We start from the raw sequence: 132,866 nt of genomic DNA on the forward strand, positions 1-132,866 counted from the left end.
TATATTTGTATGTATATATTCCAATATATATATGTATCTTTGTATTCACCTCCCACCTGGAGTAGAGTCTGTGTTTGACATAAAGCGCTCAAAGTTTGTTGAAAGAATTAGATATTACTAGACCAATTTACCACCCACCCTCTGAGAACTCAGTGAACACTAATTGGTGTAACAATAAAGTAAAAACACTAATTACACAGTTGATTTTTTTAAATGTCACCTCCATGTGAAAAATGAAAATTTAAGAACATAGTCTCTCTGGTACGTCCGAATGTAGTGAAATGTAATGATAACAATTGAATGACACTGCAAACAATAGTATGGATTCACTGGATGTATGTGTAGTATGGATTGAAATGCTGAAGTAAATCACCTAGAGAGCGTGGCTGTGGTTTTTCAGTTGAGTGAAACAGCCAGATGCCCAAATTTCAAAAGCAAATTGACAGCAGAATGGGAACAAAAGACAGGGCAGAAATTGTGCTCCTAACTCATCTGATGAACTGATGGCTCATAAGATTTACCATACTGTGATAAACCTAATGAATTAGGAAATTGCCATCTCGGTTTGAGACGAAGGTGATATTCTACACTTGGAAGTGGCAATAGAATAATGACTCTACTCTCAGAAATCATCGGTCCTGAAGCTTGCATTTCTCTTTTACAGCGTCTTCTAAAACAGTGACATTATTTGCTGATCTCTGACTCAAGTCTCACTGTAAGGATACAACTAAGATTGGACAGACATTTTAAATTTCATCATATTTTATTATTTTAATTTAATTTGAAATATTTTCTACATGCAGAAAAATCACAGAAGATAATCTTACAGACAGTCCATATACTGCCAGTATCCTGATTTGACACGATAATATTTCACCACATTTGCAATATTTATTTCATATTTTATCTCATCCTTTTGTGTGATAATCAGAATAAATTTCTTTTTTTATTCAATTTTTATTACAGTAACATTGGTTTATAACAATACATACATTTGAAGTGTACATCATTATATTTTGATTTCTGTGTAGATTACATGATGTTCACCACCCAAAGACTAATTACAATCCATTGCCACACACATGTGCCCAATAACCCCTTTGGCCCTCCTCCCTGCCCCCTTCCCCTCTGGTAACCACCCATCCAATCTCTGTCTCTGTGTGTTTGTTGTTGTTTTTATCTTCTACTTATGAGTGAGATCGTACGGTATTTGACTTTCTCCTTCTGATTTATTTCACTTAGCATAATACTCTCAAGGTCCATCCATGTTGTAACGAATGGCTGGATTTCATCAATTCTTATGGTTAAGTAGTATTCCATTGTGTATAAATACCACACCTTCTTTATCCATTCGTCCCTTGATGGGCACCTAGGTTGCTTCCAAGTCTTGGCTATTGTGACTAATGCTGCAATGAACATAGGGGTACATGTATCTTTATGCATTCGTGTTTTCATGTTCTTTAGATAAATACCCAACAGTGGAATAGCTGGATCGTATGGTAGTTCTATTTTTAATTTTTTGAGGAATCTCCATGCTGTTTTCCATTGTGGCTGCACCAGCTTGCACTCCCACCAGCAGTGTATGAGATTCCCTTTTCTCCACATCCTCTCCAACACTTGCTGTTTCCTGTCTTGTTAATTATAACCATTCCTATGGGAGTGAGGTGATATCTCATTGTAGTTTTGATTTGCATTTCTCTGATACTTAATGATGTTGAACATCTTTTCATGTGTCTGTTGGCCATCTGTTTATCTTCTTTGGAGAAACCTCTGTTTAGATCTTTTGCCCATTTTTTTAATTGGGTGTTAGTTTTGCTGTTGTTGAGATGGGAGCTGTTTGTATATTTTGGATATTAACCCCTTATCAGATATATGGTTTGCAAATATCTTCTCTCAATTGTTAGGTTGTCTTTTCATTTTGTTGATGGTTTCCTTTGCTGTGCAGAAGCTTTTTAGTTTGATGTAGTCCCATTTGTTAATTTTTTCTATTGTTTCCCTTTCCCGGTCAGACATGATACTTGAAAATATGCTGCTAAGACTGCTGTTGAAGAGCATACTGCCTATGTTTTCTTCTAGAAGTTTCATGCTTTCAGGTCTTACATTTGAGACTTTAATACATTTTGAGTTAATTTTTGTGTATGGTGTAACATAATGATCTACTTTCCTTCTTTTGCACATGGCTGCCCAGTTGTCCCAACACCATTTATTGAAAAAACTTTCCTTTCTCCATTGTATGTTCTTGTCTCCCTTGTTGGAAACTAGCTGTCTGTAGATGTATGGGTTTATTTCTGGGCTCTTCATTCTGTTCCATTGATCTGTGTGTCTGTTTTTGTGCCACTACCATGCTGTTTTGTTTACTATAACTTTGTAGTATATTTTGAAATCAGGGAATGTGATACCTCCAGCTTTGTTCTTTTTTCTCAAGATTCCTTTGGCTATTAGGGGTCCTTTGTTGTTCCACATAAATTTTAGGATTCTTTGTTCTATTTCTGTGGAAAATGTTGTTGGAACTTTGATAGAGATTGCATTGAATCCATAGATTGCTTTAGGAAGTATGGACATTTTAACTACGTTAATTCTTCCAATCCAAGAGCACAAAATATCTTTCCATTTCTTTGTGTCTTCTTCAAATTCTTTCAACAATGTTTTATAGTTTTCAGTGTACAGATCTTTCACCTCTTTGGTTAAGTTTATTTCAATCCCCTTAGTGGTGATTGGTCTATTCAAATTCTCTGTTTCTTCTTGATTCAGTTGTGGAAGATTGTATGATTCTAAAAATTTATCCATTTCATTTAGATTATCCAATTTGTTGGCATATAGCTTTTCATAGTATTCTCTTGCAATCTTTTGTATTTCTGAGGTGTCTGTTGTAATTTTTCCTCTTTCATTTCTGATTTTATTTGAGAATTCTCTGTTTTCTTCTTGGTGAGTCTAGTAAAGGTTTGTCAATTCTGTATATCTTTTCAAAGAACTAGCTCTTGGTTTCATTGATTTTTTTCTATTCTTTTTAATTCTCTATTTCATTTATTTCTGCTCTGATTTTCATTATTTCCTTCCTTCTACTGATTTTGGGCTTTGTTTGTTCTTCTTTTTCCAGTTCTTGTGGGTACATTGCTAGATTTTTTATTTGACATTTTTCTTGTTTGTTGAGGTAGGGAAGTATTGCTCTAAACTTCCCTCTTAGAACCACTTTTGCTGTATCCCATAAATTTTGCCATGTCATATTTTCATTTTAATTTGTCTCCAGGTTTGTTCGGCTTTTTTTGAGGAAGATTAGCCCTGAGCTAACTGCGGCCAATCCTCTTCTTTTCACTGAGGAAGACTGGCCCTGAGCTAACATCCATGCCCATCTTCCTCTACTTTATATGTGGGACACCTACCACAGCATGGCGTGCCAAGTGGTGCCCTGTCTGCACCTGGGATCCGAACCAGCGAACCCCAGGCTGCCAAAGCAGAATGTGCACGCTTAACTGCTGCACCACCAGGCCAGCCCCTTCAGGTATTTTTTTATTTCTCCTTTGGTTTCTTCATTGACCCAATCATTGTTCAGTAGCATTTTGTTTAATCTCCACATATTTGTGGCTTTTCTGAGTTTCTTCTTGTAGTTGACTTCTAGTTTCCTACTTTTGTGGTCAACAAAGATGCTTGGTATTATTTCAGTCTTCTTAGATTTATTGAGACTTGTTTTGTGGCCTAATATGTGATTAATCCTGGAGAATGTTCCATGTGCGTTTGAAAAGAATGTGTATTCTGCAGTTTTTGGATGAAACGTTCTGTGTGTATCTACTAAGTCCATCTGGTCTAATGGGTCCTTTAAGGCCAATGTTTCCTTATTGATCTTCTGTTTGGATGGTCTATCCGTTGGTGTAAGTGGAGTGTTAAGGTCCCTTATATTATTGTGCTGCTGTCTATTTCTCCTTTTATGTCTGCTAATAATTGCTTTATATATTTAGGTGCTCCTATGTTGGGTGCATAGATATTTACAAGTGTTGTATCCTCTTGTTGGATTGTTCCCTTTATCATTACGTAGTGCCCTTCTTTGTCTCTTGTTACAGTTTTTGTTTTAAAGTGTTTTCTCTGATATAAGTTTGCTACCCCAGCTTTCTTTTCATTGCCATTGGTGTGTAGTATCTTTTTCCATCCCTTCACTTTCACTTTGTGAGCATCTTTAGGTCTGATTCTCTTGTATGCAGCATATATATGGGTCTTGTTCTTTGTCCAATCAACCATCCTATGCCTTTTGATTGGAGCAGTTAGTCCATTGACATTTCAAGTAGCTATTGACGAGTATGTACTTGTTGCCATTTTGTTAACTATTTTTTCTGGGTGTTTTAGTAGTTCTCTGTTCCTTTCTTCTTCACTTGCTTTCTTCCCTTGTGGCTTGATGCCTTTCTTTAGTATTATGTTTGGGTTCCTTTCTCTTAATTTTTTGTGTATTTATTATAGGTTTCTGGTTTGTGATTATCATGAAGTTCATATATGAGAACCTACGTATATAGTAATCTCTATTAAGTTGATGTTCTCTTTAGTCTGACCTCATGCTAAAAACTCTACTCTTTTACTCCCTTCCTCCACCATTTATGTTTTTGATATGAAATCTAACCTCTTTTGTCCGTGTGTTTGTATCCATTACCCTCTTATCATGGAAATAGGTAATTTTAGTACTTTTGTCTTTTGACCTTCATATTATCTTCATAGGTGGTTGATCTGCTACCTTTACTGTATTTTTGCCTTTACCGTATTTTTGCCTTTACCAGTGATTTTATTGCTTTTTTTAAAAAAATAAATTTCTTATTTCTGTTTGTAGTCTTCTCTTTCCCGCTTAAATAAGTCCCTTTAGCATTTCTTGTAAGACTGGTTTCTTGGTGATAAACTTTAGTTTTTGCTTGTCTGGGAAACTTTTTATCTCTCCTTCTGAGATCTCCCCATCTGTTCTGAATGATAACCTTGCTAGATAGAGTACTCTTGACTCTGGGTTTTTTCCTTTCAGCACTTTAAATATATCATCCCATTCCCTTCTAGCCTGTAAAGTTTCTGGTGAGAAGTCAGCTGATAGCCTTATGGGGTTTCCTTTGTATGTAACTTGTTGCCTTTCTCTTGCAGGTTTTAGGATTCTCTCTTTATCTTTGACACTTGATGTTTAATTATAATGTGTTTTGGTGTGGGTCTCTTTGGGTTTATCTTGTTTGGTGCTCTCTGTGCTTCCTGTACCTGGATGTCTGTTTCCTTCCTTTGTTAGGACAGTTTCAGTTATTATTTCTTCAGATAGATTTTCTGCTCCTTTCTCTTTCTCTTTTCCTTCTGAGACACCTATAATACAGATGTTAGTGTGCTTGATGTTGTCCCAGAAGTCCCTTAGACTGCTCTCATTCTTTTTTTTTTTTAAGGATTGGCACCTGAGCTAACAACTGTTGCCAATCTTCTTTTTTTCTTTTTTTTCTTTCTGCTTTTTTCTCCCCAAATTGCCCCAGTATATAGTTGTATATTTCAGCTGTGGGTCCTTCTAGTTGTAGTACGTGGGATGCAGCCTCAACGTGGCCTGATAAGTGGTGCCATGTCCACGCTCAGGATCCGAACCAGAGAAACCCTGGGCCACTGTAGCAGAGCTCATGAACTTAACCACTCGGCCATGGGGCCGGCCCCTGTTCTCATTCTTTTTAATTCCTTTTTCTTTCATCTGTTCAGCTTGGCTGATTTCCTCTAGTCTTTCATCCAGTCTTGCTGATCCGTTCTTCTGTATCATCTACTCTGCTATCGAGTCCCTCTGGTGAATTTTTCATTTCCAATATTGTATTCTTCCTTTCTGATTGGTTCTTTTTATTTTCTAGTTCTTTGTTGAAGTTCTCGTTGAGTTCATCCATTCTTCTCCCAAGATCAGTGAGCATCTTTATGGCTTGTTATTTGAACTCTTTGTCAGGTAGATTGTTTATTTCTGTTTCATTTAGTTCTTTTTCTGGGGTTTTGTCCTCTTCCCTCACTTGGAACATATTCCTTTGCCTCCTCACTTTTCCTCTTTCTCTGTGTTTATATCTATGTATTAGGTGGGTCGGCTATATCTCCTGATCTTGTAGAGGTGACTTTACGTAAGAGATGCTTTATGAGGCACAGCAGTGTGCCTCCCTCTCATCACCAGTTCCAAATGTTCCTGGGATGTCCTCTGTGTGGGCTACATGTGTCCTTCTATTGTGGCAGGGTTTCTCTTGCTGCAGGTGCCCATAGAGGCTAGGCCGTCCCCCTGGTTAGATGGTTGTAATGATCAGCTGCGTATGGCTGCTATGGACACTTCAGTCACTTAATCAGGTGTGGGGAGCCCCAGCACAGTTGGCTGCAAGGTCTAATGGCACATTCCTGTTGCAATTTTTCTGTTAAGTGAGTAGGCCCCCAGCAAGGCTGGTTACTAGGTTCAGGGGCTTACAATTGCTGTAGGCCTCCAGCCTGCAAGGCCATTGTCTCCTCCATCAGGATTGCAGCTGAGCGGGGCTGGTCCCAGGCATGGGAGCACCCAATTGTTTCAGGCTTTGCATCATGTGACTGATCCCCTTGGTGGCTGTTTGAGAAGCACAAGTCTTCTGCAGCTGACAAGCCTCACCAACCTACAGGGCCACACATACCGTCAACACAGTCCTGCCCCATGCATGTACCCCAACCCCCTGAAGTGGACCCAGTCACCCCACCACAGAGGCCCCACACACTCCACCAATGCCCCACACACTCCACCTGCTCCTCACACATACCCTACCCCACTGAGGTGGACCCACCTTCTCAGCTGCAGAGGATCCAGGCACCCAGCCTATGCATGCCCAACGGCTTGCTCTTGAGTGATGCCAGTCCCTAGAGCAGGCTGCCTGCCCTGGCTGAGTTGGATTAATCCTGTGCTCTAGTGAGTGGGGCAGACCCTGGGCTAACAGGCCAGGGGAAGAACTCCAATGGCATCTGCCAGTGTCCGTGTCAGCACACCTGTTCTAGGTCACAATAATGGCTGCTGCCAATGTCTCAGTCCCTCAAGAGGTCTCACCTCTCACTAACACTCACCCAGAGCCTATCATGTGAGTCTCTTTTCACTGAAGGACTGTGCACCTTTCTCTCTGGTGATTTTAGGTTGCTTTCCAAAACTGGGTGAATTTGTGTGTGGGCCCTTTAAGGGCTGGTTTGTTCCCCTTGTGTCCAACAGCTTTTCTGGGAGTATTCCCCATTGTTGTTAGTAGCCTGCAAAGCCAGATATTATGACACTCGTCTCAGTTGTGTTGAGTCCAAAAGCTGCTTATAGTGGTAATGCTCCCCCACTCAGGTCCCCCACTCCTCCAGGAAGGCTGTGTACCTTAGGATGCTCCCAGCTGACCGTAAAGTGCCGCAGTTTGCAAAGGTGGCTTTTTTTCTCTCCAGAAATGAATTTCTGCCTCTTCCACCTCAGTCAGGACAGTCCCTTGTTGCGGGGGTTCTTTTTATCCAGTTTTCAGTTCTCTCTCAGTGGTAATTGTTCCAAGAGTAGTTGTAAATTGCTTGTGTCTGTGGGAGGAGGTGAGTTCAGAGTCCACCTGTGCTGCCATCTTAACACCAACTCCTTTAAATTTCTACTCAAACTTTGAATTCACTAATTTGTTATGATTTTCTTGTTTTACTTTTAATTTAGGCAAAATTTATATAGAGTAAAATGTACAGTTAATAAGTGTAAGTCCAATGACTTTTAACATACACACCTGTGTAAACAATATCCCAATAAAAATGTACATTTTTATCACCCTAAAAACTTTGCTCATGCCACATTGCAGTCAATTGCCATTCAAGAAGCGAATCCTGTTCTATCACAGTAGATTATTTTTGCCTGTTCTTAAATGTCATTTAAATGAAATCATATGGCATGCAGTCTTCTATGTCTGACTTCTTTAGCACAACATAATGAGTTTAAGATTTAACTGTGTTGTTGCATGTTTTGGTAGGTTTTTTCTTTATGTTGCTTAGTAATATTCAATTGTATGAATATACCCCAATTACTTGATCCATTCTCCTGTTGGTGGACTTTAGAGGGATTATTATGAATAAAGTGGTGATGAACACTTTTGTGCCAGTCTTTTTGTGGATATATGTTTTTATTTTCTTGAGTTAACTACCTAGAATGGAAGTGCAGAGTCATAGGGATGTCCATTTTTAACTTTATAAGAAACTGACAAACTTTTTTCATAGTAGTTATGCCATTTTATATTCCCAGCAATATATGAGAGTGCCAATTGCTGCACATTCTTGCCAACATTTGATGTTGTCTTTTTAACTGTAATCTTTTCAGTGGAAATGAAGTGGTTTCTTATTGTGGTTTTAATTTGCAATTTTGTTGACTAGGAACATTGAGCACCCTTTCATATGTTTTTTTGACCATTTTAGTCTACTTTGGTGAAGTGTCTATTTAAGTATTTTGCCCATTCAAAAATGAGTTTTCTTTTAGGACATGTTATGTATTCTGGATTCAAACCCCTTGTCATATATATAAGTATTGAAAAACTTTCTCCTATTCTGTGATTTTCTCCTGTTCTTGCCTTTGTATTTTCTTAATGGTATATTTTGATTAGTAGAAATGTTTGATTTTCACTTCTCCTTTCCTGTTTTCTTTTAAGTTAATAAAATATTTTTTAGTATTCTGTTTTATTTCATCTATTGATTTTTTCAAAAAAAAGCTTTATTAAGGCATAGTTGACATAAAATAAACTACACATATTTAAAGTGTACAATTTAAGTTTTGTCATACGTATACACTTGTGAAACCATTACCATAACCAAGATAATAAACATTTCCATCACTCCCAAAAGTTTCCTCAATACTCCTTTGTAATCTTTTTTCCCCATTTCTTCTCCCTCTTTTTTTTAAGCCCCATGCAATGACTACAGATCTGCTTTCTGTCATGATACATTAGCTTGGAGTTTTTAAGAATTTTATACAAATGAAATGTACTCTATATTCTCTTTTATCTGGTTTCTTTCAATAACATAATTAATTTTAATTTCTCTTTGTTTTTGAGCATAGCAGTAGTTCATTCCTTTCTATTACTGAGAAGTATTCCATTTGTTTATCCATTCTTCTACTGATGTACATTTGGATTGTGTTCAGTTTTTGACTATTACAAAGAAAATTTTTATGAAAATTTGTGTACAAGTCTTTGTACTGCTGCCTGCTTTCTTTTCTCTTGGGTTAATATCTGGTAGTGGAATGGCTGGATCCTATGATAGGTTTAACATTTTAATAAACTGTCGAACTATTTTCCCAAGTGATTGTATCATTTTATATTGCCATAAGCAGTGTATGAATGTCTCAGTTGCTCCGTATCTTCACTAACACTGATATTGTCATTGTAATTTTAGCAATTCTAATAGATGTTTGGTGGCTTCTCACTGTGGCTTTAATTTGCATTTCCCTAATGACTAAGATTGAGTTTTTTATCTTCTTATTTTCCATCTGTATATCTTCTTTGGTTTAGTGACTGTTTAAATCTTTTGACCAGTCTAAAAAATTGGATTCTTCTTTTCTTATTATCAAATTTTGAGAGTTCTTTATATTTTCTGGATGCAATTCTTTTATCAGATATACGATTTGCAAATATTTTCTCCCAATTTTAGCTGCCCTTTTTATCCTCTTCATTTTCTTCTTGTAAATAGCAGAAGATTCTAATTCTGATTAAGTCTAATTTAGTGATTTTTTTTTATGGATCTTGCTTTTGTTGTTGTATCTAAAAAGCTTTTGCCTTACCCAAGGTCACAGAAATTTTCTCGTATGTTTTCTTCTGTAAGTTTTAGAGTTTGGGGTTTTATATTTAGGTCTATGATACAGTTTGAGTTAATTTTTGTACATGGTGCAAAGTATTGATTGAAGTTCATTTTTTGGCATATGAATATCCAATTGTGACAGCAACATTTGTTGAACTTCCATTGACTTTTTTTTTTTTAAGATTTTATTTTTTTCCTTTTTCTCCCCAAAGCCCCTCTGGTACATAGTTGTATATTCTTCGTTGTGGGTCCTTCTAGCTGTGGTATGTGGGACGCTGCCTCAGCGTGGTTTGATGAGCAGTACCATGTCCGCGCCCAGGATTCGAACCAACGAAACACTGGGCCACCTGCAGCGGAGCGCGCGAACTTAACCACTCGGCCACGGGGCCAGCCCCTCCATTGACTTTTTAGGTAATACTCTGTTTTTTTTTTAATGTTGCTCTAGGTTTATATTATGCATTCTTAATTTATCACAGTCCACTTAAATTAATATTGTGCTGTTTCATGTAAAATATGAGAATTTGTAATAGTATAATTCCATATGCCCCCACTCCATCCTTTATAAGTTGTCATATATTTTACTTCTATATGTTATATAATCCATAGCACAATGTTATTATAGTTAGTCAATTTTCTTTAAAAGAAATTTAAAAAATTTTAAAAGGCAGGTGTTTTTTTATTTACCCACGTATTTACTGTGACTGGTGGTATTGATTTCTCTCTGTGTAACTAAGTGAGTTTCCCTTTATTATTATTTGCCTTCAGTCTGAAGAACTTCCTTTAGCATTTCTTAAGTGGGGGTCTGCTGGTTATAAATTCTCTCAGCTTTCTTTTATCCTGAAATTTATTTAAACCTCTTTTATTGAAGGATATTTTCACTGGCTGTAGCATTCTAGGTTGACAGTTTTCTCTCTGTGTTTTATAGGTATCATTTCATTGTTTTCTGACCTTCATTGTTTTCCATGAGTAGTAGTCATTCATTATTCTTATCTTTGTCCCCTGATACACAATGTATCTTTCTTTTCCCTCTGATTGCTTTACAATTTTATCTTTGATTTTCAGTACTTTGACTATGATATGCCTATGTATGATTTTCTTGATGATTGATGTTTTTCATAAATTGTGAAAAATTCTTAGCTACCATTGCTTAAATTTTTTTCCTATTCTCTCTCCTTTCCCTCTTTATCTCCATTTACACTATGTTAGATCACTTTACATGGTCCCACATATCACTGAGGCTTTGTTTATTTTTATTTCAATCTACTTTCTCTGTGTGAATCAATTTGGAAAATTTCTATTGAGCTATCTTCAAGGTCATTGACACTTTATTCTGTAGTGTCCAATCTGCTGTTAAGCTTATGCAGGAAATCTTTTATTTCAGATTTTGTATTTTTCAGCTTAGAATTTCTGTTGGTTCTTTTTCTATAGTTTTTATATTTGGCTGAGATTGCCCATCTCTTACTTCACATTATTCATGTTTTATTTCATATCCTTAAGCATCTTTATAATAGATGTTTTAAAATCCTCATCGGCTGATCCTAACATCTGAGTCATTTCAGGGTCTGTTTTCACTTTTTTCCCCTTGATTAGGGATGATACCATCTGCTTCTTTGCAGGTCCAGTAATTTTTTACTGCATGCTAGACATTGTAGATGATATACTGTACGGAGAACTGATTATGTTGTCTTCCTTTAAAGGGTGTTGAGGTTTGTTTTGGTAGGTGGTTACATAATTGGTAGATCTTGTTCCAGTCAGACTTTGTTTTAGGCTTTCTTAGGGTAATCTATTACCATTTTTGTTGAGTCCTAGTACTGAGTACTATGACATAGATTTTACTCATAAGATGTGGCTTCTCTACGCTCTCAATCTAAAGCCTTATGTTTTCAGTGAGGGTCCTCCACTCTAGCTGAGCCACAATTCCAATGTCTCCAAACTCTATGTGATCTGTACTACTGCTGGTCAGCTCTCAGCCTCCCAGCAGCAGGATTCACAGAGTCAGGCCCTGTTTGAGTGCTTCTCAGTAATCTTCATGCAGAGATCTTGGGCCTCAGTTCTGTGTAGCTCCCTCCTTTTTTCTGACCATATTCCCACCAATTCTAGTTGCTTCCAAAACACTTTTTGAATAATAGTGGTACTAATAAGCAGCTCTATCTTGTTTCTGATTTTAACAGGAATTTCTTTAGTATTTCACTATTTGTTAGTTTTTGATAAATACTCTATCTTGTTTATGAATTCTCTTCTGTTTTTATTTTACTTAGAGATTTCACTGTGAATGCCTACTGAATTGTATCAATTACTCTTTTATCATAGATTGGCATAATCCTATATTTTACCCTTAATTTATTAATGGAATAAATTATGTTGATTAAATTTCTAATGTTCAGTCATTCTTGGACTTCCTGTGATAAATTTTTATTTTATATACTGTTAGATGTGCTTTTCAAATTTTTAGGCCCTTAACATTTAAATCACTAAAACAGAATAATAAGCGTTAAAATATAGGATGCTTTAAAAAAAAATAACAGGAAAAACATATTTAGTTTGAGTTACTTTGTTTTACTTAAATGTATAACGGTAAGTTGATTATTAATAGTGAAAAGAAGTTTATACTGCATTTCTCTACTTATGCTTCTAAGACAATTGCATTTTTTCAGCTCTATTGAGGTATAATTGATGACAATTGCACCTTAAAGGCTGAGTTTATATTGTAAAGTGAAAAAAATTTAGAATCCTAGTTCTGCCACTTATGAACCAAGTGACCTTGTTTAAGTCACTTGCCCTCTTGGAGCTTTAGTTACCTTCTTGTGAAATGGGGGTGGAATCATATCTAATCTGCAAGGTTAACGTGAGCATCAAATGTAGTGATAAGTATGAGTATGTTTTGTAAATGGTAAGTTATTTTACAATATTAGTGGCTATTTTTTTTCAGGATTGCTCCACTGTATTTCTTTTTTTCCCTTTTCTTTTAAAATTAAGACTTTCTTATTGTTATTTTTAAAGCAGTTTAAGGCCCACAGCAAAATGGAGAGGAATGTACAGAAATTTCCCATACGCTCCCTGCCCCCACACACCCACAGCCTCCTTCATGATCAGCATCCCCCACCAGAGTGGTACATTTGTTTCAACTGATGAACCTACGCTGATACATCATTATCACCCAAAGTCCATAGTTTACATTAGTGTTCACTGTTGGCATTGTACATTCTGTGAGTTTGAATAAATGTACAATGACGTATCCACCATTATAATATCATACAGAGTATTTTCACTACTCTAACAATCCTCTGTGCTCTCTCTATCCATCTCTCTCTCCCCACATCCCTGACAACCACTGGGCTTTTCACTGTCTGCGTAGTTTTGCCATGGATACCCTTTATCACCAGTGGTCCCCAGGACTATACAGCTGACATGGGACATTCCCTGTTTAGGAATGGGCCATGAGAAGATTCTCTCTTGATCCTTCTTGTCACTGTCCACCATTGGATTCACTGTCGTGGCTCCTGGGCAGTACTCTCTGAGGGTCCTGTTCGGCGAAGCATGAAAGGGAAGAAGAAATCCACTCTCACTTCCTGGGAAAGAGGAAAAAAGAAAAGGGGAAGAGGAAACTCAGCTATGTTTGGGTGGAAAAAGAGCAGAGACATGTAAAAGAAATTCAGTTCTGAAGACTGGGACTGTGTCTAAGGCAGAATTCTCACGCTGCTTCCCAAATCCGTTAGGACTATTTCATTGTTTTTCCCAAAGAAACAATGGGAAATGATGTTAACACTCTAGTTCAACTGCTTTAATGTTTAAATAAATTTTCAGATGCAGGCCTGGAAACCTAACCACCTAAAGAATTCTATTTTTAAGAAAAAACAGGGGACAGCCCCAAGGCCTAGTGGTTAAAGTTCCACGTGCTCCACATTGGCAGCCGGGGTTTGCAGGCCTCGATCCCAGGTACAGACCTACTCCACTCATCAGCAATGGTGTTGAGCCATTCCACACACAAAATAGAGGAAGATTGCCCCAGATATTGAGTCAGGGCTGATCTTCCTCAAGCGAAAAAAAAGAAGAGGATTAGCAACAGATGTTAGCTCAGGGCAAATCTTCCTCGCCAAAAAGAAAAAAGAAAAAACAAATGTGTTCTGGATTTAAAGACAAACAAACAAAAACCTTACAGAGATATTTTTTAACTTAACCCACCCTTCTATTTCTACCCAGATCTTTTATATACATCTCATCAGCTCAAGCCTGAAATGCCTAAACACACCACAGCAATATTTATGAAGGATTCTATGTGGAAAGGGAGCTTTTGAATGGTTGAAGAATGGGGATCAAACCTCAGGATACATAGCAGAGGAAAGCAGCTATTCTGTTTTGGAAAGCAATGGAAATGCTTTGGAATGGTCTTCGAGAAACAGTCACCAAACTTCCAATTGAGTGTTAGATACTCAGGGCTGCCCTGACACCAGACAATAACTCAGAGTTGAGAGTGTCTTAAAGAAAATCCCAGTAAGCCTATTCTTGGCTAGGTGGCCAAAGTTTTATATCTACCCAGACATATTAATTAAACAAATGTGCACATATGCCCTCAACTTGTGGCTCTGGGCGATAAAACTATTAAGTTGTAACATTAAGACTTAAATACATTTGCTTGAACTAATTTAATTTATATTTCAGATAATGAGTCAGTAAAGTTTCTGGAATTCGCCTCTTCTTCTAATTTTTCTTTCCTCTGAATTTAAATCCTAGCTCACCTAGGGGTTCCAGTATTCTGGGAAATCTGATTTCCTTAAAACAGAGATAAAGAGAAGCGCTCTATATTTATAACCAGAACAGAGCATGTTCAATGGTGAAAGAAACATCTGCATGGCTGAGCTCTAAAACATTGAGGCACAGCTAAAAGAGAAGTTGGGTTGGCGAGCAGCTGTCTGTTGGTGGTGTTACCAAGCAAGGGCCCACTGCTTGATGCACATAGAAGCCAATATTATGGCCCTGGCTTTTGAGAAAAGATAAGCTTTATTGTGAAGTCAACCAGCAAGGAGACAGAAGGCACAGTTCTCAACTCTGTCTCCTTGATACAGGGTTCAGGATGAAATTTAAGGAGTTAGGGGCAGAAGCTGATTGGCTAGTCTCGAATCAGTCCATATACGGTAATCGAGTTATTCGGACTGCTGGAAGCTGGATTTTCCTATTAAAGGACTTCTCACTTCATAAAGGGCTCTGGTAGCAACATTTCTGAAGATTCTTGGTTCTGGGGTCATCCTGGAGCTGTGGGTTTCTACCTGGCACATGCGCAGTGCTATCTCTGTTATTGAACAAGGTTAGATTAATCAATAACCTGTTTTAAGGAAGCAAAACTAGTTTAAGCTGGTCAGTGTTTTATGTGCTATTTCAGAGGCACGATGCACTTAGATCTGCTTTTCATTTGTAATGTTATCTATTTGGTTGGTAGCCTGGTTTGTTGTTTTTCAGGAAAAATACTGCAAAGAAAAACATATGCTTCCATTTGGCTATTGTTTTGGTTTCCACACTCCAGGATATAGGCCTGCCTGCTTTTTCATTTGTCTCCCTTGGGAAACTCAACATTGATTTATTAAGTTGGATTACCTTGGGTTTGTTAAAAAACAAAATCCAACCAAGTAGATTTGAAGCTCTAATTGGCTTTATTAGATGATTCATGAATCGGGCAGCATCCCGTCTAGCAACTAGAAGGGCGCCCCAAGGGGTTGTACAAAATGGAGGGTTTTTATAGGAGGAAGAGTGGGGCAGGGGAGTTATCAGCAAAAGAAAATAAAGGATTATCTAGGGGCCAGGACATCTCCTTTTGTGGGAAGGGAACAGTAAGTGTTTTATCACGCAAATTCCTCTTCTTCCCCTGAGGGAAAGAGAAGGCCCACAAGACAGAGGACCTCACTAGCGATGACCAGACAATTTCAGACTGGCCCCTTACAATTATGTTTCCAGGAGAGTTTGAAATTGCAATTAGATCAGGTATCAAATCTGGGTTTTATATTATAGGCTTTTAATGCGAAGGAGGCCATTTCGGGCCTATGGTTTTCCTTTTAACAGGCTGATGCAGAGAAACATCAGAGACTATTCAAAAAAAGGATTAAAGAAGCAAACAAAGATAGCGGAAGAAAAGAAAAAAATAAGGAAGAAGTGAAAAAGATGATTGATGTTGATGATGCTGTTTTAACTGAGAATTTTAAAGACTGCAAAACATTGAGAAATCAAGTTAATGACCTGGAAAATAAACTCGGATTAAGAAATGTCAGATTGGAAGATAATCTTGATGGGGTGAAAGTAAGAGAAACAGTGATCTTTTTGTCCCCCCACATAGAGCATTGCAAAACTGCTTTGGATGAATAATTTTTAATTCCTTCCACAAGCCATATCTTAATTTCCCTAAAGCTTGATGCAATCTGTACTTGATATGTGAGATGAGAAATTCTTGCAGGGGAAAGGCAAATATCTTAGCTTCCTCCGGCTTCTGATGACTTTTTGTTTCTGGGGAGAGGCTGACAGAGCCACCATTTTGATTGTTTTCCATTAGATAGGGCTTAAACCAAAGTTGTTAAGAGTTTTAAACATTATGAGTCAAATGCTTATTTGGTTGACTCCAATTATCATATTTGAAACATCTACTCCCTTGAACTATTATCTTGATAAGTATCTTTTCAAGATTGTGCTGAATCAAAAGAATTTTTGAATAGTAAAGAAGAAAGTGTTTTAGAGAGGAAGTGAGAGGCAAACATTTTCTTTGTTCCTGATCCTACCTGAAGAGTCTCAGAATCTGTCCTCAAGTCACAGTGGGTGAACAGCCTTTCACTAATGGGACTGAGTGGGTGCATCATTATCACACAAATAATCGATCACAATAATTGAGCATTTGCTCCATGCCAGACACTGTTCTAAGAGCTTTATATGTGTAAATTCAGTTAGTCTTTGCTACAGTCAAAAATGTTAGGCATTATTATTATCCCCATTTTAAAGATGAGAAAATTGAGCTTCAGAGAGGTCAGGTTGTTGCCCGAGGTGGCACAGCTGTGACAAGAGCGGCAAGATTCATATCTGAGTTATTCTGGCTCCAGAATCGACACTTTCAACCACAGTACTGTGGTTCTCCATTATATAGAGACATTGAGATTTTAAAGCTAATTTGTTTCTGGCCATTGATGGAAAAACATGTTCATTTATCCCAGGAATAGTTATGTTAGCAAAAGGAAGTCTCTTTTCTGTTACCCATTCATTTCGTAAAGTGAGTTTAAATACAAAACAAATCAGAGTTTTTGCACTGCCAAAAAGAGGACAGTAAAGCCGGAGAGAACAAGGGAAGCACAAGTTCCGAGGGACTTTGTATTGTCTCCCTGGTCTCAGTGGGATCAAGTGTGGTATATTCCTTTAAAAAAATATGGAGATAAAATTTAAAGGATTGATTTTAATTTTTTTAATTAATTTTATATCCTTTGACATAATGGCTGGTTTAAATTACCCAGCAGCAGTGAGTAATACAAGAAATGCTCTAATTAAGAGTGAAAGAAAGAGCATGTTTTGAATCATGAAATCAGAAGGTATGAGAAGTCCCTGAGTTATCAGGAGCAGAACCAATTACTCTTAGAAGAAAAGAACCAGTTGGTTACTATACCCATCAAAGCAATAGGAAGCGCAATATCTCTTAACGTGATGGATATCTCTACACCATAGGGTTAGAAATAGCATCCGTTTCTTCCACCCAAAGAACACAGTCATGCGCCACGTAATGATGTTTTAGTCAGTGATAGACTGCACACGTGACAGTGGTCCCATAGGATTAGTACCATGTAGCCTAGGCGTGTAATAGACTATACCATCTAGCTTTGTGTGAGTACACTCTGCAATGTTTGCACAATGATGAAATTGCCTAAAAATGCATTTCTCGGAACATATCCCTGTTGTTAAGCGACGCATGACTAATTTAAACAGCCCCTCAACATGGGTGAAGCGGCTATAACCCGGCCACTGTACCTGAACCCGGCCACTGTACCTGAAGGGTAGAGAATGCCTGGAGCAAAATAGAGAGGAGGGTGGAAACAAAGTGGAAGAGATTAGCCCCCACAATGAGGGGGAGGGTTGTGCAGAATCAGGAACTCTGAAAGTGGATGAAAGGAATAGCCAGGGACGGCCCGTTCCAACCCGACTGCTGTTACACGCATCACTTTTTTCTTCCTTCTTTGCAAGGTACAGTATTTGCCACAAAAGTGGGAGAAAGTGTCTCTGTGAGTCTGAGAGCTCAAACAGGTGAGGGGAAAGCCACCTAAAGCGATAGCGGTGAGAATTTAGAAAAAATATTATAAGCCATGGAATTCCACCAAAACTCAACGGCAATAGCTGTGCATCTTGGACGCCACTGCTTCAAGTCAAAGGAAGTTAGCTCAGATCTCTACTTCCCACTTTGATCTTGGGAAAAGTCTTTCTTTTTCCAATGTTTTCTGGCTAAGTGAAAAAAATTCCTCAAAATTCTGCATGAGGAAAATCGCTTAGATAACTTGATGAGTTTTCTCTTTTGCAAAGAGACAGTGTACTTGCAATTTTATTAATTAATTTACTTGTTATATCACAGGTTAAATCTGTATTTGGTGAGAATCCTGATGGATGAAAACATGACCACACAGTGATTATTACAGTGGACTAAGAATGCAGATTTAGTGCTTGGAGACGCAGGCAAAGAAGGTATGAGGTTTCTCAGCAGATGTTTCTAGTTGTGAAATGGAACAACATTTCTAGTTGCCTCTCCGTAGTGGGGATTAATGAGATGGTGGTGTTGAATAACCTTCAGCACTTACCCAGTACTAGGCTTGACAACCTGTGAGTAGAGATTTGAAATCTTCAGGTGCTGCAACATGCAAGCCGTTATCACCACTTGTAATTTTTTGAATTATGGAATTCTGTATAGCAGTTCTCATTCCAGATTGCGCATGAAACTTCTCACAGGCATTTTACTTCATGCTTCATGGTATGGTAAAATTATGATCAACTCTATGTAAGTCCAAAGAAAGAGCAGAGTTTTGGTTAAATTTCGTGTGAGGCATGAGAGTTAAGATGACCCTCATTTCTAACATAGCCAATACAATGCCAATTTACAGCTGAGATCGAAAATTAAAATTCTACATTCTTGCAAGGTATAGTCTGTATATCTTTTCCCAAATTATGCACTTTCTGATTTTATTATAAAATTAATGCCCACTCGTTAAAATATAGTAAAATAGGAATAAATGTAAATGTCTCTTAAAGAGTCAAGTACCTTGACCAATTCCACAAGTAGTGAGAGGTGGAGGCCAAGTTAGGAACCCAAGGACTCTGATTTTGAAGCCAATGTTGTCTTTAGTGCATCACAGTTTAGAGGTTAGCTAATTTAATATTTTGGCTTTTTTCACTTAACATTACACCAAAAGCGTATTTGATGTAAAACTAACTTTTCTTTCTTTTTTTTGAGGAAGATTAGCCCTGAGCTAACATCCACTGCCAATCCTTCTCTTTTTGCTGAGGAAGATTGGCCCTGAGCTAACATCTGTGCTCATCTTCCTCTATTTCACATGTGGGACACCCCCACAGCATGGCTTGATAAGTGCTGCTTAGGTCCACACCCTGGATCAGAACTGGGGAACCCCAGGCCACCGAAGCAGAGAGTGTGAACTTAACTGCTATACCACCAGGTCAGCCCCTAAAACTTTCTTAAGGGGAGGTAGAGTATTCTGTCAAGTACTCCAGTAGTGTTTTTGAACACTTAAAAAAATATCTTGTGGAATATCAGTGTTGAGGGTGAAGATCAAGGATTCTGGGATGTTCCTACTGTGGTATCTGGATGCTGCTGGAAACGCAGGTTTTGCACAGTGGCCTGCTCTCCTCAACCCTAGTTGGGTTTTTTCGTAGTTAGTAGTGGGGGTAATGACCTCAACTGTCTTTATTCCACGGAATTCAGAGAACGGTTTAGTAGATTTTGGTTGGGAGGGGGATAGAATTTCTACGAGAAATATTTAAATAATAACATAGGAGAAAGAAATGGAAACTTGTTTCTAGGGATCTGTGAAGAAAGAAAGGAGAAAAATCGTACCTATCTAACATGGTTAAAGTGTGTCTTTGCACTAAGTTGAGTATATAAGGGTGTAAATTAGTTGTTTCTAAGCTTTGGATCCGTAGGGACTGGAAAAAAATAGAAAACAAGACAAAGCAAAGCAAAAAGGGTAATTCAACATAATACTCTCAAAAGCCAAATTCAAGTAATGCTAGCCCTAGGTTATTCTAGGATGTGGATTTTATGATGGCGGGATTGGAAACCCTCCATTCTCCCAGGTGCCCATTCCGCATCCTCTGAGGCCTCCCTTGCTGGCCTCTGCTCTCTCCCAGGAAGCTGTTGGCTGTTCCTTCATCTTCTGTTTTCCGTACTCCCCAATTTCCTTCCAGTAAGTCACTCCACTCCAGCAAAGATACGGATGTTGCTTGTCATGGATATACTGCGTGTGCACACTTTCTCTACATTACTGAAAGATCAGGCTCATTTTACAGTTTGTAAATTAATTTCAAATTCAGTCTCAACCTCTCTGGCAGCAGCTTTTGCAGCCAAGGGCTGCAGCTCAGCTCGCTTGCCTTCAGGAGCCCCCACCCCCGAGCCCATCAGCGAGATCTGTTTTCTCTGCAGAAGCACACGCGCAGCCCCATGCTGACAGTCACTTGTCTGAGCACCGGCTAATCACCAATATGTTCTGTTAAGTGAGATTCATAGATGCTGATTGCATTTATTGCATAAATTACTTCATTATTAAAATCAGGTCATTGGAGCCCCCAAACCGTTAACATGAAGGTTATTAACATAATTTCATAAGCTAATAAATCAAGCACAGGAAAAGAATTAAAGGGTTCTTAGTGATAAGTGTTTCTTCAGAGATTAAGGAACACAATTTTCTTATGCATATATTAACATTTTCCAAGTGGATTCATGCAAGGGCAGTTTCTTCTCTCTGCATACATGACTCACACTCCGTCTTGAAGCTCGTTTTCAAAATCAGTTGGGTTTTTTTCCTTTTCAAATAACTGTAAAGCAATTTTCGACTGAACCCATTAGCCTTCTGTGATATGCACTACCTGTAAAATTCTTACCTTTTCGCACCTCTTAGACCACAAAATCTTTGGGATGGGGGAGGCAAGGTGAAGTTGGAGAAAAATACCTTGGGCTGGTCTTAGATAATGCAATTTTCATTCTAGGTGAATTTCAAATGTATTCCTAGTCTTAAGAGGTTCTAGTGAAGTTCTAATTATCTCTCTAATTACAACACATACTGAGGTTAAGTGTTCTTATCAAATGGTGCATTAAAAATGGGTTTTATTCCCAGGCTGGATCTAATAGGATGAGATACTGGTCTGAACACACAGAAATTGGTTCCCTCGTCCATTTCACTTACCAGATTGTGAAAGATTCTGAGGGTCGGAGCCGTCATTATCCAGTGCAATGGTGTTGCCTAGAAACGGAGATAAGTTCGAACGTAAATCAGACTATAACAACTTCATCCTTTGCGCAATTTGTGTAATGTTTTTAGCAAATAGCAACTGACGGATCATAACTGAGATATGTGGGATGTTGTTAGCAAGCATGGCGTGTGGTTTTACAGGTGAATTTGGGAGACGAGTGGGACTGACAGGTCTTTCTAAGAACAAGTGCAGTGACCACACCACACCTGTCCTTTACAATCTTCGGTGGCTGTGAATATTCTTCTGATTAAAATACAAACCCCCTCCTGTCTGCCTGCTTAAAACCTTTCAACAGCTTCTTATTGCTCTTAGGATAAAAAAGCATTTCTCAGCGTGGCCTGCAAGCCCCAGGTGGTCTAGCCTGCTGTCATTGGTCCAGCCTCATCTCACAGCTTGCTTTGCTCTAAAGCTTGCTTTCAGTTCTTCATAAGCACCGTTTTCCTGTCCATCACAGGGCCTTTGCCTAGGTTTCCTTCTCTGATGATAATAGTCTTCTTTGCTCTTTGAACCTATTAACTCCTATTCGTGCTTCAGCTTTCAAGAGCCGCTTCCTCCGGGAAGCCTTCCCTGACCTCTCTGATTAGGTCAAATGTTTCCTGGCCATGATAATACCACGAATGTCTCATGTAAATATTTGTCAGTTGCCATTTTTAATTTTATAGTGCAGTTAATTTTTGTAATTGTTAACTTGTTTACCTGGTTAAAAAATCAAAATGAAATAAAGAGATATATACTGAGCTCTCTAGCTTTGACGCCTGTGCTCATCTACCCCATGCCTGTCCCTGTAGAGGGAAACATTTTTTTATTGGTTTGTTATTTGTCTTCCCAGTATTTCTTTTTTGCAAGGACAAATGCAGATATATTTCTTGTTTTCCCCCTTTTTAACACAGGAGATACCATACTTTATACATGTTCTACGCCATGCTTTTTCCTCCCTAACGGTATACTTTGTAGCTTATTCTTATCAAGACATAAGGAACTTCTCTCCCTCTTTTCATGGCTGCATAGAATCCACTGTGTTGCTCTTGTATTATTTATGAAACCAGTTCCTTGTGCTGCCAGTTAAGTTGTTTTCAATCTTTTGCTATTACAATGAATGCTGCAATTAGTAACTACATGTGCGCCTTGTACATTATTTTATGCATGTGCAGGTTCTATGTAAACACCCTCAAGTAGGATTGCTGGCTCCAAGGATAAAGGCAGCGGTAATTTTGGTAGATATCACCACATTACCCTCCCCATGGGCGGCACCATTTTGCTCCTTCATCAACAAAACGTGAGTGTGCATTTCTCCAGAGCTTCCTCAGTAGCGTTGTCCAACTTTTTGATTAGGAGGTGAGAAATGGTACTCAGTGCAGTTTAAATGTGCATCTTTCTTACTTTGAGTACAGTTGAGTATCTTTTCATGTGCTTAAGGACCATTTGTAGTTGTTATGTGTATGAATTGTCTGTCCATGTTTCTTGCCCATTTCCTATTGGATGCTTAATCTTTTCCTTCCTATTGTCTACATGCTTTTTATTCTAGAGGTTAGCCATTTACTGTGATATGTGTTGCAAATATTTCCCCCTGTTTGTCATGTGTCTTGTTACTTTCCACATGGTGTTTTTGGAGAGTTAATGTCATTTCCCCTGCTAAGACACTAATGCTAGAGAGAGCAGGTCCCACATCTCTTTTGCCACCACTCTGTCCCAAAACCTGTTTCTTCATCTGTAAAATAACATGAGCCTTATTATTATAGATGATCTCCAGGGCACCTTCACCTCTGAAAGTCTGTGATTCAGTTTCTCTTCTTACATTTTGGTTTACAAAGTTTCCCCCGGTTCCCCTCCCTCTGCCTCTCTGAGCTTGGGCTCAGGGGTCATACAAATCGTTGGGAAATGTGGGGCCTAACGTAGTGTTACCTGAGAAGTTTCTAGAAAGGCTCCCCACACCCAAGTATCCCACCTAATTTTTTTTTTTTTGAGGAAGATTAACCCTGAGCTAACATCCACCACCAATCCTCCTCTGTTTGCTGAGGAAGATTGGCCCTGAGCTAACATCCATGCCCATCTTCCTCCACTTCATATGTGGGATGCCTACCACAGCATGGCTTGATAAGCAGCGTGTGCCAGGATCAGAACCGGTAGACCCCAGGCCACTGAAGTGGAGCGTGTGAACCCAACTACTACACTGCTGGGCCAGTCCCCCGCCTAATTTTCATTTGAAATTTCACCATTAGAGATACATTCTGTCTTCTCAAGTCCCACTAACTTTGTTCAGGTCTTTGTTAACTCTAGTCTGGACTTAAGCCAGTCTCCAAGTTTGCCTGGATCCTGTGTCTTCAACCTCCAATCTTTGCACTCTCTCCCAATGACATTTCTTATAGAATAGCCTAGATCAGGGTGCTTTCTCATCTAACTTTCTTGTATTGCCCATTTCTTTTATTATTAAGTTTCCAAGTCCCTTCATAATAAGGTCTCAAGCTACATTTTCAGCTGCAAGCCTCACTATGCCCTCCTCGATGCCACAGGCTGCTCACCATCCTCCTCCTCTGTGTTCTTCTCAGGCTGGTCCTTCCACCCAACATGCCCTTCTTTTATCCATGTCCAATTCTACCTATAAAATATTACCCATTTCTCACCATCCTCCTTTCAAGCTGAGATTAAACTCTGCTTTCCCAGTGCCGTCCTAATAGTTTGAATAAAATATCATATTTTTTATTTTTCCTGGAAGGTATATGCATAGCTCTCTGTCTACCAGAGTGTAATCTCTTAGAGGGCAGAAATATATTGTGTTCTTTTTCATCCTAATAGAGTTCTATCAGAAATAGTCTCTAAGGCATTTATTGACTAGACTTGAAGCAACACTCACCCCTGGGAACTTTAATTTTAATTTAATTTGCACAGTACTACTGGAATGTGTAGCAAGTCTTAAATAGATGAGTTAATTAGTTTAACAGATTTAGTTTTTTTCTTAAATATGGTTCATGAAAGCGTTAGTGGGCACCCTGGTGTACAGGTGTGTGTGTGCATGCACACATGTGCACATCCCATTATTTACTTGTGAGAAGGTGTTAAAAGGGAGGGAAAGCATATAGGGGTTAGAAGTGAAGGGCACTGAAGAGAACATCTTTCCATTCATGGATTTGCTGAAGAGCAACTCTGCTCATTCCTGAAACAGCCTGCCTCATTACCCTACAAAATTATATCTTTCCCATCTTTTTGATTTTGGACAAAATTTATCCATGAAAATTTTTCTAGTTAACCCATTACCACCAGCCACCTGTATTACTCTAATAGGTTAACACATTCTGCATGGATGTGTTAAGACATTATTGAAGCAGCCTAATATATCTTGAGGTTGTCTTTTGTCTATATTATGTCCTCTTTGGATCATCCTTCCTGATAGTGTTTCCTAGTTTAATCTCGTAGCCTTTCCAGAGAAATAGGTCATGGGTATTTGATAGTGAAAGAACTCTCCAGAATATTTTATCTGGGTCAGATCCTAGTGATCTTCCCCCACAATGCTCTCATCTAGCTCTGCCCATGACTGCCTGAAATGAAGACTACATCGTTCCAGCCTCTCTTGCAGCTAGGTGTGGCCATGTGCCTAAGTTCTAGTCAATGAGATGTAAGCAGAAATGCCATATATAACTCCCAGAAATGGTTTTTAAAGTAAGAAGGTGCCCTCTTTGGACCCTTTCTCCTTTCAGCTGAGAGAGATGCCAAGGTAATAGATGAAGCTTGAGCAACCATCTGAGACTATGAGGTGGAATTCCTATGCTAAAAATGGCAGTATAGCAAGATAGAAAGAGCCTGAATCTATGATGACTTTCTGACGATGCACTTCTAGACCACCTGCCTCCAGACTTCTTTTACATGAAAGAGAAGTAAGACTTCTGTCTCGTTTAGGTCTTTATTATTGAGGGTTTCATCATTCACAGCCAAACCTAATCCTAATTCAATATAGCCATAGAAAAGAGTAAGGCCTAGAGAATTACAAAGAGCCCTCAAACAAGACCCAAATAGATGCTCTGTCAGGATGAAAAGAAAAAATCATTAAAAGGAGAGGAAGAAGATCAAAATCGTATGCTACAGGACCCGTTCCATTCTCCTTGGTGAGAGCAGAGAATGTCAATAGCTTATGTGCTGTTGGTTTCCACTCATCATGGAAGGGTCCCTTTGGCGTCCACAATGGATCAGTGTCCATAACGCATAATGCAGTTTGAAGATTCTAGAAGGGCAGGAAATACCAGAGCATGGGAGTGTGAGCAAGAGGAGGACCACCAAGTTAAGGAAGCTGGAATGTAATAAATACTGGCATTTTAGGCTATCACTAGCTGGGCTCAAAACAAGCGAGATGTGGAATTTAGTGGCATGGTATCTTCATTTCTCAACCATGGAATTAATTTTTCTCTATGGTAATCAACATATTAAAATAATTTTGTAGTCATCCTATCTCTCTTTATTTAAGCTATTCCCAGAAATTTGAAAGAAGAGAGCAAAAAATTCCAGTCTGGCATTATTCCACAAAGCAAACTGCCCAAAGGAGATTCTTGCCAAGAATGCAGTGACATGGGCATTGCATGGGGGTAGAGAAGCCAAGGTCCAGAAAGGGAAGCGATTCACCCTCAGTCGCCCATGTAGTGAGTTGATAACAGAGTTCAGCTTTGAGTTCTGCTCCCTTAAGGCTCCAAGGCCAATTCTCTCTCCTCAGCACCCTGCTTTATCTGTCCTTTTAACTGACTCTCCATCTGCAAAATTGGTTGTGCCCTGGAAAGCTGGGCTGAAGTGCACGGAATAGTCATCTTTACCATAAGGTCATGAGTAATCAAACATTGAGCTTTCACCTACTACCCACGATAGAGAAATTTAGCTTTCAAAATGTCTGTGAAAAAAACATTGTTTCAAGTTGTGTGTCTTTCTGACTGCAAGAAATGAGATTTTGCATGATAATACTGATAAAGCACCTCGTGTCCTGAGAAGTGCAGCTCAAGACAATTCTCTAATGCCTTCCCCGTGCGGTTCCAGATCTCCACTCCCACGAGCCGAGAGCTGGACCAGTCGCACTTACAGGTACAAAGTTGTGCTTGGGGTAACGAAAGGCAAAAATAAATACGACAAACGTTTTCTTTGGTACTAGATGACAATCTCCCAAAGCACAGAGCTCTTTAAAAATAATATTGCTATTTTTAAAACCCTGATATACTGTTTCTTTCTACTGAATCTTTCCTATTCCTTACTCATTACAAGTTTCTAACACCTGTGTGTGTATAAAGATGCTAAATCCGAGACGGATATAACAAATCCTTATATAATGGGAGATGTGCTTTTTCATAGGATTTTGTCCCCAGTGCCTCAGGAAAGTGGCCTGTTTTAGAATCTCAGGTTTTTGACATGGAAAGAAATCTCTTAGTTCAATATATAAATAATCCAATCCCCACATTTATAAATGAGAAAAATTGAGGTCCTAAGAGAAGAAAGATTGTGCCCAAGGTCACAAAGCTAGTTGAGGTTTTAATAAGCATCTCTTCAATTCCTTTTACATCTTTGCAGAACAGATTAAAAAGAAATATTTTTTCCTCTTCTTCTGTTTTTTCACCCACCCAGCATTCCAGATGAGGTTCCATGTTTGGAACCATAAACATGGTACAACAAAGTACTACTATATACAATTTATCAAGTAATTTATTTATTTATTTTACTCTGAAGGAACAAAATGTGTCATAACCATTCATCCTTTCTCACTTTTGTTGTCAGCTTTTTATGCACGGGTTGAACTGGCTGTTCTCTGAACTGAGGTGTGCATGTGAAGATGTCATGTGCGAACAGCTAATTAGTAGCATTTCAGAGCAGAAGTAGACCTTGCTAACGCAACCAAGTTTCTGTGTCCTGGTGGTGCTGGATGCAGCTGCCGCTCTCAGGTGTCGACAAAGCCCCAGACAATGGAGACATTAACCCAGGGCTGGGAGAAGGCTTCTGAGAGCAGCCAACTAGTCCTCATTTGGAGCCTGCCAAGTTGCTGTGTTGGCCATTGGTCTGAGCAAACTGCTAGATGCCTGGAGGCCCCTGGTAACCCAGCGCTAGCTCCCAACACCTCTTACGTGGAGCAAACTGCTGGCATCCAAAAGAGGCAGTAAATACTTGTCAAGAGACAGAAACCGAGATGGTAGCCACCACTCTCCTCCAGCTGGGTGATGTTGCCATCCCACCCAATCGCATTGTCAAAATCATATTTGGCCAAGCTTTCATTCCTCGCACAGAAGTTGTCAAGAAAGAGTAAAACAATTAATGAAATAGCATGCTTTGGGGGGAGGAAGAGAGCTAATGACAGAATATAACTAAAAGATGATAAAATCCACATCTTCTCTCCATAATTTATCTGATCTACTATGACAGTATCACCAGTATATTAAACATCAAAGTTGTATTTGATGCATTCCAAGGAATTCAATATTTTACCTTCACTGAAATTGATTAGAAAGTAGTACTTGTCACATTTCCTTTCAGACGTTTAGAATAAGAAGTGAGCTTGCTTTGCTAGCTACAACTCAGTAAAAACAACTAACGAATTCGTCAAGTACTTATTCAGCACCAACTCAATATGCGTGGGCCCGTGCTTGGAGATACTGGGATTAAAGCTTGGACCTGCACAATTCTTGAAGTACATTTTAGGCATCATGTAATAATTCGTACAAATGCCCCATTGAGCACCTATTCTGGTCGAGGCAAATAAGGCTGTTTTGACATTACTATTTTGAGATTGCCACTTAGTAATTGCCACCCTCACTCCATTTCTTTTTTTTTTTTTTTTTTCCTTCACAGGGAGTACAAAAATTTCTGAACTCTTGTCACTGGTGTTTAATGAAAACTAATAGGAACTGATTGTCATGCGGAATACAAAGAATATAATTGGTTTCACAATTACTTAGTGCTCCTAAAAATTTATAAACCATGGGAACTTCTAACTAAACGTGGTAGATTTAAAAACAAAACAAAACATGATTATACCTCCAATCCTTCTCAAAGTCCCACTAAAATGACAGTAAGAGACTAAAGCACAAATCAACAAGGATTAGGAGAACAAAAGCGGAAATAGCAATATTTTGAAAGCCAGAGAGCAGATGGATAGGCAATACTGACTTACTAGACAGGAGAAAGCTGAATGGCAAGAGCCTGTAAGAAATAAAGCCAAAAATCAGGTCTAACGGAGCCACAGAGGCCTGGAGAGTCTCAGCAATAGAGGCACCAGCTGCCTCCGAAGGGGCGTGGGCAGGACTGAAACCAGGAGGGGTGGTTGAAAGTCTGTTTAAGGAGTCATTTAATCTAGGTTCCCCACGGTATCTTGCACTGCCAGCGACTATCGCTTCCCTACCCAGTACAAGACTGGAGGTTTATTCTCAAAAGAGGTTGAATGAGAAGGTTCTGGATGAGAGGGCACTGGGCATAGCTGAAAGCGCTCGTGACATGTGGAGACAAAGGAGACAAAAGGGGCATCTGTAAAACAAGTAGAGGCACCACCAGCACCATCTTCCTCTTACTTCTAGGATGCTGGCAGCCAGGATTGCACGTGCACTGGTGGGAGAAAAGAGGCTTCCTCTTTGGGTAAACTGATCACCCACGAGAAAGTACCTGCAGACACTGTGGTCAGCAGAATAACATCCATGTCCTGATCCCTGAAACCTGTGAATGTGTTGGGTTACACGGCAAAAGGGAATTAAGGTTGCAGATGGAATTAAGGTTGCTAATCAGCTGACCTTGACATCGGGAGAGTGTTCTGGGTTGTTCAGGCAGGCCCAGTGTAATCACCACGGTCCTTAAAAGTGGAAAAGAGAGGCAGAAGAGGTCAGAGTGATGTGATGTGGAAAGGACTTGATTGACTCTTACTGGCTTTGAAGATGGAGGCAGAGGGCCAAAACCCAAGGAACACAAGTGGCTTCTAGAAGCTAGAAAAGGGAAGGAAACACATTCTTCCCTGGAGTCTTCAGAAAGGAATGCAGCCCTGCCAACACCCTAATTTTAGCCCAGCAAGACTGTATCAGACCTTTGCCCTCCAGACTGTAAGATAATACATTTTTGTTGCTTTAAGCCACCAAGTTTGTGGTAATTTGTGATTGCTGCAATAGAAAACTAATGCAGATACCGACTATTGGGGGGACCCCACAAAACACCAGATCACCCCACAGTGAATCTCCGCAGTTGCAAATCCAACCTATACTCTCTCGGCTGCCTTTAGTGTTTCAGGACTTCTCTTGAAAATGGACAGCCAAGGACTGACAGATATTGGAATTAAAAAATCTAACATAAAAGGCCAAATCCAAAATTAATAAACATCACAGAGGGAAGAGACCATGCAGGAGGCAGAAGAAAATGTAAAACAAAAGAAAGCAAACTCTCATAAAAATAAGAGAAGATAGTGCATCGTGAAACAAGAACAGAATGGTCTTAAAAAGGAACATTCAGATGATTTAAAGAACTCTGAGAATTTAAAAATATAAAGAGGGGGCTGGCCTCGTGGCCAAGTGGTGAAATTTGCACGCTCCACTTCGGCCGCCCAGGGTTTCGCTGGTTCGAATCCTGGGCATGGACATGGCACTGCTTGTCAGGCCATGCTGAGGTGGCATCCCACACAGCATAACCAGAAGAACCTGCAACTAGAATATACAACTGTGTACTCAGGGGCTTTGGGGAGAAGAAGAAGAAAAACAAAGAAGATTGGCAACAAATGTTAGTTCGGGTGCCCGTCTTTAAAAAAATAAATAAAAAATAAAAATATAAAGAATAAATATTAAATAGATAGAGAAATAAAGTTTAAAAACCTCCAAAAAAGAGGTCTGTGGCAAGCCATGGACATGAGCCCATGTTTGTTAAAGCTATTCAGAATAAAGCCTGCCTCAAGAGACACCAAATGAAATTTAGAAGAAAATGAGAGGGTAAAACTGATTACTATGCTCGGAAACACTTGGTAATTCAGGACAAAAATAAGTACAACACATCCAAATATAGGATGATAGTTCACGTAACCAACAGAGATATCATTTGTCAGATTGCTTACACCCGTATAGAAGAGGATATGATAATCCACACAGTTTATGCTCATGAACTCCCAAAATATGGTGTGAAGCTTGGCCTAACAAAGTATGCCGCAGCGTATTGCACTGGCCTGCTGCTGGCCTGCAGGTTTCTCAAGAGGTTTGGCATGGACAAGATCTACGAAGGCCAAGCGGAGATGACCGGGGGTAAACACAGTGATGAAAGCATTGATGTCCACCTGGTGCCTTCACCTGCTATTTGAATGCAGGCCTCGCCAGAACAACTACTGGAAACACAGTTTTGGGGGCCTTGAGGGGAGTTGTGGATGGAGGCTTGTCAATCCCTCACAGTACCAAATGATTCCCTAGCTGGCATTAAGAAAGCAGGGAAGTCAATGCAGAAGTACATCAGAAGCACATCCTGGGTCAGACGTTGCAGTTGATGTGCATTATCTGATGGAAGAGGATGAAGATGCTTACAAGGAACAATCCTCTTAACACATAAAGAACAACGTAACTCCAGACATGATGGAGATATACAAGAAAACTCATACTACTATATAAGAGAATCCACCCTATGAAAAGAAGCTTAAGAAGTTAAAAAGAAGAGGTGGAACTATTCTAAAATATCTCTTGCTCAGGAGAAAGACGGAACAGCTCAGAAGAAGGCAAGCTTCCTCAGAGCTCAGGAGCAGGCCCCTGGGAGCTAACCCAAACCACAATTTTCTATGAAGATTTTTCATGCAAAGACAATAAAGTCATTGACCAAGCAGCTGGGAAAAAAAAGAAAGAAAGAAAGAAAAAGCCTTTATAAAAGTAAAACAAACAGGGGCCGGCCCAGTGGCTCAGCAGTTAAGTGCACACATTCCGCTTCAGTGGCCCAGGGTTTCCCAGTTCAGATCCCAGGTGTGGACTTGGCACCGCTTGGCAAGCCATGCTGTGGTAGGCGTCCCACATATAAAGCAGAGGAAGATGGGCATGGATGTTAGCTCAAGGCCAGTCTTCCTCAGCAAAAGGAGGAGGATTGGCAGTAGATGTTAGCTCAGGGCTGATCTTCCTTAAAAAAAATTTTTAAGTGAAAAAAAAGTACAGCAAACAGTTTTAAAATAAGAGAAAAATAAGATGAGAAAATTAGAGTATTTGTAAAGGATATCCAACAGAAGTCCCAGAATACAGTAGAAAAGCTGTGAGATTGAATAAGTCAATGCACCTACAACGTGAATGAAAGAAGTATTCTAAAAACTTCTAGAGAAGAAAACCTGATTATGGGCAAAGGGTCAGGCATCAGAATGGTCTTGGAGGTCTTAAAAACAACGTTGGGAGGTAGAGAAGCAATGCCTTAACAATTCTGAAGAAAATAATTTCCACCTTAGAATTCCCACAAGTCTGCAAGTGGGGCAGCATTTTCAGGCATTTAAAAAAATCTCGAAAAGTTGCCTCCCATGCAGTTTTTCAGGAATCTACTAGAGGAGATGCTCCTCCAACATAAGGAGAAAACTCAGAAAGAAGACGCTATTAGCCAAGAAACAAGATACTCTACAGAAGAAAGTAGCCAGGGGAATGTCAGAGTGGTTACTATGTAGCAGGCTCAAAGAACACCCAGTGCTGCTGGGAATGGAAAGACACAGGGCTCTAGGGGATGAATCCAGGGTCGGGGAAGAAACTGAGAAGTCATCTGTTGTTCTCGTTCTTAGGAAATGTATCCTTACTGCAGAAGTTTGAAGCCGAATTAGTGGTAAATCCATAGAAAAACTAAGCAAACAACTCAAAATGAGACAATTATTTACTCTGAGGATTAGAGCAGAAGTTCTAATATAAGAAAAAATATATAACCCTAGTTCACTATGAAAACTAATTGTAAATAAATGTCAGTCATTACAATAGGGTAACTACTGAATGCTGGTTTAACTCCAATTGGTGGTACATGATATACAATAAGATATGGCTATATAAAGAGAAGGGCGGCCCCAGGAAGTGCAGGTTTGTGGATATAGTGTTTGTGTGTGGTAAATGGAAAAAATAGCCACAATTCTCTTCTCCCTGTGTCCTTCTCCATGTGACTTTATAGCCTTTCCTGTCAAGAGGTGAAGTCTATTTCTTCTCCCCTCGAATCCAACTGGCCCAGTGAGAGAATGCAGTGGGAGTACCAGAGAGCCAGTTCCCAGCCTGGACCTCAAGAAGCTTCACGTGCTTCCACTTGCACCACTGGAACCCTGCCCACCCTTTGTGTGAACAAGCCTGGTCTAGCCTGCTGGAGGGTGAAAGACCACATGACGTGTGGAAGAGCCAGGCCAGCTGGGGCCACTTAGGCCAGCCAGCCCCTAGCCAACCCAGTAACTAACCACAGCTGCACGAATGAGCTCAGCCAAGACCAGATGGATTGCCCAGTCCAGCCCAGTCCAGTTCAAATTGCTGATTCACAGACCTGTGAGTAAACCAATGGGTACTTTAAGCCAATATGTTTTGGGCTGATTTGTTACACAGCAAATTTTTTTTGATGTTGTGTATATGTGAGCAAGTGTGTCCACAGGAAGGTGTTAATGCAATAAAGCTAAGTTTTCATGTTCTTTAATGGGAAGTCAATACATCTATCTAAATCTGAAAAATCAAGCAACAGAGAAGAAGCAGGTTATTTAGAAACCTAGGGACAAAAACAATGAATGGATTTTAAAGTGGATATCCAAGCATGTAAATCAGGGGTCAGGAGGGTTAGAGTAGAGGATTATACTTCTTCATTACAGGCTCTGTAGAATTGTTTGATGTTTAAAAATTAGGTATATGTTTCATTTTGACAAAATTGCAAACTCAGTGGAAACAAAAAAGAAAAATAGCTAAACTTCCAAATTATTGATAGTCAGCTGGTGTAGAACATCTGCCACCACCAGCAATAGTCATGTGTTCAACACATTTCCTGGTGGCTGGAGCAATTTCCTACTAAGACATCGCCACAACCAACCCAATTTTCCCTTTGGATGACTGTTCAGTCTTCACGCTTGCATACCTGTGGTTGGTGCACAGTGGGGGAATTGAAAAAAAGCACATGGAAAAGTTGGATGCAGAGTCTCAGACGCTGCAGGTGTCCTCCAAGTTCATAGGCTCCATTCTAGAGTCAAATAAGGATCGCAAACATCAAAAATAGTGGAAAACTGGCTGCAACCAAAATCAGGGCATGGAAAAATTGGTCATTAAAAATTATTCTGTGGTAACAATGTTGAATTGGCATGGATCAAAAGTGGAGCAAATTCCCATATTCAACACGGTGAAGTGATACTTCAAACAAAACAAAACACACACACACACACACACAATGGCAGTAAAAATGGCTGTTGTCAGATGATCACTCTTTTCTTCCCTGACACTACCCTCTGTGCTTTAGATGTATTTTTCTCTTTGGGATGTTTTCAAGTGTGTTTATTAAATTCCCTTTCTCTTGTCAGGTTGGAAATAAGCAGTATTTAGAAAAGGCATAGAAAGTAAAAATAAGATACCGGATATTAAGTGATGTGTTAATTAGTCAGGCTAGAATAGGGCATGCCGAAGTAATGAAAAACCCCAATCTCTATGACTTAACATCTCAGGCTGCATATCCAAAGCTGGGTCTTCAGGACTCCGGTTATCTGAGTCACTCAAAGATCCAAGCTCATAATATGATGCCACTATCACTTCCTCTCAAAGCAAACTAGAAGTGACACACATCACTTCTGTTCCTATTTCATTAGCCATTTTCACACGGCTGTGTCTAAATTCAAAAGGGTAGGAAAACGAAATCCTCCCATGTCCCCAGAAGGAGAACTGGAGTATTTGTGACATATTCCAACTCGATCTGGTCTTCTCCCTGCTTTTCAGCATAGTCATCCATCACCTAGAATATAAATTTGTTATGTTTATTTTTATCCAAAATATAGGAACTTTTTCTAGACGTGTTTTGCTCTGGAAAATTATTATGGTTTACAGGCAGATGATGAATCTGGCTAAAGGAGGAGGTCCTGGGAGGTTATATGAGGTACGAAAGTTATGTAAAGTAATGTGGTTTCCTTTTTTCTTCCTGCGGTTTAATGATGCAGCACGGTATTTGCAAACCAATCCTGGTCTTCCTTAAGTGGTTTCTATAACAAGATCATTTTATTTCACCCGATCACTAACCAATGCATTTTTGCTTCTTAAGTGGAGCCTTATTTTTGCCTAAATTTTGAAGATTGTGAATTTAAGGGAATGCCACTTTCTGCCTGCTTAAGAAATAACCCAAGGTGGCCTGGAAATAAAAATGCTAATGCACGAATAAGAAAACTTCGTTTATCTAAATCTCAAAGCCACAGTTGCGCTTTGAGAAGGAGAGGTTAAGGTGAGCAGGGCTTGCAGATCTGGAGGATCAAAGAATTATCGTTTTCAGATGAGACATGGGAGTGGGGAAGGAGCGGAGGAGGTTTCCATCTCTGGGAACCAAAGAAGGACACTGCCTGCAGTTACTCGTGAAGAAGTTCAGCGATAAGCGCGCTGGGCTTCTCTCTGGCATAAAGGTGGAAATAGGTAGGTAGGGGTTCCAAATATTTAGCCAAATTCCCAAAACTCTTTGATCCTACAACTTCAAATATGTCATGCCTCACATCCAAGTATGGTTACACCTCTTTGCTAAAATCCAAACAACCAAAAAGCTGAAATCATCAGAACTCTTTATTACATCGGAGGAAGAAGAAACACATGGCGAGCAAACTAGCTGAAATCAGGCATACCTTCAAAAGAAAAGCAATTTCCAGAATGTTGTAGCATTGGGACTGATTTCAGCCAATTTCTTAACTTCTCTGAAACACATGGCACATTCAGGCAGAAATAAACTTCGCTGAGATGAACCACTTACCTAACTCTTGCTCATTTTGAACTCTAAAATCTTTATTATGCAAAGTTCCAACTATTCTGAATTATAAGTAGCAAGGTCTTTAACCCATGAATATGGGCCACAAACCTCAAACCATCTGTCAAGGGTTCTGAGAATGCCCTCCAGTTCTTTCTCACCAACAAGCTGGTGCCATGTGACAACCAGGGATCTGAAGCAGTGATCTGAGCTGGTCTGCTGTTTTGTCCTATGCCACATGCATGGGATGCTTCTGGCCTTGGGCTCTTTACATTGAAAATGGTAATTTGTGGATTATGGATTACTATATCCTACATATTCCATTATATAGATATAGATTATTCACTTGTTCAGTTTAAGCTCTTTTCACACTTTATTAATTGATTTCTCTAGATCAGAGTTCCTCAACTTTGGCACTATTGACATATTGAATTACCAGGTAATTCTTTATCACGGGGGTGGGGAAGCCTGTCCTGTGCATGGAGCTCATGGGTTCGGATCCCAGATGCAGACCTACACGCTGCTCATCAAGCCTTGCTGAGCCAGTGTCCCATATACAAAGCAGAGGAAAATGGGCACAGGTGTTAGCTCAGGGCTAATCTTCCTCAAGGAAAAAAAAGGGAGGATTGGAAACAGATGTTAGCTCAGGGTGAATCTTCCTCAGTGAAAAAAAAAAAAAAAGCATTGCACACTGAGAACTAAAGATATGACTGACCATCTACCATGCTCTTTGATTTGTCAAAAAAAAGTTGTATTCAGGATACGATGATTGTTAAATACATTATATGAAATGGCAAGCACCCTAATTACCAATTTATCACAATGTTGGATTAATTAAAATTCTTTGCCAAGCATTCTGGAAGAATGGGAAGTTCGTAATTTTGTTCTGTAATTTGGTTGTTTTGTTTCATTGTATTAGGTTTCTGGATAGATCCTATTATAACACTGGTTAATAGAACTGTGTGCAACAAAGAGGATAAAAGAACTCTCAGCGATGGCCTTGCTCGCCTGTAAAGAGCCTGTTCTTCTTTCGAGACTGTCATTTAGAGAATTAAAATGGGTCACGGGATAACCCTTGTGTAGCTAGTGTAGCTGAGTCTGTTTCTTCCTCGGAGAGAATGAGCTCCTCTTTCTTTATCTATTTTCCTTGGTATTGCGTCCTTCATGAATCTTCTTGCCCTAACAACCATCTCCAGCATGCTGACAGATAAGGAGTAAGACACTCCCAGGCCAAATTATTTCCCCTTAATTCTTTCATTCTAAAACAGAGTGTTTTTGAAATCTTCTAAGACCACCTGCTTTCCAAAACTGCAAGATCATCAAAATCCTTTGGGGAGAGCTTTTAAAAAGGCCAAAAGCAACAGAAAATATAAAAAATGAAAATGACGAAAAGCAGATTAAGAGGATTATAAAAGTCAGGACACTTCTAAACAGGAAATAAAAAGCAATGTGTAAGTGTGTCAGGTAGTTGGTTCCTAAACCTATGATGTTATTTTTCTGGAAAAAGAAGTCTAAAAGGACTCCATTTCCAGAGATTGTATTTCAACAGCTCTGGTGTGGGTCCTGATCATGGAATGTTTTTTTTGGGTTTTTTTGTGGGTTTTTTTGGTGAGGAAGATAGGCCCTGAACTAACATCTGATGACAATCTTCCTCTTTTGTTTGAGGAGGGTTGTCCCTGAGCTAACATCTGTGCCAATTTTCCTCTATTTGTATGTGGGATGCTGCCACAGCATGGCTTGATGAGTGGTGTGTAGGTCTGCATCCTGGATCTGAACCCGTGAACCCCGGGCTGCCATAGCGGAGCGCGCAAACTTAACCACTACATCACCGGGCCAGACCCTCATTGCTTGTTTTTAAGCTTCATGGATGATTTTGATGATCAGCAATATTTAGGAACCAGTGGTTTAATTTCCAGTGTGAATTAAAAGAGGGAGTAGGTGATAGGGAGACAAATCCTAACACCTTCTGTTTTTCTCTTCGGAGCCTTTCTCTGGGCTAAGTGAGATCTTGTCCAGTGGTGGGTAACATCCTAGACATAAATGAGGGTTAATGAGAAGTATTTTGAGCTGAAAGTCAAGACAGCTAGATTTGATTTTATCTGTTATTGACCTTCTGTCCTTAAATAAATCATTTATTCTTGCAATCAGTTTTTCTACCAGCAAAATGGATTTCATAAGCAATGACCCTTACTTTATGCTTGTTGAAAATGTGATTTTAAATGTATTTAGGTTGTAGAAAGTACATTAATTAAAACTGTTATGATTATTCACTAATATATAAAACAAAAGACCAGACTCGCTTCTCAATATGTTTTCCCCAAACATTTTCTTGCTACCTTATTCATTGGTAGAAGATCCCTTTTATTGCTCATACAAGAAATCATTCTAAGACTAGTCTATGGAGATATAGACAAACAGAGTAGGACCACAGATATACAATGGAGATAGGCACAATTACATATGATTTCTTTGATCTCAAGTATAATTTCAAATTTACGTAAAATTAGTTCCATAAAATTATTTCCTGAGGCTGGCCTAGTGGCATAGTGGTTAAGTTCACATGTTCCGCTTCAGCAGCCTGGGGTTCTCAGGTTCAGATCCCGGGCACGGACCTACACACCACTCATCAAGCCATGCTGTGGTAGCGTCCCACATACAAAATCGAGGAAGATTGCCACATATGTTAGCTCAGGGCCAATTTTCCTCACACGCAAAAAATTATTTCTTGTTGTTTCATAGTATATTTTCAAATATATCTCTTTTTTCTTTTATTTAGATAATATTTCATGTTTAATATATAGAAATTTAATGGCTTCTTTTGTTAATATTTTCTAAATTGATTAGGGCTAATTTCAATGAGACATAAAAGAAAACTGTGATTAATAACGAAGTATGAAAACGGCTAGGTAGAATTAATCTGCATACGTAAACTTAATTAAGGTTTATTTTATTCAAATCGAGTAGTTCCATAAAATGTGAAGGGTATTTATTCTCTGGCATGTTTTCATTTTGTTAAAGCTCTGATACTTTATGAATATCACAATGGCTCCAAACAGTTATTATTCTGAGATAATCAGGATGTTATAACGATAGCTCAAATTTTGTGGTGAACTTATTTTCATGGAGAGCCATTCCTATGTAATCCATCAAGGGTTTGCTGTCAGAGACAAAGAAAAAACACATACTTACCTATCTGTATAAAATCTCAATGATCTAGAAAGATAGACGTTAGTATCACCCACCATTGGGCTGTTTTCCCACGAGGATACTTCTCTGATGGGTTTCTTATTTATCATGAGAAGCGGCACACAAGTGGAAATGATCTCTGATCGAAGCCAGCACCATATGCCTGTTGTAAAATACCACCTTCCAAGGCTGTGGAGGAAAGTTCTTTATTCCCATCTCCACCCTGTTTCCTGCAACTTCTGTGAAGTCACAGAATTTGGGGAAATAGTGGCGCTTCCCGGCCTAGATTTACCACCATCTGGGAAACAGAATGAGATGCTGCCACCACCACTTTCATCTGCCACATTCTCAGAAATTCACCACCCACAGGGTGATCCTAGCCAATGCAAGTGACTTCATTCATCGGGAAGAGGAAGAGAAATAATGGAGAGTGAGTCCCGTCTGAAAACTTCCCAGGCTGCTTCTATTTGCTACCACATCCTGTGTAAAAACGCCTTAGGCTGACTTCCAAGACTACCAGTAATTTGGCTCCACGCTGCCAATTTCTCTCCCTAGCCGAATTGGTCTCACTGACCCGTGAACAGACTCATCTCTGCCCCTGTCTTTATAGAGATTATTGCTCTTCCCTGTTGTCCTTCCAGGGGCCAGCCCAAGTCTCATATCTCGTAGAAGTCTTCCCTGATTCCTCCGGCTCACGCTGCTGTTCCTCCCTGCTGCCCTCATAATTTCATCTGTAACAAGGAATTTAGAACTTAATTATGTGCTAGGATGTATTGTCCTTTGATTGTTCCATGTGTTAGTTTTAGTTCTCCACTTAAATTGTAAGTGCCTTAGGATAACTTTGTGACTAATGTCTAAACTCTCCTCACTTTCCCTTTCCTCCAGTAACGACATCAGAGTGCTAAATCCATAATAAGTATTCAATAATTCATAGAACCTTAGAATTGGGACTTTTAAATCCGGCTCGTAGATGGGCAGAAAACTCTGCTATAATAGAGAGGTAACCACTTCCATAGTCTGCAAAGATTCTCCAGCACCTACTGGGAGGTTGACCTTGCTAAGCTCTGGGGACTCTGACCTGACTCGGTCTCTTGGGAAAGATAAACCAATGTACATGATACAATGGGAAAAGAATTATGCTGCAGGAAGGTTTCAAATTGCTGACAGAGCGCCTGCCTCCTGAGTTTGATAGCTCTGCAGTCCCGTAGGGTCAAAAGCAGATGGTTACTAAGGCTTAGCTAGTGTTGATTTGACTGTGAAGATCTACCATAGATTCTTAGTAGGGAAAGGCATACGATTGACTTAAAATCATACAGGAAGCTTCCAAATTATGTACAGTGGTGTCCTAAGAGTTCATTGCTAAGAATATCCTTTGGAACTTTGGAGCGCCTTTTCCTAATTCAAACTCAGTTTTGCATAGTGATTATGTCCTTGGGCTAGCACGTAAAAGCCTATTCTATCCACTGGGAACCTAAAGTTTAGCACAGAATAACATTAATACTATAGAATCTAGCCATATGTAAATAGATTTTTTCAGAAAGTAATAGAGTTCCAACTTTGTACATTGGGACTGTGACACCCTGCCCCCTCCTACTCTGCCATTACAGAGAGAGAGGGGAAACTTCCTTCCCTATTGCCCCATCCAGCCTCTCTCGTGGCAGCCTGGGACCAAATGGGAGAAGATTAAGAGAGCGCTGTGTACCATGGCCATGTTTTCTCATCTTAAAATGGGGATAAGTAGCATGACAAAAGATTTTTGGACCATTTTCTTGGTAGAAAAGACTATGTGGGAGATGTAGTCTTGTCACCAACTTCTGGAGTTTCTAAGACATTTTATCCCTTCCTGGGTTGTTGTGAGGTTTAGAGATAATCTATGTAAAACATCTACTTGTGTAGTAATGACAATTATGAGTAAAATAAGTTTAGTATTTATTGAGAGCTTACTATTACGATTAGATACTAGTTAGATCCTATTAGAGAGTAGCAGAGATGGGTACTATTCCAAGCTGTTCATCATATTATCGCTTTTAATTCTCACAGCAACCCAATGTACTATTATGGTCAATTTACAGATGAGAAACCGAGGCTTAAAAGGTTACGGAAGGTCTCTCAATAAATAAGTGGCAAAGCAGAGATTCAAAACCAGGCAGTCTGATGCCAGAGCCCAGTATGCTGGCTTTGGCTATTCTTGTTTGTAGGGCCAGTAGACCAGACATTTAAAATGCAGACTGTCTTAGAAAATTCGGGGCACATGCTTCGATAGTGTCCAGCGGGTGGGCTATGGAGACGGGACAGAGGATCATGTGCGAAAGCGTAAGAGGGCAAAGCGGGGATTAAGAGTAGAGCTGGTGGGCTAGCGCCATCTGTCCATACACTCCAGCCCTCCTGCCCTCGCTGGCCCACACCCACACCCACCAACTCACACACCCATTCCTGGGGCGCAGATGAGCCCCGAGGCAACTTCCTTTCTCTTCTACCCTGCTGGCCTGCTGTCAAACTTCCAGTTTTCACTTGCACGGCTTTTAGAAACCAAGGTTTCTTTCTTCCTCCATCTCCGTTTTCTTTTTTTGCCATCCTTCCAGCAAACACATAGCAGTTTGGGCTTTTGCCTCCTCCTCCCTCCTTCGTTGTCGATTTCAACCAGGGACAGAGAGAGATTCATTAGTTAATAAAAGCTAACAGCAGGTTATTCCCAAATACCATTGTTTGAAGTAAAAATTACTCTTTGTTTTAGTAAAACCCCAGCCTCGGGGTGCCACTGAGGACTGGTTGCCAGAACAGAGTCAAAGAAGCATCAGGGGCTTTTGGAAAGTGGGGCTGTGAGGTGGGCGTTGGGTGGAGCTGAGAGGGCTGCTGCAGGTGGGGTGGAAGAGAAGGGAGTGTCTGGTTTCTCTTGTGCCCTCCTCAATTTTCCCTCTACCTTTGTATGTTCTCATGTCTTAGACGCTGCCCTTGCCCCGCCTGGGGTGAGATGAGGGTACCCAACAGCAGCAGCCAGAGAGCCGTGAGTGGGAGGGTTTCCAGGTCTGTTCACGTGCAAGGATTGGATATAAACTGGCCCAGCGAATTGAACTTGCCTGCACTATTTTTTTTTCCATCAGATTCAAACGACCTGTTGAACTTTTAAAAATTAGACACATCATGCAGAACCACTGTAGAAAAATCAGGATGGCTGTTAATCTAGACAGCACTTTTTCTAATCTCTTTTTATTCCATCCAAATAATGGAATCTGCGGTCATCTCAGCTGCCCACTCATCATTTGTGGTTTTATGCTAACTTCAGGCTGGAGGGAGAATCTTAGATTTAGATTGACCTGGTTCATGAATAGAAAGAACTTCAGGAACCCTTTTACTTCTAGTCCAGGCCGGAAGCAGAAAGTTTCTGAAAAATAGCAAGGGAAGACAAACTTTAAGAACCAGCATTTTAATTTTTCCAGTTGAATGTATTTACAACCCAGTTTCTTCCGTCCTTCCTTCCTTCTTTTCTTTCCTCCTTCTTTCTTTTCTCTCCCTCTCTCTCTCTCCCCTCCTCCCTCCCTCCCTCTCTCTCTCTCTCTTTGTTTCTTTCTTGTGGGCAATGATTTTGCCAACCTGTTGAAATGAGTTGTCTCAGGAGCATTAAATATTATAGCTGATAACACTGAAAGATGAACAGGGAATTGGGCCAGAGTGTTACAGCTGAAAAATAATTCCACTGAGCGCTAGATGATATCGGAACAGAGGAATCATGAAGTGATAATGGGAATTGTGTTCAAGTAACCTTGAACTCCCAGAGACTAGCTTGCAGAGAAAAACTGTAGCTGATGGTCGCCTTTTGTGTGGAGAGAAAGGGAAAAGGATATTGATTTACTGCACAAAAATCGCTCATTCCTTGGCTGGCATTTGGGTCGAGTTTTGGGGGGCAGGACATCTCAGGGCTCAACTTTTGGGGATTCTGCACCCTGCATCGATAAAGGATGGGTGAGAGTTTGATGGGTATCATGTCAATAAAAACTAAAGCCATTCTTCCCCTCACCTGGAGAGGTGTGTGACCCGTTGGAGCGAGTTTTCATCCTTTGCCTGCTCAGGAAGTTTTGATGACTGGGGTGTGAAATAGAGATGTTCTAGATTGTCCATAAAAATGCCGTGTACTAATAGGGATCTCAAAAGCAATATCCAAACCAAAATAGTGAAATCTTTATAATTTTGGAATAAACATCTATATTTTCTTCAATTAATATTTTGTGTGTGGCTATTACATGCAGCACATTGTGCTGGGCGCTATAGTGAACAAAAACTAGGCTGTGCCTTCTTCTTAAGGAATCATAGCCCTACAAAGTGTCTCCTGGTTCTTGGTTTGCCAAGTAAACATGCAAGACTGCATCCGGTGAATGTGAAGATGGGGAGAGAAATCAACAAAGGAGGTAAACTCGAAGCTTTAAGCCCAAAGGAAATGATCTTCCGAAGGTAAACATCATGCTTGTAATTGGAACTGAATCAACCACAAGCCTGTACTTTGCCTCTTAACTAAAGGCAGGTAACCTTTAAAAAAAAAAAAAGGTAATTAATGGAGGCAGGATAATACAAAATTAACAATCACAGAACCCACTTTAAGGGAAACTTCCTCCCCGGGCTCCTTGATTTGTGTATTCTACAGCTGCTTTCCCAGTGCCCAAAAGGTAATTAAGAGGTGATAATGATATGTATCCTCCCTTATCAAAGTCATTAACACGTTATTATTATCGTGAGGAGCCAAGCTATTGCTTGGTCTACTCGATGCTGCTTTAGGCGAAGTCTTTATTACTCCACTGGGGATTCTGCGGGGATGAAGACATTACAGTTTGGGGATGAATTAGCAGGTTACATTCTCTGTGACTCTTGAGTGTCATTTCTCCAAATATGCAGGTTTCTGAGAACCCTCAGGGGTGTTGTGATTCTGGATTTGACCTACAGCTTTCCTCCTTTCCAAGCTGTTCTCTGTGAATAAGGGATGGAACTACGTCCATCGAATTGCACATCTTTGTCCTTCAAGATTTGGCTCAAACCCCATCTATCCATGGTGCCTTCTCTGAATTTATACTCAGATCAGGATACTACAAATTATCCAAACACCAATTGGTTTTCCTGCTTTGGTTAGCAAGCGTTACTGAGTACAAATATTCTCTCATATTGTCATAAAGGATTTATAATTAATCTCTTAAATGTCTTTGAAAAGCATGGAAGTATCTACTCATGTAACTTTTTCACACTTTAAGGATGTATACAGGTTGCGGAGGAGAAGCACGATCAAATGCATCCAGATTAGTTCAGAAATCTGCTATGCTTTGTTAGCTAGAAAATATTCTGTACGATTTTTCTCAATTCTGTGTTTAGGATATATGATGCTTGAACGCAGAAATGTACCTAATTTGTTGATCATAAGCCTCCTTAGAATCAGAGTTATGGCAGCTTAATGTTTTTAAAAATAACTGCAAGTTTATCCAAATAAATGCATACATTTTCAGAATCAAAGATTACTCAAGGGCTTTAAAAGATAAAGAAAAAAAGCCCCCAGTAATTCTCCTGCCTCAACCACTTCACCAGCAGTCCCTGCAGGCAGCTACTTTTAATTAACTTTTCAGTTCCTCCTGGATTGACCTCCATATTTCTAAGTAATGTATATGTCCTACTAGAACATTATTTAGCGACTGTAACAGTTGGGGAGGACTGAAATCTCCCAACCCACAACATCATTTCCTCTTGTTCCCCTTTTTGGTTAAATCAATATTCAGGATTTATGTTATTATAACTGTGTAAATAATGTGTTCTACTTAGCTAACACTACACTGTAATTACCTTTCCTTTCTTGTATCACTTTTTGTTTTTCTTGGAGTTAATAATCGCCTTGTTTTTTCCATCAGCCTAGCTTCGTGTATAACTATCCCTAAGTTCTGCCACGGCTTCCAACAGTCTCCCCAAAACTTTCCACATGGTAATAACATAGAACAGATAATCTATCAGTCCGAACATCTCCCTCGCAAGGCCTTTCTTTTTTCCACCCTGACTGGTTTTGCTTTGGGGCCACTATACCACTGTCATCCCAGGACTTCCTTCCGTCATCATCTTGGTGATTTTCTTCACTCCTTCCTGTGTTGGTGCCTCTCCTTTCCAGTTCTCATGTTTTCCTCTTTCTTGCTTTATTCCCTCATTTTGGTGGCACACCCTTCCTGAGAAAGGGTGCATGTGAGGTGAATTTACTGAGAACTTTCCTGCCTGAAAATATCTTTATTCTACCCTCGCATTTATTTGGTAGTTTGGCTGAGAATTGAATTCTAGGTTAAAAATAATTCTCACTCTGAATTTAAAGGCATTGCACCATTATCTTCTAGCTTTCCATGTTTCTGTTTACAAGTCCAGTGTCATTCTGATTCCCCGTAATTTTGATGTGAGCACTGCGTTTTCTCTGGAGTTCTGAAATTTCAAAATGATGTGCCTTGGTTGGGTCTTTTCTTACTTATCGTGTTGGGCATTCAGTGGTCCTTTTAATCTCAAGATCCATATCCTCAGGTCTATGAAATTTTCCTGTGCTGTTTCTTTGACAGTTTGTTTCTTCCTCTCTACTCCCCCTGATTTCTATGTAGAACTCTTATGGATCAGCTACTGAGCCTTCTGGATTCATCTCACATTTTCTTATCTTTTCCCTACTAATGCCTGCGTTATCTTTTTGTTTTACTTTCTGGAAGAGTTCATCTACTTTATCTCCCAAACTTTCTATTGATTTAAAAAAAAATCAGGGCTCATATTTTTAATTTCCAGGGAATCTTTCATGTTCTAAGGTTGTTCCATTTTTATAGCACCTATTCTTGCTGCTGTTTCATAGATGCAATATGTTTTTAACATCTCTGTGGAGAGTCATCATACTTTGTTTGAAGTGTTCTTCTAATCCCTGCATTGTCTTTCTTCCCTCTGACTTCCTTGTTTTTGGTTTGCTTCTTTGGACTCTGTCTTTCACATTGGAGGCTGTTCCTCAAATCTTGCGATCCTTGGCTGTGAGAGAATCACACGCCCAGAGAATGTTCTGTGTGCCTGTGTAAGGTTCACCGACTGAGGGATTCACTATAGAATGATGGGACAGTAAGCCAACATTTTCCCTAGGGTACCCCTGAATTATACAGGTCTGTTCCTTGAAGCCCTTTAATTTCTCCACGGAAGGATTTCCCAAATATCCTCCTGGGCATTATAATCCTGGCTGTGGCCTTCTGGGTGGTAGGTGGAAGAGGCTGCTGGAAGAGTTCGGTGACCCGACTTTTGCTAACAGCCCCTGTTTCTCCATCTTCTGTGCCTTGGGTCCCTAGTCTTGCGACTGGCTGGTTCAATTTTTTTAGAATAATCATCTGTCTCTGGGGGTGGGAGGTGATGATGACGGATGGAACTTAAAGAGTTAACTGTGCTTTAGGTTGACTTTCAATCCACCCTTAACCTCATGCCTGTACCTTCTATGGGCCCCATGCCTCCAGTTCCCCAGCCTTCTCAGAGTTCTGAAGGGTGACTAGCTTGTTTCTTATTGGGTTGCCTCTATGGGCACATAGAATCCAGCCTTTTCTGTTCTGCTTAAACTGTTGTCACTCCTGTAATAGTTTTCATATGACAGATATTTGTTAATATTCTTGTCCACTGTTGTCCTCTTTGCTGTTCTGTTCATTCTGAGGGTTTATACTTTTGTATTCTTTTACTGACATGCAAGTGGGATTCTAGGAAAGAGTAGCAATAAATAAATAAATGTCTCACATTTAAGTAGATATGAATTTTGTAATTTGATTGATGATTACTTCTAAGTTACAGCTTATTTTTTGAGAGATATTGGACCTTAACGTATTGATAAATAAAATCCGAGTAGGAAACTATACACCATATTAGCATAGCATTTATTTCAGTGTTGATACCTGCAAAGACTGGTCTTTCCTTATGAATTAAACCAATAATATGTGAAAGTTGGATGCGCTAACCAGGTTAAGACCAGGGCCAGGGTTTGTCTTATTCAGTTTTGTGCTGATCATTCTCTTAGGACTTAGCAAAAACTTTTGCAAATAAACATAAAACAACAACAACAACGAGTTAATAGAACTGCTATTTTCTTCTTTCCTTCAATAAACATTTTAATGATCACCTATTAAGTGCAATGAATTGCTGTATGAACTGGTAATGTCATGGTAAATGAAACAGAGTCCTTGGCCTGGAAAGCTTCACAGTCCAGTGAAAGAGACTAGAAAGAAAACAGATAAATATTAGGCAATGTAATTTGTCTTAGTTTAGAAATATGCACCCAATGCGATGGGAGCACCCTTCCCCCTGAAGGTGACAAACATGCCTAGGTCATTTTTGCTTGATGTTCTTCATGTAGCATCCAAGGCTTTGGCTAGTGTGAAGGTTGGAAATGAGTCCATATAGCTATATGCTATATCTTAGATATACAGCTATATGCTATAGATGGATAGATAGATAGATAGACAGATAGATACTCTATCTTAGCTAGCCCTGTGCCTTAGAGAAGCTTCCCCAGAGATGGACAAAAACTCTAAATACATCTCCACAAGAGGCTCCCTAGGCTTTGGCCATTGGAGTCGTTCAGTGGAGTGTATGGGTTCAGAAATGCTCCTCAGTGCTCAGAAGAGTCCTGGGTAAGCCTTGGAAGTGATATTATTATTACAGTAATCACGTCATTGTTATTATTTGTAAACACGTCTGTGTAATCTTTGATGGCAGGTTGAAGGTCTTATTCATTTCAGGGAGGTCCCATGGTGCAGTGCAAAGAGTGTGGTCTTTGAAGCCAGTGGAGCTGGGTTTGAATTCCGTGTATTAGCTGTGTGACTTTGGTCTAGTTACTAGAGCTTGCTGCGTCTAAGTTTCCTACTGCATCAGACTGAGATAACACCTAACTCACAGATTTATTGTATTCAATAAGCAAGACTAGATAAAGCGCCAAAGGCAGTTCTTAATGGGAAGTAGATGCAGAATAAATGGTAGATATTATTTTTTCTTTCTTCCTTCCTTTACCAGGCAGTGAAACTCTCAAATGCAGAGATCATATGCTATTCTTACTGTAACCCCACCTTTAGTGCAATGCTGGGCATGACGTTGGCACTTAACAAGTATTTCTTGAATGAATGAATGAATAAAAGAATGTTTGGATTCCACGGGTTGAGGTATTTTCCTGATATATGAATCACTATTTGCCACTTTCTTCCTTTAGACTATACTTCCTTAACTATTTGCTGATATTAATAAATCACCATTCTTTTATGAGTTCCTGGATTACTTGTTACGTGGTGCTGCAAATAGAGCTAAGAAACACTAACATTATTTTTATTATTTGGGGGGGCGGTGAGGAAGATTGGCGCTGAGCTAATGCGTTGCCAATCTTCCTCTTTGTGCCCAAGGAAGATTGTCCCTGAGCTGACATCTGTGCCAGTCTTCCTCTGTTTTGTACATGGGACATCGCCACAGCATGGCTTGATGAGTGGTGCATAGGTCCACGCCCGGGATCTTAACCTGTGAATCCTGGGCTGCCAAAGTGGAGTGCGCAAACTTAACCACTATCCCACCGGGCTGGCCCTGAAACACTAACATTATTTTTAAACACCTAAATGACACTTCAGATCCAACCTTGCTTGTGTACACTGTAGTACAGAAAATAAAGAAGTGTCCCTGAGGTAAAAGAGGTGTCTGAAGCAATGGATTGTCTCCATTCTTAGTTTAAAAGACCATTTGGCAATCATTTCCTTTGGCAGCCCCAGAGAGCAGAGTCTTTGGCTGTGAGGCTCTACAATGAGAGTAAAGGCAAGAGGAGACCACCAGTGAGATGAGAATCCACGTGTCTTTTCGTGTTTTGGTAGCTTTCCTCCACAGAGCTATAGTGTGGCATTTCCCAATTATATCTTCATTCACTATTCTGTTCATAAATGCAAGAACAATGTTTGGCTAACCCATCCTTCCTCGTTTTCTAACTTCGGCAATAAAATTATATCAGGGCTGTTAGTTTAAAAAAAAAAAAAAAAGCAGTCCTATCCTCAATGTCATTTTACGGCAGCAATCTGGGTAGCATCTGCCTCTGCTCCCAATGGGGTCAAAGTCCCCTAGGCAGCCAGCATCTTGGACTATACAGAACTCCCCAGGCACTATAATTGGCATTGCACAATTTAGCACTGCGCTGTAGTGCCACTCTTTTGGTCAGCTTTGTCCTCCTAGTTATGTTGGAAGTCGTTTGTGTTCCGAGCCCATGCCTTCCTCATTTGTTCCCCGCTGTGCTTGGTACATGCCTTGCTCCAAAGGGATCTACTAGCCAATGGCCTCATGTCTGTTAGTTTCCTGAGTTCTCTGTACTAGCTGACTCTTTGAAACACCTTTTTAGATTAAACACTCTTACAAGGACTTCTTTGAGCTTATGCTTTTTGATTCTGCAATATTACTGTTGATCATGTCTTTTTCTTTCATTTTTTCCCAGGGGAATCTCACCTACTCCCCGAGCTCTAATTATGACTTCAATGCTGATGACAGCCAATCTGCACACTCATTTCCACCTCTTAGGAAACTCATACTCAATATACCTCAAAGGAAGTTTATCATCTTTTTTGCACAAATCAGTTTTCCTCTCTTTTGGAATTTATTTTATTCTACCTTGTATTTATTTAGTTATTTTAGTATGTTTCTCTTGATTTTAAACTCTCTCTCTCTAACTATACCTATTGATGTAAATATGTATCAATATCTCCGTGTGTATTTATCCCTATATCCTCTATCACTTGGCTTGTGCAGATGCCTAATGAATGTTTGATGGTTTCTCTTGATTCACTGTCCAGCCTTTTTATTTAAATAAGGTTGGGTCAGAAGGACAGTGCTTTGGGCTGAAGATCCTTCCAATCCAAGAGGAAGGAACAGGTCCAATGTGTTCTCCAGAGAAGATTATAGGGCTTCAGACAGAAAAATAAAAACTAAAATTGTAAGGGGGCTGACCCTGTGGCTAAGTGGTTAAAGTTCCCCGTGTGCTCTGCTTTGGCAGCCTGAATTTGCAGGTTTGGATCCTGGGCACAGACCTACTCCACTCATCAGCCATGCTGTGGAGGCATCCCACATATAAAAAGTAGAGGAAGATTGGCACAGATGTTAGCTCAGGGCTAATCTTCCTCAAACAAAAAAAGAAGAAGAAGAAGAAGAAGAAGATTGGCAATGGATATTAGCTCAGGGTGAAACTTCCTCACCAAAAACAATAAAATAAAATAAAATTGTAAGGACATAAATATAGTACATTTAAAAGTTGGTTGTCTAAAGGAAATCATTATGCCATTATGACACCAAATCAACTTAAGTGGGGTGTCTAAATTAGCTCCAGTTTGGATTTTTGAAGCATGTAGTGCTGAGATTAGAAAAATTTTGAGCAATCTTATAGGGGACGTGAGTTAAATCATCTTTTTCAGAATAGTTTTGGGGAATACAAATTTTCATTATTTCCAAGAGGTTTCAGGTGTGTTCCTTGAAACACGAGGATAGATAAGGAGGTTGTCCTTTAAGTTTAAGAGTTCCAGGGATGTTATCAGAAGCACATGGAAGCAAGACCGTGGAAGACATCCTCTCCAGTGGGTGTTAGCAATGTCCCACTTAGATTAGATGGAGGAAAGCCCACTGAACTTGCCGGGCTGAAGGCAGTTTAGACTGCAAAAGTGGTTCACTGCCTCAAACCCTTCCCAGTGAATCTCTCCTCTTGCCTGCAGTCATCTGTCGAGGTGCTTCAGAGTCACCAGTGTTGTATATGCCCAAACATCTCAACTGTGCAAAGACTCCCAGGTGAGAGAATTGGAATCTGCCATTTCAACTCTGACGTGTCTCCCTGGAGCCTCCGATCCAGTCTCTGTTTAGACTGAACCTTAAAACGCTAAATGTGGTGCTTAGTCTCCACTAGGCACTTGAAAAAGGGGCTGTGAAATGTACGGTGCAATTCATATCACGGCAAGAACATTTTAAAACAGCGGTTTCCAGTGCTTAAACAAGCCGATTAGTCAGCAGGGATTTCTGCTGATGCTTCTCGAGATCCAGAGTTAAGAATAGCGGGCTGTGTGTCTGGGTTTTGGGTTTTGAAATGCTTTGGTTTCTTGGGCCACGTTATCGCAGACTTCACTGCATTTTCAAACAATGCACATAATAAATGACTTCTCCAAGAATCACTGGAAGGCTTACCTGGATCCCTCGCTCCTTGTTTTGCACTCAGTAATCTGTTGCTTACATTTAAGAGCCTTCTGGAGGCTGTTTTCCATCTGACTCAATAGAGAGGCGCAGTTTTTCATGAGAAATCAGGTTGTTGAAGCGATTGTAATTCTTCTTCCAAAAATCTTGGCACCGAGAGTCAATTTACAAATGTATACATTTGGCCGGGTGACTTTGGTTCGCTCTGTTTATGATGGTGGGGTTTGGTTGAATTCTCAGGCCTGTACAGGGACATCTACATGCCTCAGTGCTTTTTATTAAACTGGCTTTTACATCTGCAAAGTCTCCAGTTAGATCCTATAATACGTAATTTAATTGGAGAAATTAGAAACAACAAAACTTTACATACGACGTTGAAATAGGAGTATATGAAGATTCTAGTCTTCCGGCAGTATTTCTAAAAGCAGTCCTACCTGACAGTAATAATGCCAGATGGTTAAGTAAAAAGGCTGATGGACTTATAGATCTTTTGAGTTCAGTTAGCACAGAGTGCATTTCTCCGCTTCTTTGAGTCCCCTGCTGTCTGTAACCAGACATAATTAAAAGATTAAAGAGACATTTGGAAATGTGAAGCTGGTCACTTTTTAATCAGGGAGATTGATTTTCCAATCCCAATGTGAAGGTGGAATTTTAAATAATTTATAGGGTAGAAATCAGTGGCTTGTCACAATTTGGCTAAAAGAATAAAGGCTAGGGGGGAAAAGGGACTTAATTTTTTTTTTCTTCTCTAACTGCTTTATGGAAAGGAGCACAAAGGAGAGTGAGCTATGATTTGGTTGTTATGGATGAGATGTTTCCCAGCCTCTGTATCTGCTAGAAGAATGAAGATTAGCTCAGTTCCCTCCCGCCCTCCTTCCTTTTCTCCCTCTGGCTGGAGGTCTGGACACATTCTCTTCACTACTCAGCAACATTTCTCTTTTATCCTACAGATACCAGTCAGGGTCCAATCAGGTTAAAACCGGAGTCTCCTGAACAGGGATCATGACTGCAATCCAGTGATGCTTCCACTAGCCGAGAGGGTGCATTGTGGGGACGCATATTCTCAGATACTACATAATCAGAGTCAGAGTATAGGAGGATTAAGGAGGGTTCGATGGTGCTACATCAGGGCACTTCTGGTACTAAAAGCAAAAGAGTCTTCCAATGGTAATGCAGGTACCAGTAGACATGTGCAAGAAGATATAAAATACATGTCTAGAAACCTTGGTGCTAAGAGAAGAACTCATTGATGGATTGACAGTCAGAAACCAGAGGAAAGCCTGCAAGGAGAGGATTGCCAGCAGAGGCTATTCTTCTAAAGGTATGGTGGGTTTGGGTCCAGGAAGGATTGGAAAAAATTTCTTCTACTCTCAGATCGGCCAAGTTTAGTCTTGAGTTTTCAAGACTAAATCAGACTTACCTTCAGACAAAGCAATAGGCTTAGTGAAATTTCCAGACTCAGTTTGCCCTCACCCAAGATCTCTCTGCTGCTTTTACAGTCTGGACTGACTTTGCCAAAGTGGAAGGTGGAATGGAGAAACTATTTTGTTCCACAAATACCCTATGAGGTCATCATTTCTGTAGATGAGTTGCCATTAAATTGCGTCAATCAATAAAGGGAAGGAAATGATGGCGGGCCCTTCTCCATTTGCTCTTAGTCGCCTGCCCTTGTTCCTAAGGAAGGAAGGAGTGGGATGGAGAAGAAGGTGAGGGCTAGACAGTGCACACTGTGCTGCAGGGGAGGTGGCAGGGAATCACTGCCACTGGAGGGAAAGAAAGATAGAAGAAGCCATGGGAGAAGATGGCTTCATGTGGCGTCTGTCTGCCATTAATTTGGTGGGAACAATTAGAAGCTGGGAACTAAGGCATTTTTGCCACTCTTCAAGATACATCAATTGAGCGATTTATCTATAGGAAATTTTCTCCCATAGAACTTACTGATAGTGGTATCACTGTAACAGGGGCCCAGAGCTTCTTAAAACGAATTGGCTAAGATTCCTAGCCTTCCCCTTCTGGCTACCGAGATGGTGATGAACAGATCAAATGTAGGGACCAAAAACCAGCTCTCCAAATAGCAAAACATAACAATGAATTTCTGAAGATGAACAGCATTTGAGGGCTACTTTTTGCATCCATGCATTATACCCATGTATTTCTGTTCCTGTGCAAGGTATAACTATATTAGAGTTCTATCATTTCTACAACCCTGGCTACTTGCCTATAACCCTAAAGCAGGGTTTCTCAACTACAACACCACTGACATTTGGGGCTAGATAATTATTTTGGGGAAAGGCTTTCCTGGGAGAGGCCTCTACCCACTAAATGTCAGTAGCATCATCCTCCACCCCCACTTGTAGCAACCAAAAATGTCTTCAGATACTGCCAATAACGGCTGGGAGAGTGGGGCAAAATTGCCCACAGTTGAGAATCACTGTCCTATAGAAACCTATAATTCATATTGAATTAGTAGGCCACTTACAAATCAGGTTGAATCTGTACTTATTTATTAAGCTTTCCTATAAATAAATAATGAGACCACATTAGCCATGTGCCTGTGGGTTTGAACCACACAGGAACCATTCTCTCATAATTGTTACTGACTCTGCACCAATGTCCCAACACAGTCCTTAATAAAACTTTCAGCACGCAAAGTTTTACATTACCACCTTTATTTCAACTCTCTTCCTCTTTTCTACCTTTTGTAGTGCCCCGCTCCCACCCTCTTAATCACCAACTGAATGTTTTCCAGAGGCGATGCTTAACATAAAGAAATGATTCAGCAGTGGTGGAGTTTCAGGCAGCGGGGCTCCAGTAGTCTGGGAGGGAGTTCTCCATGAGAGCGCTCCAGTTCTTAAATCCTACCAGGTGGAGGCCACCAAATCCTTCTAGCTGTATGGTTGGCTCTGTCTGAGCAGATCATCTTATTAGTCTCCACTGACAAGTGGCCATCATAGTTTTGGGTAGTTTTGCTAGGAAACAGATCTGGTTTTGAAGAGAAGGATCTTGTCTCGAAGGAAACGAAAACTCTTTGCCCCAGGAAAGGAAGAAATGCAATCAAGGGTTCTTTCAGAGCTCTTGGCCCAAGTAATTTTGGTCAGGTTAAGTGTGTCAGCAAATGGAACAAAGTGTTGCCATCATAGATTATGAAATGCAGAGTCTAACTTTAATAAGGTTACCAGTAAATGTGGGAGTTCTGGGTCAATAATGGGGGACCTGGGTGAGTGAGAACCAAAGAAAGATTAGTAAGACAAACAAACCAACAACAACCTGTAGGGTAACTATAAACAACTATTCATTTGAAAACTTTATGAGAACAAGCAGTAAAATTTCTAGCTGTATTAGCATAGGGTTGCAAATGCATGTTTGTTCATCAGGTATATGTTAGAGGGGACCCTGTCACAAGGGTCCTCTAGTTCCAAGGGTAACTGGAGGAGGTAATGGACATTCGGGGCCATTGATACCAAGGTTTGTCTGAAGATCCAACCAGTCCCTCTCAAAGCAAAAGTTGGTCTGTTCCTTACAATTCTCCTGATTGAAAAGATTGAAAAAGAAATAATCTTGTTGGTTAAAAATTCTCATGCTATGTATTCTGAAAAGTTTCTTCAATTGTCTTACTAGAAATCTAAGTGTTTATTGAAATAATAAAATGAAATGAAAGAACATGGGATAAAGTCCTAGGCAATCTGTACCGTGCTCCTAGCTTTCTTGAGCAGGGATACTAGTCTTGTTAAGTACCCAATTTCCTTGAAATCTGTAGAGTAGAGGAGGCAGTGTAACGAGCAAGCTGTGATCAATGACTGTCAGGCCTCTCCCTTTTAAATCAACTCCTATCTATCTTTGGAGACATGCCGTCTTTCCTGTCTGTACATATGCGTTGCCTCTCTTTCCTGAACCATTTTGAGATGTCTGGTGAAAACGACTTGGCATATAAATGCTTGCTGAGTTTCCAAGCTCTGTAATGACTGCTTCCCTCCCCACATAAATGATCTGCTTAGCCTAAGACTTAGGGCCGTCTGTCTTTTAGATGACTTTCAAACATTGGGTAACTTAACTCACTCCTAGGTGATCTCATTCAGTTTCATGACTTAAATACCGTCTTGCTTGCTGACGTCTCCCGAATTGCTGATGTCTCCCAGTCCAGACTTCTACCTGAACTCTTACTTCTTATTCAATATCACCACTTGGATGTCCCACAGGCCTCTCAAACCTAACATGTTCAGAACTTTAATTCCTGACACCCATCCAGCAAACCTGTTCTTCCTGCCGTCTTCCCTGACACAGCAAATATCAATCCCACTCTACCATTCGATCAGGCCAAAAACCTTGGTATCATCCCATCTCTCGTTGCCTACAGCCAATGCATCAGTAAAACCATTGGCTCCACCTTCAAAGAACATCTATCCAGAATCTAGTCATTTCTTCCTGTCTGCATGTCTATATCTGACCCAAGCCCCCCTTGTCTCTTGCCTGGTTAAATGCAACAGCTTCCCAGCTCATCTTTATGCTTCCTTGCTTGTGCCCTTATATCCATTTCCTCTGTACAACAGCTAGAGGAGTCCTTTTAAAATTGCTTCCCTGCTTAAAATCATCCAGAGTCTTCCCATCTTAGAGTCAAGCCAATGTGTTATGGACAACAAGGCCACAATGATCCTCCCAACTACGCATCCTGCCCCTCTTCCTCTCATTCACTGTGTTCTAGGCCCTCTGTCCTCCCTGTTTTTCCTTGAGCCCACCAAGAATTCTTCTGCATCTGTGTCTTTATTTCCGCAGGTAGCAACCCAGCTTCCTCCCCTACTACCTTTGGGCTTCTGCTCCAATGTCAGCTTACCAGTGAGGGAGTCCAACTGTGTAAAGCAGCACTGGAACTTTCCTTGCCCCCGACTTCCTACCACCTCTCTACCCACCTTCTCTGTGTTATTTTTCTCCGTGGCATTTATCACTTATACAATTATATTTGTTTCCTTTGTCTCTCACTACAGGAGTGTAAGGCTTACGAGGGCAGGACTGTGTTTTGTTCACTGCTCTATCCGTAGGGCCGTATCAATGACTGATACCTTCTGGGTGCTTAGTACACATTTGTGGGAGGAATGGTACCTTTAAATTCCATTTAAATGTTACTTTTGTAGGAAACTTCCATGATCCTCTAAGTCTGGGTTCAAAGTCCCTCTCACAGCTGTCTGCGCTTTCCCTGTTGTCGAGCTTCTCACACTGCATGATGATTTCATGGTTAATTCATGAAAATCCATAAGAGCTTGAGTAAGCTTATTTTTTTCACCAATGAATCCCCAATGGTTGCAAAGTGGTTGGCACATTGTTGACACTCAAATATTTGTTAAACTGAGTATATATCTATAATGAAACAGGGTTATAATTTATTGAGTGAAAATTCACATAATATAGAATTAACTCTTTTAAAGTATACAATTCAATGGCATTTCATACATTCACAGTATTGTGCAACCATCACCTCTTTCCAGTTTGCAAACATCTCTATCATCCCAAAATGAAACCCCATACCCGCTAAGCAGTCAGTCCCCGTTCCCCAGTTCACCCTAGCCCCTGGCCACCGCTAATCTGCTTCCTGTATCTATGGATTTACCTCTTCTGGATATTTCACATAAACGGAATCATGCAATATGGGACTTTTTTTATTAATGAGGTTTTAATACATGTGACTTAGAAAGTCCTTACTATAGCAGGACTCTGTTTTTAATCCTACTGGCATGTGTGGCAATAGGTTTAACCTGTATCTCTTTCTTACTTTTAAGTGCATACTACTTGAAAAGGCCAAATAAATTAATGTGGAGAACTTTCTTCCAAGTTATCACTGGTATTTTACCAGAAGCCTTTTCCTGTGCAATGACCAATCCTTCAAGCCTTCATCTTTTCCCCCAGGCTCCCCATCAAGTATCTTTCCCTCCATTTCCCCCTCAGTTTACCATCTCCTCTCCTGCCTTTTCCTTGATGCATGCTGAGATGATGGTATTGGCAATAAAAGACTAAAGCTGCAGGGGAGTGATGAAAGCCCATAAAATCGTGAAAGGTAGGCAAAATCTGTGTAAGAACTTGTTCCCCAAATCGGAATCTTTTTGAAGCTTAAAGGAGCTAGTTTAAGGGAAAAATAAAGAGGAGTTTTATTTTATGTTGTCGATTGGATACATGCAGAACTTGTTACCCTGGTGAAAAGATAAATAGCTTTAGGGTTTAGACAAATATCCAGACAATAAATCAATAACAGGCTGCTGAGAGGAAGCCGGGGAGAGGAGTTAACATCCGAGGGCAATTATCATTCTCTCACACAAATGCCCCCTCCTTGGGGCGGGCACTGGGCTGCCTGGCCACTGGTGGGCCCCACGGCAACATGTTAACTGCAGCCTCCTCAATTGATCTCTACTAGACTGGCTCTTCCTCAGAAATCTGCCTGGAATTGCAGTCAGCTTCAGATTTGCAGAGGCGAGTTTTACAAACTATAAATGAACTCGCCCTTGGGTTCAGCATTAACATATTTCTGACTTTTGGCTATTTCAGAACTTGGAGGTGAGCGGGTGGCAGAGGAAATGAAAGGCATGGAAACCAATAAATGATTTCCCTTGTTACCAACCACGGCTTCGAATTTTATCTTGGAGGAGGCAAAAGTAATGTTTTGGGATTACTTTCGGTTTTCAATAAGCCCAGTTAACTAAGAGGAACATCTGAGAACTAGTCAAATAATTTCAAAACTTTGTGTTTGCTTAAATAGGGAAGACATAACACGTCTATTTTATGTTTTGACTTTGGCTTAGATTTTTACTTAGAGATTTTGTAGTCATTTATAATTTGGGGGAGAGGGGCGATAGCTTGAGCCTGCTGTACATAATTCAATTTACTGTAATATGCCAATGCAACTGTCTGAGCTGATTTAGTCCTAAAATGTTGCATCATTTACTGGACTGATGTTAATATGTATGGTTTCAACTAGGGCATGACAAAGTTTCTCTGAAACAAACAAATGAACAATAATCAAATATTGTTTCCTCTTGCCAGTGAAAGCTGGCTGGCTAGATGGATGGGCCAAAGAGAACTAAAACCAGTGTGGTAAGATTTATTTTCAAAAGCTTAGGCCTCTGAAATAGGCAATTAGAAAAGCTCACAGGACTTCTGACTTCTGAAACTGAGGGTGTGCTTTTTTTTTTAAAATCTCGTGCAATTCAGCGTAAAAGTGAAAATAACATCAAGGTTTCAGGCACAATGCAGAGATTATTAATCTGGGAACAAAAGGCATTTGGCCAGTTAAAGTAGTAATTTCAAACAAGGACTCTGACTTTCCCAGCAATGGCTGAAACCCAATTAGGTCTTTCCAACTGGAGTTGGAGTTTGTTCATCCAGATGATGCGGTTTGGCATAATAGAGAATGAGTAAACTTTCTTAGGTGGGAAGAGAGAATCAAAAGAAAATAATGTCATGGAGTAGCCTGTCGTAAGCCAGTGTTAACAAACGGAAGGTGCATTTCCTAGTTAAAGAGGACAGGTTAAATCTTAGGGGTAGGATGTCACTTGAGAAGAGCCAACAAATCAGAAGAGAAATGTTGTTGATTTGTGTGGTTCCCAGTAGGAAATAACTAATCAACTCACATGAATTCATTTAGGATCTGCTTCATGTCCAGCCCTGTGCTCTAGGCCTGCAGAACCTTATCTCATTGGGAATCCTTGCATCACTTGTCATCAGCAGCAGCATCACCACCACCATCAACGCAAGCCCCATGTAATGAAATATGTGTCAGTCGCTTTGAATTTATTTCATTGAATGTTGGCAAGTCCCCCGCAAAGGAGATATTATTTTTCCCATTTTGCAAATAGGAAAACTCATGTTCAAAGAGTTTAAGGAACTTGCCTGAAGACTTTAATCAGTGGCAGAGTCAGGAGGAAAGCCCAGGTGTGACCACAAGCTCCATCAAGGCATCAGGCTGAATGTCTGTGCAGAAGTGTATGAGTGTATATGCTTATATGAAACATAGATTGTTGAACTCTGGGGCAATTATAGGGATTTCTGGGCCATCTGTTTTATAAGTCTTCCCTAACTAGAATAAAGACCAGGATGATAAATATTCAACATTTTCCATTTGCATCCCATTGTTCAGTTAACAGAAATTCAAATCAGGTGGTCAGAATCCCAGACAATCCTCATGGCCCAAAGAGTCAACACAACCATCTTTCTTAAAATTAAAACCAAAAATTATACATTTTCAACATCTATTAACCTTTTCAGAATTTACTGAGTTTTTTAAAATCTGTGTTAGATCTTCTTAGTTTTACTTCTCAATTATTTGAGGAACTTTTCATTCAAAGCAAAGCTGAAATTTTCTTTTTCCGTATGACAAATTAGATACGTTCTCCAACTATTTCCACTTAAACGTATCAGTATATGTGACAGCTATTTTAAGTCATTTGGAAAGTCACCCTTGGAGCTTTAAAATTATTTTTAATGTGCACATATAGAGATGGCAAGCAGCAAACCTTTTGTTCTTCCAAAGGCGCTTCCTAACAAACAAGTAAAGTACATCTACAATCATGTTGTGTTTACCTTGGCTAAGCTTTATTTGATAGCCCTACATCTTTTTAGACAGATATAATTCACATACCATTAAATTCACCCTTTTAAAGTGTACAACTCCGTGGGTTTTAGTATATTCATAAAGTTGTGTAACCATCCATTTTCACTATCCCGGAAAGAAAGCTTAACCCATTAATGGTCACACTCCTTTCCTCCTCCCCTTAACCTTTGGCAATCCCTAATCTACTTTCTGGCTCCATAGATTTACCTATTCTGGACATTTTACATAAAAGGAATCAAACAATATGTGGCCTTTTGTGTCTGGCTTTTTTCAAGTAGCATGATGTTTTCAAGGTTCATCCGTGGTGTAAATGTTTCAGTAATTAGTTCTTTTTTATGGCTGCATACTATCCCTTTGTATGGATATACCCCATTTTGTTTCTATATTCATCAGTTGTGAACATTTAGGTTGTTTCCACTTTCTGGCTATTATGAATAATACTGCTGTGAACACTCATGTATAAGTTTTTGTGCAGAAATATGTTTTCAGTTCTTTTATATACACACCTAGGAATGAAATTGCTGGGTTATATGGGAACTATGTTTAACCTTTTGAAGAACTTCCAAACTGTTTCCTACAGCAACTGCACTATTCTACATTCCCACCAGTAAGGTATGAGGTTCTAATTTTTCCACATCATCCCTAATACTCATCATTGCCTTTTTTAAAAAAATTAAAGTCATCCTACTGGATGAGATGGTATCTCATCATGATTTTGTTTTGCATTTCCCTAACGACTAATAATATTAAACATCTTTACATGTGCTTATGGCCATTGTATATCTTCTTTGGAGAGATGTCTATTCAGGCCCTTTGCCCATTTTTTAATTGGGTTATTTGTCTTTTTGTTGTTGAGTTTTGAGTTCTTTATATTCTGGGTACTAGATGCTTATCATATATATGATTTGCAAACTTTTTCTCCTATTCTGTGGATTATATTTTCACTTTCTTGGTAATGTCCTTTGAAGCACAAAATTTTTAATTTTGATAAAGTCTAATTTACTTGTGCTTTTGGTATCATGTCTAAGAAACCATTGCCTAATCGCAGGTCAAAAAGATTTATATCTCTGTTTTCTTCTCAGAGTTCTGTGGTTTGCTATGACATTTAGGTCTGTAATCCATTATTGTACATGGTGTGAGGTAGGAGTCAAACTTCATTTTGGCTTTCTATTGCTAAAATTAAATGTCTTGGCAGAACAGCAGAGTGATTGCAAACTCAGGCTCTAGAGTCCACCTGCCAGGGTTTAGATCCCTCTTCTTCAGTTGCTAGTTGTGTGATCTTAAGGAAGTTCCCTAATTTCTCTATGCCTCACTTTTCTCATCTGTAAAGGGAGCTAGAGTAGTAACTACCTTATTAGTGTGCATTAAAATTCAAATCATAGAATTGCCATAAGAATTGAGTTCTGTACATTTAAAGTGCTGACACACAGTGAGCATCGATTATTAGTTATCATCTTCTCTGGCTCCATGAACTCTCTTACATTTAGGACTATCTCACCATCTCCTCTAAGTACGCGCTTTCAGTGGCGGGCTGGGTTACTTACCCCAGCGTCTTATCAAGAACAAGACTTAATAGATAGATTTTAATATACCTTGAATATTCCAGGAGGGTTGGACGTGGGCTGAGTTTGTAGTTGTAGCTCACCACAAAAAGAAGCAAAGCTTTGGGAATGGGCGTTTCCAATCTTTTTTGGAGCTTCACACAAATAAAGGGATGAAATCAAGGCAAATGTTTGCTGGGGCTGCCATAACAAATACCATAAACTGGATGGTTTAAACAACAGAAATCTATTTTTTTACAGTTCTAGAGGCTAGAAGTGTATCTTCAGTTTCCTCTTTTATCCTCTTTGGCAACCCTCCCCCACCCCAACCACCGCTGGGGGCCAGTCCTCTCATCCAGCTAGCATCATTTTGATCACATAGAAAATGAGACACAAAAGGAATTAGTTTCTACAAATGTGCAAGCAACTTAAAATGTCACCTGTCCATCCAATAACGGACTTGTTTCCCAGGTAGTACCACCAAACTATGAACTATGTGTATTTGGCCCCCGATAGGAGGAAGCTCTGGAAGTCAAGCCCGTGTCGAAAAAAGGGTGCCAGCCCTGATTTGATTTTCAACACTCTCTTGGCAAGGTGCTCTGCTTCGGGTCCCTCTGCTACCAATTGTCCCAGTGCTCCCTGCAAGACCAAGCCTTTTGCTCAGGAAGCTGGTGTGGCCCTTATGACCCATCTTTGCTGGGCCCCCATCCACATGGATGGGTTCTGGGAGAAACCAGAAGTTACTTCTTCCAGAGGTGGTACTTTTTGATGCAGAAGTGAAGGCAATGATTAATTCAAAAACTGATGTATTTGTTGTGAAATTCAGACGTCTGCAATAAGCCAGTGAAGGAAATGCTTTGGAGAGAGACATGTTTCTGTTAACTCTCTAACCATTTCACGTCAGCAACTAACTGCCTTCACAGAGAGTCGGTCCTACTGAAAGGAAAGGTCCTTAATTTGGGTAGTTTCCAGAAAATGTTTACCAGGAAACTTTCAGTTCACACAGCAAGAAGCTTCCAGGTTATTTAGAATTACTTGTCATCTAATGTGAACTCAAGAGGCCCACCCAGTGGCACAGCGGTTAAGTTCGCACGTTCCACTTTGGCAGCCTGGGGGTCGCCAGTTCAGATCGCGGGTGTGGACCTATGCACTGCTTGTCAAGCCATGCTGTGACAGGTGTCCCACATATAAAGCAGAGGAAGATGGGCACAGATGTTAGCTCAGGGCCAGTCTTCCTCAGCAAAAAAGAGGAGGATTGGCGGCAGATGTTAGCTCAGGGCTAATCTTCCTCAAAAAATAAGAAAGAAAGAAAAATAAATAAGTAAATAATGTGAACTCAATATTCTTAAAAAGAAAAGACAAGGGTTAGTGCTTTTTGAGATTTAACTTCAACTAATGAATACACAGTCTCTAACTTCAAGTAGAGGAGCAGGCAGGGGGTAAAAAGTGTCGCCTTAGGGAGACTTTTGTCAAATGGATAATTCAAAAAAGTCATTCCTTTTGAGCCTGGAGTCATTAACTCCTCTAGTAACCAACTGTGAGAGTTATGTTTGAGCTTGTCTTGAAAATTACTTTAAAAAAGGAAGAGGCAAGGGGCTGCTGACTTGGCTGCCAGTTTATTTACAAGTCTTAAGCAAGAAGCTGCATATACTTGTTTTAAGATCCGTTTGGAATACTACTGGTGCACTCCAGTAACCTTACAGGAGAATCCATCTGTGTTAAAATCAGCACCTGCCACAATGTGGGTCAGGCTCAAAAGTTGTCACAAGACTTGAAGGTAAGACCTGAAACCATAAAATTTCTGGAAGAAAATATAGGCAGTACACTCTTTGACATCAGACTTAAAAGAATCTTTTCAAATACCATGTCTACTCAGACAAAGGAAACAAAAGAAAAAATAAACAAGTGCGACTTCATCAGACTAAAGAGCTTCTGGAAGACAAAGGAAACCAAGATCAAAATGAAAAAACAACCCACCAACTGAGAGAAGATATTTGCAAATCATATATCTGATAAAAGCTTAATCTCCATAATATATACAGAACTCATACAAATGAGCTACAAAAAACCAACAACCCATCAAAAAGTGGGCAGAGGATATGAACAGATATTTTTCCAAAGAAGATATACAGATGGCCAAAAGGCACGTGAAAAGATGCTCAACATCACTAATCATCAGGCAAATGTAAATCAAAACTGCACTTAGATATCATCTTACACCTGTTAGAATGGATATAATCACCAAGACAAAAAATAACAAATGTTGGAGAGGTTGTGGAGAAAAGGGAACCCTCATATACTGCTGGTGGGAATGCAAACTGGTGCAGCCACCATGAAAACAGTATGGAGATTTCTCAAAAAATTAATAATAGAAATACCATATGACCCAGCTATCCCACTACTGGGTATTTCCCCAAACAACTTGAAATCAACAATTCAAAGAGACTTATGCACCCCTATGTTCATTACAGCATTATTCACAATAGCCAAGACGTGGAAGCAACCCAAGTGCCATCAACTGATAATTAGATAAAAAAGATGTGGTATATATACAATGCAATACTACTCAGCCATAAAGAAGATGAAATCGTCCCATTCACAACCACATGGATGGACCTCGAGGGCATTATGTTAAGCGAAATAAGCCAGACAGAGAAAGACAAACACTGTATGATTTCACTCATATGCGCAATATACACAAACTTCCAGACAGAGAGAACGAATTAGTGGTTACCGGGGGAAGGGAGGTGGAGGGTGGGCACAAGGAGTGAAGGGGCACACTTAGATGGCGTATGACAAATAATAATTTACAACCGAAATCTCACTACATTAGCTATTACGACCACAATAAAAAAAAGGTAAAAAAAAAAAGTTGTTACAGACCCTACAGTAACTCATTCCTCTTTTTTTTTTAATTCAGGAAAAGTATATTAAAATACTTGTTCTTATATCAATCATTTGAGCGGATCAACTCAAAGGAAACTATTTTATGACAAGCTCACTATCTCGTGCCTTGTTCAAAATGTCCAGCTCATCAAAGTGCTATCAGCTCTGTTTGTTGTATTCATATTGGTGAACATCAGGAAGAGAGAGAGAATTCCAACTATCACAGCATTGGGGGGGCGGGTACATTAGTTTGCTAGGGCTGCTGTAGCAAAGTACAACAGACTGAGTGGCTTAAACAGCAGAAATTTATTGTCTTACATTTCTGGAGGCTGGGAAGTCCAAAACCAAGGCGTTGGCAGGGTTGGTTCCTTCTGAGGGCTGTGAGGGAAGGGTCTATTCCAGGCCTCTCTTCTTGGCTCATAGATAACCATCTTCTCCCTATATCTGCCCTCTATGAGTGTGCCTGTGTCCAAATATCCTCTTTTTATAAGGACACCAAGTCATAGTGGATTAGGGCCCACTCTAATGACCTCATTTTAACTTGTGTAAAGACCCTCGCCCCCAATAAGGTCACAATCTAAGGTATTGTGTGTTAAGACTTCAACATATGAATTCTAGGGGGACAAAATTCAACGTATGACACAAGGGGGCATGGTGTAGCATTTAGTGAAAACTTGTAAGAACCACCCACTGCTGTAAAGGCTGCCATCCCTGGTTCCTCACTGATACACTCAGTACAATAACCAATGCTTTCAGTGTCTCAAAAACAAACCTCCTAGAAGCAGTCAGATTAAGTTCACTGTGTTCTGTTAACTAATATACAAATGTGTCCAGTAAGTTTTGGAAAAATTTTCACCCAAAGATGTAAAGAGTTTAAAAACTCCACATTTAAAGGAACATCATTTTAATTATCAGAGACATTAACTTATACATCAACACCCGTTTCACTGATTTCTCATTCTGAATAACTGAGGTTCCTGTATTTAAAATTGTGCTGTGGCCTATTCCATTCTCATCCAGAAGATGCCTAGGACAATGTGTCCTCAGCATTGAGTAATCGAAAACAATTTTCACAGGACACTTTGTTAAGATGCCGTGCTTTAGTGACTGATAGATCTGCCTCTTAGACTTTGTATTACTTTGGGCACGTCACTTAACCTCCCTGTGCTTCTCTATTTGTCTGTAATGTGGCTTAATAATACCTGCCTCACAGAGGTGGAGAGTCAGATGAGATAATATGGGCAAGCTCTTAGTTTGGGATCTGGTGCATAGTAAATGCTCAATAAATGGTAGATGCTCCTACTTTATTACTATACTTTGTATTGTTATACACCGAGACTGTGGATCAGGGACCAGGTCTGCAGAGTCCACAGGCTAATAGCTGGTAGAGGAGGCCACTTGTCATGAAGGGGAGCTTTCTGAGTCAGAGGGTGGCTTTATAAGCAGGGTGATGCTAAGGAGAGAGAATGATAAAAGGATGTGATATGACCCACACTCCCAACATCCCACACATCTCCATAAACTGCAAAAATCCCAGTATTACTGAGGGCCAGTCCTGATGGCCTAGTGGTTAAAGTTCAGCATGCTCTGCTTTGGCAGCCTAGATTCAGTACCCAGGTGTGGAACTACACCACTCATCTGTCAGTAGCTGTGTTGTGGTGGCGGCTCACATAGAAGAACTAGAAGGACTTACAACTAGAATATACAACTATGAACTGCGGCTTTGGGGAGGAAAACAAAGAGAGATAGAGAGGAAGATTGGCAACAGATATTAGCTCAGGGCAAATTTTTCCCAGAAAAAAAAAATCACAGTATTATTGATATGATTGGATTGCCTAGATAAGTCGGCATGAAATGGAGCTTGGCATGAATCTGGTATAGAGTACAAAGTGGAGACAAAAGTCAGAAGGGAACAGAGACAGAGGAATGTATGAGTAAATAAGATCTGAAATTCACACGGTATTAAACCCTCTCATCACCTACAAATAAATGAATGAATGACTGAGTGAAGCCTATGTAAGGTATGATTGATCCATTGATATAAAATTGGAAAACTCCTCAGTCAATCTTGTTGCTTTTAACATTCTTCAATACAATTTGTCCCTTGCTTAATTACCAGTTTTCCTTCCTAAAGCGTAAGTCTTGGCCTTGCTTTTGGTTCTCTTGTCCATATAATAATCTCTCTGTGTAACTTTCTCCCATACAGCATATGCAACTATACCTATTGCTTTCTCTGTATTTCTGGCTACTTCTAAGTGCTCATAATCCAATTGAGACACTGCTTAATGGAGAAGTTCACCCTGATCTGCAGACAATTCAAGAAAATCCAGAATCTTCCTCTAAACCATTTTTCCAGCCTCATTTACCATCTTTTCTTACAACAAACCCTCTACTCAGGGCAAGTAAGTGACTTCCTGTCCCCCTGACTTCCCATTTTCCACGTTGGTTTGTCTTCCTGGAATAAGGCTATTTATCTCCATCTCTTCTTCAGCCTCTCCTCCCCACTTCCCACCTAATGTACACACATGAAAGTTTTGTACACAAGCTCAAAAAACACCACCCCTGCCCTCCCACGAAGAAATAATTCCACTGGTTCTCCCATGGTATTTTCTTCTGATGCCATCACACACCTCATCTGACAGTATTTTCAGTTGTATTCTTAACCATTTGCATGGCGAGACTGTAGATCTCCTCTCCCCTCCCCAGAGCCTAGCTCCCTGCCTGACGTAGAGGGGGAATTCAATACAGGTTTTAATGAAGGGGTAAATGAATGAATGGAAGTGAACAGTAGTAGGGAGAACCCAAAACATCATAACCCAAAAATAATCTATATGTGTGTTTGGAATGTATTTTATACACACATTCAGAGAACATCAAACAAAACTTCAATCACAGCAGTGAAGCCAGCCTGTGCAGATCCCAGTTGGGTGGGGTGGCCTGGAAAAAGGATGGGAATCCTAACAGGAAGGGAGGAACCTCTCGCCAGCCAACTCCCCATGCCCAGCTTCAGTGGCTTATCTAGAAATCAGAGAGAGTCCAAATGGCTTGGCGCTCAAGGGTACAGGGCTGGGTAATTAATAAATGATTGTAATACCTTTGGAAACGGAAGTGCTATGTAAATGTCAAATTATAATAATACAAAAATAATCATCTTCCATTATCTCTTTAAACATGTAAATGGCATACCCTTTTTAATCTAAAGTGGGTTCAAGAAACAGCAATAAGTTTAACAGGAGGTGAGCCAAATGAGCATGCAAACCCATTCAGTGCTCTAAGCACAATTACAGTGCTGACCATCAACCCTGAAAACGAATTACAGTAGCTAATGACAGGGAACAGTAATTAGAATGTTTTTAGAAAATTACTTGGAAACAAAATTGTCAACAAAGACCACTCAAATATAACTGTAAACAGCTTAAATAACAGAATAATGCAGTGGCCTGTGCCCCGAGTGACGTGAAGAAGATGGAAAACACATTGAGGGTCCCAAATCACTGTCTTCCCAGTGATTATGTACATTGTTTTTAACCTCAGTCTTTCTGGGTCATTCTAAATGCGGTGGAGAGCCAAGTGCCCTTGAACATTCTGCTGTTTAGTAAGTCTTATCCTGGTTCACTCATATATTCTGGCTAAGTCTCCCTTTCCCCTCTCCTTTGCATTTTTTGTTATCTTTGGCATTTGTTTTTGAAAAACATGCGCCTCACTTGGAACAAATCCACTAAAGCAAACAACCTTAAAACTTTCCAAACAGCCCCAACTGTTGCGATCTGCAGCCAGCCCAGATCCTGAGCAACGCATCTCCCAGGGTTTACCACGCCTGTGGAGATCCTGGCGGAAGAGCTTCTCGTGAGCTATAATAGAAACTGACATTTACATAGCTCCATTTTAATTCCCCAGAGACTGGTGCAGCTCAACTCTGTGATAAGCAAGGGGGTGGGGGGGAACGAGTGCAGAGGAAAAAAAGGCGTGGGTGGAGGAGGGTCTGGAAAGGGAGACAAAAGGACACATTGCAAGCCTTGAGACTGAAAAATGTTCTCTTAGTGTTTCATTAGTAACAGAGCAAAATGAGGGAAATTTGAGGAGAGTTGCTGCCGTAAATTGCCACTTTTTTTTTTCCCGGAAAAAAACGTAAGTATAACTCCTCATTTTTGGCGCATAATGGAGGAGCGAGCAACTTCTTGCTGTTGTGTGCTTTTCAAGGCAAAACAAGCAGCATAAATTCATTTTAAAAAGAAACCGTATTAAGTAGATTCTTTCTAGAATGTGTATTCCACATGCTTCCCTGACCAGATAGCATCCCAAGCAGGGTAAATGTCTTGCTATCGAGGGCTCCAAGGTCATCAATAGAGCCAACTGCCATAGAAAATGCTGGAATATAATTATGCTTGGCATCTAATATTTAATCATTTTCAAAATGTTTTGGTTCACTTTGGGGCAGTTTTCTCTACCTCTGGACTTTACTGTCAGGCTGGCAGATGTCATTTTTTGCAACCCCATCCACTTTTCAATTTCCTGCTACTTACATACTATGGCCTAAAAATTCCATCTCGTGAGAATTGGGCCAAGAATGAGCCTAACTGGCTTTTAGTAAGAGCCTGTGAGTAAAGTACACAGGTTTTGACGTTCATTTTCCTTCTAGAATCTACTTTTTACTTTTACCTATTTCTTGACCACATTCCAGAGATTTGAGTTGACCATATAAATGGGGTACCACTGAAATGAATAAAAGGTAAATTTATAGCTAGAATTTAGACATCTCATAGAGATTTATATGAGATGCTCAGATTACATATCACTTTATTTCAATTCTTTGGCTTTTAATTTCCTATTTTCAGGATGATACAATATGTTAAAATTGTATTTATTTTAGTTAATTTAGCTTGTAAGTTTTCCACTAATAGAATGAATATCATTCTATTATAGAGAATTTGTTATACAGAGAAAAGAAACAACTGAAAAAATCCACAGTCCTAAAACCCTAACGTTACTATGCTTTGCAGTTTGGTATACTTCTTTCATATTTCTCCTACTCATACTTTTGCAAACACAGTTATATTGACTCTTCCATACAAATTTATGTGCTGGCTTTTTTTTTCCTTTCACAAGGAAGATTGTCCCTGAGCTAACATCTGTGTCAGTCTTCCTCTATTTTGTATGTGGGACGCCACCACAGCGTGGCTTGACAAGCAGTGTGTAGGTCTGAGCCCAGGATCCGAACCCATGAACCCCAAGGCGCCAAAGCAGAGCACACAAATTTAACCAGTATATCACTGGGCCAGCTCGTTTATCCTGTTTTTAACATGCGCTATCTCATAACTGTTTTCCTTGTTGTTGTATATCTTTATGGCTATCCTTTTAATGACTACAGAATATTCTACTGAATAGCTATATGTATCATTTACTTAACTATTTTCTTATTTTATATGTAATTTAGAATTAGATATAAAATGTCCCAAATTCTCCTTTCTTTCAGATAGTCATATATTGTTTTACTGAGACCAAGTCATCCCTTCTGAAATGAGTTTAGATTGTTTCTAGTTCACTAGAGAGAAGTTTAGATTATTTTCAATTTTTACTCATAATAAAACACTGCAATGAACATCTTCCTGAACATAGCTTTTGTTGTTTGATTGATTTGTCTTAGGATTACATCCTTAGGAGTCCCAAAAGTGGAATTACATTGAAAAAGACTATGGCAATTTAGAACCAACTCTTAGAAAATGAGAATTTTGATGGGTGTTGGAAGCCATAGACAGCAACTGAGAGCAACTCCTAAACCAGTTGGCACGAACCCCAGAGATAAGAGCTGTTGGGCTGGGGAAATGTTTCCCAGCTCTGCTGCCACACTGCTCAAGTGCATGCCCTGCCGTCCAATGGTAACAAGGGCTTTGCAATGTTTTAAATAAAATAATGTGAAAAGCGTACATGAATCATTATTGAAATATGGCGTCGATGTGGGGAAATCTGTACTGTGGCAGCAATACACCTGTGTTCAGGTTCATTCTTGGGAGGGAAAAAGGAAAAAAAAAAGTGTGAGAGAATCCTTAGAAGAGTGTCCATCCAGAAAGGACCTAAAGTCAATTAGCCTGAAAGCCAACACTTTATATATATATGTACACATTTTCTTATACTTCTGTCTTTACTGGCTGTCGTATGAATGCGTTGGGATGATTTTGGCAAGTAACAGAAGATCCAAATAGAAGCTTATACAGGAAGGTGTTTATTATTTCACATAACAAAAATCCATAAGTAATAATAATATTAATAATACTTAATTCAAGAAATAACATTAAGGACTAAGTCCCAGGTATTATTCTACATTCTTAACACGTATTAACTCATTTACTCCTTTATACAAACCTCATGATGTATCCCCAACTTGAGATGAGGCAGCTGAGGTATGGAGAGTTTAACAATTTGCTAAAGATTATACAGTGGAAGATCCAGGATTTAAACCCAAGCCATCCAGCTCTGGATCCTACTCTTAACTATTGCAGTAGGGCTATTCCCAAATAGTTAAGTCATTATTGATTGTATTCCAGTTGGTTGGTGCCTAGAGTGTGCTGGTTTTAAATATTTGCTGTATCCCCCTGGACCTAGGTAATTTCAGCTTTCTACTTGCTGTCTTCATCACATCAACAGTGTCTTCCCTCATGATTGAGAGAAGCTCATTAATTTGAAGGATCACAGGTATGATAATGTCCAGCAAAGAAGAGTTAAACATTTTCTTTCTCTCTTTCTCTTAGAATTTTTTTATTACTCAACTTCTTAAAAAGTATAACACACATACACAAATCTTAAATGGTGAATTTAATGAATTTGAATTGATGAATTTTTACAACCCCCAATTAATCATCATAAAGATCAAGATATTTACTGGCACCTCATGCCCCCTTCAAGATTCCTATAATTTTTCTGATGAAATTCTCCACTTTTATTCTATTTTCTCTTCTTAAACACGTTAATCAGAATTGCTTTTAATTCCTTGTCTGATATCTCCAATATCTCAATCACCCTTAGGTCTACGTATATTATCTGTTTCTTCTTTTGGTTTTTGTCACTTGACCCTATTTATTCATATATTGGTAAATTTTTTACTGAATGTCAGACATTATGTATGGAAAATTGTAAGGCTCTGGTTGATGATATTTTCATCCAAAGAGGATTTAATTCTTTTCTGGAAGGCAGATAGGATGTTTTCAGATCAACCTGATCTGGTTGAGGGTGAATCTTAAGCTTTGATAGGCTTGATCTTTTAATGGTTTGTTCTTGCTCCCATGGTAGAGTCGTCTGGGGTCTCAACTGTACCAAGGCTCTTGAGTCTTGTTGGGACCCACACTTCAACCTCCATCTGCTCATCCTCTTTGGAAACTCCAAACCCCAACTTTTTCCAGCCCAGTGAGATTTCTCCTGTCCCCAGCTATCACTTTTTGCTCCACCTTTACTCTCCACACCATTAATTCATAGAGGTAGAGGCAAATGTGGGGCTTCTTTCTGTATGTCTCCTCTCTCTCCAGGATTTTAGCCACTCAAGTCTTATCTGCCTTGGTTGTTCTTTTATGCCTTTCAATAGTTGCTTTAAATATTTTATTCAGTTTTCATAAGGAGGGAAAAATCTCTCCAGAATTCCCCCAGCAGAATTCCCCTTAGTTCCCAATGGCAGAGATTGCCTAAAAGAGTCAGTGACGAAGGGAATGAAACCATCATACATAGTTTAGACCAACTTGGGCACATGGGAGGGTGGCCATTGGAGAAAAATTGAGACTTTCCCAGAAAAAAATGGGGGGAACTGGGATTCCAGACTGTCTATTTATATAATGATGGTTTTTCTTGGTCATCACATGTTTGGATTGTATGCAGCTCTCCACAATCTTAATCTTCTCCAGAAAGACTCAACTCCAGATTTAGAATTTTCCTTCCTACCTTGTTTTCATCATTTTACAAGCTCCTCTTGACTTATTCTCTGCCTCCTTTTTCATCCTCAATCTAAAATGTGTTGAACTCTAGATAAGTGAGCTCCATTATGAAGTATTTGATTTAAAATGCAATTTTCCTATATGAAATCAAAATAACATTAAAAATTGTGTTAACTTATATGGTGTCTGACAAGTAATAACATACAATTGAAATTTCACAATGTTACAAACTATTATGACCACGATAAAAAAAAAATTTCTGTTAAAATGCAACACAAAACATGGAAATAATATACAATTTTCTTCTCAATACCAATAACTCCAAAAGGCATTTTAAAAATTTCTATTGGGAGTTTATAATGTAGAAATCTATACAAATGTAGAAATCTATACAAATGTAGAAATCTATATAAATTTTTTACAATTGGTTATATATATGCTCTTGTTTTTAAAAAATACTTGGCCATTATAGGATATTTGGAAAATTACAGAAATGCACAAAGAAAAAAAGAAAATTAAACTTAATCTCACCATCCTGGGATATATAGTATTAACTTTTTGGAGAATAACTATGTGATTTTTTTTTCCTATATGTGTGTTGGGGGGCACACGCACACAATTAAAATGATTTTAACACAGTGGGTGTTGCACACATTTTCAAAACAAACTCTTTGCATGAACATTTATTGACTTTTTTTAAGATGCAGAGAAAATCTATAGTATTAGATTCTCTGACTATTAGGGCTTTTCATTTAATGAAAACAATGGAAAAGTGATAACTCCTTGATAAATGTTTTAACAATATTTTTCTCCACTTAAATCATATGTCCACACATCCTGGGAGTTTTAAAGAAAAAATAAATTTTATGAGAGTCAGGCCACAACAAAAACAAACAAAGAATTCAAGAATAATCTGTCAAGTTTCACACCATCATGCTTACAACTTCACAGCAAACCTTCGCGATTAAATTGTCACATTTCCAGACAGAGAATCCAGAGCTCTAAACCCCCCTCCTGTTTTATGTCACTGACGTTTGAAGAATGTTGGTGGTCTTGTAAGAGAACCTGAATAGAGACAGGAAATAGCCAACATCAGGGAATGGCCTAGAAAAAGAAAAACATGATTTCCTTTCTTCTACCAGAAAACACAGCTGCTCTGCCAAGGTTAGTCTTTCCTTGTGCTGGACCATTTACTGGGGTGCAAAAAAATTATTAAAAGATTATATTTTCTGAATATATATTATAATATATATTATGTATTAATTAATACAGTAGGAAATACACGTATTTTATAAATAAATAAGTGTATGTATTTTGGAGGTTAACTAAAATTTTGTGCATATTTGGGGACGTGTGCACACAAAACCTTTTTCATGTTGGGAGTACACAATCAAACATTTGGAGATCATTGCTTATCTTTCCTCAAAATCACTTTTGACTGGAGTCTTGCAAGAGATTTTATTAAGCGGTGGCGAATCAGATCCTCACCGGAAAATGCACTGTTCAAGATTACTTTTTCTGTGTGTCTTTTTGACAACTGAACTAATTAGTGAATGGAGTCTGGCTAAGGAGGTGGGCCTTCTTGCCCAGCCCCTTCCTCGTGCTGGCCGAGAAGAGATTCATTCACTTGTTCAGCGTATGTTGAGCGCCCCTCTTTGCAGAGCACTGTTCTGAGCACAGCGAAGGAAACAGACAGGATTAAGACGTGGTCCAGAGGATAATCCATCACTCGAGGCACAGTGAGGAGGGAGCTCGTAGTTCAGACTGGGGGTATCAGGGAGGAGGTTTCCAAGTGGAGGAGATTTCCACAGGCAAGGGAGTGCTGGGAGTCCTGGATAAGGAACCACCCAGAGCCATGCGGGTATGGAAAGTATTCAGTCTGTTGGATGAAGCAAACAGCTCAAAGCAGCAGGATCCCAGGGTACTCAGAGGGATAGAAAGAGCTATAGATTGGACTGGAAAGGAGATCATAAAGTTCTTGGATATCACGCTAAAGAGTCTGAGTAATGGCTCTGTAAAACCATTATTACTATTCCTGTTTTTAGACATGAAGAAACCAAGGCTCAAAGAAGCTCAGTCATAATGTGGGTATAGGGTAGAGCTGGCCTCTAATCTGACATTCCTTTTCACTTTTTTTTTTTTTTTTTTTTTGGTGAGGACGATTGGCCCTGAGCTAACATCTCTTGCCAATCTTCTTCTTTTTGCTTGAGGAAGACTGTCCCCGAGCTAACATCTGTGCTAATCTTCCGTAATTTTTGTATGTGGGATGCCGACATGGCATGGCTTGATGAGTGGTGTGTAGGTTCACACCTGGGACCTAAACCCGTGAACCCTGGACCACCAAAACAGAGTGCACGAATTTAACCACAATACCAACAGGCCGGCCCCTCTTTTCACTTTTAATTTATAACTCTCAGAAATATAGAAACAAAAATGCAGTATAAGATGCTTTTCTGCATTATTGGTTAATTGTCCCGTGGGTTTAGTAGAGGTAAATTGAAACACCTAATAGGACTTAACAATTGTATTATCAATCCTTTTAAATCAATAGGTTCAAAAACTTGCTATAGTGCTCACAACCACAACCTAAAGCGTTAATGACAGAGACTGAAATCTGTGTGCCTCCACATCCTCAATGTCTGAAATCGCACTGGACCACAGCAGGTACTCAGTAAATGCAAAGCAAATAAAACCAGTTTTTCTACTTTCCTTTTAGAAAATTTGAACTCAGTCAAGGAAGTTGATTAGAGAAACATGCACACAAATACATTTGAAATGATTTATGTCCCTTAATTATGGATTTGGAATTTTATTTATGAAAAATAGGGTTTTTGAATCTCCAGTTGACAGCTACCTAATTGTAGTATTGGACAGAGCACAGTGGCGGAAACTACACAGGAGTTACAAGCTAGACAGATTCAGGTAAAATCTTGGTTCTACGTTTTATTTAACCATGGATAAGACTTTGTTTAACTTTGGATAAATTCCAGAAGTTTTGGGTTTCTCTCTGTAACCAGAAATATTAATATTACTTTGCAGGATTGTTGGAAGGATTATCGATACACTATTTGTAAAGTCCCTGTCACATAGTAGGCACTCAATAAGCTGTTGCTATTATTGTTATTTTCTATTTTATTTTTTTTAACTCTGTTATACTTCCTGACAAACAGTCATTTTGTTGGATGGAATTCCAAGCACGTGAATTCTTTGAATATGTTCTATAGGCACGCAATTTTCTCAACCTTTGTACATTAAAATTAAATACAGAATAATCCTGGAGGTACGGGTAACTTCGGCTCAGTTGTTTCCTATCCGTGAAAATATCACCATTTATTTAATAACTGATGTCAGAAGAGGTTGAACGTAACCTACAGAATACTAGCGAAATTGGATTTAAACAAATCTATTTATATTTAATTCCCTCCACTTTCTGATGGAATGAAGAGTTTTATTAGAAAATAATCAGCGAGTGGATCTTCTTTTTTCTACACATTCTCTCCACCTTCGCTACATGGACCCTCTGAATCTCCATGATTCTTGTTGAGTTGGGTTCTGAACAGATAACAATGAATTTTAAGCACAGCATTTACCACATTCTTCATTCTGTGGGGAAATTGATTTGATGGGAACAATAGATTTGGACTTCCAACCTGGGGCACTGTGGAGAATTTAAGAAAAAATAGATAACTCGGCAAAATAAACAATATCTTTAGAGAACTTATCGCTCCCTCTCCAGAAAAGGGTAGCGGAGTGAGTCTTTCGCTGTGTATCTTATTTTACTAGAGACATAAATCTCAGTTATAAAATCAGTGGAGGACTCTGCTATGCAACTTTATAAAACACATACTTGTGAACTTTACAAAATTTCTATACACTCGGAGCATCCTACTCACTCCCCATTCCCTCAGGAATTTTTCACTAGAGGCTTCAGACTTGTGAGTTAATAGGGTTCATGATCCCCATTCTGTTTTCCCTCTAAGCAGCTCTCCTAAGAGTATTAATTTACACATCCTATTTCAATAGAGCCTTTAACCCTAAAAATGTCAAATTATTACCCACATCATTTTTGTCACCTATTAGTGAAGGCTCAGTTGTCAAGTCCCCCTTCACCGGAGAAGTCCGCAAGAGATGAGTGCCGGCTTCTTCGCAGTTAACCTGCTGAAACTCAGCAGCCTGGAAATTCTGTGTGCAAATCTCAACCTGCAGGCAAACGTTACCTTTTAACCTTCAACTCCCCCTTCAATAAAGACAAGTTTCATCCTGCTTGGTAGCAGACATTAGTTAAATTCTAACAGTCTAATCTTTTTTCGCCTTTGTATCAGTCAGGCGAATTCCCCAAATCATTTACTTTTCTAGTAAAAAGGAATAAAAAAAATGGAAACATCTCCTACTGTAATGAGCTGTTATTCTGTGGCAAGAGTCCAGAGGTATTTCAACCTGGTCTTTGGACCAAAGATCTTTGGACAAAAGGTCTCCGGACTTTGGACAGTGGGCCCCTTGCAGTTCGCTGGGGCTTAGTCAGTCTCCCTGACTAAGAATGGGAGGACTCAGGGTGACCCCACAGACCGCTTTCCTGCTTTTCTGCTGAGTGGAACCAGCAGTCCTGGGTCAAGGTGTGGGCCCTGCAGAACTCTGCATTACACCCTGATTGGAGCCCTGGAGAATGAATCCATCGATTTCCAAGAGATTTTCCCTGACCTCAGAGGGTGACTGAGAGTAGATCCAGACAGAAAGTAGAATGGTGGTTGCCATGGGATGGAGGGAGAGAGAATGGGGAGGTATTGTTGAATGGGTACAGAGTTTCTGTGTTACGAGAAGAAAAGAGTTATGGAGATGGATAGTGGTGATGGTTGCACATTATGAACGTATTTAATACCACTGAACTGTACCCTTAAAATGGTAAATTTTAGGTTATATGTATTTTACCACAACAAAAAAAATGGGGAAAAAAAAAAGAGTAGGTCCGGAGACATCACCCCACCTTCAAAGGAAATATGCAGCTTATTGCAGCCTTAGAGTCTGAGCCAGGACTGGGCTTGCTCAAGTGCCCCGTTGTTCATTCTCATGGTAGTCTCCTCAGATGCTAGCTATGGGCCTCCAGCCATTGGTCAAGTACTTCACAGGATTAACTGCCTGTATCCTCTTGGGGGACACTCTGCAGCTCATATTTGGGGGTCGAAGGGCAGAGCCCCTGGGCAGCTTGGTGAATCCAAGTGCTTCTCCTCAGGCTGTGGTTAACTGGATCACCGTGATTCCTCTCTGTGTCCGAGCCTCCACATATAGCACAATTTGGAAACTGCTCTATCTTTGGGACACTTTCATTTTAGGTGGTTTTTGACTGAGGGAGAAGGTGGGATGAGTGCTCAGATGCTCTAAAACTTCAAGTTCCCCAAGCTCCAAAGATTTTGCTGCACCATGAATTTTCGTAATGAGCCTCTCCTTGCAAACATCCCAAGGGAGAGAGTAGTTCTGATTTGAGCCGCAAATTCCCTCCCTCCCAGCAAGAAAGGTATCCCCAAATTAGATCATTTCACTCCTCTGCTCCACACCTTTCCATGGTTTCACATCTCAGTAAAAAATGGAGTGACTGGGGGGCAGGCCAGGTGGCATAGTGGTTAAGTTCACACTCTCTGCTTCGGCAGCCTGGGGTTCACAGGTTCAGACCCCAGGCACGGACAGACACACCACTCATCAAGCCATGCTGTGGCGGCATCCTACATAAAAAATAGAGGAAGATTGGCACAGATGTTAGCTCTGCGATAATCTTCCTCAAGCAAAAAGAGGAAGATTGGCAACATTTGTTAACTCAGGGCCAATCTTCCTTAGGAAAAAAAAAATGGAGTAATTAAAATGGTTTCAGGGCTCAGACCTCATAGTTCCTCCCTCTTTCTTACTCCATTCTAGCCTCAATGACCTCTTCACTAACCCCCTCACATGGCAAGCATGCTGTTGTCTCAGGTCTTTGCACGTTCTCTGCCCTCTCCCTAGAACGTTCTTCTGCATATATCTGCACAACTCACTGCATGGCCTCCTTCGCATCTTCACTCAAATGCCACCTTCTCCAGTGGTGCCTTCCCTGAGCACCCTTTCTAAAATGGCACGTGTCATTTCCCACACGCTTCCCATCCTCCTTCTCTGCTTTATTTTTATCCTTAGCACTCATGACTATCTAACGTACTATGCAGTTTGAAAATGTCTCTTATTATCTGTCTGCTTTTTGAAATATAAGCCCCATGATGGCAAGACCTTTCATCCTGTTTGTTCATTCCTGTATCTCCAGCACGTAGAATAGTGCATGGTACATATTAGGTGCTCAATGAACATTTGTTGAATAAATGAGAATGCATAAATGAAGAACAGACTGAGGGCAGGCCCGGGGGCATTAACTGCCGTTCCTGACTGCCCTTGGCCGAGGGCACCCAGCTCATCGTTTCCCAAGGGCCACGCGGTTCTCAATGATGACACCTCTCCAGATAATCAGAGGTGTTCCACAGACCCGGGTTGTGCCCCCGAAAGGCTGAAGTCTGATGGATCTTCTTTTCATTGATCATTGACCTGGCAGGCAAGCAATAGGTATTCTTTGGCCCTTTGTATGTATAAACTGAACATCTCAATCCTCACCTTCCTGTGGGTACAAATGAGATTATATTTACATTGAAATATAAGTCATAAGAGTTCTCAGCATCCTTTCCACCCCCTGTGATTGCAGGACCTCTACACATCTCCTTCCATTTATTTCCATTCATATTCTTCCAGGCCAACTTTGCCAAGGCGCCCACCATCTCTGCTGCCAGTGTCCTCTTGAGGAAGGTCCCCACCGTGCCTAGCACCGAATCCACTTGGAGTCTCCTCTACCCAGCACCAGAGCTGCTCGGTGGGCTCTGGACGAGTGAGGGAAGGAAGGCGAGCCGCTCTGTTTCTGCTCGAGACTTCAGTGACCACAGCACTTCAGGGCTTGGGTCTACGCTTTCGGATTTTATGGTTTATGGACAAAGCCTTAGGCTGGTGGGAGAGTAGACAACTCGCATCCTCTCTCTGCTATCTTTCTTCCCCTTCTTTTTCCAAGTGCTCATGCGAAATAACACCCCTTCCTGTACTTGTAAGATCCAAACTTAAGTTCCTTCCACATCCCTTCCATGCATTTAGTCCACCTCCCTTCACCTACACGACGCCTTGGTCAATTCGTCATGCTCGACAGGGCTTGGATTTGAAAAATACGAATTTTAATAAAATAATGTACATCCTTCAAAAGGGAATATGTTGTCTTCAGCATCCTTTAATGATCTGGTTGTAGCTGAAGGACGCCTATCAGATATAAGCAGGGGAACTCAGAGATAGTGCTGTCTGAAGTGACTGATGTTTGGTGGCCCCCTCTGAATCAGGAAGAACAGTCGTCCTGGAGTCGTAAACCCTGAGCAATGAGCTTACACAGCTGCGCCCGAGGCTATGAGGTCTTGACGCCACTCCCAGGTGCCATCCCTCTCTGCCTGTGTCACCACGTACTGCGCCTGCTGAGTCTCCTGTTACTTTGCACTATTGCTTTGCACATTTACCCTACTTTGCTGTAACTTTAGGACAAACAGAAGTTTGCTGAAGCCCCCAGCATATGCTTTGCTTTGAAAGTGGCTCAAAGCTGAAAAAGCATTGAGGCTCAACTATTCTTGGAGGAAGAAGAAAATACATAGGGTTTGTCACTGCCAGGAAAAGTGGCACTAAACTCCCACCCGGAATTATATACTATCCTTTTCTAAAGGCTGTTTTTAAACACCCGGGCTGGTTCTCACATCGCAACAAGACAATCTTCCCAAGGGACTATGGACCACTTCTAAATCTCTTATCCCGGAACCTGCAGGCTGCAGGCCAATCCCGGTTGAAGGTTTTAGCTAGATACTGGCCTGATCTGCTGTTTTTTGGGCTCAGTTCTAAGTCCACAATTTTTATAAATAAATGTTTCTTGTAGAAAGGGTGTTTTAAGGTTGCTGTCTTGACAGTCTGTTTTTCCAGAAAATGTGAACTGTTTTTATTATCAAATGTCTTTTAGCCTTGTGACCTGAAACAAAGTATCACGAAGGTTTGAATGTCATAAACTTAAAAACAAAAACCTGCAGACTTCAGCATTTTAATAAGTGAAAATGTCAATTTGTAATTAAGGCTCAAATTTTCAATCGCCTAAGTGGCTGACACTGATTCTACTTGGAACCGCTGCTGATTTATTTATCCTGGAATAAAAGCAATGCCATTATGTCTTGGTGACAACAGAAATAAGCTTTGGCCAGGTCTGTGCATAGTTTGGGGATGAAGAAAATAAGTTTTGAAAGGCGATGGGCATTGCTGATTGTAGATTTTTATTAGGAACAGATGTGGGGCTACGGTTTTTAGTGGTAGACAAACTGTTATTGAAACAAGCAGCTAAGAACCATAATATCTTCTTTTTTAGGAAAGAGAAATAGTAACAAATTAAATTCATACTCTTTTTCTTCCAGGCATTGCCCAAGCATCAAAAACAAACTCTAAATATTTATTTATGCATCCTTTGCACAGTACACACACAGGGGCACACTGTTTTTGTTAACTTATCTGCAACCTCTCCAGAGGTTAAGATAATTATAAAAACTTCTTTTACCACTGCGCTTCAGAACTCTCCACTGTAAAATTTGTTTATGGCTGCCCCCTCCTAATGGTTTCATCCTCTTAGGGTGTAGCAATGCCAATGCTAAGTTATCTACTGTATGATCATTTTGTGTATTCTAGGGCTATTTTCCTCTTCTTTCAAGGATAGAGTAAGCACTGTGGATCACTTACTGCCCAATTTGGGGCTGGGCCAGCTAAGGCGGAGACTGTAGACATTACAGATCATTTCCATCTCTCTCTCCCCTCCCCTCTTGCCCCAACCATTTATCGCGACCCCTTCATTGAATAACACTCTCCAGAAATTTCAAATGACCCTTCCAATCACATACGGTTGGCCAGAACTTATTCACATGTCCACACTTAGCTGGGAAATGGAGAGTTATTCTGCGCGGCCATGTGCCAAGTTAAAGGACGAGGGTTCAACTTTGTAGAAAAAAGAGAAATGGATATTGTAAATAACTAATAGGCTGTATCACAGGCTTGTATCAATTTACACTCCTATCAAGAGGGTATGAGAGCTTTTTCTCCACATTTGGTGTTGTCAGACACTTTGATTTTTGTCAATCTGATAGGCTCTCATTTATTTAAAGAAAAACTTTTTATATCCATCCTACTCCCATCCCCTCCTCACCAGAGACCACCAATCTAATGTATTTTAAAAATCTGTTTATATTGTGTATAATGGATATTATTCAGTATGTATCTATTTTTAATTCTTTGATTCAGAAAATTATTGCACCATATGTCTTTCTTCACTAAGTACCGTGTTTTTAAGGTCCATTTGTGCTGCTATGTGTGCACCTCTTCTATTGCTCCCACGGCTAGATCATTTTCTGCGATTTTCACCCCCACATCTTACTTGTCCATCCTCCCAGTGATGGACACTCAGCTAGCCTCTAATTCCCTAACGTCACTTATACCTTCTAATAAGCCTGTGTGATGAGTCATCATTCTAATTTTACAGATGAGAAAACTGAGGTTCAGAGAAGTTAAAAATTTGCCCCAAGTCCCATAGCTAATGTATTATGGCCTTAGGCTGACAGCCTCTAGAAAGAAGGAGAGTGCTAGAGAAAATCCACTTGGAAGTATAAAAGGTAAGTGACTCTCTGAGTGACTTCAGAGGTTCCAGGTAAGCTCTCTGCTCCAAAATATCTCCTCCATTCGGCTCCAAGGATGCCTCAAAGTTAAAAGCAGAGACTCTTTTCTTTGGCTTAATGATTCCCTCAGATCAGAATCCAAATCGACTGTAAACCTCACTGGGTATTTAGGCCTGTGGTTAAATGAGTTTTCAGCCCCTTTCAGGAGGTAAAGCATTAGGTGAGCTGTATAGCTATTGAGGGGTTAGAGGGCAGTGTAGCATTTGGGACTATATTCAGCGATGAATATATGAAGCCAGTGGCTTCCACAGCTAGCATTCAGTTATCTGAGTGGTTCTCAAAGCATGGTCCCCAGCAGTGGAATCCGCATCAGCTGGGAACTTGCTTCCAGCTGCTACCCCAGACCTTCTGAATCAGACACTCTGGAGGAGGAGCCCAGAAACCTGTGTTGAATGAGCCCTCCGGGTGATTCACCTGCCCGCTGGAGTTTGGGAACCACAGGGTTCTCCTCTACGACAGGAAATCCAGGGTTGAGCAGGCAGGGCTGGTACTATGGCTTAGCGATGCCATTGAGGACCCCAGCTCTTTCTCTCTCCCTCTTCTGACATCTTTAGCATATGATTTTCATCTTCGTGGGTGCAAGCTGTACTCAAGATGCCACATCTGCATTCCAGGTAGGGAAAAAGGGTGAATCCAGAATGAGTGGAGCCTGTATGAACAAAAATCCTTCCCAGACATCCTCTACTTACTGCCTGCTTGACAATAAATGTCACACAGCCATGCCCAGATGCTGCAGAGTCTGGCTATAAGTGAGTGTTAACTGTGCGCCTTGCCATTGTCCCCTTGCTTCCATGCTGGGATTCTGTTAATAAAGAGAATGGGGGGATTGATGTTGTGTTTATGCAAATCAGCAGGTTCTATCATTTTCACTTAAAAGCAGAGAGAGGAGAAACCAAAACAGAGCAGTAAGTGGTCAAGATGGACTGAACCTGCTTCCTAACAGTTCTAGAGACTGGCCTTGGCATAGAGAGAAGAGATCTCCACTCTTTACAAGCTCATGCACTTGAGAGAGATTGCCATTTCACCTTGTATGGACAACAATTGTTCAGATTTGCAGCCAGAAGTTCCCTTTTGTCCTCAGAGATCAAGAGAAGTTCCCTAATTCACAGTGACTAAGTGTGAAACACTAGCCTCAGCCCTGAGAATGCATTCTATCCTGCAAAAACCACAGAAGCGATTCATAGTACGACAGAAACAGATTAAGAAGGGCTTTTTATGATGAGTTTGTTTACACGAGCTCCCGGCAGCCCAAGAGAAGGGATCATCATTTATTTTTGCCTCTCGGCCTTGAGCCTGTTTTTTCCTCTGGGTATCTCTGTTTGTTGACTTGCTCTCCAGCTCGGGGAGTTTTTCACTAAATTTTCTAGGTGAATTTGGGAATAGGCTCTGGATTGCAAAGAAAATAAATATCTTTATCTTAGTCCTCCAAGGGCTGCCTTTTGAGAAGGAAAATCCAGACCTGCTCTGTATTAAGCTCTGGGAGGTTACAGAGTGCAGGAGTGGTCCTTTACCCATAATCCTTGGGCAAGCTTGCTTCCTGCAGCCTTCTGCCCCTGCAGCTCACCAAAGACCTTTCATGTTTCCCTGCTCCTAGGAGTGGGTGGTGCCCATCAACACTACAGGTGGGTCCCATGGAAGTGCCAAACCAGCAGCTGCACAGCCCAGGGACTTTGAGCTGTTCGCAGCTCTCGTCTCTTTGTACCCCTGCCAACTCACACACACCTGGGATTTCACCAGCTGCCTGCCCAGTGCAGCCCCCTTTCCATCATGTGACCTAATCCTCATTACACCTGCTCCTCTTCAGGGCACCGAGCCCCATCCCCACCTCGCCTAAATAAGGCCTGGGGAGGTTTGAACAAGACTTATGTTATTCATGCCTAGACCAGCCAACTCCCACTAATTTCACGGCAAATTATGAGGGATTAGGGCTTACTGCGAAGAAAGGCTGGAGCTGACAATTAATCAGCTTGGTCATTTGGGGATCAAATTAAATTGGACCTGAGACCTTGGCTCTACATGGAATCAAATTCTCTCTTTGGCCTGGTGCGTGTATCGGGCTGAGAATACAAACACAGACTGCCCCCATCTTCCTTCTTTGCATATAGATGTTGGTCTGTAATTTTGAAATGCAGCAAGGGGTGAGAGAAGTACTACAGTTTGGGTTTTTTAAGTGAATGCAGGGCTTCTATTCAATTCAGCAAAGAGTTATTTCATTCTTCTTTTGTCTAAAAGGTCTCTCAGTTAGGTGCTGGGGCAGTAAGTCTGAATAATACCAGACCTGTGTCTTCAGGGAGGTCACAATCCAGTGAAGGATGTGGAAATGCTATTAATGTGAATTTGACTATCTAGCACTAGAAGTATAAAAAGCTATAGAAACTACTAATTCTGATTGGGGTTTGGCAATGACTTTACAGAGGAAGTGACACGAGCTGAGTTTGAAAGATGAGTGGGAGTCGTGTACTTTCTCTCTTTGGGCAGACACTGTGAAGGGACCCGCAGTCAGGCTCTTTGCTTTAATCGTGTCTGACATTGTTTTGCACCATGATTGCTCCTCACACTCTGTGCATGACTATAGTCCAAGGCTAAAAGCAATAATCACCTTTGGAAACTGCCAACAAACATGAATAACTCTTCTGGGGCCAACTTTTCTCAAGGAAGTAATAAATGTAGTCTTGTGGCTAATGGCAGTAAGCATGAAAGTCTCTTTCTGGCTCCCTCACTGCCTTGTGACTTTGGACATGAAACATAATATATCAATTCATTGCCTTTACAAATGCGGTTTCTTTACGATGGTGTTAATCAACAAATGAGTTGTAAGCACTTACTATGTGCTTGGTACCATTCACTGCCACTTCTCTGAGTCACAAAAGTGCAGAAAAGAGGAAAAAATAGAGAATAGAAAGCACGCTAATGGCAATATAGAAGTAAAGAAACAGACTTGTTATTTTAAAAGAGAGTCATTTTCAGAAATCACTGCAGTGACCACTGAAGTTTTTATGTAGTTTGCAACGTTTAGAATTCTAAAACGCTTTCTAGTAAATTTTAGCACCCACTCCCCTCTGCCTCCTGCCCTGGTGCTCCCTTGATTAGAGATTACTCACTGCCGTAGACCGGTAGGCCTCAGGCCTGCTCGGCAATATTTCTGGTTTGGGAACACAGAGGACTGCATTTCTTTAGCTCCTTGAGTTTAGGCATGGCCGTATGTCTTGCTTTTACCGGTGAAAAGTGAGTGGAAATGGCATTTGACATCTGAGTTAAAGCATCTAATCTCCAGTACTCAGTTACACAACCCTCCTCTCCTACCTCAGCACCACGGAAGCCTGTTTCCATCAGGAGGCGTCTTGCTGAGCCATCAGAAGGAGGATGGCTTCCCTGAAGAGTCACACAGATGTGCAGTAGCCTTTGCTTATGTGAAAACGAAAGAAAGAAAAAAAAACCCTTTGAGTTTCCTTGAAAGCCACCAAGATTTAAGGGTTGCTTGTTACTGCAGTATCACCTAACCTATCCTAACTAACCTATCCTAACTAGTGCAACAACAGACTGACCACTATCGACTGTGCTAACATGGAAGAGACTGGAGTTGATTAGGTCACACACACTCTAGGTAGGATTGACACACAGGAGTCATCTCCAGGTATTTTTCTGCATGCTGAGGCCCTTGACACACAGGCCTGCAGCACATCACGTAAATTATCTCATTTTAATCCTCACAGCAGCACTATGTGATAGATATCACTACGCAGACTGAGAGGACTGAGAACCAGAGTTCAAGATCACATAAAAGTGGCCCGTGTGACACCAAAACCCAGCTTCTTTCCTTTTTCCTTACTGCCTCCCAGGATGCTCACCTAGATTGTTCCCAACTGATTGTATTACTTTATACATATTTACATAAAGCCGAAGCCCACATGGACCAGGTAACTAACTTCCCTTTTTTCCTCCAATGTTCCCTAAGCTCAGTCTCATCGGAATTCTGAATCAAGTGTCTGACAGGTGTCAGTGTCAAAGAAACCAGCTAGAAGAATGAGGATGGGATGGGGCAAATCGATTCCAACTTCTAGAAAAAGCAAGCCAGATAATTGCCCAACAGAGTCATCATTATGTATGAAAACAAATCAAGAGTTTTATGTAAACTGTAGATTAAAAAAAAAAAAACAAACCCCGAATTTCAAAAGCTCTAAAATGGTTGTCCACTCTCTGTTTTTCTAGGAAAGGTGACTGTAACCCAGCTGGGGTAAGTGTTTCTCAGTCCTCTAACTTCAGTGATCTCAAATAAAGTTTCCACAATTTCACATAGTAATTTGTTTTGCTAGTACCCCTGACTATGGATAAACTCCCCAAGTTTCTCCATATTTTCGTATGGTCTTGCAGTCCAGCATCGGGTTATATACAGGACAGAGTGGAGCTCTATGAGGGCAGGGACGATGATGATCTTGTTGATTGATGGATATCAGTCCCTAGTTTTACACCTGGAAGGCAGTAAGCTATTAGAGACATTTGTTAAACAAACAGATGCAGTTAAAGAACCCATGACCACTGACAAAGACAAAATACAGCAGTCCCGCCTTACCTATGGTTTCACTTTCCACAGTTTCAGTTACCTATAGTCAACCACAGGCATTGTCTGCTCCCGACATCCAACCATTAGCGTCTTCATAGCTCAAGGATCCTCCTTCTGATGTACCGTCAGTAGGTCAAGGGTAGACTAACGCTATGTCACAATGCCTATGTCATTCACCTCACTTCATCTCAGCACCGTAGGCATTGTATCATCTCACATCATCACAAGAAGAAGATATTTTGAGAGAGACCACATTCACATAGCTTTTATTACAATATATTGTTTTAACTGTTCTATTTTATTTTTATTCTTAATCTCTTACTACACCTAATTTATAAATTAAACTTTGTCATAGATATGTTTGTATAGGAAAAAAACACAGTATATATAAGGTTCAGTACTATCTTACTATCTGCAATTTCAGGCATCCACTGGGGGTCTTGAAACATATCCCCTGTGGATAAGGGAGGACTGCTACAAACACAAAAATAAGAATCTGGTTTACCAAAATGAAAGACTTGCTTTAACCAATCACATGAAGGATTCTCACCCAAAATCTGGTTGTGCAACCATAGCTAAGTTGTATCAGTTTATTTGAAGTCACAAACAGAAAAATGACTCCTCCCCGCACATTCAAGCTGAAAATCTTAGATTTTTTCTGTTTTATGTACATTAATTTAATATTAATAGGAATTTTACTATTGTTCCTAGGATTTCTTTGGCGAAGTAAGAAATTTAAATTGGGGGCTTTTGGGGGCCGGCCTGTGGCTGGGTGGTTAAGTTCCTGTACTCTGCTTCGGGAGCCCATGGTTTCGCCGGTTCGGATACTGGGCATGGACATGGCACGGCTCATTAAGCCATGCTGAGGCGGCGTCCCACATGCCACAACTAGAAGGACCCACAACTAAAAATACACAACTATGTACCAGGGGGCTTTGGGGAGAAAAAGGAAAAATAAAATCTTTAAATTGGGGGCTTTTGGAGAATTTTGATCAGGGACGTGCTAGCATCTGGACTTGGCTTTTACAGGTGGAAACAAAAGCAGTGAATAAATGAGCAGTGGACATGCATTGCAAAGCGAGTTGCCAAAGTAGCAAGAGACTATTTGAGGAAGCGCATGTTCCTCTTCGAAGTGTGATCACCCACTGGGCAGCTGGACTGTTAGCAACCAGCGTCCATTGCTTTAAAAAAATAAACAGTTCCTTATTTGGCAAATCTAATTTCAATGTATGTATCATCATTCCATAGTGAAGGTAAAGGTAAAAGTCACCAGAGAGATCTTATCAAGTATATATACCGCAATGCAGCAGATATCATAAAGATGTAAGACACATCACACACATACAAACATACGCTGGGAGAGTCGGCTCTAGGAATCTACAATTTGCTAGGAATGTGGCTGCTCTCTTTTCCATTAATAAGTCAACTCTGGACCCATAGCTCAATTTCCTTTCCCATTTGCAGTTAGTTGTTAATATGTATGTAGTTTTAGGGAAAGGCTTAAATAAATGCTTTGTTCACTAGAATCACAGAAAATGGGGTTGTGGTCAGGGGTATGCATATGTCACCAGCTCATGAGTTCCTTGAAGGCAAAGTCCACATTAGACTAATTTAAAAAAAATCCTTATAGCAGTTGCCCTTCCATTAAATAGGTGTCCAGTAAGTGCCTGTCAAGTAGGCAAAGTATATACTTGTATCCTGTAATAAAGCTGAGTTTTTATTTGTGCAAACTCTGTAACAAATAGGTTGCTGTTTGCTTTTTTTTTATTAAAGACCGTATTATTTTTCTCTAGAGCAGATTTAGGTTCATAGCAACATTGAGAAGAACGTACAGAGATTTCCCATATACACCCTGCCCTCACACACGCATAGCCTTCCCCATTATCAACATCCCCTAGCAGAGGGTACATTTGTTACAATTGATGAAACTACATTGACACATCCTAATCGCCCAAGGTCCATAGTTAACTGTTCACTCTTGGTGGTGTACATTCCACGGGTTTGGGCTGGCGGCTTTTTGATGATGGAAACTCATTGATTTTGCTTTTAAGATTTATTGGGTTTGGTTTTAGACCCATAAAAAAGGCTTCATCTAAAAATTTTTTTAATTTCAAAATAATCACAAATTTACAGAAAAATTGGAGCTACTGTACAAAGAACTTTTTTTCTGACCAATTTGAGGGTAAGGGCTGCCCTGATACCTTAGTTTTGATTTTTTCCTACTAGTGTGGACATTCTCCTGCGGGAGCACACAACAACCATTAAAGTCAGGAAATCAACACGGATACGTAGCCTTCTCCAATTGTCTTCATAATATCCTGACTTTATAGCAAAAGAGTCCAGTCCAGAATCACACATTACATTTAGTTATCACCCATCTTCATGTTTCTTCTGTCAGTAACAGTTCCTCAATCTTTCTTTGATTTTCATCAACCTGACATCCTTTTGAAGTTACGTTGTAGAATATTCCTCAATTTGGATTTATCAGCTACTCTCATGATTAGATTCAGGTTATACATCTTTGGCAGGAAAAATGGAAGTAGGGCTCTGCTCTTTTTGCATCCTGTTAGGTGGTCCAGGATTTCAATTTGTCCCCTTATGTGTGCTGTGCAGTTTGATTGCGTAAGATAATGCTCGCCAGCCTTCTCCACTGCAAAGTTACTTCTTTTTCCCTTTCTAATGAGTAAGTATTTTGTGGGGTGATATTTTGAAACTATGTAAATATCCCATTCCTCATCAAATTTTTAATTATTAATATGTAAGGATTCATAGTTTCCTATTTTATATGATGGGTTAAATCTAGTCATATAATTATTTATCTTAATGCTCAAATTATCCTGCATTTGGCCAGTAGGAGCCCATTCCAGCTGCCTTCTGTGCTTTTTCACATAACTTCATCATTCTTTGAGCACTTCCTTAGTTTCTGGTACAAAAATGTGTTTCAGGCTCATGTTGTACTTCATCTGCCCAAACCCTGGAATTAGCTACTTCTCCTGGGAGCCCTGGGTCCATTTAGCAGAGAGGCCAAGATCTGGACCCTGCATATGCTCATTTCTACTGCTACTGCTGCTCCCAGGCACTCTCAGTGGACAGACCTAGGGAATATATACACAGATACACATGGTCACACATACATTTACATCTATGTTTCTGTATCTATCTATATATAGAAAACCATGAGTTCATGCCAATTTCTCCACTTTCAATCCAATCCCACAGGTTCATTCTGGTTTTCCCCTGTTAGGTATTTTTAATTTGCACCTCCCTTCTCTGATAGTGAGAAACATGGTACTTTGGACTGAATCGTGTGCCCCCAGAATTCATATTTTGAAGCCCTAAACCGCAATGTCATGGTACTGGGAGATGGGTATGTTTGGGAGGTAGTTAGGCTTGGATGAGGTCATGAAGGTGGGGCCTTCATGATGGATTTAGTGCCCTTATAAGAAGAGGAAGAGACCCCAGAGCTCTCTGCCATGTGAGGACACAGCAAGAAGGCGGCCTCATGTGAGCCAGGAAGGGACCCCTCACTAGAACCCGACCATGCTGGCACCCTGATCTCGGAATTCCAGTCTCCAGAAGCATGAAAAACTCAAGTTCTGTTATTTAATCCACTTGGTTTACAGTATTTTTCTATGGCAGCCCGAGCAGATTAATACACATGGTTTCCATTACTCTTAATACATTTTTCATTTGATCAATCTCCCTCATTGGACTCGGACCCTCCACACTGGGTTACCCTCCATGGGGACACCCTCCTCACTCTACTTAGGCTCTGATTTCCAATTCTGGGCCATCAGGTCCCCTCTCCCCTTACTTTCTCTGAGGAACTGAGGAAGTGAAATTCTACTTTCCTCTGCTTCATCTCATGGCTTTGGGGCTCAGTTGTAAAGGAAGAGAAGGAAGTGGATTTTGCTTAGTTCCCTAAAATATCACTTGATATTTGGAAAGATGTGTTTTATCAAGCAAAAGTCTGAAAAGTTCATTATAATCATAAATTTGAGGCTAGAAGGAACCTTAAAGATAGTCTAATTCAACCATCTTATTTTATTTAATAACTTTAATTTCTAGGGACAATTTTTCCTAATTTAACGAAAGAGAAATTGAATCTTATAAAAAACTTATGCATGACTGTAGCTGTGATTATAAAGAAACTTCTGGAGTCAGAACCACTGCTTTATAAAATCTCCTTTGTATTTCTAAAAGCCCCATGGCTACCTTGAATGATGGAAGGACTGATGTTACACAGCATTTTCTAAGTAACCAATGGTTATTAACGTAGTTTTTTCATCCCACTCAATGTATTTCTCCTGCCTCTCCTTTGTTTCCAGTAGAGGGACTTGGAGGAGCAGATGCACTGCATTATAGCTCAAAATTTGTTTTGTGAAGAAGCTAAAACAGAAAGGGGCAAGGACCTTATTTTTCAAACTAATGTTGAACTAACAGAAACTGATTAATTTTATCTTCACACACACACACGTACACACACACACACCCCTCTCAACCAGGACATGTGGTTCAACAAGTGTAAATGCATTTACAGAGACGATGGGACAAGGTAACTACAATTAGACTGCACAGGAAAGACGAGGCTACACAGCAAACCCATGTAAGCATCTTGCTGGGGAGCTGTGTAGGGCTCAGTCTGTAGGAAAGACTATGGACAAGCATGTGTCTTTAAAGATGGAGCAGATTTAGGTATAGGGGCGCAGAGAGGGAGGTAAACTCAGGATAGAGACAAGCAACCGAGGAAGCAGTGCCTTCATGAGCTGATTTGATTGGGGAAGACGGAATTTATATAAGTGCAGTGGGAGAACATGGCCTGCCTTGAGGAATTGAATGGATTTATGTCTCTTTGGCCAAATCAAATCTTTTAGATGATGCATTTCAGATAGGATCGAGGTCAACTGCAAATAATAGAATGACAATAATAGAATGAATAGGCAATGACAGTGGCTTAAAGGAATATGGATGGATTTTTCTTATTAGAAGTTCGGAGGTTAGTGGTTGCTGGCAGTGATTTAATAGCTCAAAAATGTAGGACCAATGTCTCTGTGATTCTCTTGGCCTTTTCCTCATGGTTCCAAGATGACTACTGAAGCGCCAGACATCACATCTGCATTTAAGACAGCAGAAAAGGGAAATTCATGTTGCAAGACATATTTGTCATGTTTTATCAGGAAAACAAAAGCTTACCCAGAGCCCTGCTCCCTCACCACCCCCAGAATATATTCATCCTCTGAACATTAGCCTGAATTTTCACACCACCACTTCTATCTAGAAAGGAAGCTAGAAAAGTAAGTAGTTAACTTTCCCAGCTTCTATAGTGGGGACAGAATGGGAAAAAGTGATTAGGAATGGGTATCAGGTCTATCAATCTGTCTGCCACAAGAAGACTGATCAATCATTTTCCCTTGATCATCTAGAAGACAAAGTTCTAGCTGGATATAGGATAAAAATGTTTAAAGCTCTGGTCAGGCTACTGAGGCAGACAGTGATGCCTCTGTCCTTGAAGGTCTTCAAGTTGAGAAAGACTTGTTAGCACGTGTCTTGGAAGACTTAGACAGTCAGTTGCCTGGAGACTGGACTACATGATTTCCTTAGGTCTATGATTCTTTGATTCACTATTTCAAAGCTCTCCATCCTCTACCTCTCAAAGCACTGTAAAACACTAAAAGATACAAGATGGCCACCCTCATAATCACTCCTCCTACTCCATCTACTTCATTGGAGAATTTCCAACGGCACTTTGCTTTTAGAGCTTCTAGGGTTAATGCTATTCCTCATACTCAAAATTAGTTTCAGGTATGTCAAGAAAAAGGAACTTGAAAAATGAGGTATAAGTAAAAGATCAAGAAATCAAGATTTGTTTAGTTGACTAAAATGCTAAAAATTGGATAAAGCTAAAAATTGATCAGGTAGATATGAAGCAATTACTCGAGTATGATGTGGGCATTTTACAGTAGAGTCACAAAACTTTCCTAGACATAATATTATACAAGATTATGTGTTATGCTTACTTTTTAAGTAAACACATTTGTAAATCACTTGGCAAACGTGTTGAGAGCCCATGGTTTATTTCTGCTTCACATTACACTGTAGTCTTGGCTACACCAGGTTCCGTAATGGCAACAACTAAGCTTTTCCAGACAGTCCTTCATGCCCCGGAGCAGAGAAGACAATGCCCCATTGTGAACTTACACAAGATTTGCAAATGTGGTGCAATTTTGGTGTACCAGTGACCTGAACTTCAGAAGCCTACCAAAGATTCCGGCTAGCCTATACTTGTCAGCCAGAAAACATGAGGAAGACTGGGGTAAAGTCCCTTTTCATGACAATGTTTAAAGACAATCTAAAAGACACCTTCTACCCTTCCAGTCTTTTGAATGACCAGAAAGGGAATAGGGATTGGTTTCACAATAACCAAACAAATCATCTCTTTCAAACACATTTATTTATACTACTTACTAGATTAGGGGACCTCAGCTTCTAATGCTTCTGTCAAGTTTTGATAGCTGAAAGCTCTTGTTCTCACCGTTCATCAGGCCCTACGCAAGGTGCACTGTAAGTATCTCAAATTCATCTCATCCATTCCACAGATTGTTAGAGAGCACCTGCTTACGAGCGGTGTTCTAAGTGTTGGAGGTACACGCTATTGGAACCCTCACCACGTTACAAGGTAGTTATTACTATCTACATTGTAAAAATTAAGAAAGTAAGGCCCAGAGAGAATAAGCAACTTCTGAAGGTCACTCAGCCAGTCTGTGGCAAAGCTGGGTTGAAAGCCAGGTCTGTTTCACTCCATATTCCATGCTTTTTACCCAGTATCTTGCTGCCTTCATACTATCAATGAGTCTTGTCATAAAGGCCCATTATTGTAAATGCATGAAATCTTTTTTTGAGACTACAACTCATAAACATTTACAGTTACTCTGCCAAAATAGTTAATGCTCATGGTATGAGAGTTAAAAGGAAGACTCTGTCTTTGTTGAACATGGTATAAAAGTTCATTCAGTCCTTTCTTCCCCAAACTGCTCGTCTTCAAAATTTGATGCCAGAAGCCATTAAGTCGTAAGGAATGCTAATCCACGCTTCCATTAATTGTCCTGGCAGGCTAGCCTTGGGAGTAAGATGGGTCCTGGTAGGAATATCCTCAGAAGGGGGAGGAAGAACCCCAGGCTATAGACAGGAGACCCTGAGTTTCGGATCTGCTGGCTCACCATCTGGATAACTTTAAGTTGTTTAAATTCTGTATGTTCCAAGTTTAGGGTTGTGAGAAACAAATGATATAACATATATGAGAGTAGTTTGAAAATTGAAAGGTAATATATAAAGAACAACCGTTATCCTAGCTCACAATGCAGAAGGGACTGAAAAGTGAAGGCAGCACAAAAGAACACTTCAGCTCAACTCTACAAAATTTCTCATAAAACATTATTTAATTATAAGACTTCAAGGTGGGATAATGAAATTAAGCATTTTCTGTCACAGCCCCTTTCTTACTGGTATCTGGGGCATGACATTCTGAAGAGTATTCACCCTTCTTGAGCATAAACACAACGGTGGTCAAGAGCTCACCAATCTTCTAAAAACCAAGTATTATGATTTCACAGAGAGAGATATCTAGTGGGATTTTGATCACAGCTTCTGAAAGGAAAGTTCATAGTGTATTGGAATGTCAGATTAATAAACAGAAATCTCATTGAAATGCACTTGGGAGGGCAAAAGAGGGTAATTCTCACGCCCTAGGTTGATAGCAGAGACCAAAAGGAAGAAGAAAGACATCTTCTTGACCAGCAAGAATCTCAGCCAATGAAAGACTGTCACAACTCAGCCGATGAAAAGCCACTACACCTAGAACTCTTTGTTTACAGTAGCTCTCCCAACTTCCTCTTCCTCTCTATGAAAGAGTTTCTCCTCCCTTGCTGCTGAGATAACTGCACGTGGCTCACTATGGTTGGAAACCCCAAATTGCAATTCTTTGCTGATCCCAAATAAACCCATTTCTGCTGGAGAAATAACAGGCTGTCTATTTGTTTAAGGTCAACAGGAGGAAAGTAGAGGGCAGGTAGCCAATTTCCACTTGGTTGGCTAACCCTGAATCACCTCAATGGTGGCTGCAGACAAGAATCACAGAGGCCGATTTTGAAGGAAAGAGGACCAGAATGATTTCCATTGGCCTAAAGCCCTCTGTAAAAGTGGTGGTAAGAGCTTTCTGATCCACTTCTCAAACCCAGAGGCAGGGCACATCACCCGGGACCCATTCTCTCACGTTCCCAAAGCTGCTCTCCAAAACCCTGGTCTTCTATATTCCTTTCCCTCATCAGCCTACTCCCCACTTCCAACCAGCTCATTTGTCTCCAGGCTTTACGCTGTCTGGAGTGTCTGACGTTCTTATAACTCCTACTTGGAGAGAGCAGCCCTTTAGTCAAAAGCATACCCAGTGTCTTCTAGAGGCTGCTTTAAATGATGGAGCTGTGTAATGCAGAAAAAGGCACTGCCAGGAGGGGAGTGAGAGGAAGCAGGCTTGATTTTTGCATGCTACAGCATCTTGGGCAAGGGCTTTAACCCTCTTGAAGCTCAGTTTCCACATCTGTAAAAGTGGGAATTATCCCTAATTGTTCCATATAAATCAAATGAGATGTTTGTGGAAAGGCTTGAAAACACTCTACAGATATAAACAGTCCCATTCTTCCCCCAATGGTCCTGTGACAAATGCGGTCACTTAGCAAATGATTATCGAGTATCTATGATGGGCCACACTGGGCTGGGCCCTGGAGATACAACAATAAATCTGGCAGGTTCCCTGATCTCAGGGAGCTCACCTAGGGGTGGGGTACAGCTGCATAAACAGGCAGTTAACATATACTCTGCTAAAGGGGCTGGCCCGGTGGTGCAGCGGGTAAGTTCCCATGTTCCACTTCAGTGGCCCAGGGTTTGCTGGTTTGGATCCCGGGTGAGGACCTATGCACCACTTGTCAAGCCATGCTGTGGCAGACATCCCACATATAAAGTAGAGGAAGATGGGCACGGATGTTAGCTCAGGGCTAGTCTTCCTCAGCCAAAAAGAGGAGGATTGGCAGCAGATGTTAGCTCAAGGCTGATCTTCCTCAAAAAAAAAAAATGTATATATAGGGGCCGGCCCCATGGCCAAGTGGTTAAGATCGTGTGCTCCGCTTTGGTGGCCTAGGGTTTCGCCGGTTTGAATCCTGGGCGCAGACATGGTACCACTCATCAAGCCATGCTGAGGTGGCATCCCACATGCCACAACTAGAAGGACCCACAACTAAAAATACACAACTATGTAACAGGGGGCTTTGGGGGGAAAAAGGAAAATTAAAATCTTTAAAAATATATATATACATGTATATAGACTCTGCTAAATCTTATAAATGAACCTAAGAGGGGCACCCAGCTCAGACTGAAGGGTTTCTCAGCGGGGAAGGGACAACACAGGAGCTAAAATGGTGAAAGATGATAGGAGAATTCGCTAAGAAAAGAAGGGAGTAAAGAATATTCCAAGTGGAAAAGCAGCACATACACAGGCAAGAAAAATGAGAGCATGGAAAGTTTAGAATATAGCAAGTATTTCAGTACAGCCGGCAGCTAAGGTGAGGGGACATGGAGAGATGACACACTGGAGAGTCGGGAAGGAGGTGCTCCTTGGATGATGCACCGCATGCTGGTGATGATGATATTTATGTAACTCACGAGGTGCCCGCTCCTTGTCTAGTACATCACATATATTAACACTTTTAATTCTCCCACCAATGCCATGAAGTCAGTCTTCTTATTACCCAGTGCTTAGAGAAGAGGAAACTGTAGCTCAGAGAACTTAAGTAACTTGCTCAAGGTCATACAACTGGAAAGTTTGCCAAGGAGTTGGGTTTCTCAACACGATTGAGAAGACACCATAAGAGATTTAAAGCATCTTTTGAGGGCCCGTTCAGATTTAATTCTATTTATTCCAGCATCTGTTTCCAGTCTTTTAGATAATTTCTTAACAGTCTGCATCGCTGATAAAGTATGTGTTACTGTCTCGTGTGGAAATTTATGTTGTTTGCTTAAATACTTAAAGATTAATTACCTCTTGGGCTTATCAATAAAGTAATCCAGTAATTGAAGTCTTCTGGGATGGGGTGGATTATAAATGGAAATTTATACTTAATGGTTGATTATACTTAATGATCAATTATCTTGGCTAACTTTGCTTTTTCCTCCTTTCCCTAACAATCTTTCACGGAGGATAAATAGAAGAATCAGTGGACTTGAAAAATACAGAAACTTATAAATAAGACACAATATATACAAAAAGCCTTAAACTGTTTGTACTCTTTTTTTTAGTAATTTCATTTCTAGGAATTTCTCCTAAGCAGATAATCAGGCACACTAAGTTACACATACAAGAATAGTGTGATTTTGGTCACACCTGATGAAGCCCACCTGATGCTTGGGTACCACATAATCTTTCTAAACAAATTAAGTCTGGTTTATCACCACCAGCCAGGGTTGGTGGGAAGCTCAATAATTTTTCTGTTTCCTCTACTTCTCGTTTTACTCTTCCAGCCCTTGGGATGATGGAGAATCCTTGGGCTTAAGCAGTGCAGGAATTAGAAAAGGTACTTCCTAGGAGTTTTACTGTCTAGGCTTACGTGCATATTTCAAGACCAGCCCCCCTGCTGACAACATCACAACCCTCTGGACCAAACTCAGCCACAAGAACGTAGAGTAGTCCCCAGGCGCCCCCACTGTCCCCCATCCAAGGCTCTGCCACCTCTAGGATACCACCACCAGCTTCCTGCCTCCAGCGGCCTGCTTAGGATTCCTCCTTTCTTGAGGAATCCACCCCTTGTTCCCAGTCTTGGAATATTGCACCCTTCTACTTCTGGTCTGGCCCTTTTCCTTCTTGACTGTCTAAGTTCAAAGCCTCCAACACTTTCCTATCTGGGACTCCTAGTTTATTGGACTCACCTCCCTGAGCACACACTTCTGCAAACAAGGGCCTGTTGACTTGCTTCTGGGACCAAGGAAAGGCCACATGGCCACAGCTCAAAGCCCTCTGCAGGTCCTTGGGAAGAGAAGGAAAGAAAGACCTCTGTTGTTTTATAATGAACCTACCACCTAGAAAACAGGCCTAGTTTATTCTCAACGTATTCTGCCACATTAAATTTTTAATGTCTTCCAATTACATCTATAATAGTGAAAATCTGGAAAAACTTAAATACCCCACTAAAGGATTGTATATTGGAATAATACAGAACGATTAAAGGGCTCTGTGTTTAAAAACTATTTCAGTGATTTGGAAACAGACTGTTGATATACCCATAAAACAAGTGGGTTACAAAGCAGGGAATGCAATTCAAGTCCAATCTTTAGAATTTATTTACACCCACGATTGTATCATATACAATCAGGGCTTGTCTCAAGAGTGGTGGGAGTATGGTTGAGGTTGATTTTCCTTTTTATGCTTCTGTGCATTTTCCCAATTTCTCTCATATATCTGCATTACTTTCGTAACGGTACTCACTGCACAGTACAGTGGGGTGTGCGTGTGTGTGTGTGTGTGTGCGTGTATGTATGTATGTGTGTGGCATTGGCCCTTTTTCTGGAGCAGTGAGCTATCGTGACAGACTTATCGGTTAGGAATAAGAGTTAACTTGAAAAAGGAATAACATTGTGAAAAACAAAATACAGAAGAGGTAGGACAAAAACTTACAGATTTATCAGGATAACTGTACTGTAGTATTTTTTTTAAGTTCTCATTTCTCCCTAGAGATATAAGTGACCCAAATACGTATTTTCTTCTGGTCAAAATCAGCTCTTGGGCAATGTGCAATTTTCAGAAATAGGCCTGATGTTTGAATATCTGCATTGGATAGGGGATCTTTTATTAATTCCCTGTGTGATTGGGAGCAAGTCAATAACCTCTCTGGACTTTCATTGCTTCATCTTTCATTTCTACTCTGTTATTTAACAAATGCTTCTTTAGCACCTGCTACAGGCCAGCCACTCTCCTAGGTGTTTGGCAAATATTAACTCAGTTAATCTTCACTCCTACCCTGTGAGAAGGGCACTATTATCCCTACCTTCTGTATGAGGAAACTGAGAAACAAAGAGAGGTTAAAAACTCATCGAAGGTCACATAGATAGTAAGCAACAAGATGAGGATGCCAATCCCAGCTGTGTGGCCCCAGACTCTTTTACCTTAGCCCCTGTGTTTTGTTCTGCTGGGCTAATTGACATCAACACGTCTCCCATTTCCTGTGTGTCGCACCTGCACAGTCCCAGGCACATGCCCTCTCCATACTTCCTATGTCTCTTTCTCTTTTAGTCCCCTGAATTTTCTTGTGGAAATTCAATTGGGAGAGTTATCATATTTACTCCAGGTTTTATTTTATAAAACAATGACTCTCCTTCCATTGAGTATTAATTTCTTCACTTCTCTGTTACAAAGTCACCTATACAGTACTGAGTATTGAATTCAGTACAGTGGAAGAGAGAGCATGTCTTTAGGTAGCTCAATAAAATGGCCCCTTTGGGTCCGTATCCTTCAATGTGGTAATCCTAATTGTCGCCTACCTAATTCAGCTGGCTGCTGGCTTTCTGGCTAGGTCAAGTACAAAAACCAGTTTACCTCTTTGATATGCCAGGAGAGAGAGAGAGTTAGAGATTAAGATAACAGAACTATGTTCGCTTGTTAGAACATATGTAGGGGCCAGCCCAGTGGTGCAGCGGTTAAGTGCGCACATTCTGCTTCAGCGGCCCAGGGTTCCCCGGCCCGGATCCCGGGTGCAGACACAGCACCGCTTGGCAAGCCATGCTGTGGCAGGCATCCCACATATAGAGTAGAGGAAGATGGGCATGGATGTTAGCTCAGGGCCAGTCTTCCTCAGCCAAAAGAGGAGGATTGGCAGCAGATGTTAGCTCAGAGCTAATCTTACTAAAAAAAAAAAATATATATATATATATATATATGTAAATACAAAATGGAACATTCATGCTTTTAAAATTTACTAACTTTAAAAATATTTTTGGATTAAAAGCCTCAACTGGAGAATGGGCTTCCTATATTTTAGTGAGTACGGCCTTCTTTCCTTCGTCCTAACAGTAAAGGCTCATTTGCCCTCTAATACAACAACTACCAAACAATTGGGTTTTTGAAGAAGTGAGACCTCCAAAAGCCAGCTCAGGCTCAGGCCCGACCCAACATTAGCAGGGCCTGGGAAAGAGTACACACAGAGGCCTCCACACCATACCTCTAAATATTTAAAAGGTCCAAATCAACCCAACATGTTGTTAAATAAACTAAATTCTACTCTCTTCCCTTGACAAGTACACCTTCCTAAGACCAGAATTGAACTTAGGATTCTCCTCTGCTCTGCCATTGCCTTCCAGAATGTGATGACAGTACAACAGGAGCCTCTGGCCTGACTCCCTCCTCCGCCCACTCCCACCTCTTTCTTGCATTAGGAAAGGCTTTTCCTACACATGTGGACACTCCAGCCCTCCTGAGGCCACTTCCCAACAGCCTCCTCCACCCACCTCTCAGGCCTTGGACTGCGTACACTGGCAGCACAGTTCATCCTCAGCCACACAGACCCTGGAGGCGCAGGGACATGTGTGTGGGAATTTAGGACTCCAGGATACCCGGAGCATGCTCTAGAAGTGAGGTAAAGCACAGGCTCTGGGTGGACATGTCCCCTGACCCACTGACTTCTTGTCCTATGGGGAGGGCTGTGATAGGGAATGACAGTGGAGGGACAGAGCAGGGCCCTCTGAAATGCAGCTCCCAAAAGTGTGAGGCCCAGGGCAGCAGCCCCTCTTCCTGGGACTAAAGGCTGTATTTCTCTGGTATATCCTCAGTCATTTGCTATGTTTTGTGAGATGAAAAGGATCAGGAGATGAGGTGGTAGAAAATTAATCTTCCATGATGCTACTCTTTGACCCTCCTAGAGAGAAAGACCCGCTGCCTCCCGCTCTTGTTAAAATTAAATTTTAATTATGTTTGTACTTATCCCACAATTTGATTTTATAATATAGAATTCTGGAAGAATGAAGGTAGTCGCATGGCGGACACCTGAGAAAAACCTGGCACACACACCTAGAGGAGCTTAACCATTCATTGAGTTCTGCTGGTTGTTTCTGCTCCATACCGAGCTGAAAGCTGGGGGCATCTTTAGACCATAAAAAAGGGGGACTTTAATGGGAAGTCCATCAGGATAAGCCAATTTGGACATTATAAGAGAAAGCGGTCTGCTAGGATCTAATATATGGCCCCAACTGATGGAGAGCCAGTTGAGTTCTAGGATGATGGCACCTTCTGTTGATGTGATGATGATGATGATGATTACACCAATATATAGTGAGTACCAAGTAGGTGCCAGGCATTATGCTAAATACATTATATATCTAATAAAAAATATACGTTATAAATTATATATATAATTATATATTATGATATATGAATGTAACAATACTTATAGCAACGTTTTGAAGAAATGAAGCTTAGATGATTCAGTAACTTGGTCTAGAATAATGTTGCTAGTTAAGTAGCAACACAGATTATAATCCAGGTTTGTCTTACTACAGAGCCTCTTAACCAGTCTATTATAACCAATTAATAGTTTACAAAAATAGGCAAATTGATGGAATTCCAGGTGAAGATAGACCTAGCCTTGACTATCTGATGATGTCTTTAATATCTAGTGAAACCTTTAGGCATGCCGAACTGAATGAAAAAAGATGGCCTGAGGGAGAAGCCACCTAGAAATTGACTGCCATGTGTAAGTGGACCAAAGCCTAAGGAAGCAAGCTTTGAGAATTTCCCCCACGAGGGCCAAGGGCATAACTTTAAAAATAGGCCTTGTGATTTTCTCATCTCCATGAGGTCATAGAGATATGCCCTCTACCAACAGGTTACTGAAGTTTGGACTTGGTGATGGGGAGAAGGATGTGCCAGTCAAATCTCCATCCACTCAGATGGATGTCGGCTGGCCTCAGTTCCTTACTGGCTGTTGGGTGGAGGCCTCAGTGTCCCCACTACATGCACCTCTCCATAGGGCTGCTCACAACGTGGCAGCTTACTGCCCCCAGAGGAAGCCAAGGGGGGGATGGGAGTAGAGAGAGAGAGAGAGAAGAATGAATAAGCAAGAGAGTGTCCAAGAAGCCAGTCTTTTATAATCTAATCTCAAAAGTGACATATCATCACTTCTACCTTGTTCTATTGGCCACACTGACCAAAGCTGATACAGTGTGGGAGGAGACTACACAGGGGTGTGAATCCCAGGAGGCAGGGATCATTGGTGGCCGTCTTGAAGACTGGCTATGACAGGATGCTGTTTATGGTTTGGGCAATTTTCTGGTAAAACTATACTGTTTATGTTATATTGAGAAAGGACAGGATAAGAATAGGATGTTCAGGGGTGTTCACATTTAGTGTTGTCTTTACTTGTGGACACTTGAAATAATGGAAATATATTTTATTATGCTTGCAGTCTGATGCTTTTGAAGACAAGATTAAATTTTACAAAACTAATAATTGACAGTGCATCTAGAAGAATGCGGGTTTATAACTGGTTGCTAACACATGTGTAACGTCAATGATGTAAAGTATTCATATAATGCATGTACACTTAAAAGTAGCTTCATATACCCGGAAACTTTTTGTCAGTTTTAATATGTGGGATTTAAACTTGTCTATTCTTAAACAAAAACAAAAACAGGCCTTGTGCTGCTACTGAATGGAAGTGCTATGGACCAGAGCTAGTGACTGGCAGCCACAATGAAACTTAGCAGATTTTGGAAGCATAGAGTCTATTTTCATTTCCAGGAGTCATACCAACACAAATCTTAGAGAAGCTTAGTGTAGGGTTCAGTTAAGAAAGGAATAGTTAAATCTCATCCACAAGACTGGATCCAAGAGATGAATTCGTGAAGAGGTCTTGAGAGGGCCATCCTTAACTCATTTTTATTAAGACCAAGAGAAACTAACCCCTTTAAGAGTTCCTGTGATTTTTTAACTCCCTGCCTTTGCCTCTCGTAACTATTTCCCTGAAATTGCATGCAGTAGAATGACTTGAAAAATGAAGAGATTTGTTCCCTTGTTCTGAAAGAAATTTAGGAGTCAGGAGAAAGTGGAAAAGAGAAAGCCAACTGGGAAGAGAAGAGGAGGAAAGGGAAGATGCAGACAAGAACCCAAGTAGAAGAAGAACTGGAGATTGTTCAAGAAGCAATGGGGTTACTTTTCATGGGCTTGCAGGACAGACAAAGGAAAGCTGGTCCAAGCCCAGAAATAGACCCTGGGAATTAATTATGTACGCCCTGACACATCGTCCATCCCAGTACTGATGCTGAGTGACCAGTGGTCCCCGGGTGTGGTGGGTGAAGGCTCTCCTGGGACGGGGAAGGGCCCATTTCTCTCCACCATAAATGTGGGATTTACATTCCAAGTTAAAACATAGGATCATGAGGGTTTGCATCTAACCCCCTCAGCATGTTAAAGAAATAGCTAATGCCTCGTAAGAAATACAGTACATTGTTTTTCAAAATTCTTTCTTCATTTCATAAAAGTTTTACTTAAAGGAAAGCACTATAAATGAACCTCGAATTCTAGTTAAACACTTCCGCAGGGATATCCATAGGAGTAAAGTGTACTGATGTCTGTAACTTACTTTGAAATGCATCAAAATAATACGATGGATTGATGGATGAACAGAGGGGTGGATAGCTGGATATATGTGTGATGAAGCAAGTACAGTAAAATGTTATTTATAGAGTCTAGGTGGTTGGTATTTGGGTGTTCACAACTTTTCTGTGTGTTAGTAAATTTTCATAACATGTTGGAAAGATTCGTTTATTAAAGAGAAGAGGTTCTTTTAAAAAATGGTACACAGAGGCTGGCCCAGTGGCATAGTGGTTAAGTTCACACCCTCAGCTTTAGCAGCCCCAGGTTGCAGTTCAGATCCCAGGCATGGACCTACACACCGCTCATCAAGCCATGCTGTGGTGGTGTCCCACATACAAAGTGGAAGAAGATTGGCACAGATGTTAGCTCAGGGACAATCTTCCTCAGGCAAAAAGAGGAAGATTGGCAACAGGTGTTAGCTAAAGGCCAATCTTCCTCACCAGAAAAAAAAAGGTACACAGACACAAGATGTCAACCTTTTTTTGATCATTTTTTTGATCATTTTTTAAAAAAGCTCACTGAATAATGAGAGTGGTTTCTTTTATTTTTACCTGTTTCTTTTGTCTCACCTGCCTTTTTCTCTTTGGCAGCCTAGTGTAGCACAAATATTGGTACTTGATAAAGGCATGTTTCATTACTACACACCTAAAACTTAGGGGACATATACTATGCCATTGTTCTTGTAACATATGTTAAGTAGAGAAATCTCGCATCAACTATGAATATTCTATTTGACACTATGAGAAATGCATCTATTCACCACAGTATTTGTTAACTAACTAGTTAGAGATTAATATTAATAAGTAGAGATTAATACATATTGTCTCTGAAGAGTTTTGGGTTTTTTATTTTTGCTCTAAGCTGGACCTTAATAATGAGATGAAATCTAAAATGTACTCACGTCCAGAAAAGACTGCAATGATTAAGTGATAAAATGCACACATTCTATCTTAAAGCAGGAGGCCTTTTTGTGGATTCCATGAGTGTGGTTCCGGGTGTTTAAATTTTAAATCACCCTTTGTCACTACAGCTGATGCTCCTCAGTGATTGGAAGTTAGGAGGAAGAAGGGAGGGGATAATTTTTTACCTATCTTTCTCATGCCGCCAAACAAACAAAAAAGCTATAAAATAATGTGAAGCCATGATTGTCTGAGATGCATCCAAATTCACCCCAACAGTATACTTTCACAGTTGATTCTTTATTTTCCAAATTACCTGCAATTGTAGTTATCCTTATGGTCTTTTTCACCTGTTATGCTTATCTAAAGCACTCTAAGTAAGATACATCCATAAATAGTGGAAAAGTCAATAATGCATTAGAAGTTATCCAATGAACTTACTTTCAAATATTGGATTCATTTACATTCATCACTTAAGCAGAGTTTGAAAAGAAACTTTAATTTCAGGGAAATACTGGAGTTTAAGATTTTTAAGATAGCAGATCTCTATGGCGAATCTTTTTTGTAGCAAAACAAGTAAATTTCAATATCAAGCACTAACATATGATAGTGTTAGTGGCACTTGCAGCCTAAAAAAAATAAAACAAGCCCCTCATTTTCCAAGAATATAAAGTATAAATACTTGGATCATAAAACGATTAACTGCAAATTTGCTATTTTATCAAATGAATACAATTAGTTTCTGACTCCCAAAAAAGTAACAAGAGTATGATTTCTAATTATTTTTAGGATATCTGTATTATTTAAATATCAGATATGCAAACCAGTTTGCTCAATGATTAATTACCCTGCTCAAACTTTGACTACTGAAGGGCTTTAAAATGTGAGAAATTAAAAACCCTTTGCAGAATATCAAGCCCATTTTTTTTAATGAAAAAGAAAACACTTTGGCACATAGGCAGGGTGGGTTTGTGAAAAGCCCTTTGTCACTACCAGCCAAGCCTCTTTCTCGAAAGATAGGAATAATAGGTTCAGTATTAGAAATGTGAGCTATCTAAAGAAAACAATATGGTAACATAACTGATATCTAGTGAATTGCTTGCTATTTTTAAGCAAACTATTTACTAAGTAAAACTGTTTCCCCTTTCCTTTGAAAAGCATTAAAACCTTGAATGCATTTAGATAAAGAAAACAAAAACTATATTTAAATCATTTTTAAAATACCACATTTAGATTTGTATTTAGAAAAAACACAGAGAAAAAAGTTGTTACTTATCCCGAGGGTAGTGAAAATAACAATAAAAGGAAAGAAAGTACAACATAAACAGCATATACCCACTAAAACCAGACAATGAAGAACATAGTCAATTATACAAATGACTAGAAACACAACTTACCTCCTTCTGACAGAGGTGTTTGTGGGGTGCGGGAGGGTAAAGCCGTGATAAAAGATTAAGAAACATATCAGAGCGCAGTGTCTTAAGCAAAAAACTCACAATATTAGACACGTATGTTTCAAACTGACCTTCCTCCCCAAGGACTGTCATCCCTCAGAAACCCTGCTTTAGATATTCAAACTTTAGATATTCAGACTTAAGTCACTTGACTAGCAGGAACCCACGGACTGTCTCCATGCCACTGAGAGTAAGATTCCAGAAGACACTGTACCCATGAAATGATTCCAGTCTGTTCTCCAGTGAGGCTTTATGAACCATGCCACTCTCTCAGGGTGCCACCGTTCCCCTCAGATGAACCATGCAGCCTGTCGGAGAAAAAGTTCTTTTTAGGTTAGACTTCTACTAGAGAGCGAGGAGACACAACTGCAACGAAAGTGGTACCGAGGCTTCATTTAATCACTCCATCGAACATACACACTTTTAATAAAAGCTGCACAGAGTTATTACCGAATGTGTCTCTTAAGCTTCTTTTCAGTCTGAGAGGTTTTTAACACATCAGACCAGGATTAGAATTCCCTGAAAAGATCTCTAACCTGGAAGCAGACAGGGGTTTCAAAGAACAGACAAATACACACACTTCATCTTGGCTGCATTTTTAAACTACTCTCCGGGAACAGAACCTTTCCTCCCTTCTCGTAAACACACGCTTGTATACATTAAAAGAAAGAGGATGCATAAATAAACAAGTCTATGCTCTCCTGGACCAAAGAACCCGAAATCCACAATAGGCTCACCATTTCCCCCCAAACAGGCATTTGGGGTAAAGGCATTGGAAAAAACAAAGATGCGAAAATGCAAACCAAACATAAGAGACATTGTAACTAGGAGAACGTTCTTTGCTAGGCTTTTGGAGTTAAGGTATTACACACACTGCCTCACTTTTTTTCCGGTAGGAGATGGATCCACGGGTGCCAGGCATGGTGACATACAATGGGCATTAAAACCACACAGTCAGTCTTAGCAAATTAGGTAAATTAGAGATCATTTGATGGTATTCTATTGTTGCTATTGTAATCACAGTAATTTTCCCTGGTAATGGTGCTTCGTGATGAAGTGCAGTCCTCACAGGATAATTGTGAAAGATCCCGAAAGATTCAGGGATGCAGCATCTGGTTTTAAAAGCTCTTCAGATTCAAATTGGCATTTTACTTTATCTTGAAAATTTATTAGAGATTCAGATCATGCCGGTTTAAATGGAAAGGTGAAAGCAGGGTAATTTCAACCTATGAATTATTCAATCTCAGCCTGGCGAAATTGCCATCCATGAACTGATGCTCTGACAGTCCTTTCGCAGAGCCTCCATTACGCTTGTCATTTTTATTTCTTTATCTACGATCTCTTTCTCAGTTACCGAGCCTGTCCCTTAGGGCTCGGCTTCACAAACCAAAGTATTTTGAATTGGCAAGAACCTAAATGTGCTGCTGTCTCCAATCGCTGTCTCCACAGGCTGTCTTTTTTTCCAAATCATTAAAAACCACATCCATGATGATATCTGTTAGGCTCTTCGATTAGATGAATTAAAACACACACACACACAGACACACACACGAGGGCATCATTGCGAAGAAGAGTTATGTTCCACTGACATGGCAAGAGGAGATAAAGTGATGCTCTCTGCTTCCTTCTTTGTTGTCAGTGTGACCCATCCTAGTTGTATAGCATCACGCAGAAAGGAGCCAGTCCTAAAGCTGGCTTGCCTGGCACCCTGATTTCCAACCAGAGCAGATGAAGACTGCATGCAAGGCAGACTAATCCAGACAACTGTATACTTAGCGAGCACGGTTATTTAGGAAAATAAGAAGCCATCGGATGACCGAAATGAGACTGTCATTCTCCCAGGCTCCATCTGCACCCAGACTGCAGTCGCAATGATTCTCCACTTGATGGCTAGTTGTGTCACTGCTAGTCGACAGCTGTCCCCGCATCCAGAGAGGACTGGCATTCATTTAGGTCAGTGGGTCTGGCTTCTCCGTTAAACCGTGTTCTAAGTGAGGAGTGGGGATCTGCGCCAGCCCCTGTGACCAGCCTTAACTGTGAGCTTGGAGAGTCACACAGCGTCAGTTCGGTGGAGATGCCTGCACAGGCCCCAGCCAGACACACCACGGCAAGCATCGTCTCCTTTGTCCTAGCCTCTATTCCTGCAGGTATAGCAGCGAGGCATAAGAAGCCCGCAAACTATTCCCACAGGTGGTGGGAAGCAGCCGTGCTCCCCAAGAGGCAGTTTGGCTACCAGGCTCTGAGCAGTACCTGTTCGGCTGAAAATTCACGCTGCCAAGTTAGAAGCCATCGTGTACATTCAGACTGCTTCTCTGCTCCTGGCTAAACAAAGGTAAATACTCCTCATGTGAGAGATGCTAAGTAGCAGCAGGAAAATAACACTTTAAAACTCGGTCGCTTGGTGCCTAGTTGTATGCCATGGCTTTGCCGCGTTGCGACTAGGAAACTGCAGGAGCAGGAGCTCCGGCAGTTGCGATAATGCAGAAGGCAGCAGCTATGACACAGCAGTCAGCTGACTGGCTGGGTGTTATCATTCAATGTCCTCTACAGAATCAGGCCAGTTTCTAAGGTGGCACCAGACAGATGACCTTGACTGTAATGCGTGGCTTAAGGAGGGCAGCCTTTCTCCACCCACACCTGGCAGTGACAGCCCACACCTGGCAGGGACATCTTCCATGGCATCTCTCTCTGGCAGAGTTCTTAACTCACAGCCTTCAGGACTTAACTGTTTCTGTCCTGCTTGCTAAGATGAAAGGTAATTCTAGGAGTGACCGTTCCAGTGGGAGAACAGCTTAAAATCATCACTGTCCCTATCCTTTTGGTTAGTTTCAGCATCAGAAGAATAATTGGGGGAGAATTCCTGCCCTTGTTTTGGTTTTAAAAGCACACTTCTTTTCTGTAACAGGTAGAAATTGCCTTAAGCTACTTGTATGCTGTAATGAACTAGTAAATTGTACCCTGCAGGACGGCAAGAGCAATAGGAAAAACTTGAAGGTAAATTAGTCCAGCAGCAGCCTTCAATCACGGTCCAGTTGCTGTAATGCAGTGTGCGTGTTCTATTGCGAAACACAGGTTGTGCATCTCATTAATCTGACAATGGAGCAAAAGCCTTATATGGTAATCCCCACTGGTTTGAGGAATGCTGAAATAAGAAAGCCATCATCACTAGGCATTTGTTTAATGACTGTAATCATACTGAATTAATTTAGCTTGCTGCAATGTTTAACAGAAAGTCAATTATAAATTTGTACTCAAAGAATAACAATACTAGTATTTGCATAGCACCTTCCTCTGAGGAAACGTCCTCTGAAGTTAATCTCGTATCCTCGACATTTACAGAGCACTCAGAATGTGCTAAGTCCTCTACAGAACAAGCCATGACCAGCCTCTCTGAGGACAGGCGTTTATGATTCTGAGCCAGAGGGACACATACCTATTGTATGAATAGCATGCAGAGGATTACCCCATTGCCTTATGCTAGTCACTTTGTAAGGATTCAGCCATTTTTGCCCCCATTTGTGTCTTATGAATTTTATTTTTCTAGTTGCTTCTTATTTGGTTCTCTTGACGTGAATCCTGCTCCAAAGAGGAAGTTTTTGGATAGCTAACAGAGAGGTCAAAACTAGATGAAGGAGCATCACGCATGCAATTACAAAATTACTATGAGTGTTAGTGACATTTAAATAAAGGACTGATTCTACCTTGAGGCAAGAGCTGGTAGGAGTGAGCTGTAGGCCATGCTGAGGGATGCCAGGAGAGAACCGAAGATGGGCCTCCTCTTTCTGCACCTTGTTCAGCTCTCAACAGAGAATCCAAGTCTCCTGAATTCACCTTGCTACCTTCTTTCCAAACCTGCCATCAGGAGTGCCAGCCCTGATGGCCTAGTGGATAAAGTTCAGCACTCTCACTGCTTCGGGTGGCCTGGGTGATTTTCCCAGTTGTGGAACCACACCACTCGTCTGTCAGTTGCCATGCTGTGGCGGCAGTTCCCACAGAAGAACTAGAAGGACTTACAACTAGGCTATACAACCACGCACTGGGGGGCTTTGGGGCGAAAAAACAAAAGAAAACAAAACAAACCCTGCTATCAGGAAATGAGCCCCAAATAACACAAATAACCACTAAGTGTTATTGTAATTCCTCAGAGGCACTTATATTTTTGAAGAAAATTAAGCTTCCAGAAAAGCTGTGGCTATCTAATTGGGGAGTTTCAGGCCCCAACTCTCCAGGTGGGAAATCATTTCTGAGGGCCAAAGAGGCCTTCTAGAGAGGCTCCTTCTTCATCATACGGCAGGTCTGTGCCCTCGGTGCTGACCTCCCAGTGGGATAGCTAAGGCTCAGCTTCGCCCCCGTTAAAGCCAGCACGTGCCACAAATGTGGGTGGTCGGTGTGGGTGACTGGGGCAGGAGAGAATCTAGCAACATCTCTCACCCTCCTCAAGGGCACCCCATCATTGCTCACATCTTCTCTCACGTCCTTGCCAATGACAAATAAAATTGGCAAGCAATAGGATATATTGGAGAATATGAGGAAGCCATTTGGTATAAACCTAATTCGGCCTGACCTTGTCTTTCCAAAAGGGCCTGACTGTGGCCGTTGAGCATGCATTGTATATCTGCTTTAGATTTTCCCTACGGCAAGAACAAAGGCCCTTGAGGTAAAGGTGCAACTTCCCTGCCCCTCCCAACGTTGGCATCTCCTTACGGATTAAGTATCTTTCCTTAGGGTAGAAACTGATTGCTGCGCTCACCTGTGACCGCCCAGCTTGAGACAATAGACTTGCCTCCTGCTACGCCCACCAAGATAGCAGACCGACTACCTGCGCTGTGCCAACAGGGCAACCTTGTGACTATTGTGGGAGGGACATTTCAATCATATGTAAAGCACCCTCTTTGGGGGTATATAACCACTCTGTACACCTCATTTCTTTGGTGCCCTTTCTTCCTTTGGGAAGAATGGCCCTGGGCCACGGTCCTCAGATTTCAGCTCAGAATAAACTCACCCAAATTTTCATTTACAGATTGGTTATGGATTATTTTCGTTGACACCAACAAAGGAAAAGTGGCCCAAGCAATGGGATTTTTAAAAAGTGTCCCCAGGTCATTAATTCTACCATGTACCCAAGATTGAGAACTACTGATTAAATATGCAATGTATTCCTTTTTGCACATGTGAATTTGTGGTTGGAAATTCAGATATACTGCATATATTTTAGTTGAAAACAAGAATGAAAAAATAAACGAGTCCTTAAAGTTATCTATCTGTACTGTTAAAATTCTGTACAAATCAATTAAAAATGATTTCAACAGAGAAAATCTATATAGCTGTGATATACCCACATGTCCTCTGTAATCAGGGACAGTCTAGCCACCTGTGGTAGTCATACTCTCCCACAGCTCCTTGTTCCTTCCTCTCTTACAGCACTAGCCACCTTGTGTTGTGACTTTTTGTGTCTTCCTCAGTGGACTTAAGAGCTCTTTGAGGGCAGGGGCATGACTCGTTTGTCTTGATGGCCCCAGGGCCCTCACACTCCCTGGCAAGTGGTATGTCTTCAGTATTTGTGAAAGGGATGAGGGGATGCCGAAGGACATCTCCTGCTAGAGAAGACAGCTTCGAGATATCCAAGTTTCCAACATGAGAACATCAAGCTTCTCTTTCACTGTAAATTATCCTGAAATAACGTGCTTCCCCATGACCCAAAGAATGCTAATACTCAACTATAAATATTCACTTAAAGCCTATGTAGCCAAGAATAAAAAAAAGGAGGGGTTGGAAAAACGGATGACATGCTGTAGGAAAGTCAATCAAAACCTCATCTGTATTTAATGGTTTGTAAATTTCAGTTAATTTTAGGTGTTTATTCAGAAAAATAAGGCACACATTTTATTTTCCTTTGCATTTTGGAGAGCCAGGCCCATGAAAGTGGTGGCTTTTCATGTCTTTGCTAGGAATCTGCCCTCTCCCGCATGGATAAGGAAAAAGCTTCTGTTCCTAAGCCCTCTGGAAACTTCACTTTGATATGTGCACATCCATTTTTTTTTTTCCACGCATCCTCTGGCAGTCTTGTGAGGTTTATGGATCACTTCTCAGTAATGCTTTTATATGCATATGCAATACAATAAATAGGATTACAAAGGAAACTAATTGTATTAAATATCGTAGCTTAAGAACTTTTGCCTTAGAAAATCAAAATACTTCCAAGGTGAAATTGCAAAGTGACTTTGATTGTCTCTGTTCCAACTGTTACCCAATAAGAAAGCAAGTTCAAGAAGAGCTCAGACAAGATAAAGGGGTGGGAAGGAGAATAGATGATTGTACTTAGTGAATTTCATTAACTTTGAAAGTGAATGTTTCTTCTCAGGAGTGACCTTTTTAGTGACTAACAGATTCCCCCTTTTTATATTCCAAAAAACATACTATACTTTCCAAAATGTCAAGTCACATTATACAGACACTTCTTAAGGCTTTAAAAAATAATGTGAAGGCAATTTATTCCTTCAACTTTTGTTTTACAGATGAGGGAGGAAATTGAAGGTCAAAAAGATTGAGTCTTGCTACAGCAGCATGTAAGGAAAGAGGTGCTAGAGCCCAGAACCCAAGTCTCCTAAACCCACATGTGCCCCACTTCTATCACGTATTCAGTCAGAGATGTGCTGGAATTTGGAAAGCTGGGTGTTAAACCATTGGCAGCTTGAAATCAACCACAGTGGAAATATTGACACCATGGAAATAGGCAAACACTAAAAATCAGGGTGGTTGTTTTTTTCCAGATAGCTGATTAACATGTTGCCATATATTTAATTATGCCAACTTGTAAACATGTTTTCCTTCATTTCAACCCCAGAATCCAAAATGCTTGAGAATATAAAGCCTGGGCCAGCCCAATGGCATAGTTAAGTTTGCAGACTCCTCTTCAGGGGCCCGGGTGCGGACCTACACCGCTCATCAAGCCATGCTGTGGTGGTAGCCCACCTACAAAATAGAGGAAGATTGGCATAGACGTTAGCTCAGGGCCAGTCTTCCTCACAAGAACAAAGACAAAAATAAAAACAAACAAACAAAAAAGAATATAAAGTCCAATGGTTAAACATAAAGCCTTCAGGTCAGAGGGCCTTTGAATCCTATACCACTGACTATCTGCGTGACCTTGTGCAAGTTTATTCTCCTCTCTAGGACTCAACTTCTTCTGTAAAACAGGGGTAATAATAGTGTGTGTACAGGTTGTTATGCATATTCATGAAGTCATGCATATAAACTACTTAGCATGGATTCTCACACATGCTAAGCTCCCAATGGTGGTTAGCCATGATTATTTTCCTCTTCTGCCTTCTCCTCCTTCTTTTTCGTAATCAATTGGTCATCACAGCAGATTGACATTATTCGCATTGAAATAAGTAAAGATAGTTTTAAGAGATTACAGGCAAAAAAGCAAAAAACAAAAACCCCCATACAACCAACGTGGAATTCTGGAGAACAGAGGGTTCCCCTGTGCTTCCTGACTCTTGTGGGTAATTGAGATTTGAGGGACCAGTGTTATTTTTGCATAAATTCTGTAATCTAAAAGAACATCACAATTAAACAGAGAAATTATTGATGGACCATTGTTTCAGCATGATTTTAGAGATTTTGGAGAAGCCAAATGAAAACCATACACTACATTACCATATACAAAACGTGCAGTCAGGGCTCTTGCTCCTACAGTCACATAGCCCTGTTGGTGAATGTGTTTTCACTTGTGGAGCCTAATGGACGATTTGCACACCTGCTGAGACGTACTGTATGTTTCAGAGCTAAGAATTCCTCTATTAATGAGATGGAGCTTCGGAGGAAAAGGCTTCTCCCAGAGGCCGCGGAGGATTTAGTCCATAGAGGCCAAGAATTGAAATGTGAAGTTAACTCTGTCCCGAGGGCTAAGAGCCAGGGAGACACCTCCTCTCTCCCTTTTCCGTTGGCATTGACGTACCCATGGAATGGGTCCCACAGGTTCCATCCCATCTCTTGGGCTTCTCTGTAATCAGTGTTATGAATACAGAACCACTATTACAGGAAGAGAGTAGAGAAGCAGCTGAGAAGAGGTGGGGGCAGAACTACCCTTACTTCCTTCCACCCCTCCCAGCCCAACCACAAAAGAGCGAAAAGCAAAAAATGTTATCACCATGGTACCCTATACTCAAATAAAATCCCGAGGGAATACAGAATAAAGTCATGCAGTTCTTATACACTGAGTGTTACAGGCAAAAGTTCTATCAGTTCAAAGAAGGGATGGGTCACCTGGTTGTCCTTGCCCTGCCTCCTTCCGCAGGTTGTGGGTGTCCTGGCTCACTCTGGGCTTGATCATTTTCAGAGCTAAAGTTCTGCTCCCAGAAAATGGCATCAGAAGTGACAACAGGAACTCTCTAAATGGCCAGGTTGTGACCCAGCAGACATCAGCCTTCCACCCCTAAAGAAAAAGATGTTTAACCTAAATACCAATTCTGTCTAATAACAGAACTGCGAAAAAAAAGAATAGAAACAATTACCATTTATTGTCTACAGTGTGCTGGGTACACATGATAATCTTCCCAATCATAAATACATGCATGGGGCTTTCTATGGCCAGAGTTCCAAATGCTTTACATATAATAACCCATTTAATCCCTACAACAAATCTATAAGGAAGATCTCATTATTCCCACAACAACTCCATTAGGTAGGAACTGTTATGCACCTTTCACAAATGGCAAAATGGAAGACTGAAGAGGTGAGTATGTTCAAGTCACACATCTGGTCAATACAGGCTTGTGGATTCAAACCCAAGTTGTCTAATCTGGGTTCAGATTCAAATATTGTATTCTTAACTATTAATATTCAAATATGGTTTTCCTAAAAATTGGTGTTCAGGTATAATAGTCTTTGAGGGAGTTGAAGAGCCTAGAGAAAAAAGGAAAAACCAGAAACTAGACTTGGAGTCATTTAGAGGAAGCATTAAAGTCTAAGAATTGGTGAGTAGGGAGATACCTGTCCTATAGGAATTATTAGAAAACTTGGCTTTTTCTTAAAGTGTTCCTTTAATGATATTTGAACTTGGTGGTATGGTAGGAAATTGGCTCTCTGGAGGAGAAAAAAGCCCTGGCTTGTAGTGTTTGCCACTTTCCACGGTGTAAATACTCCCGCCATAGCGGATTTCAAGATTCCAGTGGTTTAACGAACTGTTCACAGGATTCCTGAATATTAAACAATCAGTTCTCGAAATCCGGCAGGAGTTGGCTTCAGCACTTTGGGCTCAAGTGGTAGATTCCTGTGCCCCCTCCGGAAACCATATCCTTTTATAATGCCTGTACATTCAGGGCTGACTTCATATTAAACACACTACTCTCTGACGTTTCAAGACCTCCGGCAGTCTCCCGTATCCTTCTTGATCTCCTTCCCAAACTATGTGCTTTTACCTCTTGAATTTAGTGAAAGACGTTTTTACTTTTGTTGTTCTTGATTTTAAAAGGAAGGTGAGACATTTATATTTCTCTTCCCTTGACGATCTAATCAATATAACAATGTGTGTGGCTTTTTAAACGGAAGTGACTCTTGATTGGGTAAAAGGCTTCTTCACTCCATGAACTGGTCAGCCTTTGGGAGACCTAAGGAAACTGGAGGTCTATGTTTACACACACACGTGCATGTGCACACACACACATGCATTCAACAATATCTAATGGGAGCCCCGTATAGGCAGAAGCATATACGAACACACAGCACTCACCATTTTGGATTTGCACCTGTTCCGAAGTGCTTTCTCATGCTTTAGCCATGCACAATATTTTGAGGCCCCAACAGCCAAGCAAGTCACTCTGTAAGTACGTGATTACCATGAGGTCATGATAGGAATTCAGACCTAGGAAATTAAATGGCAATTACCCTTTGAGAAACCATGTAACTCTAAGGATAATCACCATGTTCTGTGTAATTTTTTTTTTCAGATCTTTGGGGGTGCTAATTTGTAAAGCACATATAACCAAATGAATAATTACATAGCGAGGGGCTGAAAGGTAATTACAAAATAATTGCACGCTATTGGATCCCTCCATGAAAACATGTTTAATAAAATATTCCCCTAACCTGTTTCATGTACCTGTGGAACACTTTCAGGTTATTCTTTTTCCTTAGTTCTGTTTAACGCTAAGCCATAACTCTGTTGAATAATGTTATTTGGTAAAATATACTAAAGTGTAGGCTCTAAGTGCAAGTTAGGAAGTTGGTATGAAGCTTGATTTTTTTCCTCCAATACATAGAGCAAAGGTTACTAGATTTTAAAGTTGATTGTTAAATGCAGTCTATTTTGAAAAAATGCATAGCGGTCAAGTTTCTTGGTTGTTTATTAATGTGGATGTGCTTGCAAAATGCTTTGCAAGTATCACTAACTTGTTATTCCATTTCATTCTAATAACAAGTCTGGCTGCATTTCTCTCTCCTCTCTCCTCTTACTTCAGGAATGGAAACTGATAGAAACCAGTGACAAAAGTAAATAAGTGCACATATTGACATGGGGGCGAGATCTTTGAGTGAGGAGATATAAGACGTTGGGCAAATCACTTACTTTCTCTATCTCAGGATTCTTAATTCTAAGCTGAGAATGAAAATATCTTGTGAGTAATGCACACAAATGCATAATGCATGTTGAATGTGCTTTAAAAAGTTTGAAGTGCTATTTTAAAATACACGCACTCATATAATGGTATTCTTTAGACTTTGAGTAATTCCAGTATGCTAAAATGATCTAGTTGTACACCACTGCTTACCCTCCACCCCACCACTCCTGGGTCCTGCCTCTCCTTCCATCCTGGCTTTGGCGATTTCTTGTTCTAATCGTACTCTGCAAATGGTCAAGAAGGAAAAGCTGCAAAAAGCCCAAGAAGTATCTGGTAGAAAAATTATTCTTGTATGTTAACAGGAGATTAAGTTAATTACTGTTTCACATCTACCTTTAGAAGATTTTAGGATTTTTCCTTCTAGGATATTGCTTGCTACAATCCCATGGATACAGGAGTGGTCCAAGAGTTAAAACTGGCAAGAATTAGAACTTTCCAACACCACCAGTGTTCTTAATATACACAAAACGGTGAAGTTTAGAAATTATATCGCACTTGGAATTGAAATTTACGGTTTTCCATGCCTTTGTGAAACTATCTACTTCCAAAGTGTTTGCCAAAGTGACTCAGGTCTCTTCTGTTCTCAGAGGATGTAGTGCAGGAGAATGACAATCCCAGGGTAAATGCATACCGACAACAGATTTTCTTTTCTCAGATCCTTCCTGTCACTAACACTTATTCCACTGATAATTCAAAATGGAATCAGTCAGTTTTCATTTATCACTCAACATACCGCTGTTTCCATGAGAAGTTAAATACTGTTACAGCCACCAAAATTACTTCCTATGTATTAAAGAGCAGAAGTAGTCATTCTTCTTACGTTAAGAATAATATAATGAGAAAAACAATAGAGAGCCAATAGAATCACACAGAATCTAGGCTCACAGTTTCAGAGGGAATTAAAAATTAAAACTGATTTGGATGGAGAACATATTTGTGAAAACTAGACTTCTTAATACATTTATGATTGCTTTCTGGATGCACATCAGATAAATGAGCAGCCTTTAAAATACAAGCAACTAACAAGCATTCACTTTGTCAACTTCTTTGACTTAGAAAGATGGCTGCCGCTGAGGAGAGGCTTGTATTTTGCAATTGCTAAGGATGTTCCACATAGTTGGAAGGTGAGGAAGATGTGAATGGGAGGTAAGGAGGTGGAGACATGTTAAATATGTTAAATATTCTTTTAAAAACTCATTAACAAGGACTCATTAGAAGTAGTAGTTAAAAAGGTACATGTTTCTACAAGTGAAGTTTTGGGGGGTTACCTATTTAGGATGGAAACCTTTAAAATAAATTTATTGGCTGAGGAAAAAAGAATTGGTAGAAAGTGTAAGTTGGAGATACGGGAGCTAAAAGAGTCAGTTGATGGGTTCCAGGGGAGACAGGGATGGGGTCAAAAGCAAGATGGAGGAGTTGACCTTGAACATCTCTCTCATCCTCCAAAACTGAAGCAAAGGTGGTATGGGTATAGGAAGGAGCTGCTGGTCCTGTCTGTCTGAATGTGGTTTCCGTAATTAAGAGCTGCTAATACATTCTGATTGGAAAAGACGGAGACTATTATCTTCCCGGACATAAATATTGTGATTCTATTAATGCAATCCAAAATTCAATCAGCTTTCTTAGACAATAGATCACTTTTCCTTGGGAAATAGTATAATATAGAGGTAAGGAATAAGGGCTCTGGGATTAGGTTCGAATCCTGACTTAGCCACTTACTAGCTATAAGACTTTGGTCAAGTTACTTATAATTCTCAGATTTTGCAAAAATAAAATAGGGATAATGATAATAATAATTATCTACCTCAGAATTGCTGAGAGAATTAAATGAGATTAGTAATAAACATTCAAGAAAGGTTAGATATTATTTTGATTGCTGTTACTACTCTTGTGGTCAATTAAAATTAATAGATATTTTTAAAAAGGTGCTATTAAGAAACATTTCCCCTTTCTTTGCACAGTTGATTTTTTTAGTCTCAGGGGTAAGGTTTTAATTTAACCCTATTGAATTCTGCATGTTAGATTCATTTTTTTTATTCCATTCTTCTAAGATTCATCTGAGTTGTGACTCCATCATTCCATGTACTTATTGTCCTTTCCAGCCTGTGTGATCTGTGACTCTCATGAGAGGCCTGTGACAGCCACTGTTACTACATACCCAATATCCATTTTCACCTTCTTCCTTACTGACAAATGCTTGACTTGGTTCAATTGTAGCAAGGGGCTCAATTAAAGCACTTTATCTCCCAGCATCACTTGCAGCTAGGGGTGGTCATATGATACAGTTCTGGCCAATGAGGTGAAAGCAGAAGTCATTGGATGGGCTTCTAGGTATGTTCTTAAAGAAGCCAAACCCATAAAGATGAAAGCCAGATTCTAGGAATGATGAAAAAGAAAGAAAAATAGCCATTGTGCAGCTGCTATGTAGACCCTTCACTGTGCATCACCAGAGTCCTTGTCATGTGACAAAAACAACCCCTATTTGGTTAAGTCTCTGTCATTAGGGTTCTATTACATTAGCAAATGCAATTTCTACCTGCTACAGATGCCATCTGTAGTCTAATCTAAATATTGGGGGGAGGTTGGGGGAAGAAACCTAAACAGAACAGAACTAAAGACAGAACATGATGGCATATCATTACAAACCATCCTCCAGCTTGACTGTTTTTTTTTTTTTTCCAGATTTATTGAGATATAACTGACATATAATGTTGCGTAAGTTTAAGTTGTACAATGTGATGATTTGATATACTATATATATACTATATATATGTCTACCATAGAGAGAGAAAGACAGAGATTGTTTTTACATTAATATCTTTGTAAAAAGTGTCATGTCAATAGGTAATTATTTCACCTCTGCTAGTCTTATCTCCGTTATTAGATCATATCGGTTGTGTCTTATTTCCTTTATACTTGACACAGTGCCTGCCCCTCTTCTGGATGGGTGATATGCATTCAATATAGATTTGTAAAACTAAAAGGGTTTTCCAATGGTCAACTTCTCATTGTACAGATAAGAAAACTAGGGCTGAGAAGCCTTGTCCCAACTCAGGCTTCCAGTAAGGCCTAGAGCCACTGCTCCCTCTCCTACCCTCAAAGCCAGTGTTTATGGCACTGTACCAGCCCAGCTGAATAACTCATACAAACCTTCCTTCTGTCTTATGCTCTCTCTTGAAGATCTCATTCTACTTCACCCCAAGTTATATTATTAACCTTTTCAACGTCCTTGGGTATTAAAGAAGGTTTTTATCTTTCAGGTGAATAGACTTTGGTTCTGAGTCCCTGAATGTCCCATCCACAACCACAGAGGAGCAGTGGCAGTAAGAAAAGTATGCTTAAAGGCTTTTGCAACTACAGGGACCACAGTGCTGGAAAGGAAAGAGACTGAGAAAGCATCTCAAATTTCCCTTTGAACTTGGGGTGGGTCGCTTTGCCCTCATCCCTGCTGATGGGATCTCAGTGAAAATAGCTTTTCCCCAGTAATGATTGTCACTCTTTCTAAATGGAAAACAATTTGTAAATCTCTCTTCCCACCCTGAAGTGGGACAATACTGGCACAGACATTTCCTTGATATTTAACAACTCCCTCCAACTGTTGCAGCTGCTACGTGACAGACACGAGATTAGATATGGCATTTGCACCTGGCCAGCCATAAACTGCTTCTTAGTTGCATAAGAAGGTTAACAGGCCCAATTCCCTTCTCTCCTTAGATCCAGAATGTGGAAACATGAAAGAGAGCTGTAATTATTTATAAACAATAAAAACTTCTGTGGAGAGTATAAAATGAATGGATTTATTTGCCTACGCAGAGTGGAAGCAGACGTTTGCCTGGTTGTTGACAACTTCGGGGCTGTGGTTAGAAACGCCTCCTCTTCACCTTGTCCTTTATATTCAAGTGTTGGGCTATAGGTTTTGTTTCTATCAGAGGGGTAGGAGTGGACTCAATATGGATTGCGTGCTCTGTCTGCTAGTCAATGATTCTACCCTTTAAAAAGTGACACCTTTTCTCTTCATAACTTTGCCTTGGGACTTTCTGGTGCATCTGCCTCCAGCTGGCCTCGACTCTCAGCACTCCAGTTTTCCTGCCCCAGCATGGATCCTGAGGTGGGAGAATATAGTTCAGCCTGGGAAATGGGGCAGAGTTGGGTGGATTTCATGGAGTCCCCTCCTTAACTATGATTCAGTGGATCCTGGCGGGCTGAAAGCACAATACAGATGAGTTTATGGGACCTCTCCAGCCAGCTGTCATCTACCCAGCCACAACGTGGTAATTTGAGAGCATTAAAAAAAAAAAAAAAAAGACTCCATATTAGATCATTTGAATGTGCTTTTTTTTTCCCCACAAATCCTAATGCTCTACACTTTTGTTACCAGTATGTTATATAAGCATGATTCATTCTTAGAATTGAATAACTCCTTTGACCATGTAGGGTTCAGAGACATGCAAGGAACTTTAGTTGAAACAGAAACTTGCCAAATTGATGACACTTTCTACTCCTATTCTCTGATAGTTTCCAAACTTTTCAAGTAAGAGAGCCCAGTTTTTACCTAGTTATAGTAGCTTTATTTTGGTCCCTATTGATTGAGAATATCAAAAGCTACCATAAAAGCATCATATTTTGGGCTCCGGCCCCATAGCCGAGTGGTTAAGTTCACGTGCTCCGAATTGGCGGCCCAGGGTTTCCCCAGTTCGAATCCTGGGCATGGACACAGCACCACTCATCAGGCCATGCTGAAGTGGCCTCCCACATGCCACAACTAGAAGGACCCACAACTAAAAAGTATACAACTATGTACCGGGGGGGCTTTGGGGCAAAAAAGGAAAAATAAAATAAAATTTTTTTTAAAAACACATCATATTTCAGATTTATTAATCATTACAACAGCTACTTACACATGGAAAATAGTAGTACATGTATTATTTATATAATAAATAGATTATTTATTCTGTCCTTGATAATACTTAGTATAAATATAGATTCCAGGACTCCTTAAAGTATCTCCAAGAGTCCCAGAGGTTCAAGACCCAAATTATAAATATGTATAGTCATGCTTCAAAAGAAGGAATGATTCTTGCAGAAGGAATTTAGAGGGAGGGCTGTTAAAGTCATCTTGCAAAACCTTGCAGAATGAGATCTTTGGTACACCATGTTCAACAGGACAAAAGAAAAGAAAGCTAGGAAGATAGCTTTTGAATTTCCAGCAATAACTTTTGGTGCTATGCTTCCGCCATTTAGCTGACCTATGGAGGCTGTATTTTTTTAATGGACCAATGAAATTAGATAAAATTCCTAATCAGCTCAATTACTTTTTATCTTCTTCTAATGCATAATCCTTAACCAGTATAATCACTGTGCATTAGCAATAGTGAACTACCCTTGAAAATTTCTATTTAGTAAAACTATATTAAATAAAATACTGAGTACATGATGTGCAATCTGATTTCATTTTTATGAGACTATTAACAAATACTGAGCTATCATATATAATCTAAAATCATGTTCTGTCTCTTTATTCAGACCTGTAAAATGATACTCAGGTAATTGGATATGTGTTAAAAGTTATTTCTAACTTCATTTCCCTTTTGATTGGGGGCAAGCAATGGTTTCTAAAAGTTTCTCCAATTCACATCTTGAAACACAAAGCAGAATTCTAGTGTAAATTATAGTCCTTTCTTCTCTAAAAAGTGTGGAGGGAAAACACATGGTTTCTCATTTTTCAGTAAATCTTCAACCGTTGGTATTTTCTCCTAGGAGTCTGCTCTTCCTGATGGAATTACATTTGGTTTGTAATCTAAAGACTCAGTGTTTTCACTGGGTGAGAAGAAATGAAAGGATCAGCCTCTCACCTAAGCCAAACTATTCCCTGGCTAATCCTCTCCAGATAGCAAACATCAGAACAAGCAAAGATAAACTGCATATGGGCAGCTCCACGGCTACCATCCCTGGGAGGAATACTTTGAGACTTCCCTGGGTGCCTAGTTACAAAAATGAGATGGTCCGTGGTGAGGAAAGATACACAGTCCCATGCGGAGTTTATACAAGTTAAATAGTGACCCCCACCAAGCAGTCAAGGGACCTGATAACCTCTCCTAGTTGGGCTGCCCAGAGAGATCTTTGAAAGCCAAAGGGCAGACGACTGACATTAATTCAACTGCTCTGACAATATGTAGTTGACTTGCCAACATCTTAAGGCTATGTACCTATGGAGTCCTTCCAAAGGGCAAAATCAAAGCTTCACTCTCAGACCTGTTCTGTAGCAGGGGGTTGCATTCCTCACCTGGTTTAATACCTTCCTTCACCCCAAAGACTCCAACTCCCTCTGCTGGAGCCCACCACCACGCCCACTCTCCCTGGATTTGCATCCAGGTGCAAATTCCTCCATGTGGTGGGAATCCGTCATCCATATGCAAATCATTTTGCAAGATCACAATTCTTTTGCTATGGACTGTAGGGCCGGCCTCTAAGAAAATTTGCATTTTGACTGGTAATATAGGCACAGCCATGGGTTATAGAAATGAAGGGACAAAGAGATCATTACAAAATCAAATTAACAAACAAATGAGATACAAATATACTCTATTACCTGTCTACATTTTTTGAAATAGGAAGAGACCAGACTTTAGATTCTGAAATGCATACAACTTAAAAGGGGCAAAAAGAATTTTAATTAATTACAGTGCAATTTGAGGTGCAGACTGGGCAATCATTGTCTCCATTATTGTAACTCAGTGGAAAGCTGGTTTGACTTAATCCCCTTCAGATGATTCATTAAAGAAAATGACTGTATTTCAAACTAAGAGTTTCATTTTGCTTATAGTTTAAGACAGCTAAATTATAATGAATATTCAAGCTAATATAAGAAAAATTTAAAAACATTTCCAACTAAATATTTTTAAATTACTTGCTAATACGAGATTTCAAGACAAAATTTTCTGTAAAACATGAAACCAGAAAATTTTCCCCAAATTTAGTTCCAAAAAGTCCTCTGTTAGTTTGTTCTTTATATCATCCTCCTTAATCCAAATGTATCAACACTGAGAAACAAAGATATCTAGTCAGTGATGTGGAGAAGCGTGAGGGCAATAAAAACGACCAGTAGGAAAAGTATCACCCACAACCTATGAGATGCAGTTGTAAGTACTTGACTACTGAGATCCACAGTGAGGACACAAACTTGGACAATGACCAATGTCACATATCCTTGATCTCTGGGGTTGATCCGGAGCTCCCCTCCCCACCAGACATGTAATTCATATCCCCAAGAGCATTAGGATTATACATTGGCCCTGTGCAGACATGAACCACCTCCATCCACAGAGATGGTTTCTGGAGATGGATCTCCTGAATCAGATGTACAGAACACAGTAGGACCAGACTTACCAACCATGGCGGATGAATGACACCAACTGCATTTTCTTACTTCTAGTCCTTCCCAAGAGTGGTTACAATTGTTCATGAACAATGATTAGATTGCTAATGTAGTATTCTCATAAGCTTCTGAAGAAGATCACAAGTTTCTCTGAGCAAGGAAAGTGTCCCTGCTGCTGGATCTCCTGCCAGGTCCCGACCCCAACCAAGTGCCTGACATTTGACCTTTGAACCATTGACCATAGTAGGAGCTATAGCCTAGATTAGCTGAGAGAGTCTACTTGGAATTATTTAATGTGATTACTGGCGCATGATAAGCACATATTGGTCTCTCCTCCTCTCCCTTTCTCACCTTCCCTTCCTGCCTTTCTGAAACCAGAGCAGGAATGTGTGTGCACACACTTGAGTGAAGGTCCTAGTCACATCTAATTGTAAAACTCTTATCACAAAAGACTGGAAAGGCTTATCTTTATTAAAAGAAAGAAAAGACTTACCCCACCCTACCTCTTTAACCCTTCTCCATTCTAGCAGTAAAACTCCCATTCATTGATGTCACAAGGAGCCAATAGTTAGGCTTTTACAAACTGCTTCATGAATGCTTGCTTTAAAGAACACTTTATAGTTTATATTTTCCCATTCAGTCCTTCCCCAGAGTCAGTATTGGACTCAAAATTCAACTATTTATTTTTTTTTGAGGAAGGTTAGCCTTGAGGTAACATCCGCCACCAATCTTCCTCTTTCTTTGCTGAGGAAGATTGTCCCTGAGCTAACATCCATGCCCATCTTCCTCTACTTTATATGTAGGACACTTGTCACAGCATGGCTTGACAAGCAGTGTGTAGGTCTGCATCTGGGATCCAAACCAGTGAACCCTGGGCCAATGAAGCAGAGTGTGCAAACTTAACTGGTCTGCCACCGGGCCGGCCCCCAAAATTCAATTATATTTTAAGCACTATTATATGAAATGGTTGGTTTAGGAAGCACTATATTCAATGTCAATCATGTATTAAGTATTCAATAAAAGTTATTTACCTTTCCACTCTTTATCCTTAAAGCTAAATAAAGGTTGGCTATAACTTACCCCCCATGCTATCTACTCCACTGAGAAAGCTCATAGCGTTTACAAACCATTTGAATGCTAAGCCTGTTTATTTTCTGGATGATTTGAACCTTATTCACAGTTCCCGGTTTATAACACTATTGTTTGCATTCATTGTATGGTTCATTCCACAGACATTTATGCAGTGCCTTTTAGGTAGAGTACTATGAACAGTACCATAGGGAGGCTGAGAGGCAACATAGTGTTGTGGTTAACAGAGCAGGCTAGTTAAGGGAGTAGCCCTGAGCAAGTTACTTACATTCTGTTCCTCAGTTTCCTCATCTGCAAATTGGGGATAACTCTAGCATCTACCTCATAGCGTTGTTGTAAGGAATAAACGGGGCAGATCATGTGAAGTGCTCAGAACAGTGACACACGTTAAGTGTTTGTTAAGTGATAACTATTTTGACATATCCAGGAGCTAGTGCAAGGGTTCTTAACCAGGGGTCTAAGGACTCCTAGCATCCACAGATGGACTTAGTGTCCCAGAACTCCTTGAAATTATTTGCAAAATTTAGAGTACTTTGTCTAGAGAGGAAGTGTACAGTTTTCATCAGATTCTCAAAGGAGTGTATGAAGCAAAAAAGGTTAGGATCCACTGAACTAGGGCTGTAGAGATAAAAGACAGAAATTTTGCCCTCAAACACCTCACAGTGTAACAGAGGAGATGGACATTTAGTGCTGATAAAATATGATAGCAGTTACATAGAAATGGTCCAACATGCAATGGAAAACATACAAGAGCCCCCCGAAGGGAGTGATGCAACAAGCAAAGCTTCCTAGAGAAGGTAGCATTTAAGAGAAGCCCTGAAGCATGAATATGAGAGAGCCAGATGAAAAAGGGGAGGAAGAGTGTTCTAGGCATAGTGAGAGTCATGTGCAATGGTACGAGCTAGTGTGGTCTATTTAAGAAAGAGCAAATAGTTGAGTTTGAATGGGCCAAGAAGAAACTACTTTAGAGACAAGGAAGCTGAAAGTAATTAGGAGGCCAGTGCATTAGTCACAAAGTGAAGCAATCAGTGCCTCAACTAAGGCAGTGGTCTCAGGTGAGGGATAGTAGGTAAGCTTAGTCCTTTCTTCTGCATCAGGGGCTTATGAGTCTGCCAATTAATTACTGCAAATATGTACTGAGATAGGTTCCCTAGCATATACCTAAAGCATATTATTCCTACCATCCATGACTACCAGCTGTGGTTACTGATTTTCATGTCAGAATTAGGAAAATCTATTGAGGAAAAAGAGGCAAATGTGAAAGCTAACTTGTTTATGAAAAAGCATTTCCAATTCCATTTAATTTGTTTCTGAAATCCAGTTGGAATGACCTAACCATTCCTCATGCATGCAACATAAAGGGTATCTATGATCATTTCAGCAGTGGTGACTAGTTTTACATATTCTGTAGCTAAACATAATTGATTCTGTAGCTTCCTAATGATCTGCCCTGAGGAGTTGTTATTCCTGATGGCAATTCATCAAAATTAAAACAGACTGCATAGAATGAAGCAAATTGAAACATCCAGCCTCAGTTAGGAACACCTGCACAATAAGATTAATCATAGGCCCTACTTGAATGTGACAGGTATATCAATATTATAGAGAAAAGAGAAAAGTAACATTTTCCAGTAGAGTTCTAAGCATATTTCCAAGGATCAAAGATTCTGAGCCTGAGTCTATGTTGAACAAAACCACACAAAATCCATAGTTGTCCATTACGTTGAAATTAAAAAGATTTTCTTCTAGAAAGCTTAGGTATTTGTGGCAATTTGCATTACAAAACATAAAATTCTGGGAATGGTGACAGCAAAATGGAGGAATAGGAGTTTTCTACTGTCTTCCCCCTAAAGAACACCAATTTTGACAATAACTCACAAATAAGAGTTCCTTAGTGGAAGTCCAGGAGTCCAACGAAGTTCCAACACACTGTTGGAGAAAAAACAAATCCGAGATTGGACATGTTGAAGAGGGTAAGAGGAACAGTTTTACTTTACCCAAGTCACCCCTCCCCCCAGGGTAGCACAGGTCAGTGCTAATAGAGACTTTCTACACTGGTGATTTCTCCACGGGGAAAGTGAGAGCACATGAGTGAGTGCCTGACTTCCCCAGCCGTGCAGGATGCTGCCAAAGAGACCCACTTCCTTCATGCCCCATCCAGAATACTGAGATGTGCTACATGACTGATGAATGGGGAGGGGCAAAGAGAACAGGGCTCTTGGAGGGCAGAAAGGGATGCTGTTACTAACTACTATGTGGACTTCATCAGGAGTCCAGCCATGAGCCACTGGGGACACTTCATCTGCAGATCCCACCAACTGGCCCACAGGCACTCCCCATATTCTGTGCAGTTCACCCACACACACACCCACCACGTGGATGGCTCCTTGTTCATGCCCGAAAGGGAGTGAGTACAGTCTTTGCAGACAGCTAGCGAACATGCACAGAAAGCTGGCCTAACTCTGTAGGATTGGGAGAAAGCACAAAAACTTGAGCATTCAGCACTGCCCTAGGAAAGGCAAATAGGAGGCTGTCAGCACTTGGCTGGGCTTTGCAGGATCAAGAGAAAGAATACCATTTTAAGAATTCCCCCCAAGAGGGAGCAAAAAGTGTGGAGCACGTATATCCATAGAACACATGTGAAAGAGCTTCAGAATACTTAGCAGGGCTGACAGAAGGTATTTCTCTCCTTAAGACAGTCAGTAGAGAATGCAGGAGGTAAATCTTCTTCAAATGTGAAGACAACAACACAAGACTTCAAGGAACATGAAAAATCAAGGAAACATGACACCACAAAACAAACACAATAATTTTCCAGTCACTGACCCTAAACAAAAGGAGATCTGCAATTTGCCCAACAAAGAATTCAAAATAATTTTTTTAAGGAAGCTCAATGAGCTACAAGAAGAGATAGAAAAACAATTCCATGAAATCAGGAAAAAAATACACAAACAAAATGAGAAGTTTAACAGAGATATAGAAATCATAAAAAAGACTCAAATGGAGAGTCTGGAGCTGAAAAACACAATGAAGGAAATGAAAAATGCAATAGAGAGCATCAACAACAGACTTGACCAAGCAGACGAAAGAAGCTGTGAAGTCATTTGAAGGGTCATTTGAAATTATTGAGTCAGAGGAGAACAAAGAAAAATGAAAAAAAGTGAAGAAACCCTAAGTCAAATTATGGGATATAACATCAAGAAAAACAATCTATGCGTTATTAGAGTACCAAAAGGAGAAGAGAAGGAGAAAGGGACAGAAAAGTTATTTAAAGAAATAATGACTGAGAACTTCCCAAATCTGGGGAGAGATTTGAACATCCAAGTTCATGAAGCTCGTAAGTCCCCAAAAAGATTCAACCCATAAAGATCTTGTCCAAGACAGACTATAATAAAACTGTCTAAAATCAAAGGTAAAGAGAGAATTTTAAAACCAGCAAAGAGAAGAAAAAACACCTCACATACAAGGGAACCCCCAGAAGGCTATCAGCAGATTTCTCAGCAGAAGCCTTGTAGGTCAGGAGAGTGGGATGATATATTCTAAGCACTAAAAGAAAAGAATTGCCAACCAAGAATACTCTAACCAGCACAGCTGTTCTTCAGAAATGAAGGGGAGATAAAGACTTTCCTAGATAAACAAAAGCTGAGGGAGTTCATGACCACTAGACCTGCCTTATAAGAAATGCTGAAAGGAGTTCTTCAAGCTGAAATGAAAGGACACTAATTAGTAACATGAAAACATAAAATACATTGGTAAGGGTAACTATACAGTCAAATTCAGAATATTTTAATATGTAATGTGGTGTGTTAATCACTTAACTCCAACATAAAGATTAAAGAACAAAAATACTAAAAATAGCTAAAATAATGTGTTAATGGACACACAATATAAAAAGAAGTAAATTGTGACATCAAAAACATAAAATGGGGGGAGTAAAATGGTAGTTTTTGTATTTGATCGAAGTTAAGTTGCTATCAGCTTCAAAGAGACTGTTATAACTATAAGTTGTTTTATGTAAGCCTCATAGTAACCACAAAGCAAAAACCTACAATAGATACACAAAGATGAAGAGAAGAGAATCAAAGCATACCACTATGGAAAATCATCAATTTGCAAAGGAAGACAGCAAAAGAGAAAGAAAGGAACAAAGGAAATACAAATCAGCCAGAAAACAATTAACAAGATGACATTAGTAAATCCTTACCTATCAATAACTACTTTAAATGTAAATGGGTTAAATTCTCCAATCAAAAGACAGAGAGTGACTGAATGGATAACAAAAGAAGACCCAACTATCTGCTACCTACAAGAGACTCACTTAAGCTTTAAGAACACACATGGACTCAAAATGAAGGGATGGAAAGAGATATTATATGCAGATGGGAACCTAAAGAGACCAGGAATAGCTATAATTAAGTATGACAAATAGACTTTAAGCCAAAAACCATAACAAGAGACAAAGAAGGTCATTATATAATGATAAAGGGATCAATTTATCAAGAGGATATATCAATTGTAAATACATATGCACCCAAGATTGGAGCATGTAAATATATTAAGCAAATACTAACAGACCCGAAAAGAGAAATAGACAACAATAATAGTAGGGGAATTCAATACTCCACATTCAATACTGGATAGAGCATCCAGGCAGAAAATCAATAAGGAAACATTAGACTTGAACTATACTTTAGACAAAGGGACTTAACAGACCTTTACAGAACATTCTATCCAATAGCAGCATTGTTCTCAATAGAATATTGTTCTCAAGACCACAAGGAGCATTCTCCAGGACAGATCATATGTTAGGCCACAAAACAGGTCTTAGCAAACTTAAGAAGACTGAAATCATACCAAATATCTTTTCTGTCTACAGTGGTATGAAACTAGAAATCAATAACAGGAAGAACACTGTAAAATTCACAAATATGTGGAAATTAAACAACATGCTCCTGAAAAAGCAATAGGTCAAAGTAGAAACCAAAAATACCTTAAAACAAATGAAAATGGAAACACAACATACCACAATTTATGAGATGCAGCAAAACAGGTCTAAGAGGGAAGTTTATAGCAATAAGTGCCTACATTAAGGAAAAAAAGAAAGGGCCGGCCCCACGGCCAAGTGGTTAAGTTCATGCACTCCACTTTGGTGGCCCAGGGTTTCATCAGTTCGGATCCTGGGCGCAGACACAGCACCATTCAGCAGGCCATGCTGAGGCCACATCACACAGCACAACCAGAAGGACCAGGACCTACAACTAGAATATACAACTATGTACTGGGGGGCTTTGGAGAGAAGAGGGAAAAAAAAAGGAAAAAGAAAAATCTCAAATAACCAACCTAACTTTACACCTCAAGGAACTAGAAAAACAACTGAAGCCCAAAGTTAACAGAAGGAAGGAAATGCAAAGAGCAGAGCAAAAATGAATGAAATAGAGACCAAAAAGATAACAGAAAAGATCAAAAATACTAACAGCTGGTTTTTTGAGAAGATAAACAAAATTGGCAAACCTTTATCCAGATTAACTATAAAAAAAGAAGACTCAAATAAAGAAAATCAGATACGAAAGAGGAGACATTACAATTGATACCACAGAATTACATAAGTCACAAAAGACAACTATGAGCAATTATACACCAATAAATCAGACAACTTAGAAGAAATGGATGAATTCCTAGAAAAATACAAGCTACCAATTCTGAATCATGAAGACATAGGAAGCTGAATAGACCAATAATGAGTAAAGAGATTGAATCAGTAACCAAAAACCTCCCAACAAAGAAAAGTCTAGGACGTAATGGCTTTACTGGTGAATTCTACCAAACATTTAAAGACGAGCTAATACCAATCCTTTTCACACTCTTCCAAAAACTTGAAGAGGAGGAATACTTCCAAACTCATTTTATAAGGCCAGTATTACCCTGCCACCAAAGCCAGACAAGGATGCTACTAGACACGAAAACTACAGGCCAATGTCCTTGATGAAGATAGATGCAAAAATCCTCAACAAAATGCTAGCAAATGGAATTGAACAGCACTCTGAAAGGATCTTTCACCATGATCAAGTTGGATTTATCCCTGGGATGCAAGGAAGTTTCAACATACACAAATCAATAAACATGATGCACCACATTAACAGAATGAAGGATAAAAATTATATGATCATTTCAATAGATGCAGAAAAAGCATTTGACAAAATTCAACATCCTTTCATAACAAAAGTCTCAAATTAGATATACAAGGAATGTACCTTAACACACAAAGGCCATATATGACAAGCCCACAGCTAACATCATACTTTCACCTATGGTCAAAGGCTGAAAGCTTTTCCTCTAGGATTAAGAATAAGACAAAGCTGCCCAATTTGACCACTTCTAGTCAACATAGTGCTGGAAGTCCTAGCCACAGCAATTAGGCAAGAAGAAGAAATAAAAGGCATCCAAATTGGAAAAGGAAGAAGTAAATTTGTCTCTCTTTGCAGATGACATGATATTATATACAGAAAACCCTAAGGACTCCAACAAAAAATTGTTATAACTAACAAACAAATTCACTAAATTTGCAGGATACAAAATCAATATACAAAAATCAGTTGCAGTTCTACACACTAACAATGAGCTATTGGAAAGAGAAATTAGGAAAGCAATCCCATTTACAATAGCATCAAAAACAATTAAACACTTAGGAATAAACTTAACCAAGGAGGTGAAAGACCTATATACTAAAAACTACAAGACATTGATGAAAGAAATTAAGAATGATGCAAAGCAATAGAAAGATATCCTGTGTTCATGGATTGGAAGACTTAATATTGTTAAAATGTCCATTAAAGTGATCTACAGATTCAATGCAATCCCTATCAAAATTCCAATGGCATGTTCCACAGAAATAGAAAAAAAAAATCCTAAAATTCATATGCACCCACAAAAGACCCTGAATAGCCAAACTAATCTTGAGAAAGAAGAGCAAAGCTGGAGGCATCACACTTCCTGATTTTAAAATATATTACAAAGTTATGGTAATCAAAACAGTATGGTACTGGCATAAAAATAGACACATAGACCAGTGGAACAGAATAGAGAGCCCAGATATAAATCCACACATGTAAGGTCAACTAATCTTTGACAAGGGCACCAAGCACACACAATGGGGAAAAGATAGTCTCTTCAATAAAAGGTATTGGGAAAACTGGATATTCACATGCAAAAGAATGAAACTGGACGGCAATCTTTACCACTCACAAAAATTAACTCAAAATGGATTAAAGACAAAAATGTAACACCTGAAACCATAATACTCCTAGAAGAAAGCATAGGGGGAAAGCTTCTTGACGTTGGTCTTGGAAATGATTTTTTGGATATAACACCAAAAGCACAGGCCACAAAGCAAAAATAAACAAGTGGGACTCCATCAAACTAATAAGCTTCTGCACAGCAAAGGAAACCATCAAGAAATGAAAAGTCAACCTACAAAATGGCAGAAAATATTTGCAAATCATAGATCTGATAAGGGGTTAACATCCAAAATGTACAAGAAATTATACAACTCAATAGCAAAGAAAACCAAATAACCCAATTAAAATATGAGCAAAGGACCTGAGTAGATGTTTTTCCAAAGACATATGAATGACCAACAGACACATGAAAAAGTGCTCAACATCACTAATCATCAGGGAAATGCAAATCAAAACCACAATGAGATGCCACCTCACAACTGTTAGGATGGCTTCTATCAAAAAGACAACAGATAACAAGGTTGGCGAGGTTATGGAGAAAAGGAAAGCCTTGTACACTGTTGGTGGGAATGTTAATTGGTTCAGTCATTATGGAAAAAAGTACAGAGGTTCCTCAAAAAATAAAAAATAGAACTACCATATGATCAAGCAATCCCACTCGTGGGTATATATCCAAAGGAAATGAAATCAGTATCTCAAAGAGCTATCTGCCTTCCCATGTTCACTGCAGCATCATTCACAACAGTCAAGACATGGAAACAACCTAGGTGCCCATCAGTCGATTTATGAATAAAGAAGATGTGTATATAGATAGACAGTGGAATATATTCAGCCATAGAAAGAAGGAAACCCTACTACTTGCAACAACAGCAAGTCTTCAGTTACAAGACGAATAAGCTCTGGGGATCTAATGTACAGCATGGTGACTAGAGTTAACAATACTGTGTTGTGTACTGGAAATTTGCTAAGAGAGTAGACCTTAAGCATTCTCACCACACACACACACACACACACAAAGAAATTATGTGAGGTGATGGATGTGTTAATTAACCTGATTGTGGCAATCCTTTCACAAAGTATATGCATGTCAAATCATCACATCATATACTTTAAATATATACAATTTTATCTCTCAGTTATACCTCAATAAAGCTGGGGGGGGGAAAACCCTATAATGCCATTGCAGAGAACCCAAAAGAAGTAGGTCAGTGAAATGTTTTCTTTTGTTTTGTTTGCCCTGGATCGCAGCAGAAAGTAGATAGGAATTTACCTATTAGTTGTTCCTAAATTTAAAATCAAAATACGTTTTGTGTTTTTCTCAAACTTCCAGCTCTATATTCATTATTTTAATTGTTTTATCAAACCATGCCACTCTGTAATAGAACAAGAGAGCTGTAAACACAATGGTTAACCACACATTCTCTGAAGCCAGATTTTCTGGATTTGAATCCTAGTTTTACTGCTTCAAAGCTGTATTACCTTGAGTAAGTTCTCTCATAGCTTTGAGTCATAGTCTCCTTCTGCAAATTGGAAATGACAATAAGATCTACCTTTTTAGGACTGAGGAATAAATTAATTCCTACGTAAACAGTTTGGAATGATACCTGGTACATAGTGAACACTTCATAATTATTTCCTATCATCATCATCATCATCATTATTATTATTATTCTTTGGCAAATTACCTTAAGTTCTTTAGGCCTCAGTTTCTTTATTTGTAAGATAGAGCTGATAACATTACCCACATCATAGTATTG

General features: G+C 40.1%; 3 long non-coding RNA genes and 1 pseudogene across 4 annotated transcripts; 2 read left to right on the plus strand and 2 right to left on the minus strand.

Moving 5' to 3' along the window:
* Positions 1–12,717: 12,717 nt before the first annotated feature.
* Positions 12,718–21,299, minus strand: LOC138919398 (uncharacterized). The gene is made up of 3 exons (XR_011429550.1): positions 21,168–21,299; positions 18,555–18,747; positions 12,718–13,319 (listed from the first exon to the last, which is right to left on the minus strand). It is a non-coding gene; the product is annotated as an uncharacterized lncRNA (long non-coding RNA).
* On the plus strand, positions 18,328–78,661 carry LOC138919399 (uncharacterized). The gene is made up of 2 exons (XR_011429551.1): positions 18,328–18,441; positions 78,162–78,661. It is a non-coding gene; the product is annotated as an uncharacterized lncRNA (long non-coding RNA).
* On the plus strand, positions 29,968–31,084 carry LOC100066879 (large ribosomal subunit protein uL18 pseudogene; annotated as a pseudogene).
* LOC111769284 (uncharacterized) lies at positions 72,250–105,017 on the minus strand. Of its 2 annotated transcripts, none has more exons than XR_002802166.2 (4): positions 104,732–105,017; positions 84,497–84,598; positions 81,883–81,995; positions 72,250–72,470 (listed from the first exon to the last, which is right to left on the minus strand). It is a non-coding gene; the product is annotated as an uncharacterized lncRNA (long non-coding RNA). The 2 variants fall into 2 exon arrangements; XR_011429549.1 differs by lacking the exon at positions 72,250–72,470 and adding an exon at positions 80,743–81,796 and having other exon boundaries at positions 104,732–104,995.
* Between the last annotated feature and the right edge of the window lie 27,849 nt (positions 105,018–132,866).

This window comes from Equus caballus, chromosome 20 (assembly GCF_041296265.1).
Source record: "Equus caballus isolate H_3958 breed thoroughbred chromosome 20, TB-T2T, whole genome shotgun sequence".
NCBI classification, from domain to species: Eukaryota; Metazoa; Chordata; class Mammalia; order Perissodactyla; family Equidae; genus Equus; species Equus caballus.